The sequence below is a fragment of the Crassostrea angulata genome, chromosome 9, assembly GCF_025612915.1.
Source record: "Crassostrea angulata isolate pt1a10 chromosome 9, ASM2561291v2, whole genome shotgun sequence".
Lineage (NCBI taxonomy): Eukaryota > Metazoa > Mollusca > Bivalvia > Ostreida > Ostreidae > Magallana > Magallana angulata.
The window spans coordinates 16,758,505-16,902,683 of NC_069119.1; the positions used below are offsets into that span (position 1 = coordinate 16,758,505).

At 32.0% G+C, this 144,179-nt stretch overlaps 3 protein-coding genes and 4 long non-coding RNA genes across 10 annotated transcripts in view; all 7 read right to left on the minus strand.

Moving 5' to 3' along the window:
- Positions 1 to 4,015: 4,015 nt before the first annotated feature.
- Positions 4,016 to 37,055, minus strand: LOC128162077 (uncharacterized). Of its 2 annotated transcripts, XM_052825268.1 has the most exons (7): positions 36,985 to 37,055; positions 29,704 to 29,766; positions 27,736 to 27,801; positions 26,214 to 26,279; positions 18,900 to 18,920; positions 5,362 to 5,388; positions 4,016 to 5,120 (listed from the first exon to the last, which is right to left on the minus strand). In XM_052825268.1, the coding sequence occupies exons 2-7, from the start codon at positions 29,753 to 29,755 to the stop codon at positions 4,099 to 4,101; spliced, it is 1,254 nt and encodes a 417-aa protein (XP_052681228.1). In that variant the 5' UTR covers positions 29,756 to 29,766; positions 36,985 to 37,055; the 3' UTR covers positions 4,016 to 4,098. The 2 variants fall into 2 exon arrangements, with proteins under 2 accessions (XP_052681228.1, XP_052681227.1); XM_052825267.1 differs by lacking the exons at positions 4,016 to 5,120; positions 5,362 to 5,388 and adding an exon at positions 9,099 to 11,617.
- Positions 37,056 to 45,035: 7,980 nt separating this feature from the next.
- Positions 45,036 to 67,000, minus strand: LOC128163500 (uncharacterized). 2 transcript variants are annotated; one of them, XR_008240812.1, is made up of 4 exons: positions 66,956 to 67,000; positions 46,067 to 46,145; positions 45,624 to 45,682; positions 45,036 to 45,223 (listed from the first exon to the last, which is right to left on the minus strand). It is a non-coding gene; the product is annotated as an uncharacterized LOC128163500 (long non-coding RNA). The 2 variants fall into 2 exon arrangements; XR_008240811.1 differs by lacking the exon at positions 66,956 to 67,000 and adding an exon at positions 46,411 to 46,557.
- Positions 67,001 to 69,007: 2,007 nt separating this feature from the next.
- LOC128163497 (zinc finger protein zfp-1-like) lies at positions 69,008 to 73,511 on the minus strand. Of its 2 annotated transcripts, XM_052827113.1 has the most exons (7): positions 73,380 to 73,511; positions 73,126 to 73,184; positions 72,691 to 72,828; positions 70,450 to 70,658; positions 70,015 to 70,069; positions 69,643 to 69,701; positions 69,008 to 69,208 (listed from the first exon to the last, which is right to left on the minus strand). In XM_052827113.1, the coding sequence occupies exons 1-7, from the start codon at positions 73,457 to 73,459 to the stop codon at positions 69,107 to 69,109; spliced, it is 702 nt and encodes a 233-aa protein (XP_052683073.1). In that variant the 5' UTR covers positions 73,460 to 73,511; the 3' UTR covers positions 69,008 to 69,106. The 2 variants fall into 2 exon arrangements, with proteins under 2 accessions (XP_052683073.1, XP_052683074.1); XM_052827114.1 differs by lacking the exon at positions 72,691 to 72,828.
- Positions 73,512 to 82,466: 8,955 nt separating this feature from the next.
- LOC128163502 (uncharacterized) lies at positions 82,467 to 83,455 on the minus strand. The gene is made up of 3 exons (XR_008240814.1): positions 83,385 to 83,455; positions 82,980 to 83,038; positions 82,467 to 82,592 (listed from the first exon to the last, which is right to left on the minus strand). It is a non-coding gene; the product is annotated as an uncharacterized LOC128163502 (long non-coding RNA).
- Positions 83,456 to 95,544: 12,089 nt separating this feature from the next.
- On the minus strand, positions 95,545 to 96,667 carry LOC128163501 (uncharacterized). The gene is made up of 3 exons (XR_008240813.1): positions 96,550 to 96,667; positions 96,298 to 96,356; positions 95,545 to 95,898 (listed from the first exon to the last, which is right to left on the minus strand). It is a non-coding gene; the product is annotated as an uncharacterized LOC128163501 (long non-coding RNA).
- Positions 96,668 to 122,426: 25,759 nt separating this feature from the next.
- LOC128163499 (uncharacterized) lies at positions 122,427 to 136,259 on the minus strand. Its single transcript, XR_008240810.1, has 3 exons — positions 136,234 to 136,259; positions 123,049 to 123,107; positions 122,427 to 122,613 (listed from the first exon to the last, which is right to left on the minus strand). It is a non-coding gene; the product is annotated as an uncharacterized LOC128163499 (long non-coding RNA).
- Positions 136,260 to 141,786: 5,527 nt separating this feature from the next.
- LOC128163496 (protein AF-10-like) overlaps positions 141,787 to 144,179 on the minus strand; it is an 11,291-nt gene continuing 8,898 nt past the window's right edge. The window contains exons 13-16 of the mRNA XM_052827112.1: positions 143,197 to 143,405; positions 142,761 to 142,815; positions 142,404 to 142,462; positions 141,787 to 141,968 (exon numbers count right to left, since the gene is read on the minus strand). Of these exons, the coding sequence (XP_052683072.1) occupies positions 141,867 to 141,968; positions 142,404 to 142,462; positions 142,761 to 142,815; positions 143,197 to 143,405 (425 nt within the window). The 3' untranslated portion in view covers positions 141,787 to 141,866. The remainder of the gene's footprint in view (positions 141,969 to 142,403; positions 142,463 to 142,760; positions 142,816 to 143,196; positions 143,406 to 144,179) is intronic.

A 144,179-nucleotide genomic window follows, 5' to 3' on the forward strand; every position in this document is an offset into this window, starting at 1 on the left:
ATACAATTCAACGTGCATTTCCATCAATAAGTTGGATTGTTTGATGCATTAAGAGCCTGCGTGTCCAACAACTACATTCTAAAATGAAACCGTTACTCCTTTTCATAATTAAAAATTGATTTTAGTTTAAATACATAATGAACAATGGTATTTTTGTCAACCAAATTTTCCCATATATATAATATATAAGCATTTCCAAGAGAAATATTTTATTAATTTTGCCCAACTTTGAGCTTTGTTACAAGTAGTTTCCCCAATACAAGTGACTCAATTCCAATGAGTCCAAGTTTATCTGCAATGAAATAGAACAACTGATTATGTTAAAGGTCGTTTATTCAATGAACCAAACTTGTATTATTTAAATTGAAAACAATAAATTAAACGAGAAAAAATTATTTGATAAATGACAAATTAATTTGCGAAGGTGGAGTTACAAACCGCCAACTCACAATTATTCAAATACTCAGATGAAAGTTAGAAAAATTTGACTATGATTTAATGTGCCTACATATGTAAAGGGTGTAGGTGGGTGAGTAAAACAAAGTTCATGAAAAAATTTACGTCCAGCAGAAAAATCAGAGAAAATAAGTTTGAGAGATTTTACATCTGCCAGGTTCTGATAAGACATTAATTTATTATCAAAGATGATTGGATGTTGGACATGTTAATTGATCTATTATGATTAACAATCTTGAAACCTACTCCTAGTGACCTTGCTGTGCACAAATGCAAATTACGATCTGTAACATGAGTAAGTATTTTGACAATGGTTGTTAATGAGTATCCCCCTTACATGCACACAAACATTATCTTACAAGCATGACTTACAAAGAGATATTGATAAAACACACACAAGTATATTATTAAAAACCTGGTTGCTAAAAATGATTTATTTACAATAAAATTAGTTTCTATAATTATGTCGACTCGATATATCCCTGTGAACTTGAAATAAAAGAAACCACAGAGTCTGCGTCATCTGTTTCATATTTGGATTTTTTACTGGAAATGGACATTGATGGTAACCTAACAACAAAACTTTATGATACATTGTAAACGCAAAGACATCAATTTTTTACAGTCAACTTTCCTTACTTATGTAGCAATATACCTTCATCACCTGCATATGGTGTTTTTGTCTCTCATTTGAACAGTTTCTAAGGGAAGCTACTGACAAACCAGTTGCGCAATACGTGAATTTTCCTTAGAAGGTAATGTGGGTCATGTGGGTAACAGACGAATGTCGGGGACGCATGCTGCGCTGAACGGGACGTAATTATCCGTAGAGAACTTGTCGTAGGCCGTAAGCGAGAGACCTGTGAATCCGGGGCTTGCAGTCAGGATATCGATACACGAGGGACAGGCAGTTTGACGAAAGCAGGAGCGTCTCAGGTGCATGGTGTCCTCGAAGAAGTGAACCACATGACTTAGTTCCCTTTTAGACCGAGGTTTTAAGTGTGGTAAAGTGACTGTTGTTACAGGTTAGTATCCATTTATACAGAGGTGAAATTTGAAGTAATTTTAATTTTACGGGTTTTTTTTTATTATTGAACTTAAACATTTTTTGAGTAATTTTTTGAACAAGAGTTTTATTGGTTGAAACAGTTTCTAAAACAACATTTTGTAGTTTATTACCATTTATATCTGATACTTTGTAATAAAATGACTATATTTTTCATTTCAGTTGATAGTATCAGATATTCGACATGACTTGACTAGAGAGGTGTACATATAGGTTTCAGCACAATTTGTTACATTTAATATTTATACTAGATCTATCAAAAATTATCTTGATAAAAAAAGAAAGATAACGAAAACCCGAAAGTCTCCTTTACAGTCAGAAGTGCTTATCATTAAGTTCATCTTACCATACCTCTTCATAACTCACAGCCGGATAAATATCAAATCCCAGCGAAAAGAACATGTTGATGATATATCTTTTTGTTGCCCTTAAGACACTAATATTATTATTATTATAGCTGCAATCGTTAAAACTCATAGACATTTGTGGCACGGGCAAAGTTTAAACACACTTATAATGTATATTTTATTACATTAATCATAATTTAATTTCCATCTCCACGTTGAATTGTGCCCAGATTATGCATATTTACGTATTTTCAAAACTTACCCTTGCTTTTTAATTACTTGTTCTCTCTTTTATCAATCCCATATGCTTTATAGATTGTGATCAAGACCAAGTAAAAAAAAATGAGCCTAGAAAATTGTGAAATTTGATATATTAGTTATCTAAATGATGCTAAATAACTAAAACAAATAAATGTGTTTTGAAGCGTAATTCTAAGATAAACAAAATTGTGTTTTAATTTGTCTTACTCAATGTAATATAAAGAAAATCAGGGATTTTAATTTTTTTAATAATAATAAATATTGCCTTATCGCTCAAATGGCATATAAGATGTTCTTCTTATTCAAAATAATATTAAATTTAATATAGGTGTCCGGACTATCTTCTAATCGATTATTATGGAATGTCAAGATAAATGTCTTATTTTCCACAGAAATCCCTTAACGACACACAATGCTTGACAAAGATAATAATTAATATCAAATTAATTATGACATCATATGTCTTAAATCAAACGTACAAAACAGTCACTCTGCAGTTATTTACTTCATATCAACCTTATACTTTGTAATCTTCCTCTATACCCAGTACCGGTCGGAGCTTACTCTTAAACTAGCCTTTAATTCCGTAATCCTGCATGCCCCGTTCAAGAATCTGGATTTACAGATTGTCTGACTGACAATTCTCTTAAGTTCTAATGCATTTGATATAAGAATCTGCTCGAAGGGTCCGCCTAATCAAAATATTAATTATTTAGTTAGACAAATAATTATTAGTTATAGTCAACTTTTGTTTGCAAAGCTTATTTATGAAAAAAAAATCGACGTCTGATCACCTTAGTAATGTTTTGGAGTTTGCGTTCAATGCGTACGCGTATTTTAGACACCTCGATATTTATAAAAATCAGAACCAATCGAGTTAGGAAAACTTTAAGGAAAATCCACCAAACCAAAATCAGTTTTTTATTATACCTTTTTTTGATACTTTGAAAACTAAAAAAAAATATTTTTTATCAAGAATTTATATTGCTTTAGAAATTTGCAAATAAAATGACTTCCAGAGACTTCATATATAATTGTAGAAAATGCAGGAAGCTAGACAGCAATAGGATGGTAGTGTTATGGAAACTGAAACTGCTCAGGAAATTATGTTGGACATATACACAAGGATAGTTTTACATTCTATTGAATTGAGGATTTAGGAAATTTTGCTTTTAATTACGTACAAACGTTAATAGACAAAGCAGCCAGAGCATAGCTTTTAGATGTTCAGTATGTTTTAAATTGTGGAAATACATGTAAAGTTACTAGTATACATCAAAAGTAGATTTATTTTCAAATGTCTATTAAAAAGCTCAAGTTTTTTTTCACAGCGGGTTTGGACGAATATTTCTTTATCCCTGTTCTGTGAATAAGTTAATTCTCTCTCTCTCTCTCTCTCTCTCTCTCTCTCTCTCTCTCTCTCTCTCTCTCTCTCTCTCTCTCTCTTTAATGAACGAACCAAGTAGCAAACGAGCAACATGAAAATGTTATTATGCAAAGAGAATTGCAGAACATGTACAACAATGCTTGTATTTGTGTGTATTCATTAAGTTTCTCGGTTACTTTGGGATTTTGGCTCATGTCTCCTAGTTTTAGCATACTCGTACTTTTGCAAATATAACTTTAAAAACTCGAAACTGATTTGAAAACGAAAAAATATGGAAATGAAGAAAAGAATGTTGATGAAAAGAGTAAAAAAATCATTGTTGTTACGTGTTTTGTAAATAAGCCTTCTGTCCCTTATGCTATCGCTGATCCAAAGGCCCATATTTAAAATGCATAATAGGGAGTACAAAATGTGCGCGCCCTGATTAAAAATCCATTTTACAAATTTATTTACGTTAGGACAATTTTCACATGTTCTATCATAATATATGTAGTTTGCTAATATGAAAAATATTTGAAATAAAGCTATGATAAAATCAACAATGTTATCTACCAATACGTAGTCTTCTGTTTGAATATCTTTTAAGTCTCGGATACAAATGCAACATAATACGTGGTATAAACTATTACAAAAAATGTCATAATCAATATGACTACCCAAACATTACAAAGACGTTTGTGTATATTTATCGGTTTTCTACAAGCTTCACACGAAGAACATATCCTTTTTAGTTTACAAAAAAAGCAAACACAGATCACAAAAACTTGTATCAAAATTATTAATTTTACAGTAAATTGCGCTGTGATATATGGTACTAAATCTGCAGATGATTCGCCTATCGAAAGTTCAGTAAAAGTAAAAGCAAATAACCCAAAAGACATCAACAGAAATCCTGTTTGAGTGTATTTTTTACATAGTTTCGTACATACGTTATCTTTAGCAGGATCATCGGTTGAGCTTAGATTCTTTAATTGCAAGTATGAATATGGAAGGATATCAGCTGTTCTTCGACAAAGCAAACTGGTTGTCAGTAAGGAGAATCCTATAATAGCAGACGAAAGTAAAGGGTCGATTTTCTCTAAAGAATCAATTACTCTACTTGTTGCATTTTGTATTGGTAAAGTACTATTTAATTGTATATTGAAAAGAAAATCTGTCGAAAGTGCATCGAGCCAGGTACATGTGTTAAACAAAATAAGCACTACCGATAAACATGTTTCGGAACATTTGATTTTGTCATTTCTTTCGCGAAACCAAGCAAAATAGATGATGATAAAAAGTATATGGAGTAAAGATATAAAATAATTGGCTAAACCCAGGCTTTTGTTTTGACTAGTCACAAAATATTTCCAAACGTATAATCCACAATGTAATAAATAGCATACTCCAAAAATAAACAATGACATAAGTTTGATCCTTAAGAAAGTCTTTTCTTGGCCAGCAATGCAATCTTTATTCCATTCATTTTTCGCACGAACAACCATGAGGCTGAAAACAGATATAATTCCGGCGATATGCAGTAACATTGGAATAGTTAGCGCAACATTTTCCTTTTCTTCGAAATTCATCTTTGCTGTAGCAAACACCGAAAATGTAATGGACGCTGTTGAAAAAACACAAATAATTTTTTAAAAAATGATTAAACGTTGTCATTTTTAAGTTCTCTACACCAACGCATGACTATGTCCATTTATTGTTTAATTTCATATGCAATGAATATGTTTCTTTACATTTTGATTAATATAGATGTTAGTTAAATATTCAAATTATCTTGATCATTTTCTTATTTCTTTTCTATCCAAACTTTATTTAGATCTAATCGTTTAAAAGGTAAATACATTTACCTATCAATGCTGCACATGCAAACAGGACTGAAAAAATAAAATAAATAAAATCATTTCAATTTCTATTCCACTTTGTAAAAATTTGTATGCATTAACCTTATAATTGCGAATATTTCTCAATGCAAATCAAATTGAATTGAAATTTTAGCCAATCATTCAAAATGCATAAATCATTTTGTATATACAGAATGAAAAAAAAAATGACCGAAGTCGGGTACAAGTCCATATAGATTTAATGTGCTTGGTATCTTGCAGATCATCAATGTATTCTAAACATGGGCCATTATGATTAATAAATCAATCTCATATAGTATGATAAATAAGGTTGTGATTTTTTTTAAACAAGTATATTCTGCCTTTCGCTGAAATTTTAAGGAAACATAGCCGTCAAAAGTTTGCCCATCACAGCGAGAGTACAGACAATTTGTCACCATACTTTGACAGAATAACATTATATAATTCAGTTCACCATCAGTTAGTTATAAAATTAAAGAGAAAATACAAAATGAGCCAATTAATGTAAAAAAAAAAAAAAAGGTTTACAAAATATCTTTTTTATGTTTTGTGTACTCTATTGCGTAAAGCGAAAAGTATCGGGTACCACGACAAACCTTGTTCACTTCAGGTATCTAACACTAATTTTAATTAATGCCGCCTACTATTTCAGTAACATAAAGATCACGAAATGGGTCTTTAAAAGTAAAATTCCTTCAATAATTGACTCAAGTATTCCAGTCTAAAATAATTACATCTCTACTGGTTTCGAGAAGTTGAGAGTCTGGATTCATCCATTATATAATTTTCTGATGTTCCATTGGGTTTAAAGTATAAATATTGTACATGTTATATCAATGCAGTTTTTATTTTTCCATGCCGAAGCAACTGAAGTATTGCAAAAATCAATTATTTTGCTTTTTTTGTTTTTAATTTAAAGGTTTTTGTGAAATGAAATGTTATTTGGATTTCAAAAAATGGTATTGTTTGTCAAATTAAAACTCATTAGTTAGATGAAAAATAATTGTGTGCTTTTGTCGGTTAGTCTCTTCGGTTTCAAACATACGAAAATAGCGTATGAACTTTTATTTAAATATATCTTTATTAAATCATTTCCTAAGGTCTGTGTACGTTTTTCGTGGTAAAGTGCCGGGGTCAATGCTTATGTATCTTATCTATTTTTCTGCTTGTTACAAAAATCTAAATGTACTAGTAGGTATAGTAATAATCACATAAATTAAGCATTTAATAAGGTTTCGTTTTAAAAAAAATAATCTACACTTAGATTTGATTAAAATTCGCTTTATTACAAATATGTAGATGTATATATACAACACGTTGTAAAGCTTGAAAAAAATTCAATATATAATTTTATATTTGTTAAAGTTAGACTTCCTTTTTTATTTTACAAAACTAGTTAAAATATAACCTCAACATACACAGATTTCATGATATTACAAGTAATATGCATTATATTCAACTTCATATCTCGTACATGCATATTTAATCATAAAACATAGTTACATAAACTACAATAACTCGTGTAACATTGTTTAGATTGCTTTATTATAAAACCAGCTATTATTTTTTTCCTTTTCTTCCATTCAAATCATTACAACATCATTAAAAACCCGTTTAAATACTTTCTCATTTAACTTTCAGTTTTGTCCAAAACTTGTACTTCTGTGCCTTTATACATATATGAAGGAAACGTGAAATATATTTATCTTCATAATGTCATTACTTCTTAAAACTATAGCTTTCATTCTCTTGGTTTTTTTAATCAAGACTTCCGCATTTTGAAAGTTTGAGACTTGTTAAAACCATAACAATAACCAATTCAAATTCCATTAGAAAAATATTTTCCCATTCAATTTTCAGTAAAATTGCAACTCTTTTTATATCCCTACGTCTTTAAAGGTTTGGTGGGATTTATGAGGGATTTTTTTTTACAATTCTCTTTAGTTTCATGTATCAGTAACCGTCTACAGAGCTTCAATTTTCATTATTTACACTCAGTGCATTTGCATAGAAAATTGTGTGAAGTTCATTTTCAATAACACACATGCTTACGTGTTAGTAAGTGTTAGTAAGTAAGTAAACGTCATCACACTTTTTGAATAGATGTATTATTGTAAGATTAAATGAAACGTTCAAACTTGAACCAATTTGATATGTACTTATAAAAAATGAAATTTAAATCATATTAATTCTCGAATAAAAGGATTGTTTTTGAAAAAGTTTCTGGCAGTATATTTTTGCCGCTGGAGCGAGCCAACCAACATGTTTTATGGTTTTTCCTTTTAGCATCCTTATCTTTGACAAGTATCTTAAATAATGACTTTAAAGTGACGATACTCAAATGATTCATAGAAAAAAACATCAGTATAGATATAAGCATTGAATGATTATTTTTGGATATCGTCTGTCCAATGTTACACCAGGCCGGGCAGAGAAATTTTCATACTGTGCGTTAGCGAAGTATTCAATACGCGGTATGACAATTTATCTGCATGGTCTGTTGTGTTATAGGACCGATTATTCAATGATTAAAAGAAATCTTTCCTCACTTAATTAAAAATACTTGGAAGACTATTATTTGAGAAACAAATGTTTAAGTACAATTCATGAAATTTTAAATTTCAAAGTAACTAAAGAGAAGGGATTTTAGGAATGAATCAAAACAATTTTGAACAAAAAAACCAAAAACAGGTTCAACTAAAATACCAAATAGCCTGTACATGTACATACATCTAATACTGTTTCAGCTGAAAATAACGTTGGTGATTGCCCTAAACATCACTGCTAAGACTGTATGTGATAGTATCTTCATTTATAAGGTGTAATACTATCCCATTTTTGCGAAGTAAACTATCTTAACTTTTTGGTAGGTAGGGGTTTGAATATTTTTGGCATATCTTTCTAGAAATGATGATTCAAGAATGTAATGTAATTCAACTTGGGCAATTAATCTCGCATTATTCATCAATTTCCATAAAAACACTCAAAAATAGAGGCATAAAAAATTAACGGCTTTTAAAAATTTTATATCCAGGAAGAAAAAACCCACAAGACTATATTTCACGTTATGTTTAATTTGTTATTCTCTATACTGAACAAGTCAATTTACGCCATAGTAAAAAAAATAATTATAATATTAGAATTTTTCTGTGGAGAAGAGAGTTTGTTATGGCTATAAATCTCACCTTTTTGATTAACGTGTGAAACATTTTTACGTTCAAAATACTTTCCAGCGGAAATTAACTCCCAGATAAAGTGCTTGGTCCGGCTTCGTTTATTGTTTAACAAATATTCTTGTTGTTAATTGTTTTGGCAAAGTTCCACACAAAGAGATGAAATGGCATGTAAAGCCATACTTGAAGATATTTAATTTGTAATTATGAAGCACAAACTTTGATGAATGACAGAACTGAAACTCCAGAAAAAAGGACATTTTTAACACAAACTCATTTTAAATTGTGATCTTGATAATATGGATGCATTTTCATGGCAACACGATGTATAGTGTTGCAAAACAAGATATTGTAAGGTTTCTTCGACCGACAATCAAGCAACACAAGAGGTCCATGGGCCACATCGCACGCCTGAACTATTGTACCTTGTAACGTTCTATTTCGTAGTATATGCACATGTTTTTTCTCTTTTAAACTTGAAACCCATTCTGGGGCCCCAGTATTGTTCCGTGGATTTGGTTGTCTTTAAGAAGTAAAAGTCCAGTGGTCACGCCTTTATTGATTACATTATTGTACATGTAAGATACTCGCATAGTAATCTCACAAATTAAAGCATTGTAGTTCTTGAGAAGAAAATTTTTAAACATTGCTTTATATATGTTTAATTATGAGCCCAACCTTAGGCCCAACTTTTTTTTACTATATAAACAAGCTTTGGTGAAATTATTGGCATTTCTTGTGCGGTGGCTCTTGAGAAGAAGATTCAAACATTTCTCCTACGTATTTCTATGCTAAAATTTGAACCCCACCTGGGGCCCCAGTTTTAGTCTAAGGGTCACGAATTTTACAATTTAGAATATTCACTATAGAAACAAGCTTATTTATAAATATATTGGTATTTCTATGTTAAACTTTGAACCCCGCCTGGGACCTCAGCTTTGATCCGAGAGTCACAATTTTTATAAATTAATATGTTCACTATAAAAAATAAGCTTTGTTGTAAATATTGGCATTTCTGGTGCAGTGGTTCTTGAGAAGAACATTTTAAAACATTTCTCCTACGTATTTCCATGTTAAAATTTGAACCCCGCCTGGGGCCCCAGTTTTGTACTGAGGGTCACGAATTTTACAATTTAAAATTTTCACTTTAAAACAAAGCTTTGGTGTAAAAAATTGGCATTTCTAATCTTGTGGTTCTTAAGAAAAAGATTTTTAAATACACACATCCTATACTAACTTTTTTGCAATTAACTCCCTTTTAAAAAGAGTTACGTCCTTTATTTTAACATTTAGCATTCCCTTTTCAGTTTCCATAACGATGCTTTGTACCAAGTTTGGATAAATATGGTCAAATGGTTTTAGAGGAGATGTAAAAAATGTGATAAGTTTACAGACGAACGGACGGATCGAACGCCAAACAACAGGTGATCAGAAAATCACCTTTGGTTCAGGTGAGCTAAAATGTCGTCTTGTGTAAAAATCAAGATTGTGCTGTGACGAATGCCGGTAATCCAAATTTGTCCGTAAAATTAATTCAATGAATGCGTTATGTTGTTGTTATACAGTAAAACCCACATCTTGGCCATTGTTACACAGTTAAGCATTATCTTGCCTATTGTTAATCATTGTAACATGCTTCCAGTAATATTCTAAAAAATCAAAAGCAGTATGAAAACGAAAAAAGATTGTTAAAGGAAGAATAATTTTGTTAATGACAGACCAAACTTTTACTCTAAACGCCTTGTAAATTGTGATGCTAAATACAGGGAGTCTCAATTCCCCAATGCTGTCACTGACCCATAACCCTAAATTAAGTATCCCTAACAGGCAACATGCGTAATACACAACATTTTTGTGTAACCAATATGTACACTTTTGACATCTTGATTCACCAGAAAGCTTTTTATTATCCTTTGGCATATGTAGTCCTATTATAAATACTGTTTGCAATAGTGCTAATAGAATACCAATGATGCTCTCTATCAAAGAAAAGATTAGCGGACAATTATAGGGTTTGTTATTCTTTGATTCTAAAGCAAAACAGTACAAAATGTGATAAACAACGTTGCCAAAACAGGCAATCAATAAAACAAATGTCGAAACGTTAAAATGGAAAGTAAAACCTGGAAATTCGACAAAAACACATATCATTATTAATAAAAGCATTATGCATTTCATTCCAAATTGATAATAAACATAAATCTCAAAATCATCCGGATAATCGGGTAAATCTGTGGATTCGTCATCAGTTAGCACCACTACTAAGGTGAAAGCAAACAAAGTTAAAGCAACCAGAGAGAAAATTATTTGAAAGAAGCTTTCCAAATGAACTTGACAGATTTTCTTTTTAATTTTTAATATTTTGTTTTCATCTGATTGTTGATGCTTTCCCATTGTAAACAGCAGGTCAATTGAAATCAACGAAAATTCAATCAAAGCAGGAGACAAAAACGAATCGGTGATTTTAATAGCATCCTCCGCTCTGTTTGAAGAATTCGTCATATTAGTTATTTTTGTCGAATCAGTATCGTTCATACTATCATCATTGAAAACTTTTCCCGATTCTGAGAAAATTGCATCTAGCCAAATACATGCATTTGTTACCATAATAAAGAGTGACGCAAAATTTTCACAAAACGTATTGTCATTTTTTCTTTCATAAAACAAGGCGAAATGAACAAACAGATGAAATGTGTAAATGATACTTAGTATATTGTACGCTAAACCGATGTCATTGTTTCCAGGACATTTGTTTTCAAAAGTGTGTTTCCATGCATACAATCCACAATGAAATAAATAGCCTACTCCAAATATATACATAAAAACAAGTTTTATTTTCAGAAAAGTAATTCCTGATGATGTGTGAATTGATTTAGCACATTTCTTGAAACGTAAAATTATAAGGATAGAAACGGAAATAATTCCAACAGCACTAACTATAACCAAAAGCCAATAGATTAATTTATCAGAATAGCAGTCCTCGTAAAGCAACTTTGCCCAATGGATCGCCATTATTGATACCACTATGGCGAGTACAACTACGCCAAACACAACCAATTGTGTTGATCCTGAAATGGAAATGTTTATGCATTAAAATGATGCTTAAACTATAATTGACTAGTCAAGTTGTGAAAATGTCATTTGTTCTTACTTATCTAGTTCTTTTTTTGAAAATCAATTTTGTTAAATTACCATTTTCTACTTTTCAGACAATTAATTATCAAATTTAAATGCGAATATATTTACGTCGTTAAAGTAGCTGAAGAACTAATAAATCTGTCTATTTTCAAGGTATTTATAAATAAGTTTCCTTGAAAAACAATGCTTTAGCATACATTACATCGAATTCATCAATCATTTTCAAGAACTAAGTCTTATCAGCAGCGATGATTTGTGCTGAGGTCCAAACACTGTTTCACTTTCGGTTTGTCTGAGTAACTGCAGAGGAGAGTTGATCAAAATCAACTCCCAAAAATTAAGATCTGGCTTCACAAGTACATTACACTGATTTTGCAAAACTTTTCGACAATAGGTTTAAAACAAGTTATAGGGGTTTTTCTATGGATACATTTATTGTGCTGTTTTGTGCAGCCTTCACCAAAGATAACAGGAAGTTTAAAACTCTCGTTCATGCAGAAAATCCAGAACAGGAGTATATTTTGATAGGTAGTGAAACATTTTATTTTCAGGATAAATGATTAAAAATATTTACAACCAAACATTCTACCAAATGTGGAAAGGAAACAATTTTTCACACGTTTTTAAGAATTATCTCCTAAAGTATTTTGATTTTAGTAGAGAAATCGTTCATCTTTTAGGAACAATTTAAAATGTTTAATGATTTCCACATAATTAAGGTATTGTTTTTAAGAAAATTACTATTTAGAGCGAGTACAATTTTCTACATTGTGTTTTTCTCTGATATTTCAACATGTTCATGTGTTTTCATTATTTTTTTTTAGCTTTATAGACCTCCACCAGCTAATTCCCTGCAAAGGATTGAGCTTTACTACCGTGTGCATGTTGCACCATCACATGTCAGAAACTTACCAATGTGTAGTTTACTATGTGTCATGTACCTACATTTCGTGTTATTTTACCTCAAGTCTGTAACTTGCAAATTCAGTGTATAAAGTGAACACAATAGGCATAGCAGCATGTTTACTTCTGGTTCTCTTATACTCACATTAGTTGCCTATATATAACATATCAATGTCAACAAGAGACATCTCTCTAACTACTGATAATCATTAAAAATCATTTTATGAATTTTTGCAATATTTATAAACCTTCAAGGACAGCCACTCTCAATTTTACAAAAAATTCCCTTGCTACCTTAGATGAAAAAGTATTTTTTTTTAAAATTTCAAATCAATTTTCACCTTATTGTATAATTTCAACTATATTATCAAACCATTCAAATTAACAAACAAAAATTTTAAAAAAATTGTAAAAACAGTATTTATAATTCATAAGTAGAGATGTGTTCCGATGCTTCAATTTCGCAAAAATATCTCTTTTAACAAAACCACATCTGGGCGAATTCAAGATAGGTCTAAACCGTTTGAAGTGTAGATGAGCGAAAAAAACACGGGGCAAAAATAACCTTAAGCTTGTAGACAGTAGCTATATTTTGTAATGCGTTTTTATATCTCTTCTTAAATATACAAGTCAAAATTTCTAACACCCCTCGCAAGTGTTTGTATTGCATTCCGGAGTTGTTTAATGATTGCATTTTAAGAATAAAGAATAACAAGGCATATTCCAAAAAAACTAGATCAAACTTTATTTAAACTTAAAAAGTAAAGGTACTGAACGATATGAAAATCACAATATTATTAGCTCGTGCGATTTCCATTTGCACTTTAAACAGCTCCTCATACAGATCCTACAATTAATTAAAGCTGAACACTGCTCGTAAATAGGCACCGTCACACAGATACCTGCTATATAAACCCTTCGATTTCGTTACACCCGATTGCACACCTGAACCTCGTGGCCGACATGTAGTATTCCTTTCGTGGTCTTTAGATTTTATGCATTTTTTCCTTATCTTATGTTCATTTTCTGTTCGTAAATAATGCATTGACCAATTTATTTGATGTTAGTATTCTCCTGGCTTCAAAAAGTGCGTAAAATTTGATAATTTCATCGCGACCGGGTAACACGGCGAGGCTAAATGTACGTCCACACAGGTGAGACCTCTACAGCGAAGTACTTTAAACTGTTTAGAGGTCTGTCCCTTATATAAGGGTTGTAGGGACAGCAGTGATTAAAGAGAAATATGGCGGACAGTTCCTATTTACGAGCGGTGTTCAGCTTTAAGTCTTGTGGTACGTTATTCTTCTTCGGTTATAGTTTTGCTACAATCAAATGCTGAGGAACTGTCCAACTCTTGGGTTTATCTCTTCATAAGTGCGGTTTCGAGGTTTTTAAATCCTTTCAAGATGGCGGAAAGAGAGGTGGTTGATACTCAAATGTGTCAAAGAATGAACTCGGCGAAGCATATGGGTTTCGTCCTAACGTTAAACATATGTGTCTGAAGAATCTATGATAGTACATATACATGTAGTACTGACGAAAATAATAACGTGGAAGAGAGTGATTCCATTAATACTATTGCTGAGAATTACCCTTTGCAATTTACAACAGGCAAAGGAAATTTTGTCAAAGTGATTGAAGTTTTCATTAAAAGATTCCCATAACTTTTTATTTTAGTACACATTGTAATGCATGTAATAAGTTCGCCTGTCTATTTCATTGCTGGCCACTCAACCACGGTTCTTTAAAATCAATAAGATTTGTCTGGCGTTGAGCTAAGACCACGTAATTGGTGCATGTTTCACTTGAAACCAGTGTCATTTTAACTTGTTTCAAACGCCTAAGTGAACCAAATGATCTTTATTGATATACGTGTAGAAAAATGAATATTAATAGCTTTTCATAGCAGCGTTCACTTTTCCATAATATTGATATGGTGTTAAAAGCCAATTTTGCAATGGGTTCTCAGAATACCCTAATATGTGGGTATTGCCAGAAAAAAAATTGTCTGCACTGTTTACTAGAGAATAAAGACTTTCATGCAAATGCAGATGAGTTCAAAAATGATCTTCAAATTCCAAAAACAAATCCAGTAGGTATGCGAGTGCAATGGCACCCATTTTTTAAAACTTACTTTCCATTTAGTGCTAATCCTTCAAACCACCCAACTGGTTTCAAATAGATATGAAACAATAATCAAACCATAAACCTAAACTCTAACTAGTTTTTGATCAATAAATTTGCCCAATATTTTAAAAGCAGTTAAAGGCTTGGAAGCGATCGAATCGAGTCGTTCTAAAAACACAAACGAAAAGCATTTGAACACGTGCCCCATGCATTTGAAAAATAATGTCATTGTCAAGTTACATGTATAACACTGATTTATTTTTTCACATGAACCGTTGGGTATTTTAAACAGCAGACGGTGATGCCAAAGATTTAAAAACTAAAATTAAAGGGGGATGATCACGATTTTTTTTCTTCAGATTTTAATGTTTACAATGCTTCAGTAAGGCATTGATTATAAGCAACACAATTTTTAGTGTCATTCGTTGAGATATAAGTGAGTTACAGAGCTATCAATTCTTCGGTATGCAAACAAAGTTTTCGTTAACATTTTTAATGTTTAGATTAAAATTCCAGTTACATGTCAAGACCTGAATAGATGTGATAAACGTTAGGAACTGTTTATTTATGCTTATATCGAATGAGAAGATAGGCAAATCAACTTGAAAATATTTTTAAGTGGATATTGAGCTTATTCTAAAAAAACACTGCCCCAGAAATGTCAATAGTTACACTTAAGTTTGTTGATATAGATAAGATTCTAACCACAGACCCCGATCTAATACCGAAGCCCCAAGAGAGGTTTAAATTCACCATAAAAATATATAGGAAAATTTGTTTTAAAATATATCACATGATGCAAACATCATCAGATAATTTAAATACCATGGCCACCAGACAAATAATGGGGCCACAGGAAGGGTTCAAAGTTTAGAGTAGAAGTAAAGAGATAATGTTGAAAGTCCTCTTAAGGAATATGATGCTACGTTTAGTTATATTACTAATATAAAAAAAAGTTATAACACACATTATAAGCAGATTTAAAACTGAACTTTAGGATGAACTTTTGACTTAAGAGAATGATTTTAAAACATATGTACACCAGTTTAGTACAGTGGTATGCAAGCCATATAGAATTTAAGTTTTGCTGTAAGACCTCCATTTTGCATCTAGGTAATGGTATAAATGATATATTGTCAAGATAGTATGTTAGGAAAACAAAAGACGCATTCCATATTAGTCAACTGGTATATATAGATATAGAATCAAAACATGATTTAACAAAGAAAATGATTTTTGATGTGGTTAAGGTAAAATTAGATCCCATGCCAACAGATAAAAAATAGGGTACCCTATTTTGATTCAAAGTCACAACATAAATGTGCAAGATTCAAACTTTTTTTAACCAAATAGCTGTAGATAGGACACAAATACACAAATGAACCCCTGATGAATGCACATGCAATTTTGGGACCAAATATAGCATTATTCGGTCCATGGGTGGGACAGATGTTGGCAACATTTCATATATTTCATATTATATTAACTTAAAATCTTAAATCCAATGCGCTGTTAAGTACATCAAATAGACCGAGTATTATTTTGTAGAAATGAAAATTCTTTGTAAAAATGATATCAAAAAGTAATCTTTAAAATTATATATTTGATAGGAAGAGTTTTCAAAAGTTTTAAAGAATTTGATGTCTAAAATGTGTACTATCAACTTAAGCATGGGCTTATACTTTCATCTTTTCATCTTCTAATATCTTATTGATAACTAGTAGCATACGAAGACTTGTATGAGTTTATAAATGACTAGACTTTGACCTGTGCACGCAGGGGTTGACATTGCATACGATATCCGGCATTTACAAAATAGATACATCGAAACACCGTATATGTATATTGTTGACATTTGCATAACCAAACTTCAAGTCTACAATAATGCTATTAATTTCACTACACTCTGCTGAGTTGAAATAATCTAACTGTGTCTCGGGAAAGGCCTTCACCACAGTTAAAATGCATCCAATATACCCGTAATGTAGCAGACAATTGCAGAATCGCTCCAAAACAATTTTGGAGAAGACAGAGACATAGATAACATTTTATTTATGTCTCAGGAGAAAATTTACTAAAGTTACATTGAATAAAACACTCAAATTGTTCACAACAAACCATTTTGAAGCTGTAAATACCTTTCTTCACAAAGTTTAATTCTATAATTGCAGCATTCAACATATTTCAATAACTTTTTTTTACACACCATGTTGATATTCGAAAGTCACGGGATTTTTTTTTACAGTAAATGCACTGTGTTAGAGTTATCTCCCGTATTTTCTTTGATGAACAGAAAAAATTTCCAATGAAAATTAACTCGCATTTGTTTCCAAGTTTCTCTATGCAAATGTGAAATTGTGAAAACATAAAATAAAGAGCCTCCCGTGGTTTAGTGTGAATGTAATGCGCATGCGCAAGATTGTAAAATCCAAAGAATTCAGATGATTTCCGGATTTTTTAAAAGAAATTTTCGTTGATTATTAATTAACGAAGCTTGATTGAGAAAAAATAAAAACAAATTGGTAATCTTTACGAGGATTGTTCGGAAATTATTGTGACAACTCGAATATTTTCTTTTCTTATTGACGAAATTTGGTGAAAATTGGCAGAGACACCGAAGAAACGCCAACAAATAATAAAACAAAGTAATATTTAAAGAATATTTAATATTTTGTTTAGACGGTAGATAATCAAATCAGTGGTCAGGGTACCCGGCGCAGCCATGAACTCGGAGATTTATCAACTTAAACATCTACTTTATAAGTGTCTGTAGAATTACAGTTAATGATAAAAGAAATCAAATTAGATATGTTCATTTTGCTATTCTTTGCGACTAACTTTTGATTAGTTTCACTGATGTTCGAGTTGAAATACGAATCTGGTACACATATATTTACCAAACAATAGAAACCAGACAACGACTTTACATTGAATTTTGACGTCAAGGCGGCGCATTAAAAACCGTCAAACCAGTGGAAATCTCAGAAGAAGAACTTTTAAGGCCTTGCTTTAAAAAACTTTACGATGACAAGAAAAGGTATAAAGCTTCAGTTCATCATATTTTTTCACCGATTGTTTAACTAGAATTAGGCCAAAGGGATTAATTATCAAGTACTTTTGACACTCTAACTGTTGTAAACCGTTCTAAAATATATATTTTACAAAAATGACAGAAGGAGACATTCACAGTAATTAGACTTTCGGAAAAAATAACTCGATTCATCCCCTACATATAACAAGAATGAGAGTAAATGTAAATGAAAACATGTTGAAATGAAAACAAAAGATGCAAAATAAAAAATAATTCTTATTTCCGTTCGTTTGTAAGGTGTTTAAAACACAGGAGCAATAAGAAGCGTTAAAATGATGTTGCGAAAAGTTTGCGGTTGCGCCGGGTCACTGGACGATGCAATGGACAAGAAACTTTTCACATTGATAATCTCTATCCTGATTAACGTTATGGTGAAATTTCAAGGGTTTATATTTTTTACTAAAAGAATAAGAGAAAATGTCTCAATAATTTCCGAACAACCCTCGTAAGTACCAATAATGTTTAAAATATATAAAACAGAAGACAGTACTCTTCCGATTTATCGGTATTAAAGCTCAAACATTCGAGTCTATTATTTTATTATAGTAGTATAGATGATCAATAAGCGGCTCTTTTCTTAATCATCATAGAAACAAACAATCGATACGCTTTATTGGTTTTGTTTTCTTAATTTTCCAGGTAAAATTTCTTAGTTTGAAATAAAATTTTGTGGTTACTTGTGTCATTTTTTTTATATAAAAATTGATCCTATCACCTTAAACTTAACTAAAATAATCAGCAAAAAAAAAAATATATGATGTAGCTGGTATGTAGGAAAATAGAAATATAATCATTTTTCTTCCTTTAAAAATCTCTTTCAAATTATGATATCCAAGTACTTCCTGTCAGGATTTAATACGCGAAAACGATTTATGTTTAATCATGTTTACTAGTATGTTTACTAGAATGTTTACTAGTATGTTTAATTATATTCGACTTTTTATCATATTGCGTTCTATGAACGTTTCAACATACTTGTGACTAACATTTCAAAATATGGGGTCCATAGAAGGCTTAGAAAATAAAATAAAATATATGGTTGGATTGTATCAGATAAAAATATTATAAATATATAATAAATATTATCTTACCCTCAATCGTGTCCACTTTATCTATAAAAAAAAAAGAACAAGTACAAATATAAGATAAAAAAAAAATTCAAAATCAATTTTAGGAGAATTAAATTGAGTTGATATGTCGACAACATTATTAGAATATTTTTTTTTAAAATCAGATTAAATATTTAATATGTTTTGTATTTAAAATGTTTTATGTTAGCATCATTCTCGTTTTACGTGAAATAAACGCAAGTGACTAATATATTTTAGGTCATGTTTACGGATGAAAAGATAGTTGGCTTTGTAGTTTTTTTAAGATTGAAACAAATTAAAATTACAATTAGCTGGGAGTTTGAAAAATCCCTTATAGGTTCAAGAAAAAGATTTAATATCACTGTCAATAATAATTGACCAATGTCTGGTAGACATTTCTTTTGAAAATACATTTTCTTTATAATACTAGTCTGAGGCAGTAATAAAAAACTACCACAGATAAACAAATACTACTTGTTGCTACCAACATTTCTTGAATAAGGTTTTATCATATAATTCATAAATTTAAATGTTAAAATTATACCCTGATAAAAAAAACGTTTAACGGTTGTTATTTAATCTTGTACAGATTCTTATCAACATTCACACACTGTACAGGTTTGTTTCTTTTAAAATCATTAAGTTAAAGCTTTAATGATTTTTGCTTTTAAGGACAGACATATAAAGTAATAAAACTCTTTTGCTGTGTAACTCCTTGAGTTAAAAAATCCAAATGAAATAAGATGATTAAAATATTGTCCTTTCTGTTATCAAGAAGCCCGCTCTTAAAAATTACGACAAGTAAATACAGTGGTTTTAGAGATATAACTTTTTTAAATACTTAACATGTCAATGCAATTAAAATTGTAAAATCTTAATTTTACATGAAAATTACAATCAATGTCAACATTCAAACGTATAGTATTACTCAAGATGGTTTTACAAATATTAGATGGTTTTATGAAATAATTGTTGTGTAGTTTATTAATCTGATCATATTATCATTTCCATATCGAAACTCATTGTTTTCCCTCTTCTTTTTTTTTAAATGCAAGAAACAAAATAATTAATCAAATTTTTCAAAAACAACAAGATGATTGAACTATTCAAAAACACACATTTGATTCAATTATGAAAAAATCATACGGTAAATAATATCATTTTCAAAAAAAAACAAACTTTTAAAGCTGCTTGGTCCGATTTTATATCAAATTTTATGCACGGTTTTGAACGATGGCTATGCTTAGTATATGTATAATAGTAGACAATGCAGTAGTTTTACCCATCAATTATGCCAAATTTCAATGAAGAAAAATACGTACAAAATTTGCTAACAAAACAAACGACATTAAAAGGTACCGCGTTATTTCGCCTCATGTTAAATTTCACCCCTGACGACGAGACGGGTATGGTTGTATTACGACTTTGACATCGCTTTAAATAAAGGTCGATATGATCAGACAAATTACAAATAAACATGTGTACGTTTTGTTCGCTAATATTTCCAAAGTCTGCTTTCTCTAAAATCGATGCATAGCATGCGGGTTGAATAACCGCAATCATTCGGGTGACGAAACCAAGCGGTTTCCTTATCTAAACATTCCCGTAATGCATTTTGGTTTGTTTTATCGTTTGCCCAAAGAGAAATTATTTTTATTTACTTTGAATATTTCTAACTTTGAAAGGAGACTGATTCTGCTGGTGTAAATAGGAGAAAGTCCATAACTTTCTTAGATAAATGATTTGTATGGAAAAAAATTTGATACTGTAATTACAAAAAAATCGGACCAAGCAGCTTTAATGAAAATACCATACGACTGGCTAATTTTAGTTATATTTAAATCACTTTAAAATGCTTGATATCTTGAAGGCTTAAAGTATAATACATGAAACTAAGCCTTTAAGTCAACCTAATGTTAACTAAAAGGTTTTTAAAGATGACTAATATAAAGATATTTATAATTGAGTAACATTAGTTGTAAAACAAACTTTAAAACATTAATCTGATTATGTCTTCAATTAAATAAAACTTATACAAATAATTTTTAAATCATAATGAAAACAATCATAGACATTTATTAATGTCTAAAACATATTTTTTTCATTATTCCTTCATTACTCATTAAGGTCTTCCGTTTCCTTTCATTTGAGACCATACAAAAAGGATTGGCCCGTTTAATTCGTGATCTTTGTACCTGGAAAGTCTTCGCTTTAAAACTAAAAAATGGTAAATATTTCGATAATGATGTCGCTGGAAAATTTGTTCTTCATTTTCTTATTAATCCAAGTGTAACTTAGTATTGTTTAGATATTGCGTAATATGAGAGTAAAACGATTCACATGTATACCTGCTTTCATTTTGCTTATAGAAAATAAATAACTCCCTATGCATAATGATGTTTTAAAGTCGCAATCAATACTTTTCTTGTTTATATTGGAATCTACAAATTCACAAATTCAGCAAATTACGTTTTAAGCAGTTCGTGATTTTATCACAACTCGTTTTTGGGATATGTCATGTTCTTATACAAAATGAAAACAAATTAGGGATCGGTTAATGAAATAAAATTGATATTGTTTTATTAATTAAGCACATGAAATAAAAACAAAACGATTGAGTATGAGTTACTGAAACATTTTAGAACGTAAACTTTGTGCAATGTATTTACTTAACTCATCCTCGCACTTGGCCGTGGAGAGTTATCGCGCCTTGAATGATTTTATGGATATTTTGTACAGAAGCTTTACAGTGAGGGCGACACATGAAGCGCAGTATATGAATTTTCCTCTTTTGTTTTATTGAAAAAATCCTTAAAGAACTTTATATTTTTATATTTTCACTAACCGGTAACATCCATTCTACATGTACCTGCGATGCCCATGTGCGACGCAAGGCATAAGCACGATCTTTGGTAATACATTTAGATATAATGGAATATATATATATATATATATATATATATATATATATATATATATATATATATATATATATATATATATATATATATAATCTAAAATGAGTGAAAGGTAATAATATCAAACAGTATAAATAATCAAAAAAGAAAAAGAAAATAAACAGATCCAAAGTGTCTATTCACTAGCACTTTCCGGATTTCCATCCTTCTTCAGGTGAATGTACATAAGTTATGAAATTTCATAGCTTATGTACATTCACCTGAAGAAGGATGTTAATCTTTTCTTTTTCTTGTTTGATTATATATATATATATATATATATATATATATATATATATATATATATATTTATATATATATATATATATATATATATATATATATATATATATATATATATATAAAGCACAGAGAAATTCACTTTTGTTGGAGCTCCACCATCCGCCCCGACCGAGGCTTGAACTCACGACCTCTGGAACCCATTCTCCTAGCAGTGAGCGGCCACCGCGCTCCCCACTCGGCTATCTAGGCAAGACAAAAATCTTGCTTTCGATAACGAACGGAACCTAGCGCGCTGGCCGTGCACTACACAGTCGCTTGAGATACAGGTGGAATACAGTTAAACGACAATCTGAGAGGATCGGAACGATACACATTGCATAGATACACATTGCATAGATTGCATAGATAGTAGTGCGCGGCCAGCGCGCTAGGTTCCGTTCGTTATCGAAAGCAAGATTTTTGTCTTGCCTAGATAGCCGAGTGGGGAGCGCGGTGGCCGCTCACTGCTAGGAGAATGGGTTCCAGAGGTCGTGAGTTCAAGCCTCGGTCGGGGCGGATGGTGGAGCTCCAACAAAAGTGAATTTCTCTGTGCTTTATATATATCTTTATCATTCACTATGGGCAGGTATATGTCAATTTGAGAGTTATTGCAATGTTTGTGCTTGTTATATATGTTTGTATCTATGCAATGTGTATCGTTCCGATCCTCTCAGATTGTCGTTTAACTGTATTCCACCTGTATCTCAAGCGACTGTGTAGTGCGCGGCCAGCGCGCTAGGTTCCGTTCGTTATCGAAAGCAAGATTTTTGTCTTGCCTAGATAGCCGAGTGGGGAGCGCGGTGGCCGCTCACTGCTAGGAGAATGGGTTCCAGAGGTCGTGAGTTCAAGCCTCGGTCGGGGCGGATGGTGGAGCTCCAACAAAAGTGAATTTCTCTGTGCTTTATATATATCTTTATCATTCACTATGGGCAGGTATATATATATATATATATATATATATATATATATATATATATATATATACACAGTAAGACTATCAAGCATATATTCTGTTACAATCGACCTATTAACCCCTAACTTTTGTGTACACAATAATCTAACTCATCCTTCAAACATAAGCCAAGTAAATTCAACGCGTGGGAAATGGCGATCTGCAGTCATCTTAATTACGTAATCCTAAACAATACTTAACCCAGTAATAAAAACATGGATTCATGTAAAAAACACCTCACAACCTCTAAATCTGAGATTTTAGACTTTTAGCAGAACTTTAATTTCTTGATATATATTTATGATTAAACAGAAGAAAGCAGAAAACAAAAACATTGAACGTGCGTCGAATTTACGTTCTGTACATATTACCCCAAATATCCCATTGAATATGCCCATTAGTCACATTTATTGAAATTTAACTGAAAAAATCGGAAAACTATTATATTCCGCCTATTTCATAAAATGTTCTCCCTTTTTTTCAAAATGCAAAAGTAAACTTTCTCCAAGAGAATTAGGTTTGATCTGATGAGGAAGAAAAATTAACATTTTGCATGTTATTGTATTGTCGAGAAAAGTAATATTCATTTCTGTAAATAAGGTTATTTAATTTTAAGTTGCATCGCAGTGTCTCTATGATATAGTACTATCTGGTGAAAAATTTAGACGCTCACTTTTGCATAAATTCTCCCGATGTTCTTTGATAGCTGATTGTCATTTTGAATGTCCAAGTTTATACTATAATTAGATAATATCAGACGACACACACCTCTGTATAGAAATGTTCAGAGATGTCATCAATTTTGGACAGTTACTAAATTTTGACAGCACGCAACATTTTTAAACGTGCACAGAATCTTTAAAAAATTAGGAAGAATAAAATGCAGAAATGTTCTTAAAGAGAAGTTTGCTCAGTTGTTATTGTTAGAATGAGTATTTATAATTAATAGGATAACATTTTCTTTATTGATATTTTATGTAGTCAAATATAGTTAACACTAAACACTCAAACAAACCATAGTATAAATAACACGATGGACACTTTTTAAGACTTTTGTCCCCGAATTCAAATTAAGATAAATACATAATATATACATGGAGCAAAACCTTATTTAAGCAAGTCCTAAAAGGTGGCTTAAAGGTGGTTTTAAGGAACTTAAAGGATATACAATCTTTAAGCCACCCATAATTATCTCTCAGTTGCATTCATTTACGCTCCATTAAAGTTGCCTTTAAGTCAACTTTGGTTAAAGTGAACAGTTTTAAATTCAATTTAATAACTTTAAAGAAAGAACTTTTTTGTAGAGTGGGAGGGGATGATCCGAGTGGTATTTATAATTGATGATATTGTTGTTATGAAATCGATAGTTTAAAAATCATATGTATTAAACATAGATCATTTCATAAACTATGTTAATCGTCTGTAAATGTATTAATATTATTGAAATAATTACGTGTTGGAACGCCGCCGTGCTCATGAATACGGGTAATTAGCATAAAGCATTTAGTATCCGATCACTGTACGTAGATTTCCATATAATTTTTTTAAATTAGATTTCATCTTCGTCCGTGTATTTAATAGTAAAACATTGTGATGTATATACCGATTGTATATACATGTACTAGTAAGCCTAACAGCCTAAAGGCCTAATATATATATATATATATATATATATATATATATATATATATATATATATATATATATATATATATATATATATATATATATATATATATATATATATATATATTTATATGACAAAGTATATATACCACAATATATATACTGAAAACAAAGTACCACAACTCATTTTAAATTCATGCATGCATGTTATTAGCAAGTGATTGTTACAAGCTGAATGACAGCATTAATTATATAATAGGCCTATAGGTTATAATAGATTGATATATAAAGTTCATTTTAACCATGTGCACTGTGGTCAAATCCAATTTCCCGGAACAGAAAATATACATCCTTCTTGTAGCCCAAGAACCTTGATTGACAAGTATCTTTGCACGGTTTTGGTTTTAATTTTCTGTTCTTATGTAAATTTACCTACTTTAAATTATGCCTATTTCCAAAAAAATTGTGAAAAATAAAACATAAACATTATTCAATAGCTTACGATATATAGGTTCTAAACACAGCTTCAAGTTTGAGTTCCCGTGGTGCAGTGGCAGAAAGTTGATACTAGTAACCCAAACGTCGATACCTGTCTTGTGCATTTTTCTTTTGTTAGAGCAAAAATCCCGTTTTAATACTTTTTCTGCCTTCGAATCATTTGAATTTGCAACAGAATATACATAATTTACTGAACTACCTCTAGATTTCTCAGTTTGTCCGGTTATCTCAAGAATTATCTTATCATTAAAAAAATTATTCATGATACATTATTCAATTTTTTAAGTACATCGTAATATGATATGCATTCTGTTTCTAAATTTCAATTATTTTTAGATACTATGAAGGTCTGCTAGACATATGTAGAAAAATCTAATATTTTGTTAAAATCGCTGCTTTGTGTGTCTAGACATGTTTTTATTTCTTTGTGCATATCTAGTTGAAAGCAACTGTTTGTTCAACCTCTAATAACCCCCAGAACTAACACAGAAAAATACATGATATACACAACAGCTGTGTCTTTTGTTCAAGTGGACGGCTGTGATTTTTTAAAAAAACTACTTCGTATTAAAATTAGATATATACATCTATTGATCAAAATTGATTAAATTGTCATAAAGTATACAATTTTTTTGGTGGGCTCAATATTGATAAAAGATTTTTATGATCTGAAAAAAAAGCTTCAAGGTGGCTAATAGACGTTTGGACATTATGAACCTAAGGTGGCTTACAGGCTACTTACAGATAGTCTTTAAGCTATCTTTAAGCACCTTTGTGTAATTTTTATGCTTTCTTTAAGCCACCTTTTAGCACATTTATATTAAGTCACCTTTAAGCATATATATCGCTTGAAGGTGGCCGCCTTAAGATCCTCTTTGAGCTACCTACAAGAACCTTTTATCTGGATGAAAGGTCATTCACCCTGTGATTACTGAACCAAACCTTTTCATTTTAGTATATGAGATAAAAAAAAAATAAGTATCCTTCATTTTTTTTTACCTGACGATTGGTCAACATTTTGGATATCTAGATCCTTAGTTCCCACATTAGATATCACATCGTCGCCTGAAACAAGAAATAGTGATAACAAGACAAGAAACTGACGGCAGTCACGAAGTGCCCTTATCTTTTAAAGTCATAATACTCAGAAAATGACGTGAAAGTTGCTGCATTGCAATAGCTGGGTTTTTTTTTTTCTTTTTTAGAATTTCTTATTTTTGTTTGTTGTGCTTTTGAATAATTGAGTTTGACTTGCTTAAATTACCGTAATAAAGCATTTTTTAAATAATTAACTTCTTATTAATAGTAATGTAAACTTTAAATTTACATGAGTGTTGTACTGATTATGAAAAATGAAGGTTTGTAAACGCAACACTGTAACAATATATCATGCTCGAAGGCTTTGAAAATTACATGAAACACTAGGCCACAAAAAATTACATGTTTGCAGCAAAATAATTTGGTGATTTTTGGTAAATTTTCAAAAATCGAAAAATAGGCCAAAATTATATCCACGTCAAAAAGAACAGCTATATGGTTTTACACATGGTTTGATGCTGGATTTTCATAAAAATGCTGCTCGTGCATCCGTTATAAAACTGAAAACCACACATTTAGTCATTTGTTGTTATTTTAAAGTACGTAAAAAATGGTTAAAATCGGGAAGTTACTATATAACTCATAGTCGGAAACCTACGACCAGTCTCGCGAACGGTTTCTTAAAAAGCTTATATGTGTGCAAGACCAGAGAGACATATAGCAATAAAGACCTGGGATACCATTACCATAATACTTATATCGGGATTCCCTGTTTATAAAATGTACATAGGTTCCCTAATATACCTTCTCCAAAAATTATCGGAAAATAATGTAATAAAAATAATGAAAGAGATTATTAATATTATTCAGGACACAAATAGAGTTATTTTTATGTCATTGTCTTCAACGTCAATTTTAGATTAAGCGTTGATGTTTTCTTTAAATTCATTCATAGTAATTTACAACAGATTCAAGATTCATGAAATCAAGTAAACTTTAAACCGAATTCAATGACTTTTCCATTATCTACATATGGTTTTGTCTTTATAATTAACTATCAAATCTACCTTTAGTTACATTTTCAGTATGATTTCTTTTTCCTAGACGACATCATTTGGTAAAGAAAAAATTCAAAAAGTTTAGCTTTGAAATTTATATAAATGTATTTCTATATCTTTTTTGTTAAACTCTTCTTTTTAAGGAGATAAGTATTGTACAAAAATGGTTACGACCATCCAACCCTCTTAAAACAGCTTGCTTTAACAATGATATAAAAGGTACATGCTTGTGACTTAAGGGTTTGCATAGAAAAGACAAACGTCCTCCTATTATTAAAGAAGGCAAACGTTATTCATGACCACTATCACGAAACTTCAAAACTAAATCTATAAGGTTTTACACCAAGTAAACTAAGACTAAACCTTAATATCTCACATAGAATGTTTGAAATCATATTAAAACCATTTGAAAACAACTTTTTTACCTGATGATGGGTCTACATTTTGGATATCTTGAACCCCTATTCCCCCATAAGATCTCAGACCGACTTCTAAAACAAAAAAATATTAATAACAGATAAATGACAGAAGTCACCAGTGCCTTTATATTTTAACGTCATAATGCAAATGAAAGTTGCAGCTTTACAATAGCTGTATTTTATTAGCATTACTTTTGTGTTTGCTGTGTTTTTTAATAATTGGAGTTTGACTTATTTAAAATACCGCGATGAAATTATTTTTCCCTTTAATTTGAAGTTCAATTATGCAAAAAAATTAACTTTTTGTTAATGAAATACAACAATTGTCAATATTAATTGTGTATAAAGATAATATTTCACATGGTTTGATGCTTATTTTTCATAAGAATCCTGCTTTCCTATCCGCTATAAAACTGTAAACCACACATTAAGTCAAATTTTGTTGTCTGTATAAAAAAGTTAAAATCGGGAAAGTAGATTTCGGCCCTCGGGCTGATATTGGAGTCTCGGGCTGATACTGGCTGTGATATGGAAAATGGTATGTATTGTTCTCTATATATTACAACATATTTAAGAACTGCAATTAAAGATTTAGAGTATGTATGCGTATGTCTTTATAATGTTTTTAAATGTAGATACCTCTGTTTAAGGAGGGGAGTGGGTCAAACATTAACTATTAGATCTACTTTTCAATTCCAGTTATGAATTTTTCCATGCCTCATTATTTAATAAAGAAAACATCCAAATACTCTATTGTATGTATGCATAGGTCTTTATCTTTTACAATAGAAAACATCCTACAAGTCACCAATATATATATTGGTGACTATATATATATATATATATATATATATATATATATAAAGCACAGCGAAATTCACTTTTGTTGGAGCTCCACCATCCGCCCCGACCGAGGCTTGAACTCACGACCTCTGGAACCCATTCTCCTAGCAGTGAGCGGCCACCGCGCTCCCCACTCGGCTATCTAGGCAAGACAAAAATCTTGCTTTCGATAACGAACGATATATCTTTATCATTCACTATGGGCAGGTATATGTCAATTTGAGAGTTATTGCAATGTTTGTGATATATATATAGTAGATATATATATATATATATATATATATATATATATATATATATATATATATATATATATATATATATATATATATATCACAACACCGAAATAAACTCAACTAGTTTAATTTTAAATCATCAGGAGTTTATATATATAATGATGGTTAGGAGTTATGAAAATTTATTGCTACTATAAAATTAGATTTTCCGAGGGAATTGTCGTAAAAATATATGATGCAGTTATTGAGTCTTTTTATTTCATTTACACCATGAAATACCATGAAATGTATTGTTTATTATGCCTACTCTCGTAACATTACACAGGATCTGTTCGTTTCTGATTGTTTTCCAACAATAAAATAGATTCAAAGCACCTCTTTATGTTGATCCTTTTTTTCATCTATCATTTTTATCATAATTTGTTGAATTATTTTTTTTAACCAAGAATGATCACACATTTAGATATTTTAGATTCAAAGTGGGCATTTGTGCTTATCATTGCTCTCATAATAGCCATGATTTAAAAATTCACGAGACTTCCGAAGGATTGTGATATAAAATTCATTATACTTTAAAATATCCCAAGCATACAAACTACTGTTGTAGTGTATAACACCTAATCAGGGGAGAGTATATAAGAGAGTCCTGAGGAAAGTTAAATAGCGTGCTTATTAGCACATTTTATGTTACTTTAATTATAAAGTACACCTTAAGTTGTACTTTTTGAAAATTCATAACTTATAGAAAAATCCCTATTCATAATGTTATATCAATGGTATTCGATATTAAGTTAAGTGTTCATTGAAATTGAAGAGGAAAAATTACAATGTTTGTATATATCTTTTAAATAATTGTATCCTTATATCTACTTAAAATATTAACCATCATAGCTACCTGATTTTTTATTTTCGAGCAAAGGCATTTTCATCTCTCTCTCCTCTGCCATAATGGTTTGATCTGTAAAAGAAAAAGATCCCAAATACATCAGAAAACCAATTTGTAAATGGGTATGATGAAAATAACTATTTATTTGAAAAATAAAATTCAAATGAAATATATCGTTAAAAAATAATAAGAAGACGAAAAATATGTAAAGATAAAATGTAAAAGAAACTATATGAATAAATTTATCTTGGGGAATAGAGGAATATTATGCTACCTTCTGAAACTGTTTTCAAGTGTTATCAGGTTTTGTTCTTTCTCAATTCAAATTTAAAAACAAAAAATGGAAAAAACATTTCGCAGAGCCAAAAGAACGATCGTCTAAAATAATTTAAAATGTTTTTCCTGTGTTCTAAATATGGTCACCAAACATACTCTCTCCCATTGAATATGCCGACGACTATCCAAAAGGTCTCACATCTCAGTAACAACCTTTTTAAACGCCTTTTAGACACGTTCAATAAAAGTCTTTTCAAAAGAAATAACATACAGCAAACAACAACGTACGTGGTTCCAACCTGACTTTATGCCTGCCTTTAAAGAGTGAGAGAAATTTTTCAATTTTGTTATATAATTGTTTGGTCTATTAAGATAAAAATTGCATGTAAACAGAAATTTAATATTAAATGTTGATAAAGGACATACTTTGGCGATCTTAAAGGAGACAACATTTAACTTATCCAAAATTTACATCAATCAATAATCTCAATAATTTTTTTTCAAATAATGGAATTTATCTGTTAAACAACGGTTATCAAACTTGTCCTCAACCACATATACAGAAAATTCATCCGTATGCATTTTGGCTCAAATTAATGTTTAGTCGATTAAGAAATAAGTATAGCAAAGTCAACACCATTTAGTAGGTAATGGACCTCACTGTACACTTTGGAAAAAAATTTCATTGTGTTTTGTATTAAGGTCAATATGTAATCAAATAATGACGCCATGATATCTATAAAAAAGCATAAAACACAAACAACATCAAAGAGTACTTAATCAACATCATTATGTCATTATGTTTTTATTACGGTCAATATCAAATCAATTATGACGTCATAATAAATCTAGCACCAAAAAACACCCTGAAAATGATTGCTTTCTATGTTGTGTTCTACCTTATGCATTTAAAAGCAAAGGACAGCTGTGTTTAAGGTATCCGATCCATATAAGGACCTAATTTTTCCAACCTTTAATATCCATCATGTATTTAATACTTTGATATTAATATAAAGCATTTTAGAATACAAAAAGATTTATCGAGAGAAATTTTCAAAAATATTATTAACTAAGCAGTAATTAATTAATGAAGATTGCATTATGGTGTATGGGGACACGCACATTTTTTTAAATAAAAAAGTAAATACTAGGATAATCCATAAATGTTTTTGTGAAAAGATGTATTGTATCATAAGAAATACATAAATCATTGAAAATAAATTTTATACTGTATAGATTTTTTTAAATTAATTTTTTTTTTAATAAAAGCGCAAGAAAAGGAAACGGTCATTAATTAGGACACATTCCACTCTTGCATATTGATATTCAAACATGAATACTGAGTATTAAGCCCATACATATCTGTTATGCACCCAAATTTATTAAATCTGTGGCTATTATGGATCTGATACCTTAACTATTTTAAATAAAACAACTGAGACAATGCACTTTGATTAATATCAAGGCCTGATTAAGATTTCACAATTAAAGTCTTATTTCGTTTTCCGCCCCAGTGGTTTATATAATGTCTTTTATCATAATGACCATTATCTATACAAGGTTGACATATATTTTCTTATCTGATAATTTGTTGATTATTTTCAAGACTTAAAGAGAACTTTAAGAAATAATAAAAGCACTATTCCTTTGATCACGTAATAAAGGTTGTTATTTAAGAAATGAGTTAAAGATATTCATTAAAATTGAAATAATATTTTCATTTAAATGAAAAATACACACAACAAACCAAAAAAACGTGTATTTGTAAATATGAAGTTATTAAGATAGATACTTGTTTTTGAAACATGATTACATGTCAGGGATACGAAGGCTGGAAGTATGTGAACATTCTACTCTCCTTTATCTTTTTTTTTTACCAGAGTAGTGAAAAAAAATATCTTCCCAAACAGTGATATGGAAATAGAACATATTGAAATGTCCGTAAAACAATTCATTAGAGCCATCAAAAGATCTTTTAAACGGGGACTATATTAGTTTGATTAACAGACTTTTCAATAATAAGTTTGCAATTGTCGTTACATGAAAAGGCTGAATAAATGTATATGGAAGGTTTTCCAAATCTGAGGCATAATTCATGAATTTTTATTTTGCTGATAAATAATGCATGACCATGATCAAAAATATCTTATTGGAAATGTCGTAGCATATTTGATTGGTTGACAATCCAAATTTAAAGGATTTTGGTAATTGATAAATAAACTTTATAAAAACATCCTTATCTACCCATTACCCCCACCCCCCCCCCCACCCCCCATCCCCACCCCCCACCCCCAAATATTAAGTTCGATGTAGGAAGAGTATAAAAGCATGTTTAAACAATAACCACAAGTAGTAGCATCATGATTGGTAGTCGTTGCCTTTTTCTACGGTTTTCTTACAGCAACGGAGTTCGTGAAAATTGTAATTTTCAGTTTGAAAAGGGTGCACACGACTTTATAACATATGTGGTCGGAAAGGGCAAGGAACCATACCATTATTTTGCTAAAACAGCTAATCTTAAAAGGTTGGTAACTGAATATTCTTTGTTTCAAGATTATAATCAATGAGCCAAAAAAGGCAATTATATAAACCGGAGGAATAGTTTTGAGATCATATCGGAAGGTGCTGTCTTCCGACAGCTTTGTCTTTTAATCTACTTAGCTGATCACATTTTAATTACAATGACTATATGACTATTTTTTGTTCAGTCAGCAATATCAACTTTTATAGCACTGAAATCAAGCTGATAAGCATTACTAGTATATTTACAAAGGCCGTTCAATAAAAAAAATAATTTTGTTGTTACAAAAATAACACAATAAGATATTTTTTTTAATGTTTACCTTCAAAATATTCTCCTTTGACAGACACACATTAAAGAAAAGTGCGTTTCATTTTTTTTTTGTACTTTGGCATCGTTTTACTATAACAGGGCGTTTTGCCTTTTTAGTCAACTACATCTTAGTATAAATTTTCCTCTGAAATAGAAAATAATGTATCAATGTTTCATCGCAAATTTGCTATTTGTTTAGTGGTTAATCGACAATCGATAGTAATGATATTGGTTATTTTTGCAAGTATTGCATCCGTTGAAGACGTGTGAAGTGCTCCAGAACGTTGCCTATCCTTAAGGTCTGTTTGACCATTTTTGAATTTTTTTTATCCACCAGTTAACTTGTCTCAATGACATACACTTGATTCCATACACATCACACAGTTTTTTGAAAATTTCTTTCGAGTCTTTACCTAGTCTGACACATGCTTTTTTGTTATACTTTTATGTTAAGTCTGAACTCTGATTGGTGTATACGCAGTTTATAATCCGTTCTATTACCCTCAGCGTTAGCAACACACTTAGCAACGGGTAACATTACAAATTGTTACATGCGCGAAAATTATGCGCGTACGGTTCGTCGTAGAATTCAAGTCATTTCTATAAAAGAGTAGTTTTCTTTAATATCAAAACATTCAGTATAATAAAATGAATAGTGCCTTTTTGAGAGGATAACAGTTAAAATTGACACCCCTCAAACACCATTGTCAACCTCCGCTTCGCGTCGGTTGACAATAGTTTTCTCGGGGTGTGTTTATTTCAACTGTTACCCTCCTAAACAGGCATTATTTATGAAATGTACCCTCTATCTTTAGCCTTATTTGATGAAGACTTACCAGCCATATTTTCATACAGTGCTTAGAGTGGGTGTCATATACAGCTTCTCAAAGGAGTGTTCGATAATGAAAATTGGTCAGGTAAACAGCCATTAATAAAATTTGGACAAAGTCATTCATAAAAAGAAATTCAAAGGTCAATTGTACCTTGTATTTTATTTAATCTTATAAGTGACAATATTTATTGAACACCTTTCGTATAACACGAAATGTTTCCTGTATGAAAGTATTCTGTCTAATTTCTTTACACGTTTTGTGCAGAAGGTTTCTTGGAGATGAATAGGATACATTTTGTGATTTTAGGGCCAATGCATTACCTTTTGTAGTTTGTATCAAAGTGTAATGTCTTGCAAAGAACCTGTCTTTTACATTTTTCAAACTTATTGTAAAAGCAGAGACATTTCCGAATAATTGACAAACATTATGCAAAAGTATTACAATACCTGTTTGATATAGAACAAGGTTTGGTCCCTGCAATTAGGGATTTTTAAAGGCCAGATATCTAATACTATAGTACTCCTAAACAATCAATATTTAGTATTACAGTTCTTAAAAAAAATGTAGATAGCTGAGAATCAAAATTTGTATATGACATTAAGTCAAGATTTAAAGAATTTAAGGAAAGCCAGTTTAACATTAAACCCCTCACCATACCATTTTGCCTTTAAGACACTGTTATTTTTGGACACATTTTTCTTAATAGTGTCCAATAAGGCAAATACAAAAATATTGTGCTATAAGTGAATTCCCGATCCCGAAGACTGAGAAACATGTCCGATGTTTACTTGGCATGACCATATGCGATTTAATTTTTCTAGATATGTAGTTTACCACTAGTCACACTGTTTGACCTCATTTATTTAGCGTGTCATAATCAATTCAGATGGTGTAATGTTGCAATGTTCAAACCTCAATTAATCAAAACCGGAAATGACTTGTCTTAAATGTGTGATCGTCTCTATCTAGGATTAGCATCTTCACCTTTTTGAGTTCTTTTTTTAAATCAGTCTATTATCATACATCATTTCATTGTTATATTAACAAGGCTCGTGTGGTATATTTTGATTTACATTCTTGGTTTAATTTCCATATACTGGTAAAAGTTCTTTCTAAAACTGGTTTTTCTATAACCCCCGATTCGTAGTTTTATAATTTAAACAAAGCGAATGCACATAAAAGATGTATGAATTCTAAATACTCATAAATAGAATGCGTTGGTTTTACAAAACACAAAACTGATATATTAAGACACAATTATTACTGTAAATTCTATATATTACGCGTGCATACGTACTTAATTTCGCGATCCCAATGGTTTGTACCAAATCGCGAGATATAAAATCGCGAATGTTGAACTTTTCTCCTTTTTTCTTATAGTTTTGAAATCTCAGAAAAATTAGCGAGATTTTTAAAATCCGCGAAGGATGCTTCTTGCGATTTTACGCGGATATTAATTCCTCGCGTTTAATTATGAATTTATAATTCTCTTTTCCGTGCAGCTGTGTAAAAATATGAATTTCGAGTGCAGTAAGTTTTTATTTTCAATGTAAACTCATTTGAATAGGATAGGTGGGCTGATGCATCAGGCCAAATAAAACAATTAATTGCTTTCTTTAAAGGAAAAAATAGCCCATTAAAGTTGGTCATGTATCTCGCTACCGTCAAATCCCGCTTGAATCACCAAAGAAAGTATTATATTGTTGTATTTACATAAAAATATTTTTCTTTATAATAAGATATTTGTAAACTACAAGTAATTTTACAATATAAAACGGAAAGTTACTGACTTAATGCATATCATTAGAGGAAACAGCCAAGTTTTGGAAACATCATTTGAGTTTAACATAATCATGATTATTTCATTTAAGCAGAAACACCCCTACCCTTTCCCCTATATGTTGGTGACAGATGCAAATTTTAGAGCATGCAACTTATTATAATAAGTAAGAAACACCATCTTAAGAGTAAATATAAAAGCGAAATAAAACAGATTTCGCGCAAGTATAACATTGTTGTACATTTCACAACAACACTTTAGTATATGCTAAATGGAGTTTGACTTAAGAAAAATATTCAGATTATTAACACTTACAGATAGTTTCGTGAAACGGGTCTGATCATTCTTATGATTGTCATAAGTCAGATCGTATGGCAACCTAAAGATATTTCTTATAATAAATCTTACAAAAGTTATGTGAAAAGCAACCCAGATTTGATAATTTTCTATTTTACATCCATCATCTAATCTAAATCTACATTAAGTTTATTCATATTTAAAATAAACGAGAACTAAAACTATAAAGCGCAATTAAGGGGCACACAAATTCAAAACATTTGTAGTATATGGGTTAAAAACCATGTATTTTTTCTTCAAATTGCTGACTTTATAATATTGATAGCTGATCATGTCTTTGTTTGACGCCTTGGGCGAGGGATCCAATTTTCAGTTAGATTTTGGCTGGTATCTTGCTAATTTTATCCTTCGTTGATGTGTTGGCATATCATTGCCTTGATCTTAAATACTTTTTTTTCTTTTTGGGATCAGCACATTGCATTAGAAATGTCTTACAAAAGCATTGTGAATATTAAAAAGGGAAAAATATTATTGATTTTTCTTATCAAAATCATGCCCATGCCATATTAACGGACCATACTATAAAGATGCATTCGCTGCTTTGAGAGAGAATCCTGACGGCAGGTCACATCTGGTCATCACATTGACGAATCTTAAAAATACTTTTATTACTTTTACCGGAGTCAGTATGTTGGGGAACATTTCTCTGACGCCTCGCACACGTAGCTCTATCGAATGATGTTTGCTGATTGAATATTGTTAAGAAACTGAATTTTATATTTTTACAACGATTGATAAACATATTTTACAACTGATATTTAATTTTTCGTATGCAAAGATGCTAGTGCAAATGAGTCATAGATTTGGGAGGGAAGAGCGACCACCATACCTTTTTACATACAATAACTGTCGATATACGGGATCGAACACGGGTCGCAGTTGTGATAAGCGAGTGCATTACACAACGCAATAGTTGAAAACCCAAATATTTTATCGGTAAATATTTCTGAAATGAAATTGTTTAAATGTTGATACTGCTACTGCTGATTGGTTTCAATTTATAAACAGATTCAAATGTGTAAATAACTAACATGCAAAAAAAAATACTGTAAATTTGTCAATAAATTCGTAAAAAGAAATAACAGCAGTAGCAATAACCCCTTAATTGGTATATTTACGGGGATATTATGATATATTAACATTTTTCTACCATTAAGAGTTAGTAACATGTAGTTAACAGCGCATAAAGTAACGTTAACAACAGTCTTTACCTGTATCTTAGATTTTCTTGAAGCAACGGTGTAAGCGAGGTTTAAAACTCCTAACAAAATTAGGGTGCACTCAGATTTATAACTTTTGTAGTAAAACGGACAAAGGAACCCTGTTCTTATTCTTCTCAAATTGCTGATTTAAAAAGATCAGTGCCTGGACAAGTTTTTGACAGACACACATAACCAATGAGTCATATGAGAAGCTTTGAGCAGCAAATAAAGATCGTTTAACACTGATTACATAACAGAAAACCTTGAATACCTTATCTCTAGAGCAGTCTCAAGCTTCCCACTGTCTCATTTTTTGTTGACATTTTATAAACATTGACATAGTTGATTTTTGTATTATGTATTAATTGTATCAATTGTACGGAAATCTGAGTTTAAATAGCGGACGTTCATTCAACTAATTCATAAGCATTTAGCTATGAAAAATATCGTATTTCTAGATATTACTTCAAAAACGTTTCATTCCTAATACTCTTAAGTTACATAATTGAAAAAAAGGACGGCACTCAACACCCACACATGTTTTAAACTTATTAGAACTCGACACTCTTTTTGAAGCATTTGGTCATTTACATATGCTATATTATGCTATAACTAAGATTGATTCGGCAGTTTTAATACCACATTTTTTTTTTCAAATCAATAAGGCCCGCCTTGTCAGGCGTCTACCTTATGCATAAGTTAATTAATCACTTTGAAATTTTGAAATTCAATTGATTCTTATTTGGATCTAATGGTTAGATCACCTTTAATCTAGTGTGAATATTTTTTTGGCATACTTATGTTGTATGTTGTACATTGTATTTTATTCAAGTATTTCAGTCTTTTTCTTAACCATTTTTACACGGGTTTAATTTGGTCACCAAAACATTAGAGCTTCTATATCAGGTTTTTCTCTCTAAATATGATATTCAGAATCAGGTTGTCTCGTACCTTCTGAACATATTGATACATGTATCTGTCCATCATAAAAACATCACAGTTATTTAAAACTGTAGTACCTAAATCTAGTATATAAAAATACTGTGCCAGATAATTATGACAGTGCCATGGTGGCATTTTTGCATCCGACTAAGTTATTTGTATCGAAGAAATCATATATGCCATATGATAGACCAATTTGCCTATTAAGGAGTTTATAAACAACTTTTGTTATTAATATACATGTATCTCATCTGTCAGGTGAGATATTTACATTTAAAACTTCATTCCTACAGGAATTTTTTTCCCATAGAAAAAATACTTTTCCCATACGATATTTAGAATTTTTTATCGCAATAATAGAACTTCCTGTAGGCAGTTAAATTCCAATAGAATTTGAACAAAACTCTCAAAAGATTTTAAATTCCAATAAGAAGTCTTAATTTCCTATAGAAAAACCATCTGTCTGAACCTTATTTTTGCAGGAAATATTTTTTTCCTATAGGATAAATAGTTCAAATAGGATTTTTAGAAATTCCTAGAGGATTTTTAAAATTTCCTGTTGAAAATTTATTTCTCCGATGGAAATTGATTTCCTATGGGATATAAATTTTAAAGGGCAAATATATCACCTGTCAGGCGAGACACACGAAAATCAATAGTGGTTGTATTCTCTCTAGGCAATGGTTTATCATTTGGTAAATATGGATTTTTACAAAACTGCATCTTAAGCGGGTACAAAAATGCCACCGTGGCACGGTACTTGCAAAATTAAATTAAACATAAATTAAATAATTTGTAAAACTAATGAACGCCGTATATATCATCATTGTTACAAAATCAATATTATTTTTTAAACCTTATCTTGAACAGTTGAATTGAATAGGAAACCAGTATGATAACTGTATATCTCAGAAGATTCAGAGCAGATTTTGACACCATTTTTCTATATTCCAATATGCTTTGAAGAGCTCAGACAGACTGCTTTTTCAATCAGAAGTGAATCAAGGAAGTTTTTTTTCTTTTATACCACCAATTAGTGTATATTATGAGTAATATTTACATTTTCCAGTGTCTTTGCCTGTGATAACACTACGTATCGATTTTGTACTATAAAACCAATAACTTCAAATGACGTATAATTAAGGCGCCAGCAGGTGTGCTTATTTATATTTTAATATTTAATCGTACAATGGCATATTTTTTTAAAATTTAGATAATGAGGAATCATTCTTTGAATATTATGAGGTGATAATTTCGACCGGGGCCTGATCAAACCTATCATAAAGCCCATCGGGCTTTATTGGATTTGATCACGCCCCGAACAAAATTATCACCTCATAATACTGAAAGAATGATTCCTTATTCCTTTAAGAGTTTACGTTTTATGTGTGTTAAAGTGTGAAATATGGAAATATTTATTCTATAAATCTGCAATATCCAGACTACGTTTTCCTAACATTTACCGATATCGATATTCTACTTGTCAGTAAAGTTATCAAATTCATTAAGAAGGCAAGGAAAACGCCAGATATTTTGTGCTTTAATTCATTATGACCACTTTTGTTACTCATTGCTTATTGTTTCGTTCTTTTTACTTACTTTTATATACTGCCACAAAAGTCCTACAAGATTTTAAAGCACTAACTGAATTTTTGTTATCGAATAAGATTTTTGATTAAATACGTGTGTCAAGTACCTGCTGTCAAGTACCTAATAATCGGAATTAGTTTTAACAAGTCCATATATTTACATAAACGTAATTAGAATTCCCCTTTTCTCTCTTTATAACAATAATAATCATTCATTTGTGATAGTCAACACGTAAAAGATCCCTAGCGTGCTATGTTCTACAGCGTTAAATGCATTCCAGTCCGATATGATTTTTTTTTTCAGAAACAATGAATAGCTATTACGGTTCATTATGTATTGTTCCTGAAATTTTTTGCATGATTCATTAATTAAAATTGACTTAATTTATTATGTTAAGATAAGATGGAATTATACAATATTATATATGGAGTGTTTCCAGATCAAATGAATGCAATTTCTCGCTGATATCTTATATTAATCTGTCAACGATTTAATTATTTTGTTTCAGTAAATAAAATGTTCGTTAAATTGAATGTGCATTCTAATTATAAAAAGATATCATTAGATATCGGTTAATTCAATAATACATGTATGTTATGGAAAAAAAGCTGTACGTATTCTATCAAATATATATGCGTTGACATGCATTAAGTTTCCAAGGAGTTTATCCCCTTTTACCTGCCAGCACATTCTGTGGTCAATGACAAGAACAACATTCGTTTCTTTATGTATCAGGGCTTCACAAAAAAGAGGCGCGCTTGCTATATACACGTATATACGCTTTAGAACCAGAATAAACGGCAAAATGATTAGGAAATAATATTTTTATATTAAAGATTTCTTACAAAACATTTCCACAATGCCATCTCCATACAGGTGACAAAGTTAAACCTCAGGTAAAATGTATTGATTGTGTTTAAAGTCATCGACTTCAACTAACTAGATAACGTCGATTTTGAACCTTCTTTGTACTGTCGAAAATGTATTGCTGTATCTTTTAATTGTGTTGTTTAACTCCTAGCTTACATTGTTTTCTTTTTTTATTAAGTTTCATAACTTCACATTATATGTTCATGTATTTGATGAAAAAAGACGGTCAAGTGTGCAAAACATGTAACATTGTACTATTGACAAACAGTTACAATGTATTGCGAAGCATAATTAAAACACTGTTGGACTTACAGAACGACTTTACCAGACATCCAGTAGAAAAGATGCAATTTTCTTTTGAACAGTTACACTCCAATGTGGACTTCCAACCATAACTTGGATAGAGACATTGCTTACTGCAATTAGGGACTGAGTATCCAATTTTACACTCTGCAACAAAAGCACTCCTCTTTTGTTATAAAAAAGAGGATTTTTTATAATTGATTTCAAAATCTGCTGATAATTTGGAATCTGTATTATATTGAATATATAATACAGATTCGAAATCATCAGCAGATTTTGAAATCTGTATTACATGGAATATATGCAAAATCATGGAAAGGAACTTGCATACAAAAGCGTGTAATTTGAACTGTAAACGTAACCGATTACGTTTACAAGTAAACCACATTGTCTAAAAATAACAAAGCGTGGGACAAGTTACATCTATCTGATTTAAAACAGGTCAATTAATTAAAATAACCCATCGACAATCTGTACAGTTCCCTGTTTCTCTATTCCGTTCGTAACCAGGACAACAACCACCCAAATATCTACAAAACAAGTTCTGTTTCTGTTTTATACAGTAAAAAAAGATGTTTCTTTTATCAAATCGATGCACTTGATTTGAAATCTTCAACTACGTTTAATTTTTCTTTTCATTTCTGTTATTATTGTCACGAAAAATGTTTCGTGCTTAGGGTTGTTGTTGTTAAGGTTAGTTTTCTGTAATTGATAAATGGAGTCGATATACAATAAAGATATTTATTCCACAAGGGTCCAGCATAAAGTCAATTATAAACAAATGATAAAAGTGATGACAAATAAAACAGAGTACTAAACAATGAGTCTTTACAAAATATGTATAGAGATGCAACATAAAAAGGACCACACTAAAAATGAGTCTTTGCATACTCTAACACAATTGTAACATATACACATGCTAAGTGAATATTGACCACATTAAATCTGTGTTTTATAAGTACATAGCTATATCATATGATTATAAATAAAAATTAAAATAAGGGGAAAATTAACTAAAATGGAGAGATCGCTTGGCTATGATGAGGACCATAATTATTGAAAAGTCAACTATATTTGTTTACATGTAGTAGTAAGCTACGAACTTATACTTAGCGCGAGTACACATGTACTCGGCTATGTTGACGAGCCGAAATAAAGACGTAAAGTGATTAAAGTTAAATATAGATCTTAAGTTCAAATAAAAGAAAGCGTAGATAAAAATAAACATGTTAAACACTTACATTATAATTTAGGAACGATCGATTGTAATTATATAATGAAATACGCATTCTCTTAACGAAATAGATTTGTAAAACCCGCATTTCCTCTTGGGCGGAAGTATAAACAATGACTAAATTTAGAACCAATCACGTGGTAATTCCGGAAGACGCTTTAGCAATTATCAAAGTGAGAAGCGGGGAATAGTAATTATTGATAAGTAAGAGAATCAAAAATAAATCAAATAACAAAATATTAGAACAGATGGGAAAATGATTATGAACATAAAATGATTGAGAAAATAAACATTCGAGTTAATATTTTTGGCTAACAATATTTTCTTATCAAAGCATGTAATATACATGTATATAAATGTAATTTCAAGATAAGGTAAAATTCAATGACAGAAAAAGTTGAACGTTTTACCCTTTAAAAAGACAAATAGTTGTAATAAAAATGCATATAAAAATGTATATAAAATAATGTCCTACCTGTAATTGATAAATGGAGTCGATATACAATGAAGATATTTATTCCACGAAGATCCAGCATAAAGTGACGCGCTGGGATCTTGGGACAAAAATCGACTTAGTCCAGGTGAGGTACATGATAGGTTAATTACTTATTGTATCAATAAAAATAAGAAAGGATTCCCTTGCGAGGGCCTCTTGACAAAAAGATAGGTAAAGCGTGGGTACAGACAAAGGGGCTTAATCCGATGACCTGACACTAATTGAGTAGATCAAACATCAAAAGAAATTTCTAATTGAGAAGTGATTTGTTACGTAAAATTTGTTTGACCTTAACTAGATAGATATTTCACTCATCGCCGTGATAAGTGTGAATATTTACGAAACTGATTATCAAGTGAAAGAAAGTATTTCCTTGCGGCGAAATGGGTTTTATAGTGACAAAAGATATTAGTTACTTTTTGTGCATTTTGTTCCTGAAATAGTTTGAAACACAATTACAATATAAAGATACAATATGTAGAAAATAGGAAAATTTTCTATAATAAAATATTTCTGATAAGGGGTCAAATGTACCTTATGATATTATCACAAACATGTACAATGCACTTGCTTTACAAACGAATTAAAACTAATCAAAATTATAACTGTTTATTTTTTTTTATCTCACCTGATACAGTTTTCATCTGAATGGGAAACAGAAGTGATAAATGTACAGTGCTGCTATCCTGAAAGTTGACAAGGATAGGATAGGATAGGATAGGATAGGATGCAGGATGCACGATACATGATAGAAATATAAAAGTTAAGTTCTATCCTATCCTATCCTATCCTGTCCTGCATCCTGTAGCCAATCAGATTCGAGTATAAATTTCAGAGTTATTTTGCGAAACGAAAATTGGCTAAACAATGTATCTTCAATGTCAATTTAATACGTTCTACAAGTTAAACCATTTAGAATCATAATATATCATTTAGGAATAATTATTTTATCAAGAACGCGGTGCATACCATTAATGCGCGCTAAAATGTCGGCGTAACATCTTTGTCAATTCGTACGCAAGTACGGAGTTACTGCGAGAATTCGTTGCAACATTAGACAACGTCAGCAATAGATTTCTGTATTTACTTCATTTAAAGTCTGCAAATTAATAAAAGCTTGAACTTAAAAACGACTAATTTGGCATTTTAAAAGATAAACACGTATACAAGAAACAGACATTGTTTCACGTTTCATATAATTTCTTCGATGCCCAATAACAGGGACGCATATTTCTGTCCGATATTAACCTGAACATATCGAATTAATAAATGTTAGCTAGCTATAAATGCTTAAGAATTTACACTTTAAAAATAACTCCGAGTGGTTTAACTATAAACGATATAAACTTCCTAAAGGAATTATTTATTTTCAGATCGTGTTTACATTTATCGCCGAACGAATCGCTCGTATAATGAGAATTACGCTCAGTTAAATGTGATAAGAAAATAATTTGATAAAAATATGTGACTAAACAGTTCCTCAATAAGTGCATCGAAGTTATTTATCTGTTTTTATGCACAAATATAATTAAATCAAAAATCTAATTGCTTACCTGTTTGTTTACGTTATTGTGTCCATCCCGCGTACGATTTAATTTTACCGTAGCACAGGTAAGTAAGTTATCCCGCTCGATGAATATTCGGTTTTAAGATTTAATTGTTCATTTTGAGTACTACATTAATTGATTAAAAAATTTTTTTTTAAAATTTCGTTTCATTTAACTTGCATTCCTATATTTTGAAAGTATGGGATAGGATAGGATAGAGCTTATGTGCAGGATAGGATGCAGGATACAGGATATAGGATAGGATAGGATAGTTTTGCCAACTTTCACGATAGCAGCACTGTATATCCTAGAAGAATTAGAGCATATGTCAACAGCATTTTCTTCTATTTCATTATGATTTCTGAGACCTACACTGCCCTTGCTATCTAAAGTAGATTGAGGAAGTTTTATTTTTTTCTTCTTTTTTTTGTGTATCAGTAATTGGTTCCTAGTACAAGTTCGAAGTGATTTTTTTATGAAAGAAACTGTCATTGATTAAGCTGGTGTTATTCGTATGTTGTTACAGTAAAGTGGTTGACGTATATGTTGTAAGGCAATTGACTTAAAATTTGAACTCAGAAGGAACGTTATTCTCCTATTAATTAAAGTAATTATAGTAAATAAAGTACTTTTTTCAGAATGTTAATAATGAAAAACTCACATTAAATATATATAAAAATATAATTGTACAACATGACTTAAATTGACAAGGAAAAGTTCAATTATGGAGAGACTAAAATTCACAAATTCCAAATTCTTTTTAACGCTCTTCATAGACTTTAAGTCGACTTAAGAGTCAAGTTCCGCAGATCCAATACTCTTGTGCTTTAACATGTGAGCTATATATATTAAAACAAAAATAGCATACATGTAACAATGTTTTAATTTTCATGATGTGACCTCCTGACAAAACCTTCTCAAGATGTATCTTGAATGAAGCCTTATAACTTAGATTGCAATGGCTTCGGACTCCTTCCCTGGCATGTCTTTATCAACATGATTTGAAATTGCAGCCACTGATCCAACATATCTGTTTTTACAATAAAAAATCAGTAAATACCATTTTTTGTCAGTTTTTTTTTATTCATACTTTAACGTTAATTCTGTGTATTCATACATCTATTTAATTCAAAACAAGAGTCAATGGTACAATAAAAGTAGAGTTCAGGTAACATCTGTTTTCCTTTTGTCCGGCGCTGATTATGAGGGAATGGTGACCTCCATTGATGTGGGCGTGCTGTCCATAGCCGACAAAGTATTGGATACCTGCACATAGATTCTTTGTTGGTCATGTAGGCTTATGTGTTAAGTAATGGACTATAATTACTGGACAATTTTGACCTCCACAATTAATTCATCAGACTTGAAAAATTCATAATTCTCTCATGGATGGTATATTTAAGCCTTATGTTCAAACACAGAAACTTTCTTTCTATAAACATGTACATAAACTTCATTTTTTTACAGGGGAAAGGGGGTGGTACTGGTTTATTGGAACATCATTTTGCGGTAGGTACAAGTTACTATTTGTGAAAAGAGCAAATAACTTGTGGGCATTTTAAAAAACAGTTTTTGTGAGGATGAAAGCTCATGGGTAACTGGTATTTATCAAATACTACTGACATTAGGACGTGGCAGAGTTGAAGCATTCGACAGCCATACTTACAGATGAGTTGAGTACTGAAGTCGTGGGAGGCAGTAATGAGACACAGGTTACTGCTGGAACTGTGAGAAAGAGGACACAAAATATTTTTCTTATTAAATTCATTCCTTCTAACAGTATCTTTGAGTTTCTCTCTTTTTCTTTCTCTCCCCTCTCTCAAAAATATTTTTTCTTAATAAATTCATTCAACTTAGTCTCTCTCTCTCTCTCTCTCTCTCTCTCTCTCTCTCTCTCTCTCTCTCTCTCTCCACAATCATCCTACATTACTGTTGAATGTATGATATATAACCTTGATAAAATTAGCAATGTGTCTTCATCAATATCCAGAGAGTCTAAACAATAAAGGTACAAGTTGTTTTTTTAATGCAACAGATTCTTCTTTTAAATTTCATAAAAAAATGTTACCTTTGCAGGTATTTCCTTTACCTGGATAGGTGAAATCTTACCTGTGCTAGAGCCTCCTGTTTGCAAAAGATTATCAGCTGTAAAACATGCCACATCCTCCAGAAGAACACATTGAATACTCTGCCGAACAAAACTAACATTGTAATATACAGAGCTCTAAATATCAAGAACCGGATTTTCCGTAGTTAAGTCTTATTCACCTTAAAACACTTTGTCCGAAGTAAAAAATGTTACTTGTAAAGTAAAATCACTACTGCACCTACTTATTGTTCAATAAAAACATAATTACTTTTCGTAAACTTTTAATTCAAACCAATTCTTAAATCTGAACCTTTTTCTTTAATTGAACAGTATCAGGTGGGGAAAAAATAGCACTCCATCTAACCAGTAAATCTTAACACAGAGAGTGAAAATACATTTCTTTTCTTGCATCAGATATGGCTCCGAGGTCTTTCCGTCGGTGGGTTTGTCCGAGGAATTAGTCCGAATGAAGAATGAGTCCGGGCAGAGGGCTAGAGAACGGATTAGACAACCGGTCATTGACCGCCAGTAAGTGGACCCGCCCGCATGACCAGCGACTTGATGTGACCCCCCCCCCCCCCATTCGTTGGTTCTCCGATTTTAGCTGATGCAGACATAAAGCAAGGAGGCAACTGAAGAAATAAAAAAAAATACCGGAATTACTTTTAAAAAAATGTTCATGAATTGGCCTTTAATCTACCGGTATTAGAGCGATACTATCATCAGAACAAAATCGTTCTAATGTGAAATTGTTTTTTAACTATTCTTAAAGTTATATTTGTAATAAACATCTGAATATCTTATTGAAAATAATGTTTACAATAACGATTCATGCAGTTGATAACTTTTACATCATTTCAAGTAAAGTATAAACGTAATATGCAGTACTTGTATAAGGAAAATTCCCATATTTTGACATATTTTAAGTTGATGCTTTGAATGTTAGCTAATCTGAAAGACAGAATCTGATATCAAAATAGCTGAATTATAATATCTAAAATTGCAATCAAATATTTTCAATGCATCTTTACCACATCATGTTAATGTATTTCCTCTTCCTGCCTTCATAACAAGAGGGATAAACATGAAATATGAATTATTTGTTAGTCATTTATGCTTAAGTGTTGAAAATTGGATCATAATTGATTATTCATGTTTATTGAACAATTTTGACCTCCATAATCAATTTATCAGACTAAAGAATTCATATTTTTCTCATAAAAGGGAGATTTAAACATTGTTTTCAAACACAGCGACATATTTTTCAGTATACCTGTACATACACTTCATTTTTAAAGGCAGTTACTGGTTCATTGGAACAATAATTTTTGGGTAGGTACAAGTAACTATTTGTGATAAAGAAATATAAGCTGTGCATTTTCCCGTTCATTCTTCCATTTGTAAACAGGACCGCAAAAATTTTTTTTCCACTTTTGATTAAATTAAACACACATTTATACTTTTTTTATTTTAGCGGAGCATAGTTAATTAAACTGTGAAAGAACTATTTTTTATTTTGTTCATTTCTTATTACCACAATCATATTAATTATTATATGCACTCAAAACTATGGTGGCAAAACAGTTAATAAAATCATTATATTTACTTCACAATGTTTTCATATGACTAGGATAAACATGTATAGCTCAACAGAAGTGGGCCAAGTGTTTAAACTACTGTAAACGTACTACATTTGGCTGTGTATTCTATTTAGCGCTTTTGGCGGAATACGGCTTCCGCTAAATCAATTGCATCGCTAAATGCTATGCGTATAGGTATAAAAAGAAAATGCACATTCAGGAATACGCTAATTCAAATATACGCCAACTTGTTCAAAAACTAATTACTGCCAAATATTGTACACGCCAATTACAATACGTTTACAGTATTTCACTCTATCATTTAGGCTATATACTTTAAATCAATTCGGGCTGTTCCTGCAATCAAAAGAGGACTCTTGTACATAAATATCACTGTTATGTGTGTTTGTGTGTTAATCATTATTTGATTAAAACACTTTTTATCTTGAAATTAAAACAGTTCAATTCAAAGACTACTCTGTTAATAAGAATTACAATCCTTACCAAATGCGTCATCTTGTAAATGATTATTGCATATTTAATAATTTCCTTTGTTTTATGAGTACAACGGCAACATTTATTGCTTTTTTTTTTACTGAACACTTAGCAATTTCTAGGAGTAAAAACCAAGGTAATGACTTATAATGTTTTTACGTCTCGCGGTTTTTTTTCATCATATTTTCATTTTAACATTAATTTTACGAATGATGTGGTTAAGAGCGAGCGAAAATTGTACAGATATTATGCATGATTGATGAATCCAAAAATGATTTTATTTATCATGTTCAAATAGGATGGAATTTTTATACCAATCTTGTTTCAAATTGAAACGAATGCAATGTCTCGTTGATATCTCATATTAATCTGTAGACGATTTGATTATTTTGTTTTCGCGAATTGTGATTTCGTTAAAAGGAATTTATGTCCTCTCATTGTAAAGAAATAGCATAGTCATTTTGAGCAAAAGGGGTTAAGTTGAAAATATATTATGGATTGAATCTGTGCATATTCTTGTCAAATATAATATGCGTTGCCATACGTTTCCAAGGCGTTTTCCCCTTTCATCTGTTCGCATTTTCTGTGGTCAATGGCGAGAAAAACATTTTTTTCTTTATGTCTCAGGGCTTAGCGATAAAAAGCGCACTTGCTATAAATACGCTTTAGTACTAAATGGCAATGACAAAATGATTCGGCAATAATATAATTATATCAAAGATTTCTACAAAACTTCTCCCATCTTATGTTTGAAGTTATTGACTTTAGTTCACTAGATATCGTCGTTTTGAACTGTCTTCGTAATGTGTATACTATGAATGTATTGCCATATCCTTTAATTGTATTGTTTACCTCCTATGCATTAAATTGTTTTGTTTATTTTTTAAATTTCATAACTTTATAATTATGTTCATGTATATGTTGAAGAAAAAAAACACATCCACGTGTGCAATGCATGTAACATTGTACTGTTGATAAACAGTTACAATGTATTTCGAATATAATTAATACAGTTTTGGACTTACAGAACGACTGTACCAGACATCCAGTAGAAAAGTTGCAATTTTCTTTTGAACAGTTACACACCAATTTGCATTTCCATCCATAACTTGGATAGAGACATTGTCTGCTGCAATTAGGGCCTGTGTATCCAATATTACACTCTGAAACAATAGCATTGCTCTTTATAATAACAGCATAAAATCTGCTGATGATTTGGAATCTGTATGAATTAGGAAATATGAAAACTTATGGATTATACGAAAAATCATGGAAAGTAATTTGCATGAAGATAGGTGTAACTTTATCTGTTTACGTAAAAATGTTGCATTTACAAGTTATACGCAATGTCTAAAAATTTAGATCATGGGACAAACTAGTTTTATTTAATTTCAAACAGATCAATTGATTGTAATAAACCCCATTGACAACCTGTACAGTTTCCTAAATCACTATTCCATTCGTAACCAGGACAACAACCGCCTTCAAATCTGAAAAAAAGAAAAGAACATTAAAGAAAGTTTTATTCTTTTTTTATTGAATCGATGCATTAAGTTTTGCATTTTTTAACTATGTTTTTTCTTCTCATTTCTGTTATTATCATAAAACATGTACAATACAATTGCTTTACGAAAGAATTTAAACTCATCAAAATTGATACTGTTTATTTTTTTAACCTTACCTTGAACAGTTTTCATTTGAATACCAAACAGATCAGAATACATAGGATAGGAAACAGAATATGTCCATCAATCCAATGTTAGACTTTTCGCTGATGATTCCGTACTCTATCGTAATATCTGTACCAACACAGACACTATTAAACTACAAGAAGATCTCAATAGTTTACTACAGTGGGAAACAGACTGGCAGATGGAGTTCCACCCCAGCAAATGCCAACTGCTGAGAGTCACAAACAAACGAAAACCTGTGACCAACTCTTACAACATCCGTGGACACAGGTTAGAAGTCGTGGACTCTGCCAAATACCTCGGGGTTACCATCCACAAGAACCTCAGATGGAACGAACACATTGATAGCATCACGAAGAAAGCAAATTCCACCAGAGCTTTAATTCAACGCAACTTGCAGCACTGCCCACGTAATACCAAGGCAGCATGCTATACAACGCTGGTAAAACCCTTAGTGGAGTATGCATGTACTGTGTGGGACCCACACACAGCCCTTAACATCCAGAAACTGGAGGCAGTACAACGACGATCGGCTCGATTTGTGATGAACAACTACTTACAAACTAGCAGTGTAACATCAATGCTTGAAATTCTCCAGTGGACATCCTTGGAAGAACGTCGAGCCAGGAACAAAGCTATAATGATGTACAGGATAGTGCATGGACTAGTAGCTATTCCAACAACCGAGTTACACCCAATGACGACTTCAGCCAGAGGCCACACAAACAGATTCCTGATTCCCTATGCTAGAACCTTATTTTATAAGCATTCCTTCTTCCCAGATAGTATCAGGATCTAGAACAACTTGCCACAGAGAGCAGTGGACAGTACCTCCCTGGATAAATTCCGACAGGAGGTCCTGGCATGCAGTCTACGTTAGAGCACCACCAACTTTTATCCGGTTTTAATCTCACCTGCACTGTATATACATGCACTTGTTGTCACACCGAGCACAAGCCGAAGTGCGATGATACTCCAACGAGTCCTGCACTTTATTGGAAGAAGAAGAAGAAGAAGAAGAAGAAGAAGAAGAAGAAGAAGAAGAAGAAGAAGAAGTGATTAATGTATAGGCTAGAAGAGTTAGAGCAGATGTTGACATCATTTTCCTCTATTTCAATATTATATAAAGACCTAGACTGCTCTTGCTATCTAAAGTAGATTGAGGAAGTTTAAATAGGTTTTTCTGGTATCGCTAATTGGTTCCTAGTACAAGTTCCAAATGCTTTTTGGTATGAAGGAAACTGTCATTCATTAAGTTGTTGTCGTTCATGTGTTACACTAAAGTGATTGACGTATATGTTGGAATGCAATTGACTTGAAATTTGAGAAATGTTATTTTCGTTGTAAGTAATTATGATTAATATTTTTTTTCAGAATGTTGATAATGGAAATCCACCTTAAATTTAAATAAAGATATACACATGTAATAGTAAATCATGTGCACGAGTAAAATTAACAGGGAACAGTTGCAATTGTGCAGAGAATGAAAATCATCAATCTTGAAATCTTCAGGCTATTCATAGACATCAGGAGTTGGGGTCTGTTAGTCTCGACTCTTGTGCTTTTTCCTGTGAGCCATGTAGTTAGACAAAATGATATGCATGTAACAATTTAACATTGTTCCGATTTTCATGCTGTGACCTCCTGACTAAAAATGTACAAGTCTTATCTTGAAGGAAACCTTATAATTTAGATCGCAATGTCTTCAGACTCCTTCCCTGGCATATCTTTATAAACCAGGATTTGAAATTGCAGCCACTGATCCAACATATCTGTTGTTACAATTAAAAATCAGCAAATGCCGTATTTTTATCAATTGTTATTAATATTTTAAGATTAGTTCTGTATATATATATATATATATATATATATATATATATATATATATATATATATATATATATATATATATATATATATATATATCTAATTAAAAACAAGAGTCAATGGTACAATAAAAGTAGAGTTCAGTTCACACCGGGTTTGCTTTTGTCCGGCGATGATGATGAGGGAGGGTGACCTCCATTGATTTGGGCGTACTGTCCATAGCCGACAGAGTATTTGATACCTACAACATAGATTATTTGTTGGTCATGTGTGCTTATGTGTTAAATAATGGATTATAATTACTGCACAATTTTGACCTCCACAATTCATCAGATTGGAAAATTTTAAAATTATCTCATGGAAAGTATATTTAAACCTTATGTTCAAACACAGAAACTTTCCCTTCTATGAACTTGTACATAAACTTCATTTTTTACAGGGGAAAGGGGGTGGTACTGGTTTATTGGAACATTATTTTGCGGTAGGTACAAGTTACTATTTGTGAAAAGAACAAAAAACCTGTTGGCATTTTTTGTGAGGATGGAAGCTCATGGGTATCTGGTATTCACCAAATATTTTTGAACATTAAGAAGTGGCAGAATTAAAGTATTGGACAGCCGTACTCACAGATAAGTTGAGTACTGAAGTCATGGGAGGCAGTGATGAGACACAGGTTACTGCTGGAACTGTGAGAAAGAGGGCACAAATTTGTTTTCTTATTAAATTCATTCCTTACAACAATATCTAAGAGTTTCTCTCTTTTCTTTCTCTCCCCTCTCATACTTTCTTTGTTAATAAATTCATTCATCTGAGTCTCTCTCTGTCTCTGGCTGTCTGTCTGTCTGTCCTTCTGTCTGTCTGTCTCTCTCTCTCTCTCTCTCTCTCTCTCTCTCTCTATCTTCAATTATACTATATTACTGTTGCATGTATAATATATAATCTTGATAAAATTAGCAATGTGTCTTCATCAATATCCATAGTGTTTGAGCAATAGAGGCAAAAGTTGTCTTTAAGCAACAGATTATTCTTTTCAATTTCGTCTTTAAATGTTTCCTTTGCAGGCATTCCCTTCACCAAGATAGGTGAAATCTTACCTGTGGTAGAGCCTCCTGTCTGCACAAGATTATCAGCTGTTAAACAGGCCACATCCTTCAAATTGTTTATACAAAACATAATTATTTTTCGTAAATCATTAATTGAAATTTATTCTAAAATCAAGATGTGTGTTCTGAATCAATTTCTTTAATTGACAGTATCAGTTGGAAAAAAAATAGCATTCCATATATCTAGTAAATCTTTACACAGAAAGTGAATATACATTTTTTTTTCTTGCATCAGATATGGCTCCAAGGTCTTTCCGTTGTTGGGTTTGTCCGAGGAATTGGTCCGAACGAGGAATGAGTCCGGTTGGAGGGAGAGGAGAACGGAATAGACAGCCGGCATTTGCATATTTGCAATAACGATGCATGCAGTTAATAACTTTCACACCATTTCCAGTAAAGTATTAACGTAATATGCAGTACTTGTATAAGGAAAATTCCCATATTTTTTTATATTTTAAGTTGATGCTTTGATTGTTAGCTAATCTGATATCAAAATAACTGAATTATAAAATCTAAGATTGCAACCAAGTATCTTTAATGCATCTTTACCACATCATGTTAATGTATTTCCTCATCCCGTCTTCATAACGAGAGATAAACATGAAACATGGTTTATTTGTTAGTAATTTATGCTCAAAATAGTTAAAAATTAGATCATAATTATTTATTCATGATTATTGAACAATTTTGACCTCCATAATCAATTCATCAGACTAAGATATTCATATTTCTCTCATAAAAAGAAGATTTGAACCCTGTTTTCAAACTCAGCAACATCTTTTCAGTATACCTGTACATACACTTTATTTTTAAAGGGTGTTACTGGTTCATTTGAACATTAATTTGTGGGTAGGTAGAAGTTACTATTTGTGAAATAAAAATATAACCTGTGAGAATGTAAATTGTAATCACAAAATAAATGACTATAACAAAAGCTAACCTGTGTATTTTCTTCTTCATTCTTCCATTTGTAAACAGGACGACAAAAGGTGTCTTTTTCTACTTTTGATTAAATAAAACACACATTGATACTTTTTTATGTTAGCGGAACATTTTAAATCAAACTGTTAAAGAACTATTTTTTTCTTTTATTCATTTCTCATTACCACAAACAAATTAATTATTATATGCACTCAAAACTATGGTGAGGAAACAGTTAAAGAAATCATTATATTTACTTCACAATATTTTCATATGACTAGGATATACATGTGTAGCTCAAAAGAAGTGGGGAAGTGTTTAAACTATTTCACTCTATCATTAAGGCTATATATATGCCTTAAATCAATTCAGGCTGTTCCTGCAATCGAAATAGGATACATGTACATGAATATCACAGTTTAGTGTTTGCCTTTGTGTATAAATCATTATTTAATCAAAAACTTGTTATTTAAAAAAAAAAACAGTTAAATGCAAAGACAACTCAGTTATTAAGAATTATGATCCTACCCAAATGCGTCCTGATCTTGTAAATGATTATAGTATATTTAATTATTTCCTTTGTTTTATAATTATAACAGCATTTATTGTCTTTTTATCAATTTCTATGACTTAAAACCACGGTATCGGTTTATAATGTAGCTTGTACGTCTCGTGTTTTTAGTAGATTTTCATTTTAAGAGCAAGAGAAAATTGTACAAATATTATGCATGATTTATGTATCCATAAAATTATAATCTTTAAATAAGATGGAATTTATATTACAATTTTGTTTCGAGTTGAAACGAATGTGATGTCTCGTTGATATCTCATCTGTAAACGATTTGATGAATTTCTTTTAGCGAATTATAATCTTGTTAAAATAAATTTGTGTTTGTTCGTAATAGAGAGATAGCATAGTCATTTTGAACTAAGTGTTAATTTAATAATGTGAAATGGAATAAATCTGTACTGTTCCATTAAATATATATGAGTTGCCCTAAGTTTCCAAAGCGTTTATCCTGTTTTACCTGCCAGCACCTTCTTTGGCCAATTGCATGAACAACATTCGTTTCTCTATGTCCCATGGCGTAGAAAAAAGCGTGCTTGCTTTATATACGGTTTAGTAGTAGAATATGTGGCAAAATGATTAGACAATAATATATATTAAAGATTTCGTCCAAAACATTTCTAAAAAAAAGTCATACCATCTCCGTACAGATAACGGAGTGCATTTAACCTCAGGTAAAATAAAATAATTTGCGTTTGAATTCATCGACCTCAGTTCATTAAATAACGTCGTTTTGAACCGTATTCGTACTGTCGTAAATATATTTTCGTTTCCTTTAATTGTATGGTTTATCTTCTACATTAAATGTCTTTTTTTTTTTATTTCATAACTTTATAATTATGTTTATGCATATGATGAAAAAACACATTAACGTGTACAATACATGTTACATTGTTTTACTGACTAACAGTTAAAATCTATTGCGAATTTAATTAAAACAATGTTGGACTTACGGGAAGACTTTACCGGACATCCAGAAGAAAAATTGCAATATTCTTTTGAACAGTTACACAACAATACGCATTTCCATCCATAAGTTGGATAGACACATTGTTTGCTGCAATTAAGGCCTGAGTATCCAAGTTGACATTCTGAATCAAAAGTATTGCTCTTTTGCATTTTTGTTATAATTCATATTTAGAAAAACTACATCATAAAAAATAAGAGCGTTGTATACTTCATTTCAAAATCTGCTGATAATTTGGAATCTGTATATATATGGAATATATGAAAAATCATGCAAAAAAAATGCATTGAAATACGTGTAATTTTAACAATTAGCGTAAAAATGTAACATTTACAAGTAAAACACATTGTCTAAAAAAATCAAAGAGCGGAACAAGCTACATTTACTTGATGTAGAACAGATCAATTGATTGTAGTAAAACCCATTAACAACCTGTACAGCTTCCTATTTCACTATTCCATTTGTACCCGGGACAACAGCCACCCTCATATCTACAAAAGGAATGTCTTTTTAAGCAGTTGAAAAATAGGTGTATCTTTTAATAAATCGATGCATTGAGTGTTTAATTGTTAAACTATGTGTTTTTTCTTCACTTTCGTTACTATCACAAACATGAACAATACCACTGCTTTACAGAATAATTTAAACTAATCAAAATTAATATTGTATATTTTTCATGATTACCTGGAACAGCTTTGATATGAATACGAACCAGATGTGATAAATATATTGCCCAGAAGAATTAGAGCAGATGTCGACACCATTTTCTACTATCTAAATATGCTCTGAAGACCTAGCACCGACGCCTCTTGCTATCTGAAGTAGATTGAGGAATTCAAATTGATTTTTGCATCACTTATTGGTTCCTGGTACGAGTTTTAAGTGTTTTTTGTTATGAAGGAAACTGTCATTCATCAAGTTGTTGTCATTCATGTGTTGATATAGTAAAATGGTTGAATTATATGTTGTTATGCAAGAGACATAAAAAATAAATGCAAGAATGTTATTTCCTAAACCAGTAATTATAACAATGAACATATCTCCAAAAGCCATATTTGTAATTTTTTAGATTAATATTTTATCATTAATTCTGTGTATACATATATGCCGTATAACGGGTATTTTCTGCGGTTCAAAGATTTTGCAGCTAAGACCCTAAATAGTATCATATTAAATTTTGAGTTTGAAATTTCTGCGATTACATTAGATTGCAAAAATAAACATACAACGTATTATACATTGTATCAAACTTTCACTCCCTTTTTTATGCGTGTTTCGGGACTCCACTGGGGGTATTACCGTCGAAATCGTTTGTACTGAGGGTGTTGTTCTAGATAATAATTGCCCATTGCTAGCATATAATCAGCCACCTGTTTATTTTAGATGCGGTATTTATCGCGCGGTCAATGTTTATCTAACAATTTTTGGTAAAGCACGTTCTATAGCTTTTAAATGTGCACAAATATTTGTTGATGATGATAAAATAAATTCTTGTGAACCATAATCAAATTATGTGTTTTGTTTTTCTTTGATTGATTTAAACGTTACTAGTATATTGCGATTTTAATTTCTGCGGATTTGTTATACCTGCAAAATACGGCAGAAAATAAACATCCGCAGAACGTACCCGTTATACGGTATCTGATTTTAAAACAAGAGTCAATGGTACAATAAAAGTAGAGTTCAGGTCACATCTCCTTTACTTTTGTCCGGCGTTGATGATAAGGGGAGGGTGACTTCCATTGATGTGGGCGTACTGTCCATAGCCGACAGAGTATAGGATACCTGCAACATGAATTTATTTTAATTATCATGTATGATACCGTTAAATATTGTGGATCTTGATTAAACACAATAAATAATTCAGCACAAATTTGCAAAAAAATGACACCCTCGTGGATTTTAAGATCCCGTTTTTCCCGACAGGTTTGAACTGTGTGAAATTATTAAAAATGTTGTAAGTGGTATTGTTTTATTTACCTTTGTAAACATGTTATTATTTTGTCAATACCACAATCATTTTAACTTTGTTAATATATGCATTCAAACATTCAAAAACTATGGTGGCAAAACAATAACAGAAATCCCTATATTAAATTTACAATGTTTTCATACGAAAAGGATATTCATGAATAGCTCAAGAAGTGGTGTCAAATGCTGACACCATTTCCCTTTATTTCATATAGGTCGTATGCCATAAATCAATTTAGACTTTATGCAAATTAATGCGTGTGAGTTTTTTTTTTGGTTGCCAAAATTTTTTTTGGTTGCCATAAATCAATTTAGACTTTTTGCAAATAAGTGTGTGTGGGATTTTTTTTTTTTTGGTTGTTTGTTGTCATTAGTTGATCATTATTTGATCAAAACACATCTTATCTTGAAAATTAAAACAGTGAATTCTAAAAACAAACCAAATACTGTGGAATCATTAAAATTCGTGGTGGCTCAATTTTCGTGTTATTCGAGGGTAGTCCTCCCCCACGAAATTCAATCCTCAACGAAAACAAATTAAGAAAGGGTTATCTTCCTTACTGAAGCATCCACGAAATTACAAGAGTTATCTTTGTTACTGAAACAGTAACAGACGCATCCACGAATTTACATCCCCACTAATGAACAAAAAAGTCACAGTCCACGAAAATTGGCCCCCACGAATTTAAATGATTCCACAGTAGTTTACAAAAATTACAATCTTTACAAAATACGTCCAGATACTGTAGATCTTGTAACTGATTACTGGATATTTTATTATTTCTTCTGTTGTATAATTATAACTCGTTCAACTGCAAAATTTACATGTATTGCCGATTTTTTAACAAAGACCGAGCACTAAGCAATTTCTACGACTAAACACCACGGTAACGGTTCATAATGTTGTTTTTACGTCCCGTGCTTTTTTATAATATTTTCATTTTATCAACAAATTTACAAGTCATATAGGTAAGAGCGAGCAAAAATTGTAGCTAAAATACTATGCATGATTCATGAACCCAAATTTGACTTAAGTTGTTATGTTTAAACGTGTTGGAATTTCTATGCCAATTTTGTTTCGAGTTGAAACGAATTTAATGTCTCGTTGATATCTCATACTAGTATATTAACCTGCAGACGATTTGATTTTTTTTGTTTAAGCGAATTATGATTTCGTTTAAATGAGTTTATCTTTTCGTTATGAAGAATTATATATACAATAGAAGTGTTTAAAGGACATATCGCATGTTTCTAAAGTAAACGACATTTTACATTTTTTGGCTTCCTTGTGTATCTAATAATTACTCCTAACAGTTTGTTAACGGTATAAAAGCGGTAATTAGCAATAATATCAACTTAAATTATAGCCCCGATCGTTTAAAAACTCGTTAATTAGATAGCGTGTCACGTGGTACAGTGACGTCACATGCGACCTTCTTCGAACGGCTGATTGTAAACAAATTGTAGGATTAGCATTATCTTCCTTAAATTTTGACATTCATTCACCATGTAAGTTGTTTTTTTTTTACATGCTGACTAAATAAAAAGAATCTTATTATTCAGTTGTACATGTTTGAGCCACTAGTACGGATAAAAAACGATGATATTGCCGAAAAAGCGACGATGAAGTCGGCAATGACGATCAAATTGATCGACGTGTAAACATTGTAAACACAACTTAGTAAGGATTGTAGCTCAAATAAATCTGTTAAAGGTGTTTATTTATTAAAATCTACAACAGTCTTGGATTGTGGCGTTCCTAACGACTCAGAATGTTCATTATTGTAAAACTGTGGTGCACAAGAAGCTTGTTTCTTTGGCAGTAACTGATCACAACTTTCTAAGGTTGTTTACTCTATATTACACTGGATTATAAAAGAAGGCAAGAACGTTTTCCTTAATTATTGTTTATTTCTGTAAGATCCCATCTCCGTATTTTTTTTATCCATTTACGTATAAATGTATATCAACAAACTCTGTCTATTTCTCGCGTAAACAATCAATATCGACAACTCGATCCATGACTTCTCCCACAAACTCACAGAAATCTCACCTTCCGTACTAAAATTATGATTTCTGCAGAGGTGAGCTACATGTATGAATGAAGAAATCATGTATACAAAACCGATGCATACATGAACGTATAGTTTAACAATAAGAAAAAGAAAACAGCTAATGAAGCGAGGTGGTATCCAAAATGGCGTCCCCTCTCGTTATTTTTCTCCGATGAATTTGCGTTTTGTACACAGGCCCCTGTGCATAAACTTATATTTTTTTCTTTTTGAGAAATGAAAACGATTTATTTATGAAACTATAATTATAAAAATGTACCATATAAAAAATAATATATGAATTGAATGTTTATTTATAAATCCTCTCGTCGACAGATAGACCCCTATTTGTCACAAGATTTCCGCATACTTTCGTAAGGGAAACTTAAAAAAACAACAGTCGAAATCCCCATTTTCGGTGGCTAAATCACCCGCAGGAGGCACAGAACACCATCATGTCCCGTTATCGGCAATTTAATAGGTGATAATTAGTTTAATTGTTGTTTAAATCTAATACAATTACAAAGATGGCTAACAGCACCTTCTCGCTCGAGGTCGCATATGACGTCACACATCATGGCGGGTAGATCGAGAGAGAAAATATGCATATCGCGACATTTGAATTTCATCGCTTTCAAACATGAATTAGGCAGAATATTTTATGAAAACGTTAATAAACTTCATTTTTAATGAGTATAGAATGATTTTATTTAAAACATTCCGAAAATTGAAAAACATGCGATATGTCCTTTAATTTAATGATATGGTATGGAGCAAATAAGTGCGTATTCTATCTAATATATGTGCGTTGTCATAAAGTCCAAGGCGTCTTTTTCCTTTCACCTGCTAGCACATTCTGTGTTAAATAAAGAACTTCAGATCCAAACATCATTCGTTTCTTTATGTTCCTGAGCTTTATGTTCCGCACTCACTATACATACGCTTCAGAACTAGAATTAGTGGCATATGGTTAAACAATGATATATATTAAAGATTTCTTCCAATACATTGTAACAAATTTATACCATCACCGTACACTTAAGGAGGACGGATTGTCAACAAATTAACCAACATATTTACCCAAAATTTCGAGAATGAAAAAAAATTAACGTATGCAATATATGTAATATTGTACATGTACTATTAATAGCAACAAAATATTGCAAATATAATTAAAGCGGTGTTAGACTTACTGGACGACTTTTCCAGACAACCAATAGAAAAGCTGCAATATTCTTTTGAACAGTTACACTCTAATATGCATTTCCATCCGTACGTTGGATAGAGACATTGCTTGCTGCAACCAGGGCCTGAGTATCCAATTTTACACTCTGAAACAAAAGCACTGTTCTTGATAAAAACAGCATAAACAAGAGGCCCATTCGGCCACATCGCTCACATAAGCAACAATGACTTTAAATAGGCGTTCAAAAGATATTGTGCCATATGGCTCCTCGGTAGAATAACAAAAAATAGATATTCTAAAGTATTCGAATTTTACACTTATTTTTGCATACACGTAATCTTTGACATTGTACCTCTATGGAATACCTTTTTTTACAGAGAATAAAAAAACCCTACGTATGATATAAAACTAAATATTTGGTATGGGTACACTGTTAACTTCCAATTCCTTATATTTTCGTTCTGCCCTCCCCCATCCCCCCCCCCCCCACTTTATAAAGCAATCAAAATATATGAGAGCATATAGGTACATTTTTTCCTCAACTACTTACTAGTTATTGTATTATTTTAAAAAATATGTTATAATAGTTATTGTATTTTATTGAAAAAAATCCTATAGATGAGAAGAAGAAAATTGTACCTCAATGCGCTGAATTCCTCAAACTAAAAACACTCAACAATTTAATTTGTCTTCCCCATTATAATTAAACGACTGTTGTTTACCTTGCGTAAACATGTGTGACTTTTATAACCTTACTCACACTTGATAGATGAATATCCTGGAATGAAAAATATTGTCATTTTTGCAATTTATATTTTCCTTTCCATAACGATTATTTCTGCTAAATTACGAATTTGACTCGGTAGCTCTTGAGAAGAATATTCTTAAAAATCCACCCCCTTTTCCCACAGTTTTTAGGTTTTCTCCACTTTGAATAAAGATCAGTCTCTAATTTCTGCAATATATATTCCCCTTCCCATAAGGATGCTTTGTGCCAAAATTTTGTTGAAATTGATCAACCAGTTTTAGAGAAAAAGTTCAAAATGTAAAAAGTTTACAGACGGGCGACAAAATGTGATCAGAATAGCTCATTGAGCTTTCAGCTCAGGTGAGCTAAAAACGGGAAATTTTGCACATTTCATTTCAAAATCTGCTAATGATTTGGAAATATGAAAGTATACGAAATGCATTGTATATGAAAAATCATTGAAAGTAATTTGCTTTAAAATACGTGTAGTTTTATCTGTTATTGAAAAAAAATACATTTACAAGTTAAACACAAGTTAAACACAGAATGGGACAAACTAATTTTTTTAAATTTAAAACAGATCAATTGATTGTAATAAAACATATTGACAACCTGTACAGTTTCCTAGTTCACTATTCCATTCGTAACCAGGACAACAACCGCCTTCATATCTGAAAAAAGAAAAGAACATTAAAGAAAGTTTCATTCCTTTTTTTATTGAATCGATGCATTCAGTTTTGCATTGTTTAGCTATGTTTTTTCTTCTCATTTCTGTTATTATCATAAAACATGTACAATACAATTGCTTTACGAAAGAATTCAAACTAATCATAATTAATACAGTTAATTTTTTTAACCTTACCTTGAACAATTTTCATTTGAATACCAAACAGATGTGATTAATGTATAGGCTAGAAGAGTTAGACAGATGTTGACATCATTTTTCTCTATTTGAATATGACCTAGACTGCTCTTGCTATCTAAAGTAGATTGAGGAAGTTTTAATAGGGAGGTTTTGGTATCGCTAATTGGTACAAGTTCCAAATGCTTTTTGGTATGAAGGAAACTGTCATTCATTAAGTTGTTGTCATTCATGTGTTATAGTTAAGTAGTTATATGTATATATGTTAAGTACTTATATGTTGTAATGCAATGGACTTCAAATTTGTAAAAATGTTATTATCTTTATAAATAATTATAATACTAAAGGATTTTTTTCAAAATCAACAAATATTAGTAACGCATGTGCACGACTAAAATTAACATGGAAAGGTTGCAATTATGAAGAGAATAAAAATCATCAATTTTGAAATCTTCACGCTATTCATAGATATTAGGGGTAAGGGTCTGTTAGTCTCGACTCTAGTGCTTTTTCCTTTGAGCCATGTAGTTAGACAGTGTGACATACATTTAACAATTTAACAGTGTTTCAATTTTGCTGTGACCTCCTGACAAACAAATACAGGTCATATCTTGAAGGAAACCTTATAACTTAGATTACAATGTCTTCGGACTCCTTCCCTGGCATGTCTTTATCAACATAATTTGAAATTGCAGCCACTGATCCAACATATCTGATTTTATGATAAAAAATCAGCAAATACCATATTTTTGTCAATTTTTTTAATTGAAACTTTAACGTTAATTCTGTGTATACATACATCTACTTAATTCAAAACAAGAGTCAATGGTACAATAAAAGTAGAGTTCAGGTCACATCGGGTTTGCTTTTGTCCGGCGCTGATGATGAGGGGAGGGTCACCTCAAATGATCTGGGCGTACTGTCCATAGCCGAGAGAGTATTGGATACTTGCAACATTGATTCTTTGTTGGTCATGTAGCCTTATGTGTCAAGTAATGGACTATAATTACTGGACAATTTTGACCTCCACAATCAATTTATGAGACTGGAAAAACTCATAATTCTCTCATGGAAAGGATATTTAAACTGTTATATTTGTGAATATCGATCTACACTAAAGCTTACCAAAAGGTCAGCAGTAGATGGCCCAGGTCCTCAGTCCTAAGAAATACGTCTGCACGTCTCCAGGACAAGGGAATAAAGGCGCTGATGAGTGTTCACTGTAATTGAGCTCTATTGATTAGTGGCACCGAGCCCGACGTCAATACCACAAACTTTATGTTCAAACACAGAAACTTTCTTTCAATATACATGTACATAAACTTCATTTTTTACAGGGGAAAGGGGGTGGTACTGGTGTATTGGAACATAATTTTGCGGTAGGTACAAGTTACTATTTGTAAAAAGAACAAATAACCCGTGGGCATTAAAAAAAACAAGTTTTTGTGAGGATGAAAGCTCATTGGTAACTGGTATTCACCAAATATTTTTAACATTAGGAAGTGGCAGAGTTGAAGTATTGGACAGCCATGCTTACAGATGAGTTGATTACTGATGTCATGGGAGGCAGCGATGAGACAGCGACAGGTTACTGCTGGAACTGTGAGAAAGAGGGCACAAAATAGCTTTCTTATTAAATGCATTCCTTACAACAGTATCTTTGAGTTTCTCTCTTTTTCTTTCTCTGCTCTCTCAAAAATATTTTTCTTAATAAATTCATTCAACTGAGTCTCTCTCTCTCTCTCTCCTCTCTCTCTCTCTCTCTCTCTCTCTCTCTCTCTCTCTCTCTCTCTCTCTCTCTCTCTCTCTCTCTCTCTCTCTCTCTCTCTCTCTCTCCAATCAACCTACATTGCTTTTGAATGTATGATATATAACCTTGATAAAATAAGCAAAGTGTCTTCATCAATATCCATATAGTCTTGGCAATAAAGGTACAAGTTGTTTTTTAATGCAACAGGTTCTTCTTTTCATTTTCTTTAAAAAATGTTTCCTTTGCAGGCATTTCCTTTACCTGGATAGGTGAAATCTTACCTGTGGTAGAGCCTCCTGTTTGCACAAGATTATCAGCTGTTAAACATGCCACATCCTTCAGAAGAACACATTGCATACTCTACCGTACAAAACTAACATTGCAATATACAGAGCTCTCAATATCAAGAACCGGATTACATTTTTCTTAGTTAAGTCTTATTCACCATAAAACACTTTGTCCAAAGTAAAAAAAATGTTACTTATAAAGTAAAATCACTACTGCACCTACTTATTGTTCAATGAAAACATAATTTCTTTTCGTAAACTTTTAATTGAAACCAATTCTTAAATCTGAATTAATTTCTGTAATTGAACAGTATCAGGTGGGGAAACAATAGAACTCCTTCTATCTAGTAAATCTTAACAGAGAGTGAAAACACATTTTTTTCTTGCATCACATATGGCTCCGAGGTCTTTCCGTCGGTGGGTTTGTCTGAGGAATGAGTCCGGGCAGAGGGCTAGAGAACGGAATAGACAACCGGTCATTGAACGCCAGTACGGGGACCCGCCCGCGTGGCCAGCGACTTAATGTGACCCCCCCCCCCCCCCGATCTTAGCTGATGCAGACAATGAAGCAAGGAGGCAACTGAAGAAATTAAAAAAAATACAGGAATTACTTTTTAAAATCTTTATGAAGTGGCCTTTAATCAACCGGTATTAGAGCGATGCTATCATCAGAAGAAAAACATTCCAATGTGAAATTGTTTTTTTTTTACTATTCTTAAAGTTATATTTGTAATAAACATCTGAATATCTTATTGATATGTTTGCAATAACGCTTCATGGAGTTAATAACTTTTACATCATTTCCAGTGAAGTATAAACGTAATATGCAGTACTTTTATAAGGAAAATTCCAATATTTTGTCATATTTTAAGTTGATGCTTTGAATGTTAGCTAATCTGAAAGACAGAATCTGATATCAAAATAACTGAACTATAATATTTAAAATTCGCTCAAGTATTTTTAATGCATCTTTACCACATCATTTTAATGTATTTCCTCTTCCTGCCTTCAAAACAAGAGGGATAAACATGAAATATGGATTATTTGTTAGTCATTTATGCTTAAGTGTTGAAAATTGGATCATACTTGATTATTCATGTTTATTGAACAATTTTGACCTCCATAATCAATTCATCAGACTAAATTCATAAAAGGAAGATTTGAACATTGTTTTCAAACACAGCAACATATTTTTCAGTATAACTGTACATACACTTCATTTTTAAAGGCAGTTACTGGTTCATTGGAACAATAATTTTTGGGTAGGTACAAGTTACTATTTGTGATAGAGAAATATAACCTGTGCATTTTCCTGTTTATTCTTCCATTTGTAAACAGGACCGCAAAAGGTTTTTTTTCCACTTTTGATCAAATTAAACACACATTTAAACTTTTTTTGCATTTCAGCGGAACATAGTTAATTAAACTGTTAAAAAACTATTTTTTCTTTTATTCATTTCTTATTACCACAATCATATTAATTATCATATGCACTCAAAACTATGGTGGCAAAACAGTTAATAAAATCATTATATTTACTTCACAATGTTTTCATATGACTAGGATAAACATGTATAGCTCAACAGAAGTGGGCCAAGTGTTTAAACTACAGTAACTGTAAACGTACTACATTTGGCTGTGTATTCTATTTAGCGCTTTTGGCGGAATACGGCTCTATCATTTAGGCTATATACCGTAAATCAATTCGGGCTGTTCCTGCAATCAAAATAGGATTCTCGTACATAAATATCATTGTTAAGTGTGTTTGTGTGTTAATTATTATTTGATTAAAACACTTTTAATCTTGAAATTAAAACAGTTCAATTCAAAGACTACTCAGTTAATAAGAATTACAATCCTGACCAAATGCGTCATCTTGTTAATGATTATCGCATATTTAATAATTTCCTTTGTTTTATGAGTACAACAGCAACATTTATTGCTTTTTCTTTTACTGAACACTTAGCAATTTCTAGGAGTAAAAACCACGGTAATGTATTCTCATGTTGTTTGTACGTCTCGTCTTTTGTTTTTTCTTTCATATTCTCATTTTAACATTAATTTTACGAGTGATATGGTTAAAAGCGAGCGAAAATTGTGCAAATATTATGCATGGTTTATGAATCCAAAAATGAATTTTTTTATTATGTTCAGATAAGATGGAATTTTTATACCAATCTTGTTTCGAGTTGAAACGAATGCAATGTCTCGTTGATATCTCATATTAATCTGTAGACGAATTGATTATTTTGTTTTCGCGAATTGTGATTTCGTTGAAAGGAATTTATGTCTTCTCATTGTAAAGAAATAGCATAGCCATTTTGAGCAAAAGGGGTTAAGTTGAAAATATATTATGGATTGAATCTGTGTATATTCTGTCAAATATAATATGCGTTGCCATACGTTTCCAAGGCGTTTTTCCCTTTCATCTGTTCGCATTTTCTGTGGTCAATGGCGAGAAAAACATTTTTTTCTTTATGTCTAAAGGATTAGCAATAAAAAGCGCACTTGCTATAAATACGCTTTAGTACTAAATGGCAATGACAAAATGATTCGGCAATAATATAACTATATTAAAGATTTCTACAAAATTTCTCCAATCTCCATACAGGTGACGAAGTGCGTTTAACGAAAATGAATTTATGTTTGAATTCATTGACTTCAGTTCACTAGATAACGTCTTCGTAATGTGTATACTATTAATGCATTGCCGTATCCTTTAATTGTATTGTTTACCTCCTATGCATTAAATTGTTTTGTTTATATTTTAAATTTCATAACTTTATAATCATGTTCATGTATATGTTGAAAAAAACACATCCACGTGTGCAATACATGTAACAGTGTACTGTTGATAAACAATTATAATGTATTGCGAATATAATTAAACCGTTCGACTTACGGGACGACTTTACCAGACATCCAGTAGAAAAATTGCAATCTTCTTTTGAACAGTTGCACTCCAATGCGCATATCCATCCATAACTTGGATAGAGGCATTGCCTGCTGCAACCAGGGCCTGAGTATCCAATTTTACACTCTGAAACAATAGTATTGCTCCTTATCATAACAGCATAAAATCTGATGATGATTTGGAATCTGTATGAATTAGGAAATATGAAAATATATGGATTATACGAAAAATCATGGAAAGTAATTTGCATGAAGATAGGTGTAACTTTAGCTGTTAACATAAAAATGTTGCATTTACAAGTTATACGCAATGTCTAAAAATTTAGATCATGGGACAAACTACTTTTATTTAATTTCAAACAGATCAATTGATTGTAATAAAACCCATTGACAACCTGTACAGTTTCCTAGTTCACTATTCCATTCGTAACCAGGACAACAACCGCCTTCATAACTGAAAAAAGAAAAGAACAATAAAGGAAGTTTTATTCTTTTTTTTATTGAATCGATGCATTAAGTTTTGCATTGTTTCACTATGTTTTTTTCTTCTCATTTCTGTTATTATCATAAAACATGTACAATACAATTGCTTCACAAGCGAATTTAAACTAATCAAAATAAATACCGTTTCTTTTTTCAACCTTACCTTGAACAAATTTCATCTGAATTCGAAACAGATGTGATTATTGTATAGACCAGAAGATTTAAAGCAGATGTTGACACCATTTTCCTGTATTTCAATAAAATTTCAAGACATGGACTGCTCTTGCTATCTAAAGTAGTTTGAGGAAGTTTTAATTGGGGTTTTTTTGTATCACTAATTGGTTCCTAGTACAGTTCCTAAGAGGTTTTCTAAGGAAACTGTCATTCATTAAGTTGTTGTCATTCCTAAAGTTATTATAGTAAAGTGGTTGACTTATATGTTGTAATGCATTGACTTCAAATTTGCTTGGAATGTTAATTATTCTCTTTATAAATAATTGTATTAAATAAAGTATTTTTTTTTTCAAAATAATGAAAAACTCACCTAACACATATGTTAAAATATAATTGTTCTGCTTGACTTAAATTTACATGGAAAAGTTGCACTTATCGAGAGAATAAAAATCTTAAATTTCAAATTCTTTGTAACGCAATTCATAGACTAAGTTGACTTTAAGAGTCGAGACCGACAGATCCAAGACTATTGTTCTTTATCCTGTGAGCTATATATTTAGACAAAATGACATACATACATGTAACAATTTAACATTATTATACTTTTCTAATAAATACTGAAATCTGATTGGTTTAGATGCAGTTGATAATCCGTTCTATTACTCTCATCGTTAGTAACACACTTGGCAACGGGTAACACTATATAAATAGTGACTGTTTGGGAGGGTAACTGTTGAAATTGACATCCCGAGACAACCATTGTCAACCGACGCGAAGCGGAGGTTGCCAATGGTTTTCGGGGGGTGTCAGTTTCAACAGTTACCCTCTCAAACAGGCACAATTTATTTTATTATACTGAATGTCTTAATTTTAAAGAGAATTTTACTGCTTTAAAATAGAAATTAAGTGAATTCTACGGCGAACCATACGCGCATAATTTACGCGCATGTAACAATTCGTTTTGTTACCCTTTGACAAGTGTGTTGCTAACACTGAGGGTATAAGAACGGATTAAAGTTTTTTTTAAATTAAGACATTCAGTATGCAATAAATAGTGCCTGTTGGGGAGGGTAACAGTTTAAATTGACACCCCGAGAAAACCATTGTCAACCGACGCTTCCCGTCGGTTGACATTGGTTTCCTCGGGGTGTCAATTTCAATTCTTACCCTCCCAAACAGGCACTATTCATATAATGTTTCATTATTCATGCTGTGACCTCCTGAAAAAATATTTACAAGTCTTATCTTGAAGAAAACCTTATAACTTGGATTGTAATAGCTTTGGGCTCCTTCCCTGACATGTCTTTATGAACCAGAATTTGAAATTGCAGCCACAGATCCAACATATCTGATTTTTACGATAAAAAAATCAGCAACTACTATATTTTTGTCAACTTTTTTATTAATACTTTAACATTAGTTCTGTGTATACATATATATATCTAGTTTAAAACAAGAGTCAATGGTACAATAAAAGTAGAGTTCAGGTCACATCTGGTTTGCTTTTGTCCGGCGTTGAGGATGAGGGGAGGGTGACCTCCATTGATGTGGGCGTACTGTCCATAGCCGACAGAGTATTGGATACCTGCAACAAAAATTACTTGTTGGTCATGTGTTCTTCTCTGTTAAGTAATGGACTATAATTATTTATTCAAGATTACAGCACAATTTTGACCTCTGAGTCCACAATCAATTCATTAGACTGAAAAATTCATATTTCTGTCATGAAAAAGATATTTTAACCTTATGTTCAAACACAGCAACTTCCTTTCAATGTACATCTGTACAACTACTAACATTTCATTTCTAAAGAGGTAGGGAGGGAGGTGTTACTAGTTCCTTAGATCATTACAATGTTTGTAGATACATGTACGAGTTACTATTTGTGATAAGATCAAAGAACAGGTGGGCATTTAAAAAAAAGTTTTTGTGAGGATGTAATATCATGGGTAAGTGGTATTCACCAAATATATTTGAATTGAGAGTGGCAAGCTTGAAGTATTGGACAGCCATACTTACAGATAAGTTGAGTACTGAAGTCATGGGAGGCAGCGATGAGACACGGGTTACTGCTGGAACTGTGATAAAGAGGAGAAAAATATTTTTCTTCATAAATTCATTCCTTACAACAGTATCTTTGAGTTTCTCTCTCTCTCTCTCACTCTCTCTCTCTCTTTCTCTCTCTCTCTCTCTTATTATAATCATACTATATTACTGTCACATGTATAATATATAATCTTGATAGAATTAGCTGTGCATCTTCATTGATATCCATAGAATTTGAGCGATAGAGGTACACGTTTATTTTATGCAATAGATTCTTCTTTTCATTTTCTTTAAAAAATGTTTTCTTCGCAGGTATTTCCTTTACCTGGATAGGTGAGATCTTACCTGTGGTAGAGCCTCCTGCCTGTACAGGATTATCAGCTGTTAAACAGGCCACATTCTACAAAAGTACACATCATATATTCACCCGCACAAAACTAACATTGCAATACACAGAGCTCTCTATATCAAAACCGGATTACATTTTCCTTAGTCAAGTTTTATTCACCTTAAAAACACTTTGTCCAAAGTAAAAAATATTATTTGTAAAGTAAAATCACCACTGCAGAACCCGATTTATTGTTCAGTAAAAACATTTGTAAAAAAAAAAAAAAAAAAAAAATCTTTAACCAATTTCAAAATCAAGAAGTTTCTTTGAAACCTTCACTGAAAAGCATTCTAAATCAACTTTCTTAATTAAAACAGTGTCAGGTAGGGGAAAAAAATTCCATCTAGCTAGTGTATCTTCACACAGAGAGTGATAATATATTTTTTTATTACCTGCATCAAAGATGGCTCCACAGTTTTTCCGTCAGTGGGTTTGTCCGAGTAGAGGAATGAGTCTGGGTGGAGGGGGGAGGAGAACGGGATAGACAGTCTGGCGTTGACCGCCAGTAAGTGATCCCGGCGCGTGGCCAGCGACTTGATGTGACCCTCTAGTCTATAGTTCTCTGATTTCAGCTGATGCAGATAATGAAGAAGAGAGGCAACTGCATGAAGAATTAAAAGAAAACATACAGTAATTACTTTTTTAAAAAAATTCATGAACTAACTTTTTATCTATTAGTGCAGTATTATCACCAAAAGAAATGCATTCCAATGTGAAATTCTTTTAGTTCTATTTGTATCAAACATCTAATTATCTTATTGAAAATAATGTTTGCAATAACGATGCATCCAGTTTTAATAACTTTCACATCATTTCCAGTAAAGTATAAACGTAATATGCAGTACTTTTATAAGGAAAATTCCGATAGTAATATTTTACGTCGATGGTTTGAATGTTAGCTAATCTGAAATACAAATATCAATATAACTTTATGATATTTAAAATTGCAACCACGTATTTTTAATGTATCTTTACCACATCATGTAAATGTATTTCTTCTTCATTCTTCCATTTTTAAACAGGACCGCAAAAGTTTTTTTTTTCCACTTTTATTTAAATTAAACACACATTGATACTTTTTTGTATTTTAGCGGAACATAGTTAATTAAACTGTTAAAGAACTATTTTTTTTACTTTATTCATTTCTTATTACCACAATCATATTAATTATCATATGCAGTCAAAACTATGGTGGCAAAACAGTTAATGAAATCATTATATTTACTTCACAATGTTTTCATATGAATACGATAAACATATATAGTTCAACAAAAGTGGGGGAAGTGTTTAAACTATTTCACTCTATCATTTAGGCTATATACCGTAAATTAATTCAGGCTGTTCCTGCAATCAAAATAGGACTCTCGTACATAAATATCACTGTTAAGTGTGTTTGTTTGTGTGTTATTCATTATTTGATTAAAACACTTTTTATCTTGAAATTAAAACAGTTCAATTCAAAGACTACACAGTGATAAGAATTACAATCCTTACCAAATGCGTCCTCATCTTGAAAATGATTATTGCATATTTGATTATTTCCTTTGTTTTATAAGTACAACGGCAACATTTATTGCCATTTTTTAACAAAGACCGAACACTCAGAAATTTCTTGGAGAAAAAACCACGGTACCGGTTATAAAGTTGTTTGTACGCCTCGCTGTTTTTTTTTTTTTTTGATAATATTTTCATTTTAACATTAATTTTACGAATGATGTGGTTGAGAGCGAGCGAAAATTGTACAAATATTATGCATGGTTTATGAATCCAAAAATGACTCTGTTTATCATGTTCAGATAAGATGGAATTTTTATACAACTCTTGTTTCGAATTGAAACGAATGCAATGTCTCGTTGATATCTTATATTAATCTGTAGACGAATTGATTATTTTGTTTTAGAGAATTATAATTTCCTTAAAATGAATTTATGTCTTCTCCTTATAAAGAGATATCATAGTCATTTTGAGCAAAGGGTTTAAGTTGACAATATATTATGTATGTGCGTATTATATCAAATATAATGAAACTATATTATGTATGTGCGTATTATATCAAATATAATGAAAATATATTATGTATGTGCGTATTCTATCAAATAAAATATGCGTTGCCATAAGTTTCCAAGGCCTTTCCCCTTTCATCTGTCCGCATTTTCTGTGGTCAATGGCAAGAAAAACATTTGTTTCTTTATCTCTTATGGCTTAGCAAAAAAAGCGCACTTGCTATAAATACGCTTTAGTACTAAATGGCAATGACAAAATGATTAGGCAATAATATATTAATTATATTAAAGATTTCTTACAATACATTTCTACAAAATTTATCCCATCTCCATACCGGTGACGAAGTGCGTTTAACCAAAATGTTTGAATTCATTGACTACGGTTCACTAGATAACGTCGTTTTGAACTGTCTTCGTAATGTGAATACTCTGATTGAATGGCCGTGTCCTTTAATTGTATTTTTACCTCCCATACATTAAATTGTTTTGTTTTATTATTTTAAATTTCATAACTTTATAATTATGTATATGTTGAAAAAATACATCCACGTGTGCAATACATGTAACATTGTACTGTTGATAAACAGTTACAATGTATTGCGAATATAACTAAAACACTGTTTGACTTACAGAACGACTTTACCAGACATCCTGTAGAAAAATTGCAATTTTCTTTTGAACAGTCACACTCCAACTTGCACTTCCAACCAAAACTTGGATAGAGACATTGCTTGCTGCAATTAAGGCCTGAGTATCCAATTTTACACTCTGAAACAAAAGCATTGCTCTTTTGTTATATTTGTTATTTGGAGAGACAATTGCCTAAAAGCGAGGTATTTTTAAAATTTTATTTCAAAATCTGCTGATGATTTGGAATCTGTATATATATGGAATATATGAAAAATTATGGAAAGTAACTTGCATAAAAATGCTTGTAATTTGAACTGTTAACGTAAAATATAACGTTTACAAGTAAAACACATTGTCTAATATCAAAGAGAGGAACAAGCTACATTTATTTGATTTAAAACAGGTCAATTAATTGTAATCAACCCCATTAGCAACCTGTACAGTTCCCTGTTTCTCTATTCCGTTCGTAACCAGGACAACAACCACTCTCGTATCTACAAAAATTATGTCTGTTTTAAGCAGTAAAAAAATAGTTTTATCTTTTATCAAATCGATGTATTGGATTTGAAATGTTCAACTACGCATTTTCTCTTCATTTCTGTTATTATCCCAAACATGTACAATGCAGTTGCTTTAAAAGTGAATTATAACTAATCAAAATTATAACTGTTTATTTGTTTTAACCTTACCTGTAACAGTTTTCATCTGAATAGGAAACAGAAGTGATAAATGTAAATCCCAAAAGTATTAGAGCATATGTCAACATCATTTTCCTCTATTCTCTATTTCATTATGATTTATGAGACACAGACTGCTTTCGCTATCTTGGGTAGATTGAGAACGTTTTAATTTCCTTCTTTTTTTTGTATCACTAATTGGTTCCTAGTACAAGTTCTAAGTGATTTCGTTATGAAGGAAACTGTCATTCATTAAGTTGGTGTCATTCATATGTTGTTACAGTAAAGTGGTTTACTTATATGTTGTAATGCAATTGACTTCAAATTTGAACTCAAAATGAACGCTATTCTCATTATAAGTCATTATAGTAAATTAAGTAATTTTTTTTATAATGTTAAAAATGAAAAACTCACTTAAATATGTGTAAAAATATAATTGTTCAACATGACTTAAATTGGCAAGGAAAGTTTAATCACGGAGAGAATAGAATTCACAAATTCCAAATTCTTTGTAACACTATTCAAAGACTTTAAGTCGACTTAAGAGTCAAGATCCACAGATCCAAGACTCTTGTGCTTTCACATGTGAGCTATATATATATTTTTAAAAAAATGACATACATGTAACAATGTTTCAATTTTTATGCTGTGACCTCCTGACAAAAATATCTCAAGATATATCTTCAAGGAAACCTAATAACTTAGATTGCACTGTCTTTGGACTCTTTCCCTGGCATGTCTTTATGAACCATGATTTGACACTGCAGCCTCTGATCCAATATATCTGATTTTTACGATAAAAAAACCCAACAAGTATCATATTTGTGTCAAAATTTTTATTCATTTCTTAACATTTATTTTGTGTGTGTGTGTGTATATATATATATATATATATATATATATATATATATATATATATATATATATATATATATATATATATATATATATATATATATATATATATATATATATATATATATATATATATATATATATATATATATAACCTTATGTTCAAACAGAATATTTCTTTCTCTATACATGTACATAAACATAAACCTTTTTTACAGGGGAAAGGGGGTGTTACTGGTTCATTGGAACATTTTTTGCGGTAAGTACAAGTTACTATTTGTGAAAAGAACAAATAATCTGTGGGCATTTTTTGTGTGGATGAAACCTCATGGGTAACTGGTATTCACCAAATATTTCTGAACATTAGGAAGTGGCAGAGTTAAAGTATAGGACAGCCATACTCACAGATAAGTTGAGTACTGAAGTCATAGGAGGCAGTGATGAGACACAGGGAACTGCTGGAAATGTGAGAAAGAGGGCACACAATTTGTTCTTATTAAATTCATTCCTTAAACAATATCTATGAGCTTTTTTTTTCTTTCTCTCCCCTCTCTCAAAATTTTTTTTTTAATAAATCCATTCAACTGAGTCTCTCTCTCTCTCTCTCTCTCTCTCTCTCTCTCTCTCTCTCTCTCTCTCTCTTTTCAATCATACTATATTTCTGTTGCATGTATTATATATAACCTTCATAAAATTAGCTATGTGTCTTCATCAACATCCATAGAGTTTGAGCAATACAGGTAAAAGTTGTTTTTATTCAACAGATTATTCTTTTCATTTTTGTTTCCTTAAGTTTGCAGATATTTCCTTCACCAGGATAGGTGAACTCTTACCTGTGGTAGAGCCTTCTGTCTGCACAAGATTATCAGCTGTTAAACAGACCACACCCTTCAAAAGTACACATCAATTACTCCACCGGACAAAACTAACATGGCAATACAGCGCTCTCAATATCAAGAACCGGATTACATTTTCCTTAGTTAAGTCTTATTCACCTTAAAAACACTCTGTCCGAAGCAAATATGTTACTTGTAAAGTAAAATCACTACTGCACCTACTTATTGTTGAATAAAAACATAATATTTTTTTTCGTAAATTATAAATTGAAATTAATTATAAAATCAAGATATGTGTTCTGAATCAATTTCTTTTATTGACAGTATCAGGTAGAAAAAAAATCTTGCATCAGATATGGCTCCGAAGTTTTTCCGTCGGTAGGTTTGTCCGAGGAATTGGTCCAAATAAGGAATGAGTCCGGGTGGAGGGGAGGAGAACGGATAGACAGCCGGGCATCTGCATGTTTACAATAACGATGCATGCAGTTAATAACTTTCACACCATTTCCAGTAAAGTATAAATGTAATATGCAGTGCTTGTATAAGGGAAATTCCCATATTTGTTTATATTTTCAGTTGATGCTTTGATTGTTATCTAACCTGAAAGACAAAATCTGATATCAAAATAATTGAATTATGATATTTAAGATTGCAACCAAGTATTTTTAATGCATCTTTATCACATCAATTTAATGTATTTTCTCATCCCGCCTTCATAACAAGAGAGTTAAACATGAAACATGGATTATTCGTTAGTCATTTATGTTCAAGTTTTCAAAATTGGATCATAATTGATTATTCATGATTATTGAACAATTTTGACCTCCATGATCAGACTAATGAATTCATGTTTCTCTCATAAAAAGAAGATATAAATTTCGTTTTCAAACACAGCAACAGCTTTCAGTATACCTGTACATACACTTCATTTTTAAAGGGTGTTACTGGTTCATTGGAACATTAATTTTTGAGTAGGTACAAGTTACTATTTTTGATAGAGAAATATAACCTGTGAGGATGTAAGTAGCAATCAGAAAATCTATGACTATAACAAAACCTAACCAGTTCATTTTCCTCTTCATTCTGCCATTGGTAAACAGGACGGCAAACATTTCTCAATTTTTTATTAAATTAAACATATATTTTGATAAATCTGTTATTTCAGCGAAACATTGTAAATTAAACTGTTTTTAAGAACTTATTGTTATTTTATTCATTTGTCATTATCCCCATCATGTTTGTTTCTCTATGCACTCAAAACTATAGTGGCAAAACAGTTAAAATAATCATTAATTTTTCTTCACAATGTTTTCATATGAATAGGATATAGATGTATAGCTCAACAGAAGTGGAGGAAGTGTTTAAGCTATTTCACTCTATTATTTAAGCTATATGCCTTAAGTCGATCAATTCAGGCTGTTCAAAATAGGATTTATGTACATAAATATCACTGTTAAGTGTGTTTGTTTGTGTGTTAATCATTATTTGATCAAAACATTTTTATCTTGAAATTAAAACAGTTAAATTCAAAGACTACTCAATTATTAAGAATTATAATCCTTACAAAATGCGTCCTCATCTTGTAAATAATTATTATATATTTAATTATTTTTTTGTTTAATAAGTACAACGGCAACATTTGTTGCAATTTTTTGACCGAACACTTAGCAATTTCTAGGAGTAAAAACCACGGTAACGGCTTATAATGTTGTTTGTACGTCTCGCGGTTTTTTTTATCATATTTTCATTTTAACATTAATTTTACGAATCATGTGGTTAAGAGCGAGCGAAAATTGTACAGATATTATGCATGATTGATGAATCCAAAAATGACTTTATTTATCATGTTCAAATAAGATGGAATTTGTATACCAATCTTGTTTCGAGTTGAAAAGAATGTAATGTCTCGTTGATATCTCATTTTAATATGTTGGCGATTTGATTTTTTTGATTAAGCGAATTATTATTAATTTCGTTAAAATAAATTAATGTCTTCTCGTTATAAAGAGATATCATAGTCATTTTGAACAAAGGATTTAGGTAGAAAATATATTATGGATTAAATCTGTGCGTATTCTATCAAATATTATATGCGTTGCCATAAGTTTCCAAGGCGTTTTTCCTTTACATCTGTCCGCATTTTCTATGGTCAATGGTAAGAAAAACATTTGTTTACTGATGTCTCAGGGCTTAGCAAAAAAAGAAAGCGCGATTGCTTTGAATACGCTTTAGTACTATCATAAATGGCAAAATGATTTAGCAATAATATTATTATATCAAAGATTTCTTCTAATACATTTCTACAAAATGTATCCCATCTCATCTCATCCCATCTGAAGTTTGTCTAACTTCAGGTAAAATGAATTGATTTAAGGTAAAAGCCATCGACTTCAATTAACTAGATAACATCGTTTTGAACCTTCTTTGTACTGTCATTCAACAATGTATTGCCGTATATTTTAATTGTATTTTTTACCTCATACATTACATTGTTTTCTGTTATATTATGTTTCATAACTTAACATTACATGTTCATGTATATGAAAAAAAAAAACACATTCACGTGTGCAATACATGTAACACTGTACTATTTACAATAAGTTATGTATTGCGAAATATTATTAAAACACAGTTGGACTTACAGAACGACTTTACCAGACATCCAGTAGAAAAATTGCAATCTTCTTTTGAACAGTTACACACCAATTTGCATTTCCATCCATAACTTGGATAGACACATTGCCTGTTGCAATTAAGGCCTGTGTATCCAATATTACACTCTGAAACAAAAGTATTCCTCTTTTGTTATAAAAACGAGGATTTTTCATATTTGATTTCAAAATCTGCTGATAGTTTGGAATCTGTATTATGTGGAATATATGAAAAATCATGGAAAGGAACTTGAATAAAAAAGCGTGTAATTTGAACTGTAAACATAAACTACATTGTATTTTGTTTACAAGTGAACCACATTGTCTAAAAATAACAAAGCGTGGGACAAGTTACATCTATCTGATTTAAAACAGGTCAATTAATTAAAATAACCCATTGACAACCTGTACAGTTCCCTGTTTCTCTATTCCGTTCGTAACCAGGACAACAACCACCCAAATATCTACAAAAATAAGTTCTGTTTCTTTTTTATACAGTAAAAAAAATTTACTTTCTTTTATCAAATCGATGCACTTGATTTGAAATCTTCAACTACGTTTAGTTTTTCTTTTCATTTCTGTTATTATCACAAACATGTACAATGCACTTGCTTTACAAGTGGATTATAATTAATCAAAATTATAACTGTTTATTTTTTTAACCTCACCTGATACAGTTTTCATCTGAATAGGAAACAGAAGTGATAAATGTATATCCTAGAAGAATAAGAGCATATGTCAACATCATTTTCTTCTATCGTCTATTTCATAATGATTTCTGAAACCTACACTGCCCTTGCTATCTAAAGTAGATTGAGGAAGTTTTAATTTTTTTTCTTTTTTGTGTATCACTAATGTGTTCCTAGTACAAGTTCGAAGTGATTATGTTATGTAAGAAACTGTCATTTATTAAGTTGGTGTCATTCGTATGTTGTTACAGTAAAGTGGTTGACGTATATGTTGTAATGCAATTGACTTCAAATTTGAACTCAGAAGGAACGTTATTCTCTTATTAATTAAAGTAATTATAGTAAATAAAGTACTTTTTTCAGAATGTTAATAATTAAAAACTCACCTTAAATATATGTAAAAATATAATTGTACAACATGACTTAAATTGACAAGGAAAAGTTCAATTATGGACAGACTAAAATTCACAAATTCCAAATTCTTTTTAACGCTCTTCATAGACTTTAAGTCGACTTAAGAGTCAAGTTCCACAGATCCAATACTCTTGTGCTTTATTATGTGAGCTATATATATTTAAACAAAAATAGCATACATGTATCAATGTTTTAATTTTAATGTTTTGACCTCCTGACAAAAGCTTCTCAAGATGTATCTTGAATGAAGCCTTATAACTTAGATTGCAATGGCTTCGGACTCCTTCCCTAGCATGTCTTTATCAACATGATGTGAAATTGCAGCCACTGATCCAACACATCTGTTTTTACGATAAAAAATCAGCAAATACCAATCAAATATCAATTTTTTTTATCAATACTTTAACATTATTTATGTGTATATATATATATATATATATATATATATATATATATATATATATATATATATATATATATATATATATATATATATATATATATATATAATTCAAAACAAGAATCAATGGTACAATAAAAGTAGAGTTCAGGTCACATCTGGTTTGCTTTTTCCGGCGTTAATGATGAGGGGAGGGTCAAATAAGCTGGGCGTACTGTCCTATTGGATACCAGCAACATAGATTCTTTGTTGGTTATGTAGGCTTATGTGTTAAGTAATGGAATATAATTACTGGACAATTTTGACCTCCCCAATCAATTCATCAGACTGGAAAAATTCATAATTCTCTCATGGAAAGGATATTTAAACATTATGTTCAAACACATAAATTTTCTTTCTATAAACATGTACATAAACTTAATTTTTTACAGGGCAAAGGGGGTGTTACTGGTTCATTGGAACATTTTTTTACGGTAGGTACAAGTTACTATTTGTGAAAAGAACAAAAAACCTGTGGGCATTTTAAAAAACAGTTTTTTGTGAGGATGAAAGCTCATGGGTAACTGGTATTCACCAAATACTTCATTACCACAATCATATTGATTATCATATGCACTCAAATCTATGGTGGCAAAACAGTTATCGAAATCAATATATTTACTTCACAATGTTTTCATATGAATAGGATAAACATGTATAGCTCAACAGAAGTGGGAGAAGTGTTTTTCACTATTTCGCTAAATGCTATGCGTATATGTATAAAAAGAAAATGCACATTTAGGAATACGCTAATTCCAATATACGCCAACTTGTTCAAAAACTAATTACCGCCAAATATTGTACACGCCAATTACAATACGTTTACAGTATTTCACTCTATCATTCAGGCTATATACCTTAAATCAATTCAGGCTGTTCCTGCAATCAAAATAGGATTCTCGTACATAAATAGCACTGTTAAGTGTGCTTGTTTGTGTGTTAATCAATATTTGATTAAAACACTTTTAATCTTGAAATTAAAACAGTTCAATTCATATTCTCATTTTAACATTAATTTTACGAGTGATATGATTAAGAGCGAGCGAAAAGTGCACAAATATTATGCATGGTTTATGATTCCAAAAATAAATCTATTAATCATGTTCAGATAAGATGGATTTTTATACCAATATCTTGTTTCGAATTGAAACGAATGCAATATCTCGATGATATCTCATAATAATCTGTAGACGATTTGATTATTTTGTTTTAGCAAATTGTGATTTCGTTAAAAGGAATTTCTGTGTTCTCATTGTAAAGAAATAGCATATTCATTTTGAGCAAACGGTTTACGTTGAAAATATGATATGGATTGAATCTGTGCGTATTCTATCAAATATTATATGTGTTGCCATAAGTTTCCAAGGCCTTTCCCCTTTCATCTGTTCGCAATTTCTGTGGTCAATGGCGAGAAAAACATTTGTTTCTTTGTGTCTCAGGGCTTAGCAATTAAAAGCGCACTTGCTATAAATACGCTTCACTACTAAATGGCAATGACAAAATGATTAGGCAATAATATATTAATTATATTAAAGATTTCTTACAATACATTTCTACAAAATTTATCCCATCTCCATACAGGTGACGAAGTGCGTTTAACCAAAATGTTTGAATTCATTAACTTCAGTTCACTAGATAACGTCGTTTTGAACTGTCTTCGTAATGTGTATACTCTGAATGAATTGCCGTGTCCTTTAATTGTACTGTCTACCTCCTATACATTAAATTGTTTTGTTTTATTTTTTTAAATTTCATAACTTTATAATTATGTATGTGTTGAAATAATACATCCATGTGTGCAATACATGTAACATTGTACTGTTGATAAACAGTTACAATGTATTGCGAATATAACTAAAACACTGTTTGACTTACAAAACGACTTTACCAGACATCCTGTAGAAAAATTGCAATTTTCTTTTGAACAGTTACATTCCAATGTGCATTTCCATCCATAACTTGGATAGACACACTGCCTGCTGCAATTAACACCTGAGTATCCACTTTTACACTCTGAAACAAAAGCACCCCTCTTTTGTTATATTTCATATTTGAAGAAACAATAGCCTAAAAACGAGGTATTTTTAAAATTTCATTTCAAAATCTGATGATGATTTGGAATCTGTATATATATATGGAATATATGAAAAATCATGGAAAGTAACTTGCATAAAAATGCTTGTAATTTGAATTGTTAACGTAAAATATAACGTTTTCAAGTAAAACACATTGTCTAATATCAAAGAGTGGAACAAGCTACATTTATTTGATTTAAAACAGGTCAATTAATTGTAATCAACCCCATTATAGCAACCTGTACAGTTCCCTGTTTCTCTATTCAGTTCGTAACCAGGACAACAACCACTCTCGTATCTACAAAAATGATGTCTGTTTTAAGCAGTAAAAAAATAGTTTTATCTTTTATCAAATCGATGCATTGGATTTGAAATGTTCAACTACGCATTTTCTCTTCATTTCTGTAATTATCCCAAACATGTACAATGCAACTGCTTTATAAGTGAATTATAACTAATCAAAATTATAACTGTTTATTTGTTTTAACCTTATCTGTAACAGATTTCATCTGAATAGGAAACAGAAGTGATAAATGTATATCCCAAAAGTATTAGAGCATATGTCAACATCATTTTCCTCTATTCTCTATTTCATTATGAGACACAGACTGCTATTGCTATCTTGGGTAGATTGAGAATTTTTTAATTTCCTTCTTTTTGTGTATCACTAATTGGTTCCTAGTACAAGTTCTAAGTGATTTCGATTTCGTTATGAAGGAAACTGTCATTCATGAAGTTGGTGTCATTCATATGTTGTTACAGTAAAGTGGTTTACTTATATGTTGTAATGCAATTGACTTCAAATTTGAACTCAAAATGAACGCTATTCTCATTATAAGTCATTATAGTAAATAAAGTAATTTTGTTTAATGTTAATAATGAAAACTCACCTTAAATAAATGTAAAAATATATTTGTTCAACATGACTTAAATTGGCAAGGAAAGTTTAATTATGGAGAGAATAGGATTCACAATTTCCAAATTCTTTGTAACACTATTCAAAGACTTTAAGTCGATCTTAGAGTCAAGATCCACAGACTCTTGTGCTTTCACATGTGAGCTATATATATTTAAACAAAAATGACATACATGTAACAATGTTCCAATTTTTATGTTGTGACCTCCTGACAAAAATAAGAGTCAATGGTACAATAAAAGTAGAGGTCATGTCACATCTGGTTTGCTTTTGTTCGGCGTTGATGATGAGGGGAGGGTGACCTCCATTGATGTTGGCGTACTGTCCACAGCCGACAGAGTATTGGATACCTGCAACATAGATTATCTGTTGGTCATGTATGCTTGTGTTAAGTAATGGATAATAATTACTTGAATATTTTAACCTCCACACTCAATTCATCGGACGCGAACAATTCATAATTCTCTCATGGAAAGGATATTTGAACCTTATGTTCAAACACAGAATATTTCTTTCTCTATAGATGTACATAAACTTAATTTTTTACAGGAGGAAGGGGGTGTTACTGGTTTTTTTGGAACATTTTTTGCGGTAGATACAAGTTACTATTTGTCAAAAGAACAAATAATCTGTGGGCATTTTTTGTGAGGATGAAAGCTCATGGGTAACTGGTATTCACCAAATATTTCTGAACATTAGGAAGTGGCAGAGTTAAAGTATTGGACAGCCATACTTACAGATGAGTTGAGTACTGAAGTCATGGGAGGCAGTGATGAGACACAGGGAACTGCTGGAACTGTGAGAAAGAGGGCACAACAATGTTCTTATTAAATTCATTCCTTAAACAATATCTATGAGTTTCTCTCTTTTTCTTTCTCTCCCCTCTCTCAAAATTTAAATGTTTTCTTCATAAATTCATTCATATCTCTCTCTCTCTCTCTCTCTCTCTCTCTCTCTCAATCATACTATATTACTGTTGCATGTATAATCTTCATAAAATAAGCAATGTGTCTTCATCAATATCCATAGAGTTTGAGCAATAGAGGTAAAAGTTGTTTTATGCCACAGATTATTCTTTTCATTTTCTTTTGAAAATGTTTCCTTTGCATGCATTTCCTTTACCTGGATAGGTGAAATCTTACCTGTGGTAGAGCCTCCTGTCTGCACGAGATTATCAGCTGTTAAACAGGCCACATTCTACAGAAGAACACAGCAAATACTCCACCGTACAAAACTAACATGGCAATATCAAGAACCGGATTACATTTTCCTTAGTTAAGTCTTATTCACCTTAAAAACACTTTGTCCGAAGTATAAATGTTACTTGTAAAGTAAAATCACTACTGCACCTACTTATTGTTCAATAAAAACATAGTTACTTTTCGTAAATTTTTAATTGAAACCAATTCTAAAATCTGAATCAATTTTTTTTTAATTGAACAGTATTAGGTGGGGGAAAAATAGCACTCCATATATCTATTAAATCTTAACACAGAGAGTGAAAATATATTTTTTATTCTTGCATCAGATATGGCTCCGAGGTCTTTCCGTCGGTGGATTTGTCCGAGGAATTAGTCCGAATGAGAAATGAGTCCGGGCAGAGGGCTAGAGAACGGAGTAGACAACCGGTCATTGACCGCCAGTAAGTGGACCCGCCCGCGTGGCCAGCGACTTGATGTGACCCCCCCCCCCCTCCCAGTCGTTGGCTCTCCGATTTCAGCTGATGCAGACAATGAAGCAAGGAGGCACCTGAAGAAAGTAAAAAAAAATAAAGGAATTATTTTTAAAAATTTTCACGAACTGGCCTTTAATCTACCGGTATTTGAGCGATACTATCATCAGAAGAAAAACATTCCAATGTGAAATTGTTTTTTAACTATTCTTAAAGTCATATTTGTAATATCCATCTGAATATCTTATTGAAAATAATGTTTGCAATAACGATTCATGCAGTTAATTTCTAGCAAAGTATAAACGTAATATGCTGTACTTGTTTAAGGAAAATTCCCATAATTTGTCATATTTAAAGTTGATGCTTTGAATGTTAGCTAATCTGAAAGACAGAATCTGATATCAAAATAACTGAATTATATTATTTAAAATTGCAATCAAGTATTTTTAATGCATTTTTACCACATCATGTTAATGTATTTCCTCTTCCTGTCTTCATAGCACGAGGGATAAACATGGATTATTTGTTAGTCATTTATGCTTAAGTGTTGCAAATTGGATCATAATTGATTATTCATGTTTATTGAACAATTTTGACCGCCATAATCAATTCATCAGTCTAAACAATTCATATTTTTCTCATAAAAGGAAGAATTGAACATTGTTTTCAAACACAGCAACATATTTTTCAGTATACCTGTACATATACTTCATTTTTAAAGGCAATTACTGGTTCATTGGAACAATAATTTTTGGGTAGGTACAAGGTACTATTTGTGATAGAGAAATATAACCTGTGCATTTTCCTGTTCATTCTTCTATTTGTAAACAGGACCGCAACATTTTTTTTCCCACTTTTGATTAAATTAAACACACATTTATACTTTTTTGTATTTTAGCGGAACATAGTTAATTAAACTGTTAAAAAACTATTTTTAATTTTATTCATGTCTTATTACCACAATCATATTGATTATTATATGCACTCAAAACTATGGTGGCAAAACAGTTATCGAAATCATTATATTTACTTCACAATGTTTTCATATGAATAGGATAAACATGTATAGCTCAACAGAAGTGGGGGAAGTGTTTAAACTATTTCACTCTATCATTTAGGCTATATGCCTTAAATCAATTCAGGCTGTTCCTGCAATCAAAATGGGACTCTCGTACATAAATATCACTGTTAAGTGTGTTTGTTTGTGTGTTAATCATTATTAGATTAAAACACTTTTTATCTGTTATTAAAACAGTGAAATTCAAAGACTACTCAGTTAAAAAGAATTACAATCCTTACCAAATACGTCATCTTGTAAATGATTCTCGCATATTTAATCATTTCCTTTGTTTTATAAGTACAAAGGCAACATTTATTGCTATTTTTTGACCGAACACTTAGCTATTTCTAGGGGTAAAACCACGGTAGTGGCTTATAATGTTGTTTGTACGTCTCGCATTTTTTTAAATCATATTTTCATTTTAACATTAATTTTACGAATGATGTGGTTAAGAGCGAGCAAAAATTGTATAGATATTATGCATGATTGATGAATCCAAAAATGACTTTATTTATCATGTTCAAATAAGATGGAACTTTTATACCAATCTTGTTTCGAATTGAAACGAATGCAATGACTCGTTGATATCTTATATTAATCTGTAGACGATTTGATTATTTTGTTTTAGAGAATTATAATTTCGTTTAAAATGAATTTATGTCTTCTCCTTATAAAGAGATATCATAGTCATTTTGAGCAAAGGGTTTAAGTTGAAAATATATTATGTATGTGCGTATTCTATCAAATATAATATGCGTTGCCATAAGTTTCCAAGGCGTTTTCCCCTTTCATCTGTTCGCATTTTCTGTGGTCAATGGCGAGAAAAACATTTGTTTCTTTATGTCTCAGGGCTTAGCAATAAAAAGCGCACTTGCTATAAATACGCTTTAGTACTAAACGGCAATGGCAAAATGATTAGCCAATAATATAATTATATTAAAGATTTCTACAAAATTTATCCCATCTCCATACAGGTGACGAAGTGCGTTTAACGAAAAGAAAATGAACTGATTTATGTTTGAATTCATTGACTTCAGTTCACCAAATAAGGTCGTTTTGAACTGTCTTCGTAATGTGAATACTCTGAATTTATTGCCGTATCCTTTAACTGTATTGTTTACCTCCTATGCATTAAATTGTTTTATTTTTTAAATTTCATAACTTTATAATTATGTTCATGTATATGTTGAAAAAACACATCCACGTGTGCAATGCATGTAACATTGTACTGTTGATAAACAGTTACAATATATTGCGAATATAATTAAAACAATGTTGGACTTACAGAGCGACTTTACCAGACATCCAGAAGAAAAGTTACAATATTCTTTTGAACAGATACATTCCAATGTGCATTTCCATCCATAACTTGGATAGACACATTGCCTGCTGCAATCAGGGCCTGAGTATCCAATGTTACACTCTGAAACAAAAGCATTGCTCTTTAATAATAGCATTGCTCCTTATCATAACAGCATAAAATCTGCTGATGATTTAGAAACTGTATGAATTAGGAAATATGAAAACATATGGAATATACGAAAAATCATGGAAAGTAATTTTTAATGAAGATAGGTGTAAAAATGTTGCATTTAGAAGTTATACGCAATGTCTAAAAATTTAGATCATGGGACAAACTAGTTTTATTTAATTTCAAACAGATTAATTAATTGTAATAAACCCATTGATAACCTGTACAGTTTCCTAGATCATTATTCCATTCGTAACCAGCACAACAACCGCCTTCATGTCTGAAAAAGGAAAAGAACATTAAAAAAAAGTTTTATTCTTTTTTTTATTGAATCGATGCATTTGCATTGTTTAGCTATGGGTTTTTTTCTTATTTTCTGTTATTATAAAACAATACAATTTCTTCACGAGCGAATTTAAACTAATCAAAATAAATACCGTTTCTTTTTTCAACCTTACCTTGAACAAGTTTTATCTAAATTCGAAACAGATGTGATTAATGTATATGCCAGAAGAATTAAAGCAGATGTTGACACCATTTTGTTCTATTTCAATATGATTTAAAGATCTAGACTGCTCTTGCTATGTAAAAAAGATTGAGGAAGTTTTAATTCGGTTTTTATTAAATCACTAATTGGTTCCTAGTGGAAGTTCCAAATGTATTTTGTTATGAAGGAAACTGTCATCCATTGAGTTGTTGTCATTCGTGTATTATAGTAAAGTGGTTGACTTATTTGTTGTAATGCAATTGACTTCAGATTTGTTTGGAATGTTATTCTCTTTATGAATAATTGTAAGAAATAAAGTTTTTTTTCAGAATGTTGAAAATGAAAAACTCACCAAACACATATGTTAAAATATAATTGTACTGCATGAATTAAATTTAAATGGAAAAGTTGCACTTTATGCACTATGTTGAATTAAATATATATATGTATACACATAACTAATGTTAAAGTATTAATAATTTTTTAACAAAATTATGGTATTTGCTGATTTTTTTTATCGTAAAAATCAGATATGTTGGATTTGTGGCTGCAATTTCAAATCCTGGTTCATAAAGACATGCCAAGGAAGTTGTAAGGTTTTCTTCAAGATAAGACTTGTAAATATTTTGTCAGGAGGTCACAGCATGAAAAATGAAACATTATGTAAATAGTGCCTGTTTGGGAGGGTAAAAATTGAAATTGACACCCCGAGGAAACCAATGTCAACTGACTGGACAAGATAACGTTCCTGCTTTTATATAGGAATATGGTGAATTCTATGGCGAACCGTTCGCACATACTTTACGCCAATGTAACAATATGTTGTGTTACCCGTTGCCAAGTTTGTTACCAACGATGAGAGTAATAACACGGATTGCAGATGTCATATATATTATCTGTTGGTCATGTATGCTTGTGTTAAGTAATGGATAATAATTACTTGACAATTTTAACCTCCACAATCAATTCATCGGACGCGAACAATTCATAATTCTCTCATGTAAAGGATTTTTGAACCTTATGTTTAAAGACAGAAACTTTCTTTCTCTATACATGTACATAAACTTCATTTTTTACAGGGGAAAGGGGGTGTTTCTGGTTTATTTTAACATTTTTTGTGGTTGGTACAAGTTACTATTTGTCAAAAGAACAAATAACCTGTGGGCATTTTAAAAAACAACCAGTTTTTTTGTGAGGATGAAAGCTCATGGGTAACTGGTATTCACCAAATATTTCTGACATTAGGAAGTGGCAGAGTTGAAGTATTGGACAGTCATACTTACAGATGAGTTGAGTACTGAAGTCATGGGAGGCAGCGATGAGACCCAGGTTACTGCTGGAACTGTGAGAAAGAGGACACAAGATATTTTTCTTATTAAATTCATTACTTACAACAGTATCTTTGAGTTTCTCTCTTTTTCTTTCTCTCCCTCTCTCAAAAATATTTTTCTTAATAAATTCATTCAACTGAGTCTCTCTCTCTCTCTCTCTCTCTCTCTCTCTCTCTCTCTCATCCTACATTACTGTTGAATGTATGATATAGAACCTTGATAAAATTAGCAGTGTGTCTTCATTAATATCCATAGAGTCTGAGCAATAAAGATACAAGGTGTTTTTTTAATGCAACAGATTATTCTTTTCATTTTCATTAAAAAATGTTTCCTTTGCAGGCATTCCCTTTACCTGGTTAGGTGAAATTTTACCTGTGGTAGAGTCTCCTGTTTGCACAAGATTATCAACTGTTAAACAGGCCACATCCTACAGAAGAACACATTGAATACTCTACCGGACAAAACTGACATTGCAATATACAAACCTCTCAATATAAAGAACCGCATTACATTTTCCTTAATTAAGTCTTATTCACCTTAAAACACTTTGTCCTAAGTAAAAATGTTACTTGTAAAATAAAATCACTACTGCACCTACTTATTGTTCAATAAAAACATAATTACTTTTCGTAAAATTTTAATTGAAACCAATTCTTAAATCTGAATCAATTTTTTTTAATTGAGCAGTATCAGGTGGGGAAAATACATTTTTTTCTTGCATCAGATATGACTCCAAGGTCTTTCCATCGGTGGGTTTGTCCAGTCCATCCAGTCGTTGGTTCTCCGATTTTAGCTGATGCAGACAATGAAGCAAGGAGGCAACTGAAGAAATTTTAAAAATTACAGGAATTACTTTAAAAAAATTTCATGAACTGACCTTTAATCTACCGGTATTAGAGCGATACTATCATCAGAAGAAATTGTTTTTTTTTAGCTATTCTTAAAGTTACATTTGTAATAAACATCTGAATATCTCATTGAAAAATATGTCTGCAATAACGATGCATGCAGTTAATAACTTTCACATCATCTCCAGTAAAGTATGAACGTAATATGCAGTACTTGTATAAGGAAAATTCCCATATTTGTTCATATTTTAAGTTGATGCTTTGAATGTTAGCTAATCTGAAAGACAGAATCTGATATCAAAATAACTGAATTATAATATTTAAAATTGCAATTATTTTAATGCATCTTTACCACCTCATGTTAATGTATTTCCTCTTCCTGCATTCATAACAAGAGAGATAAACATGAAACATGGATTATGTGTTAGTCATTTATGCTTAAGTGTTAAATTGGATCATAATTGATTATTCATGTTTATTGAACAATTTTGACCTCCATAATCAATTCATCAGACTAAACAATTCATATATATTTCTCTCATCAAAATTTGATTTGAAAAAGATTTGAACCTTGTTTTCAAACACAGCAACATATTTTTTCAGTATACCTGTACATACACTTTATTTTTAAAGGCAGTTACTGGTTCATTGGAACAATAATTTTTGGGTAGGTACAAGTTACTATTTGTGAAATAGAAATATAACCCATTAGGATGTAAATAGTAATCACAAATTAAATGACTATAACAAAACCTAACCTGTGCATTTTCCTGTTCATTTTCCCATCGGTAAACAGGACAGCAAACTTTTTTTTCAACTTTTGATTAGATTAAACACACATTGATACTTTTTTGTATTTTAGCGGAACATAGTTAATTAAACTGTTAAAGAACTATTTTTTCTTTTATTCATTTCTTATTACCACAATCATATTAATTATTATATGCACTCAAAACTATGGTGACAAAGCAGTTATCGAAATCATTAAATTTACTTCAAAATGTTTTCATATGAATACGATAAACATGTATAGCTCAACAGAAGTGGGGGAAGTATTTAAACTAGTTCACTCTATCATTTAGGTTATATACCTTAAATCAATTCAGGCTGTTCCTGCAATCAAAATAGGACTCTTGTACATAAATAGCACTGTTAAGTGTGTTTGTTTGTGTGTTAATCATTATTTGATAAAAACACTTTTTATCTTGAAATTAAAACAGTTAAATTCAAAGACTATCCAGTGATTAAGAATTACAATCCTTACCAAATGCGTCATATTGTAAATGATTCTCGCATATTTAATTATTTCTTTGTTTTTAAGTACAACGGCAACATTTATTGCTATTTGTTTTACTGAACACTTAGCAATTTCTAGGAATAAAAACCACCGTAACGGATTCTCATGTTGTTTGTACGTCTCGTGTTTTGGTTATTTTTTTCATATTCTTATTTTAACATTAATTTTACGAGTGATATGGTTAAGAGCGAGCAAAAAGTGTTGCATGGTTTATGAATCCAAAAATGACTTTATTTATTATGTTCAGATAAGATGGAATTCTTATACCAATCTTGTTTCGAATTGAAACGAATGCAATATCTCGTTGATATCTCATATTAATCTGTAGGCGATTTGATTATTTTGTTTTAGCGAATTGTGTTTTCGTTAGAAGGAATTTATGACTTCTCATTGTAAAGAAATAGCGTAGTCATTTTGAGCAAAGGGTTTAATTTAAAAATATATGATCGATTGAATCTGTGCATATTCTATCAAATATTATATGTGATGCCATAAGTTTCCAAGGCGTTTTTCCCTTTCATCTGTTCGCATTTTCTATGGTCAATGGCAAGAAAAACATTTGTTTCTTTATGTCTCAGGGCTTAGCAATAAAAGCGCACATGCTATAAATACGATTTAGTACTAAATGGCAATGACAAAATGATTAGGCAATAATATAATTATATTAAAGATTTCTACAAAACGTATCCCATGTTCATACAGGTGACAAAGTGCGTTTAACAAAAATGAATTTATGTTTGAATTCATTGACTTCAGTTCACTAGATAACGTCGTTTTGAACTGTCTTTGTAATGTGTATACTATGAATGTATTGCCGTATCCTTAAATTGTATTGTTTACCTCCTATGCATTAAATTGTTTTGTTTATTTTTTAAAATTTCATAACTTTATAATTATGTTCATGTATATGTTGAAGAAAAAAAACACATCCACGTGTGCAATGCATGTAACTTTGTACTGTTGATAAACAGTTACAATGTATTTCGAATATGATTAAAACACTGTTTGACTTACAGAGCGACTTTACCAGACATCCAGAAGAAAAGTTACAATATTCTTTTGAACAGTTACATTCCAATGTGCATTTCCATCCATAACTCGGATAGAGACATGGCTTGCTGCAATGAACACCTGAGTATCCAATTTTACACTCTGAAACAAAAGCACCCCTCTTTAATAATAGCATTGCTCCTTATCACAACAGCATAAAATCTGCTGATGATTTAGAAACTATATGAATCAGGAAATATGAAAACATATGGAATATACGAAAAATCATGGAAAGTAATTTGCATGAAGATAGGTGTAAAAATGTTGCATTTACAAGTTATACGCAATGTCTAAAAATTTAGATCATGGGACAAACTAGTTTTATTTAATTTCAAACAGATCAATTGATTGTAATAAACCCATTGACAACCGGTACAGTTTCCTAAATCACTATTCCATTCGTAACCAGGACAACAGTCACCTTCATATCTGAAAAAAGAAAAGAACATTAAAGAAAGTTTTATTCTTTTTTCTATTGAATCGATGCATTCAGTTTTGCATTGTTTAGCTATATGTTTTTTTTCTCACTTCTGTTATTATCATAAAACAATGACAAAACAATTGCTTCACGAGCGAATTTAAACTAATCAAAATAAATACCGTTTCTTTCTTCAACCTTACCTTGAACAAATTTGATCTGAATTCAAAACAGGTGTGATTATTGTATAGACCAGAAGATTTAAAGCAAGTGTTGACACCATTTTCTTGTATTTCAGTATAATTTCAAGACCTAGACTGCTCTTGCTATCTAAAGTAGGTTTGAGGAAGTTTTAACTGGGTTTTTTTTTGTATCATTAATTGGTTCCTAGTACAGTTTCTAATGAGGCGCATTTAAGGAAACTGTCATTCATTAAGTTGTTGTCATTCCTTATTATAGTAAAGTGGTTGACTTATATGTTGTAACGCATTGACTTCAAATTTGTTTGGAATGTTATTCTCTTTATAAATAAGTGTATTAAATAATTAAATAAAGTATTTTTTTTCAAAATAATGAAAATGAAAAACTCACCTAACACATATGTTAACATATAATTGTACTGCTTGACTTAAATTTACATGGAAAAGTTGCACTTATCGAGAGAATAAAAATCGTAAATTTCTTTGTACAGGTAACGCTATTCATAGACTAAGTTGACTTAAGAGTCGAGACCGACAGATCCAAGACTATTGTTCTTTATCCTGTGAGCTATATATTTAGACAAAATGACATACATACATGTAACAATTTAACATTATTATACTTTTCTGATAAATACTGAAATCTGATTGGTTTAGACGCAGTTGATAATCCGTTCTATTACTCTCATCGTTAGTAACACACTTGGCAACGGGTTACAATATATAAATAGTGCCTTTTTGGGAGGGTAACTGTTGAAATTGACACCCCGAGGAAACCAATGTCAACCGACGCGAAGCGTCGGTTGACAATGGTTTTCGAGGGGTGTCAGATTCAACAGTTACCCTCTCAAACAGGCACTATTTATTTTATTATACTGAATGTCTGAATTTTAAAGAGAATTTTAGTGCTTTAAAATAGAATTTAAGTGAATTCTACGGCGAACCATACGCGCATAATTTACGCGCATGTAACAATTCGTTGTGTTACCCGTTGACAAGTGTGCTGCTAACACTGAGGGTATAAGAACGGATTACCAACTGCGTCTAAACCAATCAGATTTCAGTTTTTAACATGAAAGTATAAAACAACATATTGTTACATGCGCGTAAATTATGTGCGTACGGTTCGCCATAGAATTCACCTCATTCTTATATAAAAGCAGTGAAGTTTCCTTTAAAATTAAGACATTCAGTATGCAATAAATAGTGCCTGTTTGAGTTAACAGTTTAAATTGACACCCCGAGAAAACCATTGTCAACCTCCGCTTCGTGTCGGTTGACATTGGTTTCCTCGGATTGTCAATTTCAATTCTTACCCTCCCAAACAGGCGGCATTTACATAATGTTTCATTATTCATGCTGTGACATCCTTAAAAAATATTTACAAGTCTTATCTTGAAGAAAACCTTATAACTTAGATTGTAATAGCTTTGGGCTCCTTCCCTGGCATGTCTTTATGAACCAGGATTTGAAATTGCAGCCACAGATCCAACATATTTGATTTTTTACGTTAAAAAAATCAGCAAATACCATATTTTTGTCAACTTTTTTATTAATACTTTAACATTAGTTCTGTGTATACATATATATATATCTAGTTTAAAACAAGAGTCAATGGTACAATAAAAGTAGAGTTCAGGTCACATCGGGTTTGCTTTTGTCCGGCGTTGATGATGAGGGGAGGGTGACCTCCATTGATGTGGGCGTACTGTCCATAGCCGACAGAGTATTGGATACCTGCAACATAGAATATTTGTTGGTCATGTATGCTTATGTGTTAAGTAATGGACTATAATTATTTATTCATGATTACAGCACAATTTTGACCTCCACAATCAATTCATTAGACTGAAAAATTCATATTTCTGTCATGAAAAAGATACCGGTATTCTAACCTTATGTTCAAACACAGCAACTTCCTTTCAATGCACATCTGTACAACCACTAACATTTCATTTTTAAAGAGGGAGGGAGGAGGTGTTACTAGTTCTTTAGAACATTATTTTGTTTGTAGTTACATGTTTTACTATTTGTGATAAGAATAAAAAACATGTGGGAATTTAAAGAAAAAAGTTTTTGTGAGAATGTATGCTCATGGGTAACTGGTATTCACAACTATACATCTGGACATTGGAGAGTGGCAAGCTTAAAGTATTGGACAGCCATACTTACAGATAAGTTGAGTACTGAAGTCATGGGAGGCAGCGATGAGACACAGGTTACTGCTGGAACTGTGATAAAGAGGAGAAAAATATTTTTCTTCATAAATTCATTCCTTACAACAGTATCTTTGAGTTTCTCTCTCTCTCTCTCTCTCTCTCTCTCTCTCTCATAATAATCATACTATATTACTGTCACATGTATAAGTCTTAGATATAATCTTGATAGAATTAGCTGTGCGTCTTCATTGATATCCATAGAATTTTAGCGATAGAGGTACACGTTTATTTAATGCAATAGATTTTCTCTAAAAAAACGTTTCCTTCACAGGTATTTCCTTTACCTAGACAGGTGAAATCTTACCTGTGGTAGAACCTCCTGTCTGTACAGGATTATCAGCTGTTAAACAGGCCACATCCTACACAAGTACGCATCAAATACTCAAATTCCCATATTCATATTATAAGTTGATGGTTTAAATGTTAGCTATGTTTAAAGACAAATATCAATATAACTTAATTATAATATTTAAAATTGGAACCAAGTATTTTTATTGTATCTTTACCACACCATGTAAATGTATTTCCTCTTCCTGCCTTCATAACAAGAGAGATGAACATGGAACATATTTATTTGTCAGTAATTTATGCTTAAATGTTAAAAATTGGATCATAATTATTGAACAATTTTGATATCTATAATCCATTCATCAGACTAAAAAATTCATATTTCTCTCATAAAAAGAAGATTTGCACCTTCAGTATAACTGTACATACACTTCAATTTTAAAGGGTGTTACTGGTTCATCAGAACACAAATTTGTGAGTAGATACAAGTTACTATTTGTGATAAATATAACTTGTGAGGATGGAAATAGTAATAAAAATTATATGCCTATATCAAAACCTAACCTGTGCATTTTTCCTCTTTATTCTTCCATTGGTAAACAGGACGGTAACCGGTTGTTTTTTTCAACTTTTGATCACATTAAACATATATTTTGATAAATCGGTTATTTTAGCAAAACATTAAACTATTTTTAAGAACTAATTATTCTTTTATTTATTTGTCATTAACCTAATCATGTTTGTTTGTATATGTAATCAAAACTAAAGTGGCAGAGCAGTTAAAGAAATCATTTTATTTACTTCACAATGTTTTCATGTGAATAGGATACACATGTATAGCTCAACAGAAGTGGGGGAAGTGTTTAAACTATTTCACTCTATCAGGCTATATATCCCTAAATCAACTCAGGCTGTTCCTGCAATTAAAATAGGATTCATGTACATGAATATCACTGTTAAGTGTGTCACTGTTGAAAATGTATTGCCGTATATTTTAATTGTATTGTCTACCTCCTACCTTACATTATGGGTTTTTTTTATTAAGTTCATAACTTAACATTATATGTTCATGTATTTGATGAAAAAACACAGTCACGTGTGCAATACATGTTACATTGAACTAATGATAAACAAAAACAATGTACTACTAACATATTTTAAACAATGTTGGACTTACATGACAGCTTTATCGCACATCCAGTAGAAATATTGCAATCTTCTTTTGAACAGTTACACACCGTTGTGCATTTTAATCCATAAGTTGGATAGACACATTGCCTACTGCAATTAAGGCCTGAGTATCCAATATTACACTCTGAAACAAAAGTATTGCTCTTTTGTTATAATTCATATTGGGAAAAACAACAACATAAAAAACGAGCGTTTTCATATTTCATTTCAAAATCTGCTGATGGTTTGGAATATGTATGTATTTGAAAATATGAAATTATATGGAATATATAAAAAAAATCATGGAAAGTAATTTGCTTAGAAAAACGTGTAATTTTATCTGTTAACGTAAAAATGTTATGTTTTGAAAGTAAAACACATTGTCTTAAAAAATCAAATAATGGGACAAGCTACTTTTATTTAATTTGAAAGTTTGTAAGTTTTGCAGGTTAAACGTATTGTCTTGAAAAAATCAAAGCATGGGACAAGCTACTTTTTTAAATTTAAAACAGATCCACTGATTGTAATAAAACCAATTGACAACCTGTACAGTTTCCTATTTCTTTACTCCATTCGTAACCAGGACAACAACCGCCTTCATATCTGCAAAACGAATATCTCATTAAACATTAAAGGAATTTTTTTTTCATATTGAATCGATGCATTGGGTGTTGCACTGTTAAATTATATGTTTTTTTTTTCATTTCTATTATTATCACAAACATGTACAATACTATTGCTTTACGAGTGAATTCAAACTAATCAAAATTAATACTGTTTATTTTCTTATTCTTACCTTGAACAGATTTCATATGAATGCGAAACAGATGTGATTAATGTAAAGGCCAATAGAATTAAAGCAGATGTTGACACCATTTTGTTCTATTTCAATATGATTTAAAGATCTCGACTGTTCTTGCTATGTAAAGTACATTGAGGAAGTTTTAATTCGGTCTTTATTTAATCACTAATTGGTTCCTAGTACAAGTTCCAAATGTTTTTTGTTCTGACGGAAACTCTCATCCACTGAGTTGTTGTCATCCGTGATTTATAGTAAAGTGGTTGACTTATATGTTGTAATGCAATTGACTTCAAATTTGTTTGGAATATTATTATCTTTATAAATAATTGTAATAGATAAAGTATTTTTTTCAGAATGTTGAAAATGAAAAACTCACCTAACACATATGTTAAAATAAAATTGTACTGCATGACTTAAATTTACATGGAAAAGTTGCACTTATCGAGAGAATAAAAAATTGTAAATTTGAAATTCATTGTAACGCTATTCATAGACTAAGTTGACTTAAGAGTCCAGACCAACAGATCGAGACCGACAGATCCAAGTACTTTATCCTGTGAGCTATATATTTAGACAAAATGACATACACACATGTAACAATTTAACATTATTATACTTTCATGTTAAATACTGAAATCTGATTGGTTTAGACGCAGCTGATAATCCTTTCTATTACCCTCATCGTTAGCAACACACTTGGCAACGGGTAACACAACAAATTGTTACATGCGCGTAAATTATGTGCGTACGGTTCGCCTTAGAATTCACCTCATTCCTATATAAAAGCAGTAAAGTTTTCTTCAAAATTAAGACAATCAGTATGAAATAAATAGTGCCTGTTTGGGAGGGTAACAGTTGAAATTGACACCCCGAGAAAACCATTGTCAACCAACGCTTCCCGTCAGTTGACATTGGTTCTTCGGGGTGTCAATTTCAATTCTTACCCTCCCAAACGGGCATTATTTACATAATGTTTCATTTTTCATGCTGTGACCTCCTGACAAAATATTAACAAGTCTTATCTTGAAGAAAACCTTATAACTTCCTTGGCATGTCTTTATGTACCAGGATTTGAAATTGTAGCCACAGAGCCAACATATCTAATTTTTATGATAAAAAATCAGCAAATACCATTTTTTGGTCATTTTGTTTTATTAATTATACTTTAAAATTAGTTCTGTGTATACATGTTTACATATAATTTAAAACAAGAGTCAATGTTAAAATAAAAGTAGAGTTCAGGGTGACTTCCATTGATGTGGGCGTACTGTTACTAGCCGAAGGAGTATTGGATACCTGCAACATAGATTATTTGTTGGTCATGTATGCCTATGTGTTAAGTAATGGACTATAATTATTGGATAATTTTGACCTCCACAATCAATTCATCAGACTGGAAAAATTCATAATTCTCTCATGGAAAGGATATTTAAACCTTATGTTCAAACACAGAAACTTTCTTTCCATATACATGTACATAAACTTCATTTTGTACAGGGGAAAGGGGGTGGTACCGGTTTATTGGAACATTATTTTGCGGTAGGTACAAGTTACTATTTGTGAAAAGAACAAATAACCTGTCGGCATTTAAAAAAAAACAGTTTTTTGTGAAGATGAAAGCTCATGAGTAACTGGTATTCACCAAATATTTCTGACATTAGGAAGTGGCAGAGTTGAAGTACTGAAGTCATGGGAGGCAGCGATGAGACATAGGAACTGTGAGAAATAGGGCACAAAATATTTTTCTTATTAAATTCATTCCTTACAACAGTATCTTTGAGTTTCTTTCTTTTTCTTTCTCTCCCTTCTCTCAAAAAATTTTTCTTAATAAATTCATTCAACTGACTCTTTCTCTCTCTCTCTCTCTCTCTCTCTCTCTCTCTCTCTCTCTCTCTCTCTCTCTCTCTCTCTCTCTCTCTCTCTCTCTCTCTCTCTCTCTCCCCTTAAAATTAGCAATGTGTCATCATCAATATCCATAGAGTCTGAGCAATAAAGGTACATGTTGTTTTTTTTAATGCAACAGATTCTTCTTTTCATTTTCTTTTTAAAATGTTTCCTTTGCAGGCATTTCCTTCACCAGGATAGGTGAAATCTTACCTGTGGTAGAGCTTCCTGTCTGCACAAGATTATCAGCTTTTAAACAGGCCACATCCTACAGAGGAACACATTGAATACTCTACCGGACAAAACTAACATTGCAATATACAGAGCTCTCAATATCTCGAACCGGATTACATTTTCCTTAGTTAAGTCTTATTCACCTTAAAACACTTTGTCCGGAAAAAAAATGTTACTTGTTAAGTAAAATCACTACTGCACCTACTTATTGTTTAATAAAAACAATTACTTTTCGTAAACTTTTAATTGAAACCAATTCTTACATCTGAATCAATTTCTTTAATTGAACAGTATCAGGTCGGGAAAAATAGCATTCCATCTATCTAGTAAATCTTAACACAGAGAGTTAAAACACTTTTTTTTCTTGCATCAGATATGGCTCCGAGGTTTTTCCGTCGGTGTGTTTGTCCGATGAATTAGTCCGAATAAGGAATGAGTCTGGGCAGAGGGCTAGAGAACGGAATAGACAACCGGTCAATGACCGCCAGTAAGTGGACCTGCCCGAGTGGCCAGCGACTTGGTGTGAAACCCCCCCCCCCCCCCAGTCGTTGGTTCTCCGATTTTAGCTAATGCAGACAATGAAGCAAGGAGGCAACTGAAGAAATTAAAAAAAATACAGGAATTACTTTTAAAATTTTCATGAACTGACCTATAATCTACCGATATTAGAGCGATACTATCATCAGAAGGGGTACATTCCAATGTGAAATTGTTTTTTAAACTATTCTTAAAGTTATATTTGTAATAAACATCTGAATATCTTATTGAAAATAATGTTTGCAATAACGATTCATGCAGTTAATAACTTTTACATCATTTCCAGTAAAGTATAAACGTAATATGCAGTACTTGTTTAAGGAAAATTCACATATTTTGTCATATTTTAACTTGATGCTTTGAATGTTAGCTAATCTGAAAGACAGAATCTGATATCAAAATAACTGAATTATAATATTTAAAATCGCAATCAAGTATTTTTAATGCATCTTTACCACATCATGTATTTCCTCTTCCTGCCTTCATAACAAGAGGGATACACATGAAACATGGATTATTTGTTAGTCATTTATGCTTAAGTGTTAAAAATTGGATCATAATTGATTATTCATGTTTATTGAACAATTTTGACCTCCATAATCAGTTCATCAGACTAAACAATTCATATTTTTCTCATAAAAGGAAGATTTGAACATTGTTTTCAAACACAGCAACATATTTTTCAGCATACCTGTACATACACTTCTTTTCGAAAGGCAGTTACTGGTTCATTGGAACGCAGAAGGATAAAACGTACGCTCAACTAGGACCCCAGGTCACCTGCTTATTCACAACTACCAAATCTGTGCACTCCGCTACAAAATGTAGTGCATTGCAACCGCAAAGTGAAACTAGAATAACTAGTACCACTACTTAGCATTTAGAAATGATATACAATAGGCAGAAATGTATTTTTATTAAAGAATACCCCTCTAAGTATTGGATGTACGCTATAGAGGATAAAAAATTCAACATTGACTGTTATTTAAAAGATATATGATATACGTTATATAAACATAAGGTGACCTGTGGTCCCCCTAAGGATATATAAGTTAAATGTAACACAAAATCCTCCTCATTAAAATATCAAAGTACTTCACCTTCTTACTCTGTATACGTAGGTGTAGCCTGTAGAAAGAATTAGTTTTGCCCCCCCCCCTCCCCCAGCCACCCACCCATAGACTTTTTACTGATACTTTAATATTATGGTACTGATTTGATTATAAATTACATTAGATGACATCTGGTTTCCGTAATGGATGCATGCCAAAACAGTTTTGTATAAAAAAAAATATCTGACATTTTCGAGCCCGTTAGTGATGAGAACTGTGTGATATTTTGTTTTCCATACAGAGCTGTTTTCGGCATACATCGTACTAAAAACACTGCTATTGAATTCCATTGTTGAATTACCTGAGACAGTCTGATTTTGAAGGATATCAGTACTGTAACCACGAGTAACGGTCTTATTTTAAGAAGCTCACTAATATCGGACTGTACATGTAAAATTTTAGACTGCTGGAACAAAGGAATGACAAAGGCAACCTTATAAACTTAATGCTCTAGCTAACATCTGGTCTCTTTATTGTCATATGGAGTAGGTGTTCCCCTGTCTACAGGTGTTGCATGAGGGTTGGAGTTCACCACTCCCCCCCCCCCCCGCTCCACCTACTAGTTCCCTGGACTGGATTGTCACTCATCAAATTAAAAAAAAAATATTTAAATTGCTAAAATAAACATAGTAAATACGGACCTTTTGTGAATTGCATCTAAGAAATAAATGAAGACGAGCAAATCGTCACCCCTTTACCCCCCACCCCCCAACTTCCTTTGACGACAAAAAATAAGGAATAAATGTGATCGAAATGTGTACCGTTCTTGCTTATTTATAAAATCAAATCTGAACTTTTGTGTTCAGTAGATTAGAGTATAATTTTTCACACACCACATTTTTAACCTGTTGTCTCCTTATAAGTTATGCAATCTCTGGTCTCCCCAATGATGTACAATATATGGCGAACTCTGGTTTACGTATTTATTATCATCTTAAGTGACACATGTTCCCTCTAACAATTATGTTCTTCCTAATAAACAATATAAATATAGCGCATGATTTTCGCCTTGTAAAAAGACATAAGATAACCTCTGGTATCCGTATTGATTTTCAAAATATAACATTGATTTAGAAGCTAAAGTGACCTCTGGTCTCCTAATAGACAGTGGTTTCTTTACAGTGGATGAATTCTGCATGGTAATTCTCCATCTTGTAAAAGAAGGTGGCATCTGGTCTTTGTATTAATGAACAATTTACTACAATAATTTAGGTCTAAAGGTGACCTCTCATCTCCTTATTGATAATTCATAAAATTGTATCCCTAGTCTCTCTACCGTGGATTACTTTGGTCTCTCTACAGTGGATTAATTTGTTATCTCCACCTTATAAAATGAAATAAGATGACCTCTGATCTCCTTCTTAATTAACAAAATTATTACGACACATATATATCCAATACCTAAAACGAACTCTGGATTACCTAAAATAGATGATATTTTATGATTCTTCATCTTGTAAAATAACATTAACGGATCTCTTATCACCGTATTGATTTACAGAATTGATAATTATGCTACATCAATTTCTATCATAAGGTGACCTGTGGTCTCCTTTTGGATATTCCACTTAAGGTGACCCTTGGGTCCCCTACAGTAGATGACTTTTTTGAATCTCCATCTTGTAAAATGACATTAAGTGACCTCTGGTCTTCGTTATTAGTTAACAAAATATAACGACATAGATCGATTACCAAAGGTGACCTTTGGTTTTCCTACAGTGGAAGGCTTGTTGGGAATCTCCATCTTTTAAAATGACATTATCTGACCTCTGGTTAACGTATTGATCTTTGAATTTAATCTAAACCTTTTTGAAACTAAGGTGACCTCTAAATTCCTTTTAGATATTCCTCTTAGTTATAATGACCACTCGGTTTCTCTACAGTAAATGACTTCAGGTAAATGTCTTTCTTGGAAAAGAAGGTGACATCTGGTGTTCGTATTTATCAACAAACTAATACATTGATTTAGGACATATCGAGACCTATCATCTTGAAATTCCATTCAAGCTGACCCATGATCTAACAAATGGATGACATCTATTGAGTATACATCTTGTTTAATGACATTTGGGGACCTCTGGTATCCTATTGATAAACAAAATTATTGCTTCATTAATGTAGGACATAAGGGGACCTCAGGGCTCCTCATGGATATATTACTAAATGTGACCTCTGCTCTCCCTACAATAAATGACTTATTTGAATCTACATCTTGTAAAATGACATTAGGTGACCCCTGATTTCCGTTATTAATGGACAAAATTACAACGACAGACATCGCTGTGACCTTTAGTGGATGGCTTCTAGGGATATCCATCTTGTTATGACATTAGCTGACCGTTTCTATATTAAAATTATTTTATTGATGAAGGACCTGAGGTGACCTCTGGTCTCCTTGTGCATATTTTTAATTCAGGTGACCCCTGATCTCCCTACCATGGCTGAATACCTATCATGTAAATGACATAAGGTGACCTCTGGTCTCCCTATAGATAAGGAAAATAATTATTTAATTGATAGGGGACATGAACTGACCTCTGTTCTCCTTATGGGTGTTTTTGTAAATGACATACGTTGACATCTGGACTTCATGTCATTTTAAGAAAATTAAAACTGCATTGTCTTTAGACCCAGGTTGACGTCTGGTAGCCTTTTAGATATTCACTTAGGGTAATCCCTGGTCTTTCCACTGTGGATGGTTTTGGTAAATCTTTACCTTGTATATTGATATTTTGTTAAAACTCAGGTCTCCATATTGAATCAAAGAATTGCAACGTCAATCTAAAACTATTGGTGACCTCTGGTCCCCTTAACGATTTTTTACTTGAGGTGACCCCTGGTCACCTACCGTGAATAACCTTAGTGAATCTCCATCTTGTAAAATAATCTGAGGTAACACCAGGTAGTCAACGAATGGATAAAGACTGATTAATCTCCTACTGCAAAATGCATCTGCCGACCTCCAGTTTCCGTATTGATTTACAAAATCACTACGACATTTGTGTAGGAAATACATGTAAATAGGTCACTTCTCTTTCTCTCATGATATTTCAATTACTACAGTGGATGACCGGTAGTTCTCAATCCTGTAAAATGATATAAGGGGACCCTTGGTCACCCTACAATGGATGACCAATGACTCTCCATAGTGTAAAATGACATAAGGTCATGACTGGTGACTCTCTGTCCTGTAAAATGACATAAGGTGACCTCTGGTCACCCTACAGTAAATGACCGGTGACTCTCTGTATTGTAAAATGACATAAGGGGACCCCTAGTCACCCTACAGTGGATGACCGGTCACTCTCCATAGTGTAAAATGACATAAGGTGACCCTTGGGCACCCTTCAGTGGATGACTGGTGACTCTCTATCCTGTAAAATGACATAAGGTGATCCATGGTCTCCGTATTGATATTAAGAATTAATACAACAGTGATAAAAAAAACTTACGTTACCTCTGGTCCCCTTATGCATATTTTAAATAAGGTGACCCCTGGTCTCCCTACGTTGAATGGCTTTGGTAAATGTTCACCTTGTATATTGAAATATTTGTTAAATCTGGTCTCCGTAATGACTCAAAGAATAACAACATCAATCTAAAAACATTGATGACGCCACTTATTCATTTTTCACTTAAAGTGACCCTTGGTTATCCTACAGTGAATAACCTTAGTGAATCTTCATCTTGTAAAATGATCTGAGGTAACACCAGGTAGTCAAAGAATGGATGAAGACTGATTAATCTCCATCTGCAAAATGCATCAGCCGACTTCCAGTTTCCGTATATATTGATTTACAAAATCATCACGACATTTGCGTGTAGGCATATATGTAAAGAGATGACTTCTCTTTCTCTCATGATATTTCACTTAATGTGACCCCTGGGCACCCTACAGTGGATGACCGGTCCCTCTCCATCGGGTAAAATGACATAAGGTTCACATAATCATAACGACATTTATGTGGGAAATACATTAAGGAGGTGACTTCTCTTTCTCTCATGATATTTCTGTTAAGGTGACCCTGGTCACCCTACTGTGGAAGACCGGTAACTCCCCATAATGTAAAATAACATAAGGTGACCCCTGGTCACCCTACTGAGGAAGACCGGCAACTCTCCATGGTGCAAAATGACATGAAGTGACCCGTGGACATCCTTCAGTGGATGACTAATGACTCACCATCCTGTAAAGTGACATAAGGTGACCTCTGGTCACCCTAGAGTAGATGACCGGTGACTCTCACCTTATGTCATATAACATGATGGAGAGTCACCAGTAATCCATAGAAGGGTGCTCACAGGTCACCTTATATCATTTTGGAGAGTCACTGGCCATCCTCTGTAGGGTGACCAGGGGTCACCCTACATGTATGTCATTTTACACTATGGAGAATCATCGGTCATCCACTGTAGGATGACCAGGGGTCACCTTATGTCATTTTACACTTTGGAGAGTGATCGATCATCCTCTTTAGGGTGACCTGGGGTCCAGTTATGTCATTTTTAACTATGGAGAGTCACCGGTCATCCTCTGTAAGGTGACCAGGGGTCACCTTATATCCTTTAACACGATGGAGAGTTACCGATCATCCACTGCAGAGTTACCAAGGGCCCCGTATGTCATTTAACACGGTTGAGAGTCATCGGTCATCCACTGTTAGGTGACCAGGGGTCACCTTATGTCATTTTACACAATGAAGAGTCACCGGTCATCCTCTTTAGGGTGACCAGGGGTAACCTTATATCATTTTACACGATGGAGAGTCACCGTTATCCTTTGTAAGGTGACTAGGGGTCCCCATATGTCATTTTATATGATGGAGAGTCACCGGTCATTCACTGTAGTATGACCAGGGGTGACCTTATATTATTTTACACAATGGAGAGTCATCGGTTATCCTCTGCAGGATGGCCAGGAGTCACTTTATGTCATTTTACACTTTGGAGAGTCAGCGGCCGTCCACTGCAGGGTGACCAGGGGTCTCCGTATGTCATTTAACACGATGAATAGTCACCGGTCATCCACTGCAGGGTGACCTTATGTCATTTTACACGATAGAGAGACACTGGTCATCCACTGTAGGTTGAACAGGGGTCACCTTATGTCATTTTACACGATAGAGAGACACTGGTCATCCTCTGAAGGGTGACCAGTTGTCACCTTATGTCATTTTACGCCATGGAGAGTCATCGATTATCCTCTGGAGGATGATCGGTGACTCTCCATTGCGTAAAATGACATACGGGGACCCCTGGTCACCCTACAGTGGTTGACCGGTGACCCTCCAATATGTAAAGTGATATAAGGTGACCTGTGGGCACCCTGCAGTCGATTCCTGGTGATCTCCATCCTGTTATATGACATAAGGTGACCCGAGATCTCCGTACTGATATAAAGAATTAATACAACAGTGATAAAAAAAACTTAGGTTACCTCTGGTCCCCCTAAGCATATTTCATATATTCATCGTGTAAAATGACATACGGGGACCCCTGGTCACCCTACAGTGGTTGACTGGTGACTCTCCATTGTGTAAAATGATATAAGGTGACCTGTGGGCACACTGCAGTGGATAACTGGTAACTCTCCATCCTGTAATGTGACATAAGATGACCCGAGATCTCCGTATTGATATAAAGAATTAATACAACAGTGATAAAAAATACGGGGACCCCAGGTCACCCTACAGTGGTTGACTGGTGACTCTCCATTGTGTAAAATGATATAAGGTGACCTGTGGGCACACTGCAGTGGATAACTGGTGACTCTCCATCCTGTTATATGACATAAGATGACCCGAGATCTCCGTATTGATATAAAGAATTAATACAACAGTGATAAAAAAAACTTAGGTTACCTCTGGTCCCCCTAGGCATATTTCATTTATTCATTGCGTAAAATGACATACGGGGACCCCAGGTCACCCTACAGTGGTTGACCGGTGACCCTCCATTATGTAAAATGATATAAGGTGACCTGTGGGCACCCTGCAGTGGATAACTGGTGACTCTCCATCCTGTTATATGACATAAGATGACCCGAGATCTCCGTATTGATATAAAGAATTAATACAACAGTGATAAAAAAAACAAAGGTTACCTCTGGTCCCCCTAGGCATATTTCATTTATTCATTGCGTAAAATGACATACGGGGACCCCAGGTCACCCCACAGTGGTTGACCAGTGACTCTCCATTGTGTAGAATGATATAAGGTGACCTATGGGCACCCTGCAGTGGATTACTTGTGACACTCCATCCTGTTATATAACATAAGGTGACCCGATATCACCGTATTGATATAAAGAATTAAGACAACAGTGATAAAAAAAACTTAGGTTACCTCTGGTCCCCCTAGGCATATTTCATTTATTCATTGCGTAAAATGACATACGGGGACCCCAGGTCACCCTACAGTGGTTGACCGGTGACTCTCCATTGTGTAAAATGATATAAGGTGACCTGTGGGCACCCTCTGTGGATAACTGGTGACTCTCCATCCTGTAATATGACATAAGATGACCCGAGATCTCCGTATTGATATAAAGAATTAATACAACAGTGATAAAAAAAACTTAGGTTACCTCTGGTCCCCCTAGGCATATTTCATTTATTCATTGCGTAAAATGACATACGGGGACCCCAGGTCACCCCACAGTGGTTGACCGGTGACTCTGCGTTGTGTAAAATGATATAAGGTGACCTGTGGGCACACTGCAGTGGATAACTGGTGACTCTCCATCCTGTTATATGACATAAGGTGACCCGAGATCTCCGTATTGATATAAAGAATTAATACAACAGTGATAAAAAAAATTAGGTAACCTCTGGCCCCCCTAGGCATATTTCATTTATTCATTGCGTAAAATGACATACGGGGACCCCAGGTCACCCCACAGTGGTTGACCGGTGACTCTGCATTGTGTAAAATGATATAAGGTGACCTGTGGGCACCCTGCAGTGGATTACTTGTGACTCTCCATCCTGTTATATAACATAAGGTGACCCGATATCACCGTATTGATATAAAGAATTAAGACAACAGTGATAAAAAAAACTTAGGTTACCTCTGGTCCCCCTAGGCATTTTCATTTATTCATTGTGTAAAATGACATACGGGGACCCCAGGTCACCCTACAGTGGTTCACCGGTGACTCTCCATTGTGTAAAATGATATAAGGTGACCTGTGGGCACCCTCTGTGGATAACTGGTGACTCTCCATCCTGTATTATGACATAAGATGACCCGAGATCTCATTAATAATTAATACAACAGTGATAAAAAAAACAAAGGTTACCTCTGGTCCCCCTAGGCATATTTCATTTATTCATTGCGTAAAATGACATACGGGGACCCCAAGTCACCCCACAGTGGTTGACCGGTGACTCTGCATTGTGTAAAATGATATAAGGTGACCTTTGGGCGTGACCATGCCAATATAAGGTAACCTCTGGCTTTGGTAAATCTTCACCTTGTATATTAAAATATTTATTAAATCTGGTCTCAATATTGACTCAAAGAATTTCAACATCAATCTAAAACCATTGGTGACGTCACTTATTCTTTTTTTTTTTACCTAAGGTGATCTATGGTTATCCTACAGTGAATAACCTTAGAGAATCTCCATCTTGTAAAATAATCTGAGGTAACACCAGGTAGTCAATGAATGGATGAAGACTGATTAATCTCCAATTTGCAAAATGCATCAAATGACTGGTGACTCTCCATACTATAAAATGACATAAGGTGACCTCTGGTCTCCCTAAAGATAAAAATTCTTACTCCATTGATTTCAGACCCACGTTGACCTCTAGTCTCCTTGTGAATGTAATTTGATATTTAGCCTTCTTACAGTGATTGACTTTTGGTGAATATCCATCTTCAAAACTACATTAAGGTGACCTTTTGTCTCTATATAGATTCACAAATTATTACCTCATTGATCTAGGACCTAAGATGGCCTCTGGTGTAATTTTGAATAGTTTACTTAAAGTGACCGTTACTCTTTAGACTAACAATATTATTTTATTGGTTAAAGACCTAAGGTTACCTCTGGTCACCTAATGGATATTCCACTTAAGAGGACCTCTTGTCTTCCTACAGTGGCTGAATTATGTTGAAGCTCTCCACCTTGTAAAATCTTGTAAAATGACAAGATGAACTCTGATCTCCCTATACATGTAGGTGAACAACATTTTTATTTGATTGATTTAATACCAAAGGTGACCTCTAGGCTCCTTACAGTGGCTGACTTCTGGTGAACCTCCATCTTCAAAAATGACAAAATGTGATCCCTGGTCTTCTTATAAATTATTAAAATTATAACAACATTGATAACGGACCTATAGTGACCTCTGGTCTTCCTTTGGATAATCTATTTAAAGTGACCCCTGGATTCTCTACAGTGGATGCCTTCTGGTGCAGCATCCTTTACACATTTTTTTAAAGATAGAGTTTGGTGGTGAACGTTAAAGCATCAGGTCTACCTTAAATTTTAGAAATTATGTTTTAAGCTATAAACTATATCTTTTTGTAGAATTGTATTATAAAGGAGATCAATATAATATAAAAATGATCACGATCATCGAACCTCCTTAATATGTGACCTCCAGTCTCCCTAAAGATTAACAAAAAAATATTACTTCAGTGATCTAGGACCAAAGATGAACTCTGGTGTCATTATAAATGGTTCACTTTAGATAACAACATTATTTAATTGGTTACCTAAGGTAACCTCTGTTCTCTTTATTGGTGTTCAAAGTAAGGTGACCACTAGTCTCCCTACAGTTGCTTCTGGTGAATTAATCTCTATCTTCAAAAATGCATAAAGGTCAGACCTCTGGCCTTTTTTTTTTGGATATTTCACTTAATGTGATCAATGGTCTCCCTATATAGATTAATAAGGTTATCATTTCATTGTTTAGGACCTTGGGTGACGTTTGGTCTCCTTATTGAAGTTCCACTTAAGGTTAAGGTAGTCTCCTACAGTGGCGAACTTTTAGTGATTATCCATCTTCAAAAATAGCATTAGGTGAACTTGGTCTTCCAATATATTACCAAAATTATAACAACACTTGATTCAGGACCTAAGGTGATCTCTATTGATATCGTTTTTATAATGATCCCTTGTTTCTCTACAGTGAATGGCTTCTGGTGAATCTGTATCCTTAAAAATCTATAAATCTCTAGGCACGTAGCATTGTTTTTGAAAGTGGGGCTGGGGGGGGGGGGGGGGGCAGAGTCATCCACAAAATCTTAAAACTTTTGAAATGCAAAAAATAAAAGTTCCTCAAAGTCTTCAAAATCCTAATCCGTGGGGGGACTGGGGGGGAGGCGTGCCTGGACCTCTAATTTCCCTATAGATTAATAGAATTTATAGGTCCTAATATTATATGACCTCTAGGCATATTATGAATATTTCACTTAAAGTGACACCTGCTCTATAAATTACCGAATTATTTTTTCTCTCTTCATATTTAGGACCTAAGGTAACCTCTGGTCTCAAACGAAGATTCCACTTAATTTAACCCCCGGTCTCTCTAAAATGACTGACTTCCAGTAAATATTAATCTTGTAAATTGTCATAAGATGACCGGATAACATCTCCCCATTGATATTACACATTAGGTGACCCCTGGTCCCTTCAGTGGATCACTTCTGACGAATCTCAATATTGTAACTTTTGTTTCCGTATTAATTAACAAAATGATTACGACATTGTTTAGGACGTAAGGTGACCTGTGGTCTCCCTATGGATATAGAAAAAAAGAAAGAAGATTTACATTCTTATCTTCACTTGTAAAAGAGTTCCATTAGTGCTCATTAATACACTCATTTTGGAGAACTATTTTCGGGTGACCCAAGGTCCTAGTTGAGCGTACGTTTTATCCTTCTGCCATTGGAACATTAATTGTTGGGTAGGTACAAGTTAATATTTATGATAGAGAAATATAACCTGTGAATTTTCCTGTTCATTCTTCCATTTGTAACAGGACCGCAAAAGTTTTTTTTCCCACTCTTGATTAAATTAAACTGTAATGAGTTCTTTTGGATTTTGTCGGCTGAATAAAGAATAAAACTTTATAAAGAATAAGACTTTATAAAGAAAATAAACAAGTTTAATTTGAAAAAAAAAAAAGATCAAAAAACTAGAGCAAATCTCGTTGCAAAGCAACGAGTGGGTCTTCCGTTAATGTCGGAAGTAAAGCTGGAAGTTCCTGTAAGAAGCAGAGCTCTTAAACCAACAACAAGAGTAACTAAAATAAAACGATGAAAAAAAAATCGAATTATTCCTGGTACGACTTAACAAACCCGAATGATATTAAGTACGATTTAACAAAAACATTTTTGATTTCAAGAACGACTTAACAAAAAAATCCGAATGTTTTTAAGCACGACTTAACAATTATTTTTGGTACGAACTTATTTTACTTTTAACATTACGCTATTTTTTAAACCAAGGACGCGGAATCAAAATTTCCGGAAAAATCAATTTTCAAACCCTGATATCTCTGTAATGCATTGTTTGATTTTCAAACGGATTTCAGATTTGAATTCACCATGGCAAGTTCTAAAAGACTATAGTATTGTCTTATTTTGTTCCAAAAAATGAAAATTTCCAAAAATTGGAACTGCTTCCGGTTTTAAGCAAAATTGATGAACAAAATTTTAAACCCCCCAGTACATTATAGAATTGATACATCTATCATCAGTAAAAATTTCAAAGCGATATCTTTAAAGTTAACGGAGATTTCTTCCGGACAAAATCACTTTTTTTAAATTTAAAAATGGCCGCCAAATTTGAACGGAAGTGACTTAAATGCTGAAACTTTAACATCTTTGAGGCACGGGAACTTTACAAAAGCTTTGAAAATTTCATTGAAATCGGATGAAAACTTTTTGAGATATAAAGCCGAGAAGGAGTCAGAAAAAAAATAAAAAATAAAATAATAATAAAAAGAAACCGAAGAAAAACAAGAGGGTCTTCCGTTGGAAACGGAAGACCCTAACAAAACAAATCATTATTTTCACTCCCCTTTTCACGCCACTCTCATTCGAAAATAAACAATAATTCAATTAAACAAATGAACAAATATCTGATATTATCAACTGAATTCAAAATTAAATCACACTGTATCAGATATAAAATGGAAGTAAACTACAAAAAGTTGTTTATAAGCTATTTCAACCAATAAAATTCTTCTTGAAAAAATTCTCAAAAAAAATGTTAAAGTTCAATAATTCAAGTGTTACTTTTACACACTTAAAATCTCTCTCTGAAAAGGAACTCAGTCACTTCAAGGACACCGCGCACCCAAGACGCTCCCGCCCTCGTAAAATTGTCTGCCTGAGTATTGCTATCCTAACTGAAAGCCCCGGACTCACAGGTCTCTCGCTTTCAGTCTACGACCACTTCTTGGACAAAAATTACGCCCCGCTCAACACAGAATGCGTCCCCGACCTTCGTCTGTTGCCCACGTGACCTTCCATAAGACAATTCCCGTCTAGCGCCCACAGTCTATATTTCAGGAAATTGTACCAAACACCCTTATGCACTGAAAATAACACACTGTGACTAATAAAGTCCCAATAAACATACAAACATAGGACCAATTACACTAGGAACTAAATTACCAGCAAAATGTACAAAATAACAACAAAACAACCTTACCGGCTAGGAAAACATGTGCCCGCCTAACAAATCCAGAATTCAATGGCTACCCTTTCTCCTCGGTATAATACTAACTGGAGATATTCACCATATCTTAAATCAGGAGCTGCAAAACGTGGCACCCGGCTGATGTCGTTACCTGACCCTCTACTGACCACTACGCCCAAACCGGTCACTTTAAATACTCGATCTAAAAATAGCACACTCACCCGACATTCGTAACTCGAATTTATTGATCAAAACCTAGTTCGAGTTTTACTGTTTGATAATAGTTTCATATCTGTTTGAAACCAGTTCGATGGTCTGAACGTTTAGCACTAAATGGAAAATTAGTTTAGCAAAATGGCTATCATTGCACTCGAATACCTACTGAATTTGTTCTTGGAATTCGAAGAAGATAATCTTTGGACTCATCTGCATTTGCATGAAAGTCTATATTCTCTAGTCAACAGTGCAGACAATTTTTTCTGGCAAATCTCACATATTAGGGTATTCTGCGAACTCATGGCAAAATTGGCTTTTAACACTACATAAATATTGCTGCTATGAAAAACTATTAATATTCATTTTTCTACACGTATATCAATAGAGATCATTTGGTTCACTCAAAGCGTTTGAAACAAGTTAAAAATGATACTGGTTTCAATTGAAATATGCACCAATTACGTGGTCTTAGCTCAAAAGCCAGACAAATCTTGTTGATTTCAAAGAGCCATGGTTGAGTGGCCAGCAATGAAATAGACAGGCGATCTTATTACATGCATTACAATGTGTACTAAAATAAAATGTTACGAGCAGATTTTTCAATGAATTCTTTTTTTTTATCAACAACTTTGAAAAATTTTCCTTTGACCGTTGTAAATTGCAAAGGGTATTTCTCAGTGTTAGTATTAATGAAATCGCTCCATCTCTTCCACATTATTATTTTGGTCAGTACTATATGTACTATCATAGATCCTTTGAGACACATATGTTAAACATTAGGACGATGCCCATATGCTTTGCTGAGTTCAAACTTTGACACATGTGCCACACCTGAGTATCAACAACTCTCTTTCGAACACCTCTCTTTCCGCCATCTTGAAAGGATTTAAAACCACTGAAACCGCACTCGGAGGTGGTTTTAGGTTTCCTCGAAACTTGTTTCAGTTTAAAGCCAATAAATACAAAAACTAGTTTTAGTTTCAAACTAGTTCAAAACCAGTTTTGCAAATAAATGAAACGTTTGCAAAACCAAATTAAAACCTAAACTAGTTTTTGATCAATAAATTCGCCCTAAAGAGGAACACAAATATAAACACCAGTATATACAAAACTGAATCAACTTTATTACATAAACACACATTTATACTTTTTTTTATTTTATCGGAACATAGTTAATTAAACCGTTAAAGAACTATTTTTTCTTGTATTCATTTCTTATTACCACAATCATATTAATTATTATATGCAGTCAAAACTATGGTGGCAAAACAGTTAATGAAATCATTATATTTACTTCACGATGTTTTCATATGACTAGGATAAACATGTATAGCTCAACAGAAGTGGGGGAAGTGTTTAATTAAACTATTTCACTCTATCACTTAGGCTATATACCTTAAATCAATTCAGGCTGTTCCTGCGTTCAAAATAAGACTCTCGTACATAAATATCACTGTTAAGTGTGTTTGTTTCTGTGTTAAACATTATTTGATCAAAACACTTTTTATCTTGAAATTAAAACAGTTAAATTCAAAGACTACCCAGTGATTAAGAATTACAATCCTTACCAAATGCGTCCCCATCTTGTAAATGATTAACGCATATTCAATTATTTCCTTTGTTTTATAAGTACAACGGCAACATTTATTGCTATTTTTTACTGAACACTTAGCAATTTCTAGGAGTAAAAACCACAGTTACAGATTTTCATGTTGTTTGAACGTCTCGTGTTTTGTTTTGTTTTTTTATATTCTCATTTTAACTTTAAATTTACGAGTGATATGGTTAAGAGCGAGCGAAAATTGTACAAATAGTATGCATGGTTTATGATTCCAAAAATGAATATATCAAGTATGTTCAGATAAGATTGATTTTTATATCAAATTGAATCTTGTTTCGAATTGAAACGAATGCAATGTCTCGTTGATATCTTATATTAATCTGTAGACGAATTGATTATTTTGTTTTAGAGAATTATAATTTCCTTAAAATGAATTTATGTCTTCTCCTTATAAAGAGATATCATAGTCATTTTGAGCAAAGGGTTTAAGTTGAAAATATATTATGTATGTGCGTATTATATCAAATATAATGAAAATATATTATGTATGTGCGTATTCTATCAAATATAATATGCGTTGTTGTAAGTTTCCAAGGCCTTTCCCCTTTCATCTGTCCACATTTTCTGTGGTCAATGGCAAGAAAAACATTTGTTTCTTTATGTCTCATGGCTTAGCAAATAAAAGCGCACTTGCTATAAATACGCTTTAGTACTAAATGGCAATGACAAAATGATTAGGCAATAATATATTAATTATATTAAAGATTTCTTACAATACATTTCTACAACATTTATCCCATCTCCATACCGGTGACGAAGTGCGTTTAACCAAAATGTTTGAATTCATTGACTTCAGTTCACTAGATAACGTCGTTTTGAACTGTCTTCGTAATGTGAATACTGTGATTGAATTGCCGTGTCCTTTAATTGTATTGTTTACCTCCTATACATTAAATTGTTTTGTTTTATTTTTTTAAATTTCATAACTTTTTAATTATGTATATGTTGAAAAAATACATCCACGTGTGCAATACATGTAACATTGTACTGTTGATAAACAGTTACAATGTATTGCGAATATAACTAAAACACTGTTTGACTTACAGAACGACTTTACCAGACATCCTGTAGGAAAATTGCAATTTTCTTTTGAACAGTTACACACCAATTCGCATTTCCATCCATAACTTGGATAGACACATTGCTTGCTGCAATTAACACCTGAGTATCCAATTTTACACTCTGAAACAAAAGCACCCCTCTTTTGTTATTTTTCATATTTGGAGAAACAATAGCCTAAAAACGAGGTATTTTTAAAATTTCATTTCAAAATCTGATGATGATTTGGAATCTGTATATATATATGAAATATATGAAAAATCATGGAAAGTAACTTGCATAAAAATGCTTGTAATTTGAACTGTTAACGTAAAATATAACGTTTACAAGTAAAACACATTGTCTAATATCAAAGAGTGGAACACACTACCTTTATTTGATTTAAAACAGGTCAATTAATTGTAATCAACCCCATTAGCAACCTGTACAGTTCCCTGTTTCTCTATTCCGTTCGTAACCAGGACAACAACCACTCTCGTATCTACAAAAATCATGTCTGTTTTAAGCAGTAAAAACAGTTTTATCTTTTATCAAATCGATGCATTGGATTTAAAATGTTCAACTACTCATTTTCTCTTCATTTCTGTATTATCCCAAACATTTACAATGCAATTGCTTTAAAAGTGAATTATAACTAATCAAAATTATAACTGTTTATTTGTTTTAACCTTACCTGTAACAGATTTCATCTGAATAGGAAACAAAAGTGATAAATGTATACCCCAAAAGTATAAGACCATATGTCAACATCATTTTCCTCTATTCTCTATTTCATTATAATTTATGAGACACAGACTGCTATTGCTATCTTGGGTAGATTGAGAACGTTTTAATTTCCTTCTTTTTTTGTATCACTAATTGGTTCCTATTACAAGTTCTAAGTGATTTCGTTATGAAGGAAACTGTCATTCATTAAGTTGGTGTCATTCATATGTTGTTACAGTAAAGTGGTTTACTTATATGTTGTAATGCAATTGACTTCAAATGTGAACTCAAAATGAACGCTATTCTCATTATAAGTCATTATAGTAAATAAAGTAAATTTTTTTATAATGTTAAAAATGAAAAACTCACTTAAATATATGTAAAAATATAATTGTTCAACATGACTTAAATTGGCAAGGAAAGTTTAATCATGGAGAGAATAGAATTCACAAATTCCAAATTCTTTGTAACACTATTCAAAGACTTTAAGTCGACTTAAGAGTCAAGATCCACAGATCCAAGACTCTGTGAGCTATATATATATTTAAAAAAAATGACATACATGTAACAATGTTTCAATTTTTATGCTGTGACCTCCTGACAAAAATATCTCAAGATATATCTTCAAGGAAACCTAATAACTTAGATTGCAATGTCTTTGGACTCTTTCCCTGGTATGTCTTTATTAACCATGATTTGACACTGCAGCCTCTGATCCAATATATCTGATTTTTACGATAAAAAAACCCAACAAGTATCATATTTGTGTCAAAATTTTTATTCATTTCTTAGCATTTATTTTGTGTGTGTGTGTGTGTGTGTATATATATATATATATATATATATATATATATATATATATATATATATATATATATATATATATATATATATATATATATATATATATATATATATATATATATATATATATATATATATATTATATAATATATAATTTAAAACAACAGTCATTGGTACAGTAAAAATAGAGTTCAGGTCACATCTGGTTTGCTCTTGTCTGGCGTTGATGATGAGGGGAGGGTGACCTCCATTGATGTTGGCGTACTGTCCATAGCCGACAGAGTATTGGATACCTGCAACATAGATTATCTGTTGGTCATGTATGCTTGTGTAAAGTAATGGATTATAATTACTTGAAAATTTAACCTCCACAATCAATTCATCGGACGCGAACAATTCACAATTCTCTCATGGAAAAATATTTGAACCTTATGTTCAAACACAGAATATTTCTTTCTCTATACATGTACATAAACGTCATTTTTTACAGGGGAAAGGGGGTGTTACTGGTTCATTGGAACATTTTTTGCGGTAGGTACAAGTTACTATTTGTCAAAAAAACAAATAATCTGTGGGCATTTTTTGTGAGGATGAAAGCTCATGGGTAACTGGTATTCATCAAATATTTCTGAACATTAGGAAGTGGCAGAGTTAAAGTATTGGACAGCCATACTCACAGATGAGTTGAGTATGAAGTCATGGGAGGCAGTGATGAGACACAGGGAACTGCTGGAAATGTGAGAAAGAGGGCACACAAATTTTTCTTATTAAATTCATTCCTTAAACAATATCTATGAGTTTCTCTCTTTTTCTTTCTCTCCCCTCTCTCAATTTTTTTTCTTAATAAATTCATTCATCTGAGTCTCTCTCTCTCTCTCTCTCTCTCCCTCTCTCTCTCTCTCTCTCTCTCTCTCTCTCTCTCTCTCTCTCTCTCTCTCTCTCTCTCTCTCTCTCTCTCTCTCTCTCTCTCTCTCTCTCTCTCTCTCTCTCTCTTCAGTCATACTATATTTCTGTTGCATGTATAATATATAACCTTCATAAAATTAGCTATGTGTCTTCATCAACATCCATAGAGTTTGAGCAATACAGGTAAAAGTTGTTTTTATTCAACAGATTATTCTTTTCATTTTTGTTTCCTTAAGTTTGCAGATATTTCCTTCACAAGGATTGGTGAACTCTTACCTGTGGTAGAGCCTTCTGTCTGCACAAGATTATCAGCTGTTAAACAGACCACACCCTTCAAAAGTACACATCAATCACTCCACCGGACAAAACTAACATGGCAATACAGAGCTCTCAATATCAAGAACCGGATTACATTTTCCTTAGTTAAGTCTTATTCACCTTAAAAAACACTCTGTCCGAAGCAAAAATGTTACTTGTAAAGTAAAATCACTACTGCACCTACTTATTGTTCAATAAAAACATAATTTTTTTTCGTAAATTATAAATTGAATTAATTTTAAAATCAAGATATGTGTTCTGAATCAATTTCTTTGATTGACAGTATCAGGTAGAAAAAAAAATAGCATTCCATCTATCTAGTAAATCATAACACAGAGAGTTAAAATACATTTTTTTTCTTGCATCAGATATGGCTCCGAAGTTTTTCCGTCGGTAGGTTTGTCCGAGGAATTGGTCCGAATAAGGAATGAGTCCGGGTGGAGGGGAGAAGAACGGATAGACAGCCGGGCATCTGCATGTTTACAATAACGATGCATGCAGTTAATAACTTTCACACCATTTCCAGTAAAGTATAAACGTAATATGCAGTACTTTTATAAGGGAAATTCCCATATTTGTTTATATTTTCAGTTGATGCTTTGTTATCTAACCTGAGAGACAGAATCTGATATCAAAATAATTGAATTATGATATTCAAGATTGCAACCAAGTATTTTTGATGCATCTTTATCACATCAATTTAATGTATTATCTCATCCCGCCTTCATAACAAGAGAGTTAAACATGAAACATGGATTATTCGTTAGTCGTTTATGTTCAAATTTTCAAAATTGGACCATAATTGATTATTTATGATTACTGAACAATTTTGACCTCCATGATTAATTCACCAGACTAATGAATTCATGTTTCTCTCATAAAAATAAAGTTTTAAACCTCGTTTTCAAACACAGCAACAGCTTTCAGTATACCTATACATACACTTCATTTTTAAAGGGTGTTACTGGTTCATTGGAACAATAATTCTGAGTAGGTAGAATTTACTATTTGTGATAGAGAAATATAACCTGTAAGGATGTAAGTAGCAATCAGAAAATCTATGAATATAACAAAACCTTACCTGTACATTTTCCTCTTCATTTTTCCATTGGTAAACAGGACGACAAAAGTTTTTTCCTCAACTTTTGATCAAATTAAACATATATTTTGATAAATCTGTTATTTTAGCGAAACTTTGTAAATTAAACTGTTTTTAAGAACTAATTGTTATTTTATTCATTTGTCATTATCCCAATCATGTTTGTTTTTATATGCACTCAAAACTATAGTGGCAAAACAGTAAAAGAAATCGTTGTTTTTACATCACAATGTTTTCATATGACTAGGATAAACATGTATAGCTCAACAGAAGTGGATGAAGTGTTTAAACTTTTTCACTCCATCATTTAGGCTATATACCTTAAATCAATTCAGGCTGTTCCTGCAATCAAAATAGGACTCTCGTACATAAATATCACTGTTAAGTGTGTTTGTTTGTGTGTTAATCATTATTTGATCAAAACACTTTTTATCTTGAAATTAAAACAGTTAAATTCAAAGACTACCCAGTAATTAAGAATTACAATCCTCACCAAGTGCGTAATCTTGTAAATGATTATCGCATATTTGATTATTTCTTTTGTTTTATAAGTACAACGGCAACATTTATTGCTATTTTTTGACCGAACACTTAGCAATTTCTAGGAGTAAAAACCACGGTAACGGATTCTCATGTTGTTTTTACGTCTCGCGTTTTGTTTTTTTTCATCTTCTCATTTTAACATTAATTTTACGAGTGATACGGTTAAGAGCGAGCGAAAATTGTACAGATATTATGCATGATTGATGAATCCAAAAATGACTTTATTTATTATGTTCAGATAAGACGGAATTTTTATACCAATCTTGTTTCGAATTGAAACGAATGCAATGTCTCGTTGATATCTCATATTAATCTGTAGACGATTTGGTTATTTTGTTTTTGCGAATTGTGATTTCATTAAAAGGAATTTATGTCTTCTCATTGTAAAGAAATAGCATAGTCATTTTGAGCAAATGGTTTAAGTTGAAAATATATTATGGATTAAATCTGTGCATATTCTATCAAATATTATATGTGTTGGTATACGTTTCCAAAGCGTTTTTCCCTTTCATCTGTCCGCATTCTCTGTGGTCAATGACAAGAAAAACATTAATTTTGTTTCTTTATGGCTTAGGGCTTAGCAATAAAAATCACACTTGCTATAAATACGCTTTAGTACTAAATGGCAATGGCAAAATGACTAGGCAATGATATAATTATAATAAAGATTTCTACAAAATTTATCCCATCTCCATACAGGTGACGAAGTGCATTTAACGAAAATGAACTGATTTATGTTTTAATTCATTGACTTCAGTTCACCAAATAACGTCGTTTTGAACTGTCTTCGTAATGTGAATACTCTGAATTTATTGCCGTATCCTTTAACTGTATTGTTTACCTCCTATGCATTAAATTGTTTTGTTTATTTTTTAAATTTCATAACTTTATAATTATGTTCATGTATATGTTGAAGAAAAAAAACACATCCACGCGTGCAATACATGTAACATTGCACTGTTAATAAACAGTTACTCTAAGAATGTATTGCGAATATAATTAAAACAATGTTGGACTTACAGAACGACTTTACCAGACATCCAGTAGAAAAATTGCAATATTCTTTTGAACAGTTACACTCCAATGCGCATTTCCATCCATAACTTGGATAGACACATTGCTTGCTGCAATTAAGGCCCGAGTATCCAATTTTACACTCTGAAACAATAGCATTGCTCTTTATCATAACAGCATAAAATCTGCTGATGATTTGGAATCTGTATGAATTAGGAAATATGAAAACTTATGGATTATACGGAAAATCAGGGAAAGTAATTTGCATGAAGATAGGTGTAACTTTATCTGTTAACGTAAAAATGTTGCATTTACAAGTTATACGCAATGTCTAAAAATTTAGATCATGTGACAAACTACTTTTATTTAATTTCAAATAGATCAATTGATTGTAATAAAACCAATAGACAACCTGTGCAGTTTCCAAGTTCACTATTCCATTCGTAACCATAACAACAAACGCCTTGATATCTGAAAAAAGAAAAGAACATTAAAGAAAGTCTTTTTTCTTTTTTTTATTGAATCGATGCATTACGTTTTGCATTGTTTGACTATGTTTTTTCTCATTTCTGTTATTATCATAAAACATGTACAACAGAATTGCTTCACGAGCGAATTTAAACTAATCAAAATAAATCCAGTTTCTTTTTTTAACCTTACCTTGAACAGTTTGCATCTGAATTCGAAACAGATGTGATTAATGTATAGGCCGGAAGAATTAAAGCAGATGTTGACACCATCTTCCTCTATTTCAATATAATTTCAAGACCTAGACTGCTCTTGCTATGTAAAAAAAGATTGAGGAAGTTTTAATTCGGTCTTTATTTAATCACTAATTGGTTCCTGGTGCAAGTTCCAAATGTTTTTGTTATGAAGGAAACTGTCATTCATTAAGTTGTTGTCATTCCTATGGTGTTTTAGTAAAGTGGTTGACTTATATGTTGTAATGCATTGACTTCAAATTTGTTTGGAATGTTATTCTCTTTATAAATAATTGTAATAAATAAAGTATGTTTTTCAGAATGTTGAAAATGAAAAACTCACCTTACACATATGTTAAAATATAATTGTACTGCATGACTTAAATTTACATGGAAAAGTTGCACTTATCGAGAGAATAAAAACCGTAAATTTCAAATTCTATGTAACGCTATTCATAGACTAATTTGACTTAAACCCACAGATCAAAGACTATTGTACTTTATCCTGTGAGCTATATATTTAGACAAAATGACATAAATGTACATAAATGTAACAATTTAACATTATTATACTTTAATGGTAAATACTGAAATCTGATTGGTTTAGACGCAGTTGTTAATCCGTTCTATTACTCTCATCGTTAGTAACACACTTGGCAACGGGTAACACAACATATCGTTACATGCACGTAATTATGTGCGTACGGTTCGCCATAGAATTTACGTCATTCCTATATAATTTAATTCTGGTTGTAACGCGCTTTCTGATTGGCTAAAAAATTATTTTATATTGTATAAAGAATGTTGCCTACGTCAAAGTAAGACTAATGTCAAAAACGTATCAATACGCCTGACGTTACGTTTGAATTTTGTACAATTTTACGTCATTTTAAAGGTCAAATGACCGTTTTTATTTACAATGAAGAGTAAAAAAATTTAAATTATAAGCAATGAATTCAATTTTTTTTAGTTTTATACGATATAAAATGGTTTGAAACACTTTACGCTTTTTTATAAACTGCCCCAGACCATTTTATATCGTTAAAACAATTAGATATTGAATTCATTCCTTAAATAAAAGCAGTAAAGTTTTCTTTAAAATTAAGACATTCAGTATGAAATAAATAGTATCTGTTTGGGAGGGTAAGAGTTGAAATAGACCATTGACAACCGACGCTTCCCGTCGGTTGACATTGGTTTCCTCGGGGTGTCAATTTCAATTCTTACCCTCCCAAACAGGCACTATTTACATAATGTTTCGATTTTCATGCTGTGACCTGACAAAATATCTACAAGTCTTATCTTGAAGAAAACCTTATAACTTAGACTGTAATAGCTTTGGGCTCCTTCCCTGGCATGTCTTTATGTACCAGGATTTGAAATTGCAGCCACTGATCCAACATATCTGATTTTTACGATAAAAAACCCAGCAAATACCATATTTTTGTCAATTTTTTTTATTAATACTTTAACATTAGTTCTGTGTATACATATATATATCTAATTTAAAACAAAAGTCAATGGTACAATAAAAGTAGAGTTCAGGTCACATCTGGTTTGCTTTTGTCCGGCGTTGAGGATGAGGGGAGGGTGACCTCCATTGATGTGGGCGTACTGTCCATAGCCGACAGAGTATTGGATACCTGCAACAAACATTACTTGTTGGTCATGTGTGCTTCTCTGTTAAGTAATGGACTATAATTATTTATTCATGATTACAGCACAATTTTGACCTCTGAGTCCACAATCAATTCATTAGACTGAAAAATTCATATTTCTGTCATGAAAAAGATATTTTAACCTTATGTTCAAACACAGCAACTTCCTTTCAATGTACATCTGTACAACTACTAAAACTTCAATTTTAAAGAGGGAGGGAGGAGGTGTTACTAGTTCTTTAGAACATTATTTTGTTTGTAGTTACATGTTTTACTATTTGTGATAAGAACAAAGAACACGTGGGCATTTAAAGAAAAAAGTTTTTGTGAGGATGTATGCTCATGGGTAACTGGTATTCACAACTATACATCTGTACATTGGAGAGTGGCAAGCTTGAAGGATTGGACAGCCATACTTACAGATAAGTTGAGTACTGAAGTCATGGGAGGCAGCGATGAGACACAGGTAACTGCTGGAACTGTGATAAAGAAAAGAGGAGAAAAATATTTTTCTTCATAAATTCATTCCTTACAACAGTATCTTTGAGTTTCTCTCTCTCTCTCTCTCTCTCTCTCTCTCTCTCTCTCTCTCTCTCTCTCTCTCTCTCTCTCTCTTATAACAATCATACTATATTACTGTCACATGTATAATGTATAATATTGATAGAATTAGCTGTGCGTCTTTATTGATATCCACAGAATTTGAGCGAGAGAGGTACACGTTTATTTTATGCAATAGATTCTTCATTTCATTTCTTAAAAAAATATTTCCTTTACCTGGATATGTGAGATCTTACCTGTGGTAGAGCATCCTCTCTGTATCAGCTGTTACACAGGCCACATCCTACAAAAGTACACATCAAATATTCAGCCGCACAAAACTAACATTGCAATACACAGAGCTCTCAATATCAAGCACCGCATTACATTTTCCTTAGTCAAGTTTTATTCACCTTAAAAACACTTTGTTCAAAGTAAAAAAATATTATTTGTAAAGTAAAATCACCACTGCAGAACCCGACTTATTGTTCAGTAAATACATATTCATTTTTTGTGTAAAAAAAAAAATCAAAAAAAAAAATCTTAAACCAATTTCAAAATCAAGACGTTTCTTTGAAACCTTCACTGAAAAGCATTCTGAGTCAACTTTATTAATTAAAACAGTATCAGGTTGGAAAAAATGGCAATCTATCTTTCTAGTAGATCTTCACACAGAGAGTAAATATACATTTTTTTATCTGCATCAGAGATGGCTCCGCCGTTTTTTCGTCAGTGGGTTTGTCCGAGGAGAGGAATGAGTCCGGGCAGAGGGGAGGAGAACGGGATAGACAGCCTGGCGTTGACCGCCAGTAAGTGATCCTGCCGCGTGGCCAGCGACTTGATGTGACCCTCCAGTCTATGGTTCTCTGATTTCAGCTGATGCACAAAGTGGAGAAAAAATGGAAAAAAAACTACAAAACATACAGAAATTACTTCAAAAAAAATTATGAAAGGATTATTAAAGCAATACTGTTATCATCAGAAAAGTATTCTAATCTGACATTTTTTAAAACATCTGTGGACTCATTTTTTTCGTGGGGGTCAATATTTGTGGGCAGCCAAGTTTTTCCTGGCTAGTGTGGACATAATTGAGTTGTTAGCAAGTTTGGGATAATCATAAGAAGAATTGAACAAATGCTTGTATACATTTATGAGGATGTAAATTCGTGGGGAAAGGTTATCCACGAAAGCCTCGGACATTGTTCCCCCCCCCCCCCCCGAGCAATGTTGATTTTGCAGTATTACTTTAAGCTTTATTTGTAATAAAAAATGGTAAAAATAAGTTTGCAATAGTAAAACCATGCATTTCGTAGCTATCACGCCTTTCCAATAAAGGTTAATTATAATATGCGATACATTTAAAAGAAATATTTGCGGGTATGATAAGGCAACTCTCAGCAATTGATTTAGTAAAAAAAATCGATCGATATGACGGTATAATAAGCAGCATGGTGTCATATTTTATTCATGTCAATTTTAACTTTATCTCTGGTTTAAATTATAAAAAAAACTATGGCGTACAATGTCACTAGCAACTCTTCTAACTGAATATATCTTCGATTTCTCTGTATTACGTACATTTACCATTTAATAAAGAAGATCAATGTCGGTAGACAATTCATCGGAATTCAGTGTAAACAATGCCAATTTAAGACATCATTCAGATACCCAAAATTTAGATGAATATCAGTCAGGATATTATTAGGATAATACAGGCATGGATATTTTGTTATATCAGCGAGTGTTATAAGGTAAGCAGATAGACATTTATATGGCTTGACCGGCCTTTCCTTTGTCAGTGTGTACAAAAAAGGCAAAAGTGTAACACTACCCCGAATATAATGAAAGTTGAAATTTGGCAAATATCAAAAGACATGACCTAAAATACTTGAAAATGTATATACTTAAAAAAGTGATCTATTTTTAACTGTCACGTGATACCGTGGCACGGCAGCTTCAAAGATCGACTCGATTCCGAATATCGACGGTCATTAAACTCAGAGTTGCCTTAACTTACCCGCGTTCCCATTTTTTTCAAATTTTAATTAGATGCTTTATTTGTATGTTAGTTTAACTGAAAGACAAATATTAAAATTACTCAATCGCAAAAGTTAGAATTGCAACCAAGTTAAAAAAAAAAAATTACATGAACAACTGCATATATCTTTACAAAATGATATGGTGTATTTTCTCCTCCTGCTTATCTAAAACAGGAGTCAAAAGTACAATAAAAGAGTTCAGGTCCATTGATGTGGGTATTTTGTCCACAACAGAGTATTCGATACCTGCAATATGGATATCAATTTAATGGTCGTGTATATATCGTAGATTCTTTTAAAAGTAAACGCAAGAAATTATTATCCGCACAAAAATCGCAAAACTGAAATTTCTTGTGGGTTGTAAAATACCGTTAGTATTTTTCTGACAGTTTTGAACTATATGAAATTATAAAAAAGTTTGATGAGTGGTGTAATTCTATTCACCTATGCAAACATGCATAAACATTTATTTTCATGCCCTCCTTAACAATTGGGTGTAGCTATTACTTTTAAATATATTTTTTTTAATTTTACTAGTTTATGTGAATGATGAAAAGGAAACTCCTTGTGTTCGCTTGTTCAGAAAATACTGACAAACATTTACGGTGTTATAAAAACATTCACGGGCTTACAAAGTTTACCAGGCACCCCTAAAAAGTTGAAATTTTCTTTAAATATTCAGTAACACTCCATACCTTGATTAAACATACGTTTTGCTACAATAAGGACCTGACTATCTAACGATAATTCAAAATTAAAGTTAATAAAAGAAAAATTATGAAAAGCGGTCATTTAGGTCTTTTATAAACATGTTTAAGATTTAGAATCAGTGAGCATTTGGTAAATAGAATGTATTATCTGTTTAATTTAGGTTCAAAAACATGTTTGAGGGCATACGTAGAAAACAAGATAAAAACATTTTAATTAATTATAACAAAACCTAACCTGTTCAGTTTCCTCTTCATTCTTCCATTTGTAAACACGACGGCAAAAGTTTTTTTTCACATTTTGATCAAATTAAACACATATTGATTAGTCTGTTAATTTAGCGATACATTACAAATTAAACTGCTAAAGAACCAATTGTTCTTTTATTTATTTGTCGCTAAAACAATCATGTTTGTTATTATTTGCATTTAAAACTATGGAGGCAAAACAATAAAAGAAATCATTATATTTACTGAACATTTTTTTTTCATATGAATAGGAAATACATGTTAAAAGAAATGGGGGGGGGGATGTTTAAACTTTTCACTCTATCATTTAGGCTATATGCTTCAAAGGGGCATGTCACGATTTTGGTCAGAAATTATTTTCCCGATTTTAATGTTTACAATGTTTCAGTAATGCATTTTTAAAAAACAACCAAAATTTAAGTGTCATTCTTTGAGTTATAAGCAAGTTACAGAGTTTACAATTCTTCGCTGTGTAAACAAAGCTTTTGTTTTCATTTTGAACGTTGAAGTGAGGTTGAAGTGAGAACAGTTTTAGACCAAAAATGAATGTGGTAAACGTTAAAATCTGTTTATCTAAGCTTTAAATGAATAAGAAGATGGAAAAATCAGCTTGAAAAAGAACTTTACCGGTATATTGAACTAATGTAAAGAAAAACAGGGAACGAGCCTTGTTTACATGACAAAGAATTGTGAGCCCTGTATCTTGCTTAAAACTTCACTACCGACTTTCCAATTTGATTTGTTCATTGCAAATACATCCTATGTCATTGTAAATAATAAAAACAGAAAAATATAATTTGACCAAAATCGTGACCATACCTCTTTAAATCAATTCAGGCTGTTCCTGTAATAAAAAAGGATACATGTACATGAAGACCATTTTTTAAGTGTGTGCCTTTTTTTTTTTGGTTTTTTTTTGTGTTTTTTTTTTTGGGGGGGGGGTGTTAATCTTTATTTGATCAAAACACTTTTTAATGTTGAAATTAAAACAGTTAAATTCAAACTACTAAATTCACTAGTCAGTTATTAGGAATTACAGATTAAGGTTTAAGTTAATAATATGTTATAATTATGGGATAAAATTCTTTAATTTAAGAATATATTATGGATTAAATCTGTGCATGTTTTATCAAATATAATATGTGTTGCCATAAGTTTCCATAGCGTTTTCCCATTTAACATGCTAGCACTTTCTGTGTTCAACGGCAAGAACAACATCCGTTTCTTTATGTCTCAGAGCTGAGCAAAAAAGGGACTTTACTATTTATACGCTTTAGTGCTAGAATAAATGGAAAAGTGGTAAAACAGCAAGATATTTTAAAGTTTCTTTTAATACATTTCTACCAGATTTATCCCATCTCTGTACAGATGACAAAGTACGTTTAACTTTACGTAAATTGAAATGATTTGCGTTTGAATTCATCGACTTTAGTTGTCTAGAAAACGTCTTTGAATTTTTTTTCATTTCATAACTTTATACATGTAATTATGATGCATATGATAAAAAGGCAAATTTACGTGTGCAATACATGTTACATTATACCATTGACAAACAGTATCAATGTGTTGCAAATATAATTAATACAGTGTTGGACTTACAGAACGACTTTTCCAGACATCCAATAGAAAAATTGCATTAATCTTTTGAACAGTTACACTCCAATATGCATTTCCATCCATAATTTGGATAGATACATTGCTTGCTGCAATTAAGGCCTGAGTATCCAATTTTACACTCTGAAACAATAGAATTGCTTTTTTGTTATATTTCATATTGGGAAAAGCAACGGCATAAACAAGAGGCCACATCGCATCGCTCAACCAAAAAAACCAGTTCCTTGTGACATTCTCTTTCGTAGCATATGCTTTTTCTATTTTGAGAATATATTAAAATTTACTATAAAAGTTGGTACAACCAACTCGTTATTTTCTTCTTTGTGGTGTGTTTTTGATGTAAACAACCAATGATGATTCATGCAACAATTATATTTTTTGCGGCCCATTTGACGCTTGCGTCAATATGATTTCTTGTTTAATTTGAAACAGATCATTAAATTGTTATAAAACCAATTAATAACCTGTACAGTTTCCTATTTCACTATTCCATTCGTAGCCGGGACAACAGCCACCCTCATATCTACAAAAAGAATATCTTTTTTAAACATAAAAAATAGTTGTATCTTTATTAAATCGATGCATTGAGTGTTGAATTCTAAAACTATGTGTTTTCTTTTCACTTTCGTTATCATCACAAACAAGTACAATACAGCTGCTTTACAGGTGAATTTAAATTAATCAAAATTAATATTGTATATTTTTCAAGATTACCAGGAACAGCTTTGATATGAATACGAACCAGATGTTATAAATATATTGCCCAGAAGAATAAGGGCAGATGTCGACACCATTTTCTACTATCTAAATATGCTCCGAAGACCTTGCACCGACTGCTCTTGCTATCTGAAGTAGATTGAGGAAGTTTTAATTGATTTTTGCATCACTTATTGGTTCCTATTACGAGTTCTACGTGGGTTTTTTTTTTGGGGGGGGGGGGGGGGGGGTTTATATGAAACTGTCATTCATATAATAAATATATTGCCCAGAAGAATTAGAGCAGATGTCGACACCATTTTCTACTATTTAAATATGCTCTGAAGACCTAGCACCGATGGCTCTTGCTATCTGAAGTAGATTGAGGAAGTTTTAATTGATTTTTGCATCACTTATTGGTTCCTGGTACGAGTTTTAAGTGCTTTTGTTATGAAGGAAACTGTCATTCATTAAATTGTTGTCATTCATGTGTTGATATTATATAAATAGTAACTGTTTGGGAGGTTAACTGTTGAAATTGACGCCCTGAGAAACCATTGTCAACCGACGCGAAGCGGAGGTTGACAATGGTTTTCGAGGGGTGTCAATTTCAACAGTTATCCTCCCAAACAGGCACTATTTATTTTATTATACTGAATGTCTTAATTTTAAAGAAAATTTTACTGGTTTTACATAGAAATGAAGTGAATTGTACGGTGAACCGTACGCGCATAATTTACGTGCATGTAACAATTCGTTGTGTTACCCGTTGCTTAGTGTGTTGCTAACGCTGAGGGTAATAGAACGGATTACCAACTGCGTCTAAACCAATAAGATTAGATTTCAGTATTTAACATTAAAGTATAATAAAGTAAAATGGTTGAATTATATGTTGTTATGCAAGTGACATAAAAAATAAATGCAAGAATGTTATTTCCTAAACCAGTAATTATAACAATGAACATATCTCCAAAAGCCATATTTGTAATTTTTTAGATTAATATTCTATCATTAATTCTGTGTATATATGCCGTATAACGGGTATTTTGCAGCTTAGACCCTAAATAGTATCATATTAAATTTTGCGTTTCAAATTTCTGCGATTACATTAGATTGCAAAAATAAACATACAACGTATTCTACATTGTATCAAACTTTCACTCCCATTTTTATGCGTGCTTCGGGACTCCGATGGGGGTATTACCGCCGAAATCGTTTGTAATGAGGGTGTTGTTCTAGATGATAAGTGCCCATTGCTATCATATAATCAGCCACCTGTTTATTTTAGATACGGTATTTGTCGCGTGGTCAATGTTTATCTAACAATTAAATAAATTCTTGTGAACCATAATCAAATTACGTGTTTTGTTTTTCTTTGATTGACTTAAACGTTACGAGTATTTTGCGATTTTAATTTCTGCAGATTTTTTATACCTGCAAAATACGGCAGAAAATAAACAGCCGCAGAACGTACCCGTTATACGGTATCTGATTTTAAAACAAGAGTCAATGGTACAATAAAAGAAGAGTTCAGGTCACATCTCCTTTACTTTTGTCCGGCGTTGATGATGAAGGGAGGCTGACCTCCATTGATGTGGGCGTACTGTCCATAGCCGACAGAGTATTGGATACCTGCAACATGAATTTATTTTAATTATCATGTATGATACCGTTATATATTGTAAATCTTAATTAAACACAATAAATAATTCAGCAGAAATTTGCAAAAAATGACACCCTCGTGGAATTTAATATCCCGTTTTTTCCCGAAAGGTTTGAACTGTATGAAGTTATTAAAAATTAGTGGTATTGTTTTATTACCTATGTAAACATGCGTAAACATGTATTGTTGTGTCCTTCTGATCAATTGGGTTTAGATATTACTTTTGATTATATTTTCTTGAAGTTTATAAGTTTATGTAAATAATGGAAAAGGAATTCATCTGTACACGTGTTTGGTAATTTTAACTATTGACAAACAGTTACAATGTATTGCTTATGAAGACATAAATGACTTACAATTCAATTTTACCAAGCACCCTATAGAAAAGTTGCAATTTTCTTTTATACACTTATTCACACACCATTAACCATTTTCATCCATAACTAGAATAGTCACATGTTTTGCTACAATAAGGACCTGACTATCTAGCTTTGCTCTCTTAAATTAAACCATATGACTCATAATGATAATTCAAAAATAAAGTTGATAAAAACATGAAAAGCGGTCTTTTGGGTATTTTAAAAAATGTTTACGATTTTGAATCAGTACTTAATTGTGTGTATTTTGCAAATAGATTGTTTTATTTGTTTAACGAAAAACAAATAGGATTCAAATTCAAAAACATGTTTAAAGGCATAAGTACAGGACACGCCAAAAACATTTCAATTAATTACAACAAAATCTAGTCTGTGTAGTTTCCTCTTCATTATTCCATTTGTAACCAGGACAGAAAAGATTTTGTTTTTCAACTTTTATTCAAATTGACCACCTATTAACATTGTAAATTAAACTGTTTGAGAAATAATTGTTCTTCTAGATCTATTCTTCTGTTAATACCACAATCATTTTAACTTTGTTAATATATGCATTCAAAAATTCAAAAACTATGGTGGCAAAACAATTACAGAAATCGTTATATTTAATTCACAATGTTTTCATACGAAAAAGATATACATGAATAGCTCAAAAAGTGGTGTCAAATGCTTACACCATTTCCCTTTATTTCATATAGGTCGTATGCCATAAATCACTTTTTGCAATCAAAAAAGGATGCATCACTTTTTTTAGTGTGTGTGGGTTTTTTTTGGTTGTTTGTTGTCATAAGTTGATCATTATTGATCAAAACACTTTTTATTATGAAAATAAAAACAGTGAATTCTAAAGACAAAGTTTCAAAAATTACAATCCTTACCAAATACGTCCAGAAACTGTAGATCTTGTAACTGATTACTGGATATTTTATTATTTCTTCTGTTGTATAATTATAACTCGTTCAACTGCAACATTTATGTGTATTGCCAATTTTTTTAACAAAGACCGAGCATTCAGAAATTTCTACGACTAAACACCACGGTAACGGTTCATAATGTTGTTTTTACGTCCCGCGCATTTTTAATAATATTTTCATTTTAACAACAAATTGACGAGTGATATGGTTAGAGCGAGCGAAAATTGTACAAATATTATGCATGATTTATGAATCAAAAATAGACTTTAGTTATTATGTTCAAACGTGTTAGAGTTTCTATGTCAATTCTGTTTCGAGTTGAAACGAATGTAAGGTCTCGTTGATATCTCATATATAAACCTGTAGACGATTTGTTTATTTTGTTTTAGCGAATTATGATTTCGTTTAAATGAGTTCATCTTTTTGTTATACAGATATACCATAGAAGTGTTTAATCAAATGATATGTTATGGAATAAATAAGTGCGTATTCTATCAAATATATGTGCGTTGTCATAATGTCCAAGGCGTCTTTCTCCTTTCACCTGCTATCACAGTTAAATATCAAGAACTTCAGATCCAAACACCATCCGTTTCAGGGCTTAGCAAAAAAACCGCACTTGCTATACATACGCCTCAGAACTAGAATTAGAGGCATATGGTTAAACAATGATATATATTAAAGATTTCTTACAATACACTGTTACAAATTTATACCATCCCCGTACACTTAAGGAGGCCGGATGGTCAGCAAATTAACCAATAGATCTACCAAAATTTTGAGAATGAAAAAAAATTAACGTATGCAATACATGTAATATTGTACATGTACTATTAATAGTTACAAAATATTGCAAATATTATAAAACAGTTTAGACTTACTGGACGACTTGTTCAAACATTCAGTAAAAATGCTGCAATATTCATTTGAACAATTGCACTCTAATGTGCATTTCCATCCATAAGATGGATAGACACATTGCTTGCTGCAATTAAGGCCTGTGTATCCAATATTACACTCTAAAACAAAAGCATTGCTCTTTATAATAACAGCATAAACAAGAGCCCCATGGGGCCACATCGCTCACCTGAGCAACAATGAGTCTAAATGGGTGTTCAAAATATATTATGCCATATGGCCCCTTGGTAGAATAACAAAAAATAGATATTGTAAAGTATTCGAATTTTACACTTATTTTTGCATACACGTAATCTTTGACATTGTACCTTTATAGAATACCTTTTTTTACCCAGAATAAGAAAATCCTACGCAAGATATAAAACTAAATATTTGGCAGGGGTACACTGTAAACTTCCAATTCCCTATATTTTCGTTCTGCCCTCCCCCCATATCCCCCCACTTTATAAAGCGATCAAAATATATGAGAGCATATAGGTACATGTACATTTTTTCTTCAACTACTTACTAGTTATTGTATTATTTTTTAAAATATATTAATAGTTATTGTATTTTATTGACAAAATTCGTATAGATGTGAAGAAGAAAATTGTACCTCAATGCGCTCAATTCCTCAAATCTAAAACACTCAAAAATTTAATTTGTCTTCCCCATTATAATTAAACGACTGTTGTTTACCTGGCATAAACTCGAGGGACTTTTATAACCTTACTCACACTTAATTGATGGATACACTGGACTGAAAAATGTTGTCTTTTTTGCAATTTATATTTTCCTTTCTATAAGGATTATTTCTGCTAAATTACGAATTTGACTCGGTAGTTCTTGAGAAGAATATTCTTAACAATGCACACCCACCTTTTTTCATAGTTTTGAAGTTTTTTCCGCTTTGAATAGAGATCGGTCTCTTATTTCTGCAATTTATATTTGCTTTCCTATAAGAATGATTTGTGCCAAAATCTGGTTAAAATTGACCAACCGGTTTTAGAGAAAAAGTTCAAAATGTAAAAAGTTTGCAGACGGACGACGGAGAAAATGTGATCAGAATATCTCATTGAGCTTTCAGCTCAGGTGAGCTAAAAACGGGAGTTTTGCACATATGGAATACATTGTATAGAATCATGGAAAGTAATTTGCATAAAAATACGTTAAGTTTTATCTGTTAATGAAAAAAAATTACATTTACAAGTTAAAAACAGATGTCTTATAAAAAATTAAAGAACGGGACTACTATTATTTTATTTTAAACAGATCGATTAATTGTAATAAAACCCATTGACAACCTGTACAGTACCCTGTTTCACTATTCCATTCGTAACCAGGACAACAAATATCATCATATCTACATTGTACAAAAAAAAGTGTCTTGTTAAACATAAAAGGAAGTTTTTTTTTATTGAATCGATGCATTGAGTGTTGCATTGTTTGACTATGTGTTTTCTTCTAACTTCTGTTATTATCCCAAACATGTACAATACAATGCTTTACAAGTGAATTAAAACTATTCAAAAATTAATACTGTTTATTTTCTTAACCTTACCTTGAACAGTTTTCAAATGAATACCAAACAGATATGATTAATGTATAGGCCAGAAGAATTAAAGCAGATGTTGACACCATTTCCCTCTATTTCAATATGATTTAAAGACCTAGATTGCTCTTGCTATCTGAAGTAATTTGAGGAAGTTTAAATAGGGATTTCTTGGTATCGCTAATTGGTTCCTAGTACAAGTTCCAAATGCTTTTTGGTATGAAGGAAACTGTCATTCATTAAGTTGTTGTCATTCATGTGTTAAAGTTGAGTAGTTGACTTATATGTTGTAATGCAATTGACTTCAAATTTGTAGAAATGTTATTATCTTTATAAATAATTATATTAATAAAGGATTTTTCTTTTCAGAGTCAAAAAATAATAGTAAAGCATGTGCACGACTAAATTTAACAGGGAAATGTTGCAATTATGGAGAGAATGAAAATCATAAATTTTGACATCTTCAGGCTATTCATAGACATTAGGAGTTAGGGTCTGTTAGTCTCGACTCTTGTGCATTTTCCAGTGAGCCATATAGTTAGACAAAATGATTTACATGTAACAATTTAACAATGTTTCAATTTTCATGCTGTGACCTCCTGACAAAAAAATACAGGTTATATCTTAAAAGAAACCTTTTAACTTAGATTGCAATGGCTTTGGACTCCTTCCCTGGCATGTCTTTATGTACCAGGAATTGAAATTGGAGCCACTGATCTAACCAGAGACACGAATAACAGAGATTGGCAACTCCGCCATTACCGTTATTTGTTGTTGAAAAATGGTACGAGACCAACCTTACTTTGAGAACTACATTTTAGTGAACTGAGATAATGTTCTTAAACCAAAAGTTTATTATTTTAATGAAAAGTGTGCATAGATTTTAGACATTATCAAAACAAAAAAATGAAAAATAAGATTTATAGAAAATAAATTGGCCAGCTATAAAACATCGGCGAAATCTCAGACGACGGGTAGCCAACTGCCTCCTAAAAGTCCTATTTTAATAATGTTAATATGACATAAACTCATGAAAATTTAATATTTTGAATGTTTTGGTAATAGGTTTTAGCTGTTTATATTTCGACATAATTGTTTATTAGAAACATATACCGATTTAAACTGAAAACACTTTACAATAGGGACCGCGGGATTTCGGGAGATTTTGATCAGTTGCCAATCTCTGTTATTTATGTCTCTGATATAACATATCTCATTTTTACGACAAAAACTCAGCAATTACCATATTTTTGTCAATTTTTTTATTAATACTTTAACATTAGTTCTGTGTATATATATATATATATATATATATATATATATATATATATATATATATATATATATATATATATATATATATATATATATATATATATATATATATATATATAATTTAAAACAAAAGTCACTGGTACAATAAAAGTAGGGTTCAGTTCACATCTGGTTTGCTTTTGTCCGGCGTTGATGATGAGGAGAGGGTGACCTCAATTAATGTGGGCGTACTGTCCATAGCCGAATAGGTATTGGATACCTGCAACATAGATTATTTGTTGGTCTTGTATGCTTATGTGTTAAGTAATGGATTCATTAGACTGAAAAATTCATATTTCTGTCCTTAAAAAGATATTTTAACCTTATGTTCAAACACAGCAACTTCCTTTCAATGTACATCTGTACAACTACTAACATTTCAATTTTAAAGAGGGAGGGAGGAGGTGTTACTAGTTCTTTAGAACATTACATTGTTTGTAGGTACATGTACGAGTTACTATTTGTGAAAAGAACAAATTACCTGTGGGCATTTAAAAAAAACCCAGTTTTTGTGAGGATGAAAGTTCATGGGTAACTGGTATTCACCAAATACTTCTGAACATTAGGAAGTGCCAGAGTTGAAGTATTGGACAGCCATACTTACAGATGAGTTGTGTACTGAAGTCATGGGAGGCAGCGATGAGACACAGGTTACCGCTGGAACTGTGAGAAAGAAGGCACAAGATATTTTTCTTATTAAATTCATTCCTTAAACAATATCTATGAGTTTCTCTCTTTTTCTTTCTCTCCCCTCTCTCAAAAATATATTTCTTAATAAATTCACTCAACTGAGTCTCTCTCTATCTCTCTCTCTCTCTCTCTCTCTCTCTCTCTCTCTCTCTCTCTCTCTCTCCATTCATACTTCATTACTGTTGAATGTATAATATATAACCTTGATAGAATTAGCAATGTGTCTTCATCGATATCCATAGAGTTTGAGCAATAGAGGTAAAAGTTGTTTTTTATGCAACAGATTCTTCTTTTAATTTTCATTAAAAATATTTCCTTTGCAGGCATTTCCTTTACCTGGATAGGTGAAATCTTACCTGTGGTAGAGCCTCCTGTCTGCACAAGATTATTAGCTGTTAAACAGGCCACATTCTACAGAAGAACACAGCAAATACTCCACCGGACAAAACTAACATGGCAATACAGAGCTCTCAATATCAAGAACCGGATTACATTTTCCTTAGTTAAGTCTTATTCACCTTAAAAACACTTTGTCCGAAGTAAAACTGTTACTTGTAAAGTAAAATCACTACTGCACCTACTTATTGTTCAATAAAAACATAATTACTTTTCGTAAACTTTTAATTGAAACCAATTCTTGAATCTGAATCAATTTCTTTAATTGAACAGTATCAGGTGGGGAAATACATTTTTTCTTGCATCAGATATGACTCCGAGGTCTTTCCGTCGGTGGGTTTGTCCGAGGAATTAGTCCGAATGAGGAATGAGTCTGGGCAGAGGGGAGGAGAACGGAATAGACAACTGGTCATTGACCGCCAGTCAGTGGACCCGCCGCGTGGCCAGCGACTTGATGTGACCATCCAGTCTATGGTTCTCCGATTTTAGCTGATGCAGACAATGAAGCAAGGAGGCAACTGAAGAAATTTTAAAAATTACAGGAATTACTTTTAAAAATTTTCATGAACTGACCTTTAATCTACCGGTATTCGAACGATACTATCATCAGAAGAAATTGTTTTTTTTAACTTTTCTTAAAGTTATATTTGTAATAAACATCTGAATATCTTATTGAAAATAATGTCTGCAATAACGATGCATGCAGTTAATAACTTTCACATCATCTCCAGTAAAGTATAAACGTAATATGCAGTACTTGTATAAGGAAAATTCCCGTATTTGTTCATATTTTAAGTTGATGCTCTGAATGTTAGCTAATCTGAAAGACAGAATCTGATATCAAAATAACTGAATTATAATATTTAAAATTACAATTAAGTATTTTAATGCATCTTTACCACCTCATGTTAATGTATTTCCTCTTCCTGCATTCATAACAAGAGAGATAAACATGAAACATGGATTATGTGTTAGTCATTTATGCTTAAGTGTTGAAAATTTGATCATAATTGATTATTGATTATTCATGTTTATTGAACAATTTTGACCTCCATAATCAATTCATCAGACTAAACAATTCATATATATTTCTCTCATCAAAATTTGATTTGAAAAAGATTTGAACCTTGTTTTCAAACACAGCAACATATTTTTTCAGTATACCTGTACATACACTTTATTTTTAAAGGCAGTTACTGGTTCATTGGAACAATAATTTTTGGGTAGGTACAAGTTACTATTTGTGAAATAGAAATATAACCCATTAGGATGTAAATAGTAATCACAAATTAAATGACTATAACAAAACCTAACCTGTGCATTTTCCTGTTCATTTTCCCATCGGTAAACAGGACAGCAAACTTTTTTTTCAACTTTTGATTAGATTAAACACACATTGATACTTTTTTGTATTTTAGCGGAACATAGTTAATTAAACTGTTAAAGAACTATTTTTTCTTTTATTCATTTCTTATTACCACAATCATATTAATTATTATATGCACTCAAAACTATGGTGACAAAGCAGTTATCGAAATCATTAAATTTACTTCAAAATGTTTTCATATGAATACGATAAACATGTATAGCTCAACAGAAGTGGGGGAAGTATTTAAACTAGTTCACTCTATCATTTAGGTTATATACCTTAAATCAATTCAGGCTGTTCCTGCAATCAAAATAGGACTCTTGTACATAAATAGCACTGTTAAGTGTGTTTGTTTGTGTGTTAATCATTATTTGATAAAAACACTTTTTATCTTGAAATTAAAACAGTTAAATTCAAAGACTATCCAGTGATTAAGAATTACAATCCTTACCAAATGCGTCATCTTGTAAATGATTATCGCATATTTAATTATTTCTTTGTTTTTAAGTACAACGGCAACATTTATTGCTATTTGTTTTACTGAACACTTAGCAATTTCTAGGAATAAAAACCACCGTAACGGATTCTCATGTTGTTTGTACGTCTCGTGTTTTGGTTATTTTTTTCATATTCTCATTTTAACATTAATTTTACGAGTGATATGGTTAAGAGCGAGCAAAAAGTGTTGCATGGTTTATGAATCCAAAAATGACTTTATTTATTATGTTCAGATAAGATGGAATTCTTATACCAATCTTGTTTCGAATTGAAACGAATGCAATATCTCGTTGATATCTCATATTAATCTGTAGGCGATTTGATTATTTTGTTTTAGCGAATTGTGTTTTCGTTAGAAGGAATTTATGACTTCTCATTGTAAAGAAATAGCGTAGTCATTTTGAGCAAAGGGTTTAATTTAAAAATATATGATCGATTGAATCTGTGCATATTCTATCAAATATTATATGTGATGCCATAAGTTTCCAAGGCGTTTTTCCCTTTCATCTGTTCGCATTTTCTATGGTCAATGGCAAGAAAAACATTTGTTTCTTTATGTCTCAGGGCTAAGCAATAAAAGCGCACATGCTATAAATACGATTTAGTACTAAATGGCAATGACAAAATGATTAGGCAATAATATAATTATATTAAAGATTTCTACAAAACGTATCCCATGTTCATACAGGTGACAAAGTGCGTTTAACAAAAATGAATTTATGTTTGAATTCATTGACTTCAGTTCACTAGATAACGTCGTTTTGAACTGTCTTTGTAATGTGTATACTATGAATGTATTGCCGTATCCTTAAATTGTATTGTTTACCTCCTATGCATTAAATTGTTTTGTTTATTTTTTAAAATTTCATAACTTTATAATTATGTTCATGTATATGTTGAAGAAAAAAAACACATCCACGTGTGCAATGCATGTAACTTTGTACTGTTGATAAACAGTTACAATGTATTTCGAATATGATTAAAACACTGTTTGACTTACAGAGCGACTTTACCAGACATCCAGAAGAAAAGTTACAATATTCTTTTGAACAGTTACATTCCAATGTGCATTTCCATCCATAACTCGGATAGAGACATGGCTTGCTGCAATGAACACCTGAGTATCCAATTTTACACTCTGAAACAAAAGCACCCCTCTTTAATAATAGCATTGCTCCTTATCATAACAGCATAAAATCTGCTGATGATTTAGAAACTGTATGAATCAGGAAATATGAAAACATATGGAATATACGAAAAATCATGGAAAGTAATTTGCATGAAGATAGGTGTAAAAATGTTGCATTTACAAGTTATACGCAATGTCTAAAAATTTAGATCATGGGACAAACTAGTTTTATTTAATTTCAAACAGATCAATTGATTGTAATAAACCCATTGACAACCGGTACAGTTTCCTAAATCACTATTCCATTCGTAACCAGGACAACAGTCACCTTCATATCTGAAAAAAGAAAAGAACATTAAAGAAAGTTTTATTCTTTTTTCTATTGAATCGATGCATTCAGTTTTGCATTGTTTAGCTATATGTTTTTTTTCTCACTTCTGTTATTATCATAAAACAATGACAAAACAATTGCTTCACGAGCGAATTTAAACTAATAAAATAAATACCGTTTCTTTCTTCAACCTTACCTTGAACAAATTTGATCTGAATTCAAAACAGGTGTGATTATTGTATAGACCAGAAGATTTAAAGCAAGTGTTGACACCATTTTCTTGTATTTCAGTATAATTTCAAGACCTAGACTGCTCTTGCTATCTAAAGTAGGTTTGAGGAAGTTTTAACTGGGTTTTTTTTTGTATCATTAATTGGTTCCTAGTACAGTTTCTAATGAGGCGCATTTAAGGAAACTGTCATTCATTAAGTTGTTGTCATTCCTTATTATAGTAAAGTGGTTGACTTATATGTTGTAACGCATTGACTTCAAATTTGTTTGGAATGTTATTCTCTTTATAAATAAGTGTATTAAATAATTAAATAAAGTATTTTTTTTCAAAATAATGAAAATGAAAAACTCACCTAACACATATGTTAACATATAATTGTACTGCTTGACTTAAATTTACATGGAAAAGTTGCACTTATCGAGAGAATAAAAATCGTAAATTTCTTTGTATAGGTAACGCTATTCATAGACTAAGTTGACTTAAGAGTCGAGACCGACAGATCCAAGACTATTGTTCTTTATCCTGTGAGCTATATATTTAGACAAAATGACATACATACATGTAACAATTTAACATTATTATACTTTTCTGATAAATACTGAAATCTGATTGGTTTAGACGCAGTTGATAATCCGTTCTATTACTCTCATCGTTAGTAACACACTTGGCAACGGGTTACACTATATAAATTAGTGCCTGTTTGGGAGGGTAACTGTTGAAATTGACACCCCGAGGAAACCAATGTCAACCGACGCGAAGCGTCGGTTGACAATGGTTTTCGAGGGGTGTCAGATTCAACAGTTACCCTCTCAAACAGGCACTATTTATTTTATTATACTGAATGTCTGAATTTTAAAGAGAATTTTAGTGCTTTAAAATAGAAATTAAGTGAATTCTACGGCGAACCATACGCGCATAATTTACGCGCATGTAACAATTCGTTGTGTTACCCGTTGACAAGTGTGCTGCTAACACTGAGGGTATAAGAACGGATTACCAACTGCGTCTAAACCAATCAGATTTCAGTTTTTAACATGAAAGTATAAAACAACATATTGTTACATGCGCGTAAATTATGTGCGTACGGTTCGCCATAGAATTCACCTCATTCTTATATAAAAGCAGTGAAGTTTCCTTTAAAATTAAGACATTCAGCATAAGCGTCGGAACCGGGGGGGCTAGGGGGGGCTTAGCCCCCCCACTTTTTTTGCAAAGTTATACCTAACTATAGAAACATAGCATGATAGAAGGTTCAGCCCCCCCCACTTTTTCTCGCAGGAAAGACTATTGTTCCTAAATTTACCTTGAAAGATTGAGAGGTTAGATTCAGAAGCATACTAGCCCCCCCCCCCCCCCCCCCCCCCCCCCACGGATTAGGAATTTCATGATTTTGAGAAAAAAAATTTTGGTAAGTTAGTTTTTTTTTTTGGAAGTATAGGTATACTCCCCCCCCCCCCCCCCCCCCCCCCCCCCCCCCCCCCCCACGGATTAGGATTTCCATGATTTTGGGAATTACTTTTTTTCAATATTTCTGAGGATTAGTCTAGCCCCCCCACTTTCAATTTGCTTCCGACGCCTATGTTCAGTATGCAATAAATAGTCACTGTGCCTGTTTGAGTTAACAGTTTAAATTGACACCCCGAGAAAACCATTGTCAACCTCCGCTTCGTGTCGGTTGACATTGGTTTCCTCGGATTGTCAATTTCAATTCTTACCCTCCCAAACAGGCGGCATTTACATAATGTTTCATTATTCATGCTGTGACATCCTTAAAAAATATTTACAAGTCTTATCTTGAAGAAAACCTTATAACTTAGATTGTAATAGCTTTGGGCTCCTTCCCTGGCATGTCTTTATGAACCAGGATTTGAAATTGCAGCCACAGATCCAACATATTTGATTTTTTACGTTAAAAAAATCAGCAAATACCATATTTTTGTCAACTTTTTTATTAATACTTTAACATTAGTTCTGTGTATACATATATATATATCTAGTTTAAAACAAGAGTCAATGGTACAATAAAAGTAGAGTTCAGGTCACATCGGGTTTGCTTTTGTCCGGCGTTGATGATGAGGGGAGGGTGACCTCCATTGATGTGGGCGTACTGTCCATAGCCGACAGAGTATTGGATACCTGCAACATAGAATATTTGTTGGTCATGTATGCTTATGTGTTAAGTAATGGACTATAATTATTTATTCATGATTACAGCACAATTTTGACCTCCACAATCAATTCATTAGACTGAAAAATTCATATTTCTGTCATGAAAAAGATACCGGTATTCTAACCTTATGTTCAAACACAGCAACTTCCTTTCAATGCACATCTGTACAACCACTAACATTTCATTTTTAAAGAGGGAGGGAGGAGGTGTTACTAGTTCTTTAGAACATTATTTTGTTTGTAGTTACATGTTTTACTATTTGTGATAAGAATAAAGAACATGTGGGAATTTAAAGAAAAAAGTTTTTGTGAGGATGTATGCTCATGGGTAACTGGTATTCACAACTATACATCTGTACATTGGAGAGTGGCAAGCTTGAATGATTGGACAGCCATACTTACAGATAAGTTGAGTACTGAAGTCATGGGAGGCAGCGATGAGACACAGGTTACTGCTGGAACTGTGATAAAGAGGAGAAAAATATTTTTCTTCATAAATTCATTCCTTACAACAGTATCCGAGTTTCTCTCTCTCTCTCTCTCTCTCTTCTCTCTCATAATAATCATACTATATTACTGTCACATGTTTAAGTCTTAGATATAATCTTGATAGAATTAGCTGTGCGTCTTCATTGATATCCATAGAATTTGAGCGATAGAGGTACACATTTATTTTATGCAATAGATTCTTCTTTTCATTTTCTTTAAAAAATATTTCCTTCGCAGGTATTTCCTTTACCTGGATAGGTGAGATCTTACCTGTGGTAGAACCTCCTGCCTGTACAGGATTATCAGCTGTTAAACAGGCCACATCCTACAAAAGTACACATTAAATACTCAATAGTACAAAACTAACATTGCAATACACAGACCTCTCTATATCAAGAACTAGATTACATTTTCCTTAGTCAAGTTTTATTCACCTTAACAACACTAGTAAAAAATATTATTTGTAAAGTAAAATCACCACTGCAGAACCCGACTTATTGTTCAGTAAAAACATATTCATTTTTTGTAAAAAAAAAAAAAAAAATTCTTGAACCAATTTCAAAATCAAGAAGTGTCTTTTAAACCTTCACTGAAAAGCTTTCTAAATCAACTTTATTAATTTAAACAGTATCAGGTGGGAAAAAAACAGCATTCCATCTAGATAGTGTATCTTCACACAGAGAGTGATAATATGTTTTTTTATTACCTGCATCAAAGATGGCTCCGCGATTTTTCCGTCAGTGGGTTTGTCCGAGGAGAGGAATGAGTCCGGGTGGAGGGGGGAGGAGAATGGGATAGACAGCCTGGCGTTGACCGCTAGTAAGTGATCCCGCCGCGTGGCCAGCGACTTGATGTGACCCTCCAGTCGATGGTTCTCTGATTTCAGCTGATGCAGACAATGAAGAAGGGAGGCAACTGAAGAAATAACAACGAAAAACATACAGGAATTACTAAAAGAATTTTTCATGAACTGACTTTTTATCTTTCGGAGTATTATTATCTTTAGAAGAAAAGCATTCCAATCTGACAATGATTTTTTTAAAACTTTTTCTTTTAAGATGTGTAATAAACATGTTGAAAATAATTCAAGCAATCTTAATGCATGCAGTTCACAGCTTTCACATCACTCCTAGTGAAGTTTAAACATATATATACGCAATACATGTACCGGTAAAGGAAAAATCCTTTTTGTTCACGTTTTAAAGGGTACCTGCAGTGCCGATCAATTTTTGATATGATGGAGATCTATGTGTAAAAACATCATCCTGAAAATTTTTACAGCTATCGCATAAGTAGTTTTCGAGATATTAGGGGAAACCTGATTTCACACCTGTACGAGTTTTGAATAAAGCCGATTTGGCGCGAGATGAACTGTGATGTCACTGGGTCAACGCCGCTGTATGAGAAACAGGAATATCGTATGAAAACTGTTCGTTTTCTTGCATTGTTTTATCGATATATGAACATTTTTTTCTGTTGTTTTATTTCCCTATCAACCCTGGATGACTAAATAATTATACTGTTGTTTGAGTTTAAACCCATATTCTATCGAACAAAAATGCCAAATTCGGAAATATCTACATAAATTTTGTCAAATGTGTAGCACATTTTGCATAGAAATGCACAGCATATGTAGCAAAATGACTATTAATCAAAGCACTATTGTTATAAGAAACACATTTTGTTAAT

What these genes read in the sequence shown, in the direction of transcription:
- LOC128163497 (XM_052827113.1), bottom strand. Translation starts at nt 73,459, where the DNA reads ATGATGTTGACATATGCTCTAATACTTTTGGGATTTACATTTATCACT. An exon ending in TCAGATGAAAACTGTTACAG is followed by an intron (nt 73,185 to 73,379) that starts GTAAGGTTAAAA and finishes TAATTTTTGTAG; the next exon opens with ATACGAGAGTGGTTGTTGTC. An exon ending in ATGTCTGGTAAAGTCGTTCT is followed by an intron (nt 70,659 to 72,690) that starts GTAAGTCAAACA and finishes TTCTTCATGCAG; the next exon opens with TTGCCTCTCTTCTTCATTAT.
- LOC128162077 (XM_052825267.1), bottom strand. Translation starts at nt 29,755, where the DNA reads ATGGCAGAGGAGAGAGAGATGAAAATGCCTTTGCTCGAAAATAAAAAA. An exon ending in AAATGTTGACCAATCGTCAG is followed by an intron (nt 18,921 to 26,213) that starts GTAAAAAAAAAT and finishes TTTTTTTTATAG; the next exon opens with ATAAAGTGGACACGATTGAG. An exon ending in TAAAGTGGACACGATTGAGG is followed by an intron (nt 11,618 to 18,899) that starts GTAAGATAATAT and finishes TTTCCATTTCAG; the next exon opens with GATCAACACAATTGGTTGTG.